Source organism: Cupressus sempervirens, chromosome 8 (genome assembly GCF_028749045.1).
Source record: "Cupressus sempervirens isolate cs-2001-9-10 chromosome 8, ASM2874904v1, whole genome shotgun sequence".
Lineage (NCBI taxonomy): Eukaryota > Viridiplantae > Streptophyta > Pinopsida > Cupressales > Cupressaceae > Cupressus > Cupressus sempervirens.
The window spans coordinates 588,555,809-588,699,987 of record NC_143125.1 but is presented as its reverse complement, the minus strand read 5'-3'; the positions used below and the strand labels follow the sequence as shown (position 1 = coordinate 588,699,987).

General features: G+C 34.9%; 1 protein-coding gene across 1 annotated transcript; it reads right to left on the bottom strand.

Annotated features, from left to right (window-relative positions):
- Positions 1–31,171: 31,171 nt before the first annotated feature.
- LOC149543807 (uncharacterized) lies at positions 31,172–97,342 on the bottom strand. Its single transcript, XM_089798491.1, has 4 exons — positions 96,486–97,342; positions 32,540–32,686; positions 32,226–32,427; positions 31,172–31,986 (listed from the first exon to the last, which is right to left on the bottom strand). Exons 1-4 carry the CDS (start codon positions 96,762–96,764, stop codon positions 31,376–31,378), a joined length of 1,239 nt encoding a protein of 412 aa, XP_089654617.1. The 5' UTR covers positions 96,765–97,342; the 3' UTR covers positions 31,172–31,375.
- Between the last annotated feature and the right edge of the window lie 46,837 nt (positions 97,343–144,179).

The window sequence follows — 144,179 nt, the reverse complement described above, 5'->3', positions numbered from 1 at the left end:
GAGTTATATTAAGAGTTATGTTTGGAAGCACCTATTTCTATCATATATGAATGTTAAGAAAGTGGAAGTCTTGTTTGATACATGTCCTATTGAGCACTTCCAATTCACCACTAAACACTTTGATGTTAGATGTATCCTCCATAGTGGTGAGCGAGGAAATAGAGAAATTACTAGTTTTTGTGGTGAGGGATATGTAATAGAAAATAATTTTAAGTTATGAAGAGGTAAAATTCCTAATGAAAATTGGAAGAGATGCACGTACATTAACTATCTACTCTATAGGAGGTCCTATCATAAGATATGTTTCTTATAACATGTAAAATGATTAATGAAGATGTCAAGATGGATGTTTGTAAGATGTTCTTGAACAATCTATTGTTAAATGTGAAAATGACAAAGGAATATAGATATTGTTTTCATTTCAGTTCACTATTTGTGTGTTTGGCCTTCTACTTCATGAAATATTTTCCTAGAAATGCAAATAAAGATTGGAAGATTGTCTTTTCCATTAGAAATAATATGCATAGGTATTTGGAGGAGTTGAATAGTATATTTCTATCTTTTCAGGATATGCTTATCTTGAATTATATGTCTATTGATGCTACATCGATAACACAAGTTGTTATTGGTTCCACCTTAGAACAAGGAACACATAAGTGGACATTGGCATATCACCTTCTAAACCTAAGAGGATAAGAATAAGTGAAAAGAAAAAAGTAGAGATGATTTCAATATCTAAGAGTGATGTTGGTGTTGGCAGTAAAGCTCATATTATCAAAGATAAAGAAGAGAAAAAAACCTCTAGTGATTTGTCAAATTGGTCTAAAAGGATTTATCGTAATGTTGGGAAATCTATGTTGGATATTAATGAATTTGACAAAATACAAAGCTTGTAGAATAAGTATTCTTCTATGATAAGGCTTATCTTTTGGTAATGATTGTTGATCATTTGATCAAAAATGGCATATTGGTTTCTAGTATTTTAGTAGTATTTCCTAGTGAGTTTATGGTACTAGTTTAAGTGTGAAGGAGATGCCAAAGGAATGTAACTTGGCATTACAAACATTGTCCCTTATGATTGATTCATATGAAAGTTACTCTAGAAGAAATCAATGTTGTCTACTAATATTATTCATGGTGGTCTTTTGCACTTCATAACTTACGAGGACAATATGAGAATATTGGAAATGAACTTAAGTATATCAATAAAACTTACAAAGTTATCAAAGATGTTTCTAGTGCACAAAGGAGAGTCAGTGAGTTGTAAGTTGAATTGTTTCGTATATGGTTGATGGATGGAATATGTTGTCAGTTTGGTGACCCAAGAAAAAAACTTTGTGTTGAAATTTCATATCTTCAATTAAACAAAATCTCTTAATAATCTTGTGCAGTATAACAGTTAGAGCTCTCAATTGCAAGCAATTGTTATTGCTTAGAAGAAGAGTTTTCTATTATTGAAGGAATGGTACAAGAAAGTATTTGCAGTTAAATCTTATGTTTTTCTATGAACTTTTCTTGGTATTTTGATTCTTCAATTTGGTAGTGTTCAAACCTTTTCCATTATGGAAATAAGGAGGAGAATTTTTGATGAGAAACAAAAACATTTCATCTACCTAGGGGGGGTCCTACATCTTTTGGTTTCTAGATATTCCCTTTTTATTTCTAGAACTTTTTCCATGACTACCAAAGAGGGATATTGTTAGACATGGCATATTGGTCCTTGCATTGATTGCCATTGATGTCAAAATATCCATACCGACACCTTGTTGGTATTGGGTGTTGTGTGACATTTTTTGGTAATTGTCACTTAGATGGGTGATAGTGTGGTCATCCTAACACAAGTATTATTCGAATGAAGACATCGGACCTCTTTAGTTTAGTTTGGTCCTTATGTATCAATTTTCTCATACCAACTCTCTTGATATAGTTTTCTTGATATAGTTTGGTTGGTTGTCAGAAGGAGTACATATGGTAGAGAACATTCTATATTTTGTGTTGTTGGTAAACGTGTGCATCAAACTCTTTTGGTCCTACTTACAAGTACACATGTTGGGTCTTGGATGATTGATTGGACTCTTCTATTTTGGATTGGTGTTGATCAACCATTTTTGTCTTGGCAAATGGCCACAATGATTTTTAGTTTCTTCAATGTGATATGATCGGTTTATCCTTTCATCATAAGGTTTCATCTTTTGGACTTGGTTGTGACATTCCTATGGTGTCAAAATTTGTTCTATATCTTGTTATATTATGTGTATAACCAATTATTTAAACAATGTGACATGGTGATGATGTTCCCAAATTTAGGTCCAATGCTTATAACCAAATGTAACAATTAAATTCATGCATTAGCAGTATCACACATTCTTCTTATTTCATCCAACAAAAGTGACATTGAATATCAGTATATAAATTAAGAAAACCTTTATGTATTCAAGTGGAGTGGTGTGATGGTATTGGTGAGTAATGCAATTATAATAGTGTATAATGAGAATGGATGTTTTAGATGCATATTGATGTGCAATTTATGATGTTTACAAGTTGGATGTGTTGAATTAGTAATGGAATTGCAAATGATTCACACAAGTTGATAAGGGAGGTGTAAACAATTCTTAACTAGAATTTGTAGAGGCCTAACACTATACTATATTTTGGTTTCACTTTTCATTATATTGACAATGAGCCTTTGTATTGGTTGTGAATCTTTCGATATTTGAGGTGTGGCTATTCAGGCAACTAGCCTATTAGTTGTACCATCTTAAAATGGAAGCACCAATCATTTAAGACCTTTTAGATCCCTTCCTTTAGTGAACCGATGGACCATGGATAGATTTATGCTCAACTAGATCTTTCTCCCATTCAGTTTCCTATTTTCCAACTATGTTAGTGCAATTTGTGAGACCTCAGGACCCTCTTTCTTTGGGATAACACTAGAATAGGTTGACCCAAGTCAATATATTCTTCAAAAGTCAACCTATTCTAAAATAAGTTGACCCAATTCAACACATTCCCTAAAACTCAACCTTCTCCCCAAGGATTTTTTATCTCGAGGCTAGTTTTGTTTTGGGGAGTCAATTTTGAAAATCAGGTGACCTCGTCAGCTCACTTTCTTTTTTATCCTAAAAACTAACATAAAAGGAAGCCTGGGCACCTCATTTTTATATCAAAGAGCATTATTAAATGCACAAGGACACTCAGTCTAGTAGATTTCCTAAGATATTTCAAGCATTCATCAAGCACTAAAGGTTTTTTCAAAGATTCAAGGATCCTTTATGAGCATTTTCTCTTGGAGATCTAGCATTTTCTTAGCCATCAAGGGAGGGGATATATGCTATAGGATTCATCATTGTATTCATTGATGTAGATTTACATCCATGGCTCCATCATATCATTTTGATAGATCCATTGTGATTGTGGAGATTCCCTACATTCTTCATTCCAAATTCAACATGGAAAACACACAAGCATTACAAAATCCTTATTTACAAGGGTTTTATCAAGCAAGGTGAATATTTACATTTGTCTTACTTCCTTTCATATTTCATATCTCAATTTCAAGGTCAATTCCTCAACTAGCACTTGACCAAGACAAGTCCTCATTAAACCAAAACAAAATCCAAGTTTTAGCATGTGCAGGAGTAGGATATCTAAATTATGGTTACAAATCCAAAAAAATACTCACAAAGAACTTTCCAAAGAAGCTGGGTTAACTTTTCTATAGTGTCTTGGGAGCATCTACATCTTCTCATAAAGTGTTCGAACACTTAACCACCAAGTAAACATGTTCTTGAAGTGTTCCTATGTGGAGCCTAATCAAACTCAATGGTTAATTGTTTCCTACTTTATTTAGCGTGGTTTTTTCCCCAAATGTTTTATAGGAGTTTGGGGAAAGATCCCCCATTCTCTAGGGGTTAAGAAGTGACCACCCTTGCAATGTCCTAGGAAACAAGGAGTAGCAACTCTTGTAGGGTCCTAGGCTCGATGGGAATTAATTTTGTATTAGTCAAAATATTTTAGCCTTAATTTTGTAAGCAACATAAATCTTGTATAAAATGGATTAGGGTTAGGGATTTTACTATGTTCGATGAGATAGTAACTTCTTGTAGTGGTATTGAGTTGTAAGGGATTAAAAATCAATTTTTAATTATTGATCTTTAAGCCCAAGTTGCATATTAGCATCTAACACATAGTCATTTCCAAGGGAGTGTTGGGTGGTCATCACTATGATCGAGCCATCTAGAGAAGGCCAAGCTACAGAGGACTTGCTCATATTTCTTCATATGTTGAGCAAGTCAAAGGTTGTCAAGCACCCTAGTAGAGACTGAGCCAACATACATGCTAAGAAAAATAGTGGAAACTAAGCTAGTGTAAAGTTAGTTAATTCAAAATGAATCAATATATGTCAAGCATATCGAAGTTGAGTGACAACATGAATGTTAGTTATGACTGAGTGTCAGAACATTCAAGTGTCGAGTAAACTAGTTTGACATATGAGTTTGTAATGGCACAAACACTTATCTAAATCATTTTAGCCAACTTCTACATGACATTTAAAGATTTTAGAGATAGTTACAGAGAAGATTACACATTTTGTCAAAAGGCATTAATCCCAAGAAAAGAAAATTAACCAATCAGAAAATTAGAAGGATAAAATGGAAAAAGGATGAAATAGGGATTGTTGATTATGATCTAGAACTTTCTAAAATTATCTATTTAAGAAGGATTCCAGCCCTAAGATCATAACAGTGAATGGAAGCGAGCATGACAGAGTGAACAAGCTGAGAATAGAGCAAGGAAGGCTCAGTTTGAAAGTAGATTAAAAAGAGGAACCTAGCAGTGAAGGATAGAACAAAGATATCAAATAAGGAGATTAAATTGAGATATTGAAGAGAGGAGATCCATAAGAAAATTTTAGAGAAAATTGAAGGATCAGGTGTTGAATTAGTTTTGACAGATTGAGTTAGGAAAAATCTCTTAATAGAGTGGTTTTAACAGACCTATTTAAATCTCATATTAGAGTCCTTACTTTATTATAAGTGTAAAATTCTTTAATCAAGGTAAGACCTATCAGTCTTTAAAAAAATTAACAAAGCAGACCCCTCGCAGGGCAAGTCAACATAAATGATCAAATTGTAGCCCTAATAGGCAAACTTTGTTGTTGTAGCATTAAAGATTTGTGGGTTTCATCCCCACCCTAGTTTTACCTTCATCTTGAAGTGTTTTTGGGTTACCAAAATCATTGTGTTATGAGTTTATACTTTCACGAATGTTATTCTTAGATTTTCATCTTAGCATTACAAGTTTATGTTTATATGGTATGAGGTTTGATATATGAGATTGATTTGGTGTGAATACAATTAATCATTTTACGAGTGAAAAGTTTTATAGATCCTAATTCACCCATCCCCCACCACCTCACGATATCTTGTTTCCCATTTAAGATTTCCAATAGTAATCATTGGATAATAAGAATATTAGACTCAGTGTTTGGTGGATGTAGCTTAGGGATTGGGTGAGCCTTATTAAATCTCTGTGTCGTGTGTTCTCTTCTATGTGCTTTATTATTTTGTGATATTGGTTATATTTGCATGCCATTTTTATTTATGTCTGTCAAATCCTAACAAGTGGTATTAGAGTGAGGTTGTTTTTAGTTATTTTCTATCTAAAAGTCTCACAGTTGACTGAGAGAAATGTTAGGTGGGGGTAAGGTGAATGTTGAGAAGTTTAATTGCTAGAACATTCAGTTATAGAAAATGGAAATGGACTATCTTTTACTAAAGGATTTATGTTGGTCATTGGGAGGAAAGGCTAGGAAAGATACAAATATGTAAATGAGGGGAGGGATATTCTAGACAGATAGACTCTTGGAAGTATTCATTTATGCTTGCAAACAATAGTGGTATTTGATATTATTAAAGTAAAGATATTGTTAGAACTAGAGGGACAGAAATAACAATTACGTGCAAATATGACCAATATCAAAAAAATATAAAGCATACAGAAGAGAAAACAATACACAAATATGTAACATGGTTCACCCAATCTCTGGGATACATCTACCAAATAAAGAGTCCAACATTCTTATTATCTAATAATTACAACCTAATTACAATCTACAATCACTTGCATCTCAATACCACCACAAGAAGCTACTATCACATCATACATAATAAAATATCTAACCCTACGCTATTTTATTCAAGATTTACATATCTTACAAAATTAGGGATAGAATATTCCAAACAATTAAAAATCAACTCCTATTGACCCTAGGACCCCATAAGGGCCACTAAAATTTGACCCCGCCTCAAGTGCTAATCTAGGACTCTGCAAGGGGTGTCTCTTCTTAACCCCTAGAGCATGGGGGCATTGCCCCCAAGCCCCCATTAAAAATATAGGTGGAAACCATGTCAAATAAAGTGGGGGGAAATTAACTAATGAATTTGATTAGGCTCCACATAAAAAAAATCTCCCACTTGGAAACTAATTAGACTTGACAATAATTACATCCCACATGGAGATTGATCATAATATTAATAAACCTATAACTATCACTAGAATGTAAAGCCTCCTTGAACTCCATTTTTCTTTTATTTTGTTCAATCTAGAAGACCAACTCAAATTGAAGATGAGTTCATTTTCTTCATTGTCACTACCTTTGTAAACATATCTATTGCATTATCATTAGTATGAATCTTTTCCAACTTTAAATGTGCATCATCAAAAACCTATCGAATATCACAACTATATGTATTTTGTCATTGAATGTAGAGAAGAATTCTTTGTAAGACAAATGACATTGGTTATTTGCAAATGGATAATTGTCCATCTATGAGTGCCCCAACTCTTCGATGAAAAATTAAAGCCATATCATCTACTTATCTAGCTCTATAGAAGCAACATACTCTACCTCTATAGTGGATAAAGCAATAACCTTCTATAACCAATAAATCCAACTTATTTTTGTCCCACCAACAGTAAATACATATCCTATAGTACTCTACCTTGTATTTGGACTCCCTACCAAATCTTAGTCAACATAGCCTTGTAAATAAGTAGAAAAGCTCCCAAAATGTAAACATTTACTAGATGTGCCTCTCAAATATCTAAGAATCCATTTGACTACATTCTAATGCTCCTAGGATGATGATATACCTACTAGGGACTCCCAATGCATGTGTAGTATCTGGCTTAATGATACAATTGTACCCTCAATGGAAGTGATCTAGCCCCCAGCAATAACCACACAATGGAAACATAATACAAAATACAAGATCTAATACCAAACTCAACTTCTTATTCATAAAACAATTAGTTTTGTATAATATCTCGAGTTGTAAGGCCTTCTTGGTTATGGCAAAATGGAAAGCAAGTAATATTTTTGTAAGATCCCTCGTGATCCAACGCAAACCCTAGCTAGCCTAGATTTGTAACATAATAGGACTTTGGTAGACACCCCAAGAAATATCTAAACTTGTGCTCACAAGCCACCAAGAAATCTCTTTTTTTCCTAAGCCCACACTTAGCTACCATCTCTTTCTTAAATTCACAACTCCATATTCCTTCCTTGAATCTATGTTACTCTAACTGAATCCACTCTCGACTTCTCCCCTTTAAAACACTATCCAAGCCCCTCTTTTATACTTCCACATCCACAAGTCATCATGTTGCAATTAAAATAACCAAAAGAAACATAATATATCTTATTCATCTTACAACAATTATTAAATACACATAGGAGAAAGAACCAAGACCCCAAACAGGTTGACACATATCCCACAATTGATCCATGTCATGAACAAATGGACTAAATGCACTAGTTAGCTAATCAAATCTCTGAGAACATCCATTTGGTGAGCCACACCACCGAGATTTATTTCCCAAGCATTGCCAATAGAAACCAAGTCACTTAGTGAAAGAACACCTAAACCGGCTAGCACATATCCATTGAGTGCAGTGTCAACTGAGCTATGCATCCACCGAGTTGTATACAACCCAACACCAAAAATATCATTGATATCAAGTTCCATTGAGAATCACTAGGATCACCGAGTCCATTCAACCATCAAGTTTGTTCGTGAAGCCACACATATTGCAACCAAGAACTTCCAAAAGATTACCAAGAAACATTAAGCAAGAAGAAGCTCATATGCTGAGCACATTTGGTAAACACCCAAGAACACTTCAAAGCAACTATAGAGCCCCCCTCCAAGAAATCTACATAATGCTCCTACATCAAATTCCCCAGGTAATTACAAAAGTGTGTCCCACATTAATGTCATAAGAAAAATTTGTACCCAACTTCATCTTCACCAAAGGCATCCACTCCGTCCAAAACATGAGAATAAATCTATAAATCCAATAGCTCTACTTCATTCTCTCAAACATCAAAATTGTGTATATCACCACTAACCAATTAGCACGCAAGTAATCTCTACCATCCATATTAGCAACAAGTGCATCTAACTCCACATCCACAACAACAACATGTAGATTTTCAACTGCATCTAGCATGATATGCAACCCCTCACCAACACATGTCAAACTCTCAACAACAATGATCTCATTGATCACAATAAGATGCTTTGCAACATGTAAATCATCACCCACAACAACCTGATAATCCATGACCAAGTTCTTTTTAATTTTCATGCAGACACAACCAACTATTCATGAAGAAAAAACTTTTCCAACATCAACAAGGTTAGGAATCTCTTTAGTAAGCTTGGGTATCTCAAAAATAGCCACAGTTGCTTTGTAGGTTTCATATCAAGCTCTAAAAATTGATCAATGAAACCAACCACACATACCTCTCTTACCTCCTCCACAACCTTGTCATGTCCTCTTCCTTCTCGAACAAGTCTTCTAACTAGCCACAAAAATTTATTTTGGATTGATAGACTCCAACTCCAATAACACATAAATTTCTTCTCCTTTTCTTCAACTTGTTTAGACTCTAACTCCAGTAATACATAAATTTATTCTCCTTTTCTCCACACGTACCTCTTTTACCTCCTTCACAACCTTTTCATGTCCTCTTCCTTCTTGAACAAGTCTTCTAACTAGCCATAAAAATTTCTTCTGGATCAATAGACTCCAACTATAGTAAAACATAAATTTCTTCTCCTTTTCTTCAATAGTTTCTCTGTAGGTTTCATATTAGGCTCCACAAACTAATCAACGAAACCAACCACACATACCTCTTTTACCTCCTCCACAACCTTGTCATGTCCTCTTCCTTCTCAAACAAGTCTTCTAATAGCCATAAAAAATTCTTCTAGATCGATAGACTCCAACTCCAGTAACACATAAATGTCTTCTCCTTTTCTTCAACAAAACCAGCCACACATACTTCTTTTACCTCCTCCACGACCTTGTCATGTCCTCTTCCTTCTCAAACAAGTCTTCTAACTAGCCATAAAAATTTCTTTTGGATCAATAGACTTCAACTCTAGTAACACATAAATTTCTTCTCCTTTTCTTCAACTTGTTTAAACTCTAACTCCAATAACACATAAATTTCTTCTCCTTTTCTTCAACTTGTTTGGACAAAGCATCCACCTGAGAAAATGTCTCAGTTACCTTTGCCTCAACCACATCACAAAGATCTAAGATCTTCCTATAGTCAAATTTTCCTAGAGGCAACCTTCAAGATCTTCTAAACCCCTTTACAAAAAACCCAATTGACAACCTTGTGACAACCTCCAAGTCGATTGCAAGTGAGATCACAACCTTCTACCATGCACAACAACTAGGCAAGAGTTTCATAAGTTCAAGAACATAGCTCTGCAAGAATCACACGGTATCTCTACAACCATGCTCCAACATCACCCACCAGATCAACTTTCTCTTGAATACCACCTAATGGAGTGCAAGACTAGATGTGTCCCCAATGGAGGTGATCTATCCCCCAAAAATAACCAAACAGTGAAAAAACAACACAAAATGCAAGATCTGATACCAAACTCAAATTTTTTATTCATTAAACAATTGATTACATAAAATGTGTCAAGTTGTAAGGCCTTCCCAATTATGACCAAATACAAAGCAAGTAATAGTTCTGCAAGATCCCTTAAGATCTAACCAAGTCCATTTAACCATCAATTTCATTGGTGAAGTCACACATCTTCAACAAAGAACTACAAAGAGATGATTGAGAAACATTAATCGAGCATGAGCTCATATGTCAAGCACATTCAGTGAACACCCAAGAACACTCCAAAGATACTATCGAGCACCCCTTTAAGAACTCTAAAGTAGTTACTAAGCACAAACCACTCAAAACCCATGATGCTTTGGTATCACCTAGTACACACCATTGCATATATTAAGTTCTCTATAGCTGAAGCATAAGGTACCTTGAACATTTTTTCTTCCTCTTCTTGCATCTTTTGACGCATCTCCATAGTCAATGTCAAATGATTAGGCAAAGATGTGTTGATAGCTTTGGAATTCTCCACTGAGAAATGTTGCAACACCTTCTCAACATAATCAACCTAAGATAATGTCAATCTTTTATTTTTCCTATCTCTGAAAATTTTCATACCAAGGATTTTATTTTGTAGCCCCCAAATCTTTCATAGAAAATGAGTGTGCTAATTGTTGTTTGAACCCCTCGATGTGATCCATGTTAGACCTAACTACAAACATATCATCAACATATAAACATAAAATGATGTAGGTATCATCATCCAACCTCTTAAAATAAACACAATGGTCTAAATGATACTGAGTGTATCCATGCTCATTCATAAAACTATCAAATTTAATATACCATTTTTGAGGTGCTTGCTTCAAGTCATATTAAACTTTTCTTCAATCTACAAATTATATTCTCTTTACCTTTGACCTCAAATATATGTGGTTGTTTCATATATAAATATATTTCTTCATCTAAATCACTATGAAGAGAGTATGTTTAAACATCAAGTTGCTTTAAATGCAAATCTTCAACAATCACAACACTTTAAAATAGTATGAATTGAAGTCATTTTAACAATTGGAGAAAAGATCTCATCAAAATTAATGTCAATTTTATATGAAAATATTTTTACAAATAATTTGGATTTAAATCATTTCTTACCTTCATCCTCTTCTTTCAGCATCTAAACCCTTTTATTTTGTAAATTCCTTTTACATGCAAGCCACTTACATAAATCCCAAGTCTATTTTTTCAGCAAGGAGACTATTTGTTCTATCATTGCTCACTCCCACTGAAGTTTTGTTCCCGCCAAGACAACTTCATCATAAAATTATGATTCAAATGCCTTTATTAATAAATTAGAATAAATAGAGGGAGGAAATCTTTCTAGAGGTCTACTTCTCATTGTTGATCGTCTAACATTCACTAGGGTGTGTGGTATTTGTTGATGATATTGTTGTAGAGCATAAGGAACTAGTGGAACGTCATCTTTTGGAGTATCTTCCAGTAATACATAATCATTTTTTTTCTTCTCATGTTACTGCAACAAATCTTTGTAAAACACTTTATCATTGAATATGACATCCCTTCTTCTTACAATTTTATAATTTTCAAAATTCCAAAGCCTATAACCAAATTCATCAATACCATATCCAACAAATACACATTTATTTGACTTAGCTTCTAGCTTGGTTCTATTTTAAGAATTTATATGTGTAAATGCTTCACAACTTAAGGTTCTAAGAAAATAATAACTTACCTTCTTACTAGTCCATTCTTCCTCTAAAATACCAAAACCTTGTTCATTTGAAATTGACTGAGATGTGCTTGAAAAAACATGAAGAGTGTGAAAAAATGTTTCAGGTACCTTATGCTTCAGCTATAGAAAATTTAATGTATGCTAGGCTATATGTTAGGCTAAATATCTCACATGTAGTTGGATTTGTTAGTAGGTATATGAGTCCAACTAGAATTGAGCATTAGAATGTAGTCAAATGGATTCTTAGATATTTGAGAGGAACATCAACTAAATGTTTACATTTGGGGAGCTCTAGTATTGATTGACAGGGCTATGTTGATTCAAATTTTCAAGGGATCTAGATACCAAGTGAAGTGCTACAGGATATGTATTTACTGTTGGTGGGACAATAGTGAGTTGGATTTCTCACTTACAAAAGGCGAATGGTTTATCTACTATTGAGGTAGAGTATGTTGTTGCTAGAGAGGCAGTAAGGAGATAACATGTTTTCAATTCTTCAAGGAAGAATTTGGACACCCACTGAGGAACAATTATTTGTTTATAGATAGCCAAAGTATCATTCATCTTGTGTAGTATTATGGTCTACATTCAAAGATAGGGCACATATAACTTCAATACCATTTTATATGGTCAGTTTTGGATGATGTACAAATAAAAATTGGAAAAGACACATACAGATCATGATCTAGTAGATATGTTTACAAAGATAGTGGGAAAGGAGAAGTTGAACTCTTCAACTTCAGTTGGTCTTCTAGACTAAACAAAATTTTAAAAAACAATGGAGTCTATGTTGGTTTTACATTTTAGTGGGAGCTACATATTTTTTGATCAATCTTCAAGTGGGAGGTTATTGTTGTGGAGTCTAATCAGTGTCCAAGTGGGAGATTGTTGTTATGTGGATCCTAATCAGACTTGGAGGTTAATTTTTCCCTATTTTATTTGGTGTGATTTCCCCCTAGATTTTTCTATGAGGGTTTGAGAGCAACACCCCAACATGTAGTCAAGGGGTAATGGAAACTATATTATTGTAAAAGACATCGAAACTATTTTTCTATTGGATGACTTATTCTAGCCTTAATTTTGTACGTGGAGAAAAACTTGTATAAAATGGCTTAGTGTTGGGGATTTCATAATGTATGATGTTTTGGTAGCCTGTTGTGGTGGTATTATGCTATAAGAGATTGTGGATTGTAATTAGGTTAAAATCACTAGATAATAAGAATAGTGGACTCGCAGTTATTAGATATAGCCCAGAGATTGGATGAACAATGTTAAATCATGGTGTCTTTTGATCTCTTTACTATGTGTTATTATTTTCTAAAATTAGTTATTTTGCATGCAATTATTGTTTATGTCTCATTAATCCTAACATGTATACTTATACCATTGCAAGTAATAACATTTGATGATTTTCCAACAATGATATGTTTCAATATTCATATTCATATGAGTAGTCACACCCATGTAGGTGTACAACTCTACATGGCTTATGACACATATGGTCATTACCCTACGTGGTCATGACTATTCGTAAAAACCAAGTTAATACATAAACTTTGTAATCAAAATATATAGCAAACACATAACAATCATTGTGGTGGAGTATATTATAACCACAATATGATAATAAGACTCCATTATGATTTGTATGATGTTTCTTGAATGAAGCTGAGAATAATAGAATAGTAGGGCAGCATTTGATATTTCTAAATGTTGTGATGCAAGTGCTCAACATGTTGACCCATAAAGTAGGGCCCTGCCTATAGAATGGTAGGGCCTAAATCTACTTTACTTTACCTATTAGGAGTGGAGTAAGAAAGGTGATAGCCACCCAGGGAATCCCCTAAAATTCTATGGGCAACCCCGGTTGACGTAGGTTGGTTAAACATCCCCCAAGGAACACAATCATTCATATACATAATAGGATTCTTGGAACAACCAAACTCATAGAATAGTAGTGGCTCCCACCCCCCTGGCCCTCTACACACATGCACCACTGCATGGAGCCATCAACAATAGAAGCCTTGATTGGGACACCCACCTAACCTACCACCACCCACCTTGGGCTAACCTAGACGATGCATCAATATGCATGCAAAGGACGTTGTGAGTGTCAGCCAACCTCGAAAACATGCATTTCGCTCTATTGCCTCTAACAGTTTTTGTTTGCATGCAAACTGGCAAGTTTACCCCTATATTCATTCCCAACCTGTTGAATGGTTCATATATGATGGAATTGTAATCCAAGGAGGGTAGCTAGATTGGAGTCGTTCACTCGCACTCATTCTTGTCGAGTCACAGATTCAGTCGAGATGATGTTGCTCGATATGTTATTGCATATCTTATTTATGTAAATCATGTTATCATAATAGTTCAATTTACCAATTTGAATATATGCACACATATGCATATACATATACAAATTTATAATAAATAGATATAAATTTACACACACACATGTTATAAATCAATTGAATTATGATTTATAATATAAATCAATCTGACTAAAGCCACATCATTAACATATATAACACCACGAGTTAAGGTGACACTAAATAAGTAATTTATTACAAAAATGCTAAATTCCTAAACAACTTGGGTATTATTGGTGTTTAGGTGGAAAGTAGAGGCTAATGAACTCAATAATATAAACTAGGTGAGATGAATTCATTAACCAACCATTCACACAATAAGTCATTCAATACAAAAGAAAGAGGGCCTTCCAAACATAACTTTGAATATAAACCTAAGTTAGATTAGCAAAAGCAAAAAGTATGAAGGGATGTTAATACTAAACCCAAATTATATAAAAAAAAGTACACAATCAAGTCCTCTTTCATGCAATGTAAATTGATTTAAGATGTGCAATGTAAATATGAAATTGAATAAATTGATTTAATGACAAGTGTAAGATAGATCTAGGTGCTAGATATATGCAATTAATCTAATTAGAATATAAAAATAGGTCTATGCTAAAAGGTGAAATTAAAGATGAAGGACTTTCCTTGAAATGTGTGAGAGAAAATATATTTTCTCTCTATAAATCATGGATCTAGAACTATAATGGAAGTTTGGTTTATGAATCTGCAATCACAATAGAAAACCTTGATTTTCTCAGACCTTTACATTAGGTTAAAGGGCAAAAACTAATAATTACATGCAAATATAATCAATATCAAAAAATAATAAAGCACACATAAGACAACACAAGACACATAGATTTAACATGGTTCACCCAATCCCTGGACTATGTCCACCAAACATCAAGTCCAATATTCTTAATATTCAGTAATTACAACCTTATTACTATCTGCAACCTCTTGCAATTCAAAACTACCACAAGAAGCTACTATTTCATTATACATATAATAAAATCCCTAAACCTAAGCTATTTTATACAAGATTTATGCCACTCACAAAATTAGGACTAGAACATTCCAAATAATAGAAAAATATTCCAAATAATAGAAAATTAACTCCCGCTAATTCCAGGACCCCGCAAGAGCTACTACCCCTTAACCTCGCATAGGGCACTACCCCAAGACTCCTAGAATATGGGGGCAATGCCACCAAACCCCCGTGAAAAAATTGGGGGAAAACCCCACTAAATAAAGTGGGAAAAAATTAACTGTTGATTCTTTTTAGACTCCACATAAAAAAAATCTCCCACTTGGAGACTAATCAGACTCCACAACAACAATCTCCCACTTGGAGACCGATCATAGAATTGATAAACCTATAGCTTCTATTGGAATGTAAAACCACCTTGGACTCTATTTTTCTTTTATTTGTTTAGTCTAGAAGACCAATCAAAACTTAAGATGAGTTCAACTTCTCCCTTGTCACTTCATTTACAAAAATATTTATTGGATTATCATTTGTATGTTTATTTTCCATCTGTAATTGTTCATCATCCAAAAATGATCAAATGAAATGGTATTGCAATTGTATGTGTTTTTTCTTTGAATGTAGAGCACAATTCTTGGCAAGATGAATGACCCTTTGACTATTTGTAAATAGATAATTTTCCATCTGTGGATGCCCCAACTCTCCCATAAAAAATTGAAGCCATATCATCTCTTCAATTGCCTTTGTAGTAGCAACATACTCTATGCATTCACCTTCTGCAACCGAGAAATCCAACTCATTGTTATCCCACCAACAGTAAATAAATATCTTATAGTACTACACTTGGTATCTAGATTGTCTATCAAATCTAAGTCAACATAGCCTTGTAAATCAATATTAGAGCCCCCAAAATGTAAATATTTACTAGATGTACCTCTTAAGTATCTGAGAATTCATTTGACTACATTCCAATGCTCAATCTCATGATGACTCGTATATATGCTAATGACTTTCACTACATGTGCAATATCTAACCTAGTACACACCACAAGATACATTAAGCCCCCTATAGCCGAGCATAAGGTACCTTGGAAATTTTATCCTCCTCTTCTTGCATCTTTCAACACATCTCTTTAGTCAATTTCAAATAATCAGGCAAAAGTGTGTTGACATCTTTGGCATTCTCCATAAAGAAAAGTTGCAATGCCTTCTCAATATAATCAGCTTGAGATGATCTCAATCTTCTATTTTTTCAATCTTTAGAAAATTTCATACCAAAGATTTGTTTTGCGGTTCCCAAATCCTTCATAAAAATATGAATGTGTTAATTGTTGTTTCAACCCCTTGATGTGATCCATGTTGGACCCAACTACAAGTATATCCTCAACATAAAAATACAAAATAATGTAGCTATCAAAACTCTTAAAATTAACACAATGATATGAATGACACCAACCCATGCTCATTCATAAAACTATCAAATTTAATATACCATTGCCAACGTGCTTTCTTCAAGCCATATAAACTTATCTTCAATCTGCACACTAAATTATCTTTATCTTTGACCTTAAATCCATGTGGTTGTTCCATATATATATATATATATATATATATATATATATATATATATATATATATATATATATATATATATATATATATATATATATATATATATATATAATTTGTGTCTCAGATTCTTTTTGAATTTAATTGATTTTTCACCTAAAAAATCATGTTGAATTTTGATTAATTTTTCACCTTGGAATTTGTGGGGTTTTTGTTGATTTTTATTCCTTAAAAATGATGGTTTGTAATAATCAAATCATACTATCTTGCAATCTTTTTTGGGGCATTGTGCTCATCTGCAAAGTTTGGAGGGTTTGCTGATTTTTTCTCAAAATTGTGCTAATTTTTCTTAGTGTTTGTCCTCCAACAAAGAGCAACTTTGTTATCCAACATCAAGTTTGACGTTTCATTGTGATTTGTAGTAAAATATTTTATTGATTTTTGGAGGGTTTATTAGGCTTAACCATAGACAGAAATAACAATTATGCAAATATAACCAATATTAGAAAATAATAAATCACACAAAAGAGAATACAAGACACAAAGATTTATTGTGGTCCACCCAATCCCTAGGCTACGTCCACCAACAACCAGTCTAATATTATTATTATCCAATTATTATAATCTGCAATCTCTTATAGCTCAATATTTTCACAAGAAGCTGCAATCTCATCATACATTATGAAATCCCCGACCTAAGCCATTTTATACAATATTTTTTATGCTTGGAAAATTAGGGCTAAAATAAGTCATCCAATAGAAAAATAGCATCTAACAACTTTTACAATCATAAAGTTTGTTGAGCTTTTGGGGGCATTGCCCCCGAAAACCCTTGCAAGGGCATTGCCCCATGACCCCACCTTGTACTGTGATAGGAAATGCACCTAGGGCATTCCCTGCAAGGGGCACTGCCCCTTGACTCCTGTAGTAAAATCTGGGAAAAATTAACCTTCGAGTCTGATTAGGCTACACATCACAACAATCTCCCACTTGGAGACTAATCAAACTCCACAACAATAATCTCCCACTTGGAGACTGATCATAGAACTGTTAAACTAGTAGCTCTCACTAGAATATCAAACCACCTTGGACTTTGTTGTTCTTTTATTCTATTTAGTCTAGAAGACCAACCGAACTTGAAGAGTTCATCTTCTCCTATGTCATTGCCTTTGTCAACATATCTGATGGATTATCATCTATATGTATCTTTTGCAACTTTAATTGTCCATCATCAAAAACTGATCAAAAAATGGTACCGCAAATATGTATTTTGTCTTTGAATATAGAGAAGAATTCTTTGCAAGATGAATAGAAATTTGGATATCTATAAATAAATAATTATCCCTCTATAGGTGTCTTGATTCTTCCATTAAGAAATGAAGTCATATCATCTCCTTAGTTGCCTCTGTAGCAACAACATACTATGTCTATGTAGTGGATAAAGCATTTACCTTTTGAACCAAAAAATCCAACTCATTGTTGTCTCATTAATAGTAAATACATAACCTATAATACTCCACCTAATATCAAGACTTGTCAAAGCTGAGTCAACATAGCCTTGAAAACTAGTAGCAGAGCCCCCAAAATATAAACACTTATTGGATGTTCCTCTCAAATATCAGAGAATCAATTTGACTACATTCCAATATTTCTCAATTCATGGATGACTAATATACCTACTAACAACTCTCACTACATGTGCAATATCCAACATAGTACATACCATAACATACATTAAACTTCCTATAATTGAAGCATAAGGTACCATGGACATTTTAGCCTGCTCTTCATGTATCTTTGGACACATTTCCTTAGTCAATTTCAAATGACCAGGCAAAGGTGTGTTAATAGCTTTGGCTTTCTTCATAGAGAAATGTTACAACACCTTCTTAATACAATCAACCTAAGATAATGTCAATTTTATATTCTTCCTATCTCTACAAATTTTCATACCAAGGATTTGTTTTATGCCCCCAAATCCTTTATATAAAATGAATGTGTTAGTTGTTGTTTAAACCCCTTACTATGATCCATGTTAGACCCAGCTACAAGCATATCACCAACATATAAACATAAAATAATGTAGATGTCATCATCCAACCTCTTAAAATAAACACAATGATCTAAATGACATTGTATAACCATGCTCATGCATAAAATTGTCAAATTTAAGATGCCATTACCGAGGTGCTTACTTCAAGCCATATAAATTATTCTTCAATCTACATACTAAGTTTGTCTTACCTTTGACCTCAAATACATGTGGCTATACATATATATTTCTTCATCCAAATCACCATAAAGAAAAGTTGGTTTAACATCAAGCTGCTCCAAATACAAATCTTCAATAACCACAATACTTAAAAGAGTGAAGTCATTTTAACAACAAGAGAGAGTATCTCATCAAAATCAATGTCATTTTTTCTATGCAAATCCTTTTACAACTAACCTGACTTTAAATTGTTTCTTACCTTAATAATATTCTTTTAGCCTATAAACCCAATTATTTTGTAAATCCCTTTTATCTACAGGCAACTTACATAAATCTCAAGTCTATTTTTTTAGCAAGGATTTCATTTCTTCTTTCATTGTAGACTCCGACTAAATCTTTGTATCCACCTGCACAATTTCATCATAACATTCAGTTTCACTAGCATCTGTTAATAAAATAGAATAAAAAAAGGGAGAAAATCTTTGTGGAGGTCTACTTAGCCTAGTTAACTATCTAACATTCGCTAGGGTGTGTGGTATTTGTTGTTGCAGAACATGAGGAACTACTAGAACATCATCTTTTGGAGTATCATCCAACTCTACATAATCATTTTCTTTCTTCTCCTGTGGCTGCAATAGATGTTTGTACAATACTTTCTCATTAAATATGACATCCCTTCTTATAATTTTAAGATTCTCAAAATGATGAGGGCACAATCCAAGACCAAAATGAACACAATAGGAAAAGGGGAATATTATTATTAGAAGTGATATGCTATTACATTCAGTACAATAAAAACAAACCCAATGATGTGCCCTAGGGCTAACAATGTTGTCTGGTTCTGGAGAAAAACCCTCCTCCAATACCTTCTCCCAAACTCCACCAAAAATTGTATTTACAATGTCAGAAATGTTCTTAAGTAACCCGAATTAGGTTTAGGGTTAGGAATACATTTTAGAATATGCCATTTGGCATCCACCGCCAAAATAGAAGGTTCTTGAAAACTTATCAAAAGTCGGTATAAAATTAGAAGAATCCAAAAATGGTGGTCCAACTTCTAGGAGGCATAACTTTTGATCCAAGACTTTGATTGAAAAACCATTTACATTTTCAAAATTTTCTCCAAGCACTCTATAGCCCTAAGGACCAGCTTTGCTCGTCCTCCATTTGTCAGGCCCGTAAGAGGCCATTTAGTGTCTCAAATCTGACTTTGAAGTGCTCTTAGGGAGTCTCCAAGCAATTTAAAACTATAATAACTTTCAAATTGTAAAGCCTTTTGACTTGATTCTTTTTTTAGAGTGTTTTAAATTACAAGTATAATCATCCCTCCAACTTACACCCTCTAACTCATCATAATTATGGCTCAATTATAAAATAACCAATTTTTTGCATTGGCATGTATCCCAAGGTGCTCAAAAACTCTAACCCGGAAAACCAATAGTGGAAGTATGAGAGTCGGAATGTCTATTTGCCCCAAATGGGTATCCAGAAATGAAAATACATTAAACAGAAACTAACACTAAGCATATTTTTTGGTTGATATAGGATTGCCTTTACACCACTGAATGCTCTGCATCACAAAACCCCAAAGCCTATAACCAAATTTATCAATGTCATATCCAAAAAAAAACACATTTCTTTGATTTTTCTTCTAGCTTGGTTTTATTTTCAAAATCTATATGTACAAATGTTTCACAACCAAAGGTTTTGATAAAAGAATAACTCATCTTCTTACTAGTCCATGCTTCCTTTGGAATACCACAACCCAAATGGGTAGAGGGGCTTATGTTGATCAAATATTCAACAGTATTAATAGCCTTAGCCCACATGGTTAAGGGCATCCTGGCATGCAACCTCATGTTCCTTACACGCTCTATTATTGTCATGTTCATGCATTCAACCACTCCATTTCCTATGGAGTCCTTGGAATAGTTTTCTGTCTACGAATAGAATTAGAAAAAAAATAATTCTCAAATTCAATGTTGTAATACTCACCACGATTATTAGATCTAAGAAATTTTAATCTTTTACCAATCTCATTTTCAACCAAACATTTTCATTTGTCAAAAATTATAAATGCATCGGATTTATGTCTAAGGAAATAAAAACCCATACTTTTCTAGTTTCACCATCAATGAAAGCCACCAAGGGAAGATACCTGAGTTGTTCCTCATACAACTGTATAAACAAGCTCTAATTTCTCAAATTTTTTCCTTCCCACCCTTCACAAAACTAACTCTCTTTTGTTTTCCATACACAACTTTCGCAGAAATCCATATTGACACATTTCAAACCTAATTTTCTCTGAATGAAGTAATTTCATACATTTCTCACTCATGTGCTCAAGTCTATTGTGTCATAGTGTTGTATCAGAATCTTCAGTAATTGTTTGTTCTTCCTTCTCGACTGCAACAATTGTTCTTGAACATTCATTTTTTTATGAAACAATTATAGTAGAAGGAATAGCGTGATTTGTACAAAGATATAAGGTGCCTACTTTCACACCTTTTGCTAATACATGGGGACATTTTAAAGCCTTCCAATTCTTATCATTAATAGTAATTGTGCAATCATCATCACCTAATTTCCCTACTGAAATTAAATTCCTACTCAACCTCGGAACGTGTCTTTCCTCTTGTAGTAGCCAATGATTCTCATTCTACAACTTAATCTTAATTTTTTCCTTTCCAAAAATCTAAGAGGATTCATTATCCCCCAAATAAACTAGCCCAAAATTCCCTTGAAAATAATTAAGAAAATAACCTCTATGGGGAGTAGCATGAAATAAAGCCCTAGAATCTAAAACTCATGAATCATCAACACTTTCTAAAGAAAGAAGAAAAGCATCCTCTTTAGATTTGTTACTTACCACATTTTCCTCATTATTTCCTTCTTGTTTGTCTCTTTCATTGTTCTTTGAAGACCATCAAGCTTTCTTCTTATGCCTTGGTTTTCCACAATACCAGCAATCTCTTGATCCTCTAGGTTAAGACCTCTTTCCCTTTGTTTTTTCCCCTTAATTTCTCATAATTCTCAGAATTGTTTCCTCTCTCATTTTTTTTCCTTTCTTTGTGCATTCAAAGCACTCCCTGATGTAGATCCACCTAAGGTTTTACTACGAGTAACCTCACTCGAAATAACACCAATCACATCATCAAATTTTAGGGTATTAGATCTAGAAACAGAATTATTCACATCCATTACCAAGCCATTTCATCTTTTAGGCAAAGAACACAAAATCAAGAGAGCCCTAATTTCTTCATCAAAATTAATATTTACAGAAGATAGTTGACTGGTAACTATATTAAACTCATTTAAATGATCTAGAATAAATCCACCTTCTACCATCTTCATATTAAATAAACACTTCATGAGAAATACCTTGTTTGAAGTGGATGACTTTTCATACAACCTCACTAGGGTTTGCATCAACTTCTCATTCATCTTTTTTTTTGTAATATTAAATGCCACTAATTGAGCCAAGCATAAACAAATACTTCCAAGTGCCTTTCTATCCAAAATATTTCATTCCTCGTCTATCATAGCTGTCAATTTCTTGGATTTTATTTTCAATGGCCACCATAAATTCTTCTTATAAAGATAGTCCTCCATTTGCTTCTTTCATAACTGAAAGTTCTACCCATTAAACTTCTCAACCTACAAGCTATCCTCGTTTGTCATTGCTCCCACTCAACCACAAGACACTCACTCAATTGTGAGGCCTTCCTACAGAGAATAACTAAAAATAATAAAAACGAGAACACCTCGCTCTGATACCTCTTGTTAGGCTTAAACACAGACAGAAATAACAATTACATGCAATTATAACCAATATCATAAAATAATAAATCACACAGAAGACAAGACACAAAGATTTAACATGGTTCACCCAATCCTTGGGCTACATCCACTAATAGCAAGTCCAATATTATTATTATCTAGTGATTAATATCTACAATCCCTTATAGCTCAATATTGTTGCAAGAAGCTACAATCTCATCATACATTATGAAATCCCTAACACTAAGCCATTTTATACAAGCTTTTTGTGGCTTACAAAAGTAGGGATAGAATAAGTCGACCAATAAAAAATAGCAGTCGATGCCTCTTATAATCATAAAGCGCCTTGACCCTATCTTAGGGATGCTGGCCAAAACCCCCCTAATAATTTCTAAAGGGAAACTACACCAAATAAAGTGGGAAAAAATTAACCTCTGAGTCAGATTAGGCTCCACATCACAACAAGGTTAGTGGCAAACTCATCTCAGTGGAAAACTCAGTGGAAAAATCTTGTCTCTTTTTACAAAGCTTTCTAGACAAGGGGTACCCTTCTCTATTCTTTTTTGGATGGATTTTGGCTTTTTGGTCATTAACATTTTACTGATCCATGAAGGGTCTTAGTAATAACAAAGTATTCCAAAGAAATTGTGACCACAAGACAACAGTTAGATGATGACCATTATGGGAGAGTATTGAAATATTATATTATTTAATTAATGGTCATCTTAATCAATCTTTAGTTTATTAGTTAGTTTTTATTTTTGTCTTTAGTTCATGATTATTTCTTTTAGAAACATCTTTGCAAATCTATATAAGGAGCTTTCATCTCCTTGTTTAATACTACAACAACAACAACAATGATTAACCATAATAGATGTACCTATGTTTTTAATGATTATCTTTTAATGGTGCATTGTTGTACTTTAACCAAAAGATCTTAAGTAACAATTGACATATTTTGAGTGTTTATCGACAATTGGAAAAGTTTTATTAGTTGTGCAGGAATAACCGATTCACCCCTTCTTAGTTAGTTGACCTGTCTGACACAATGGTGCATTGATTTTAGCATTTGGTGCACTTCAAGTTATCAATCCTAGCTTTAGATATGGTTCAATAAATTATGTTAAGCATTTATTTTTATTATAGAAGACAAGTTATTTTCAACATGGACCTCAATGTGACAATGCTTTGGGGAGCCATGGTTAGTAGTGAAAACCAATATTTTCTCCTCAAACTACTTAGACAGTGTGATATTATGTCTTATTATATGGTTGCAAGATTTTATTTATAACAAAGGCAATGAAAATTATCACCAATATGCAGGGTATTTTATCCTTCAAGATGAATTTGTTAACTTTTTTTTAGCGCTTTTGCCCCTAATGATGCTTATGAATGATAATCTTCAAAAATAAATTGTAGATGACCTCAGTTGCACTATTTGAGTTGTAGGAGACAAATTTGACATGGATTTTGTTGGTGAACAAAATTGTTGGTTGACTTCCTACAAGCTTGCCTACTCGATGCTAGAAAATTCAACACAATTTTAGCCAACGAAGAAGGTTGAATCTTAACTTTGTTCAATCTTCACACTTCAGGCTCTGCAAGACCTAGGTGGTTGTATCTATAGTGCAATAGTGAATGGTAATGAAAGTAGACTTAATGATACTCTTGAGCTGGCAAAAACGTTCTCAAGGAGAAATTAGAATGTTTGAATGATTTAGTAAGGGATGAAAGTATTCAAGGATAATCTGTGCAATACTAATGGATTGAACCTCACTAACCTACAACTATACATATACACTTACAAGAAACATACAATGGCCAATCGTTAGTCCTTTTGGGCAAATAGAGTCAACTCCCATGTAATCTTATTATTTGAACCCTTAGAGACAGTGTGCACCTTATCAACTACTGGATAAAAGGAAAGATAAATGCAATCTAAATCCTAGATGAATTTCACCCCAACTTAAGGAGACAATGTAGACAAACTCATGTAATTATTCACACTCATCTATATAGAAATATTAATCCAAGATAGATAACGAAGAACATGAGACATTTAATACACCATGAGCCAAAAGAGATTTAAAGGAATTATCATTGTTTCCAATTCTTTATAAGGAAATATAGTAGAGGAGTTTGGATTCAAGAGTCATTTAGTAAACATAGAGAAAAGATACTCAACTCATACTGAACACTCGTATCTACTATTATGTTTTTTGTTATCAATATCTGTCATATTCCTTTGAGTTCATATTATAAATATAGGTCTTAGTACCTTTTCAAAAAGGTGCAACAAGCTTCAGACCTTTACATAACTATAACTAATTAACTAATTATGAAAAATAACAACATAAAGCATAAAACAAACATTAGACTTCGTCGGTTTCTTCCTCAACAGCAACATTTTTTATTTCCTCAAGTGCCTTCATGTAGACTTCTTTCCATTTAGCTATATGGGCATGAGTCGAGCATGTGAAGGTAGAAACGGTAGGAGAAAAGGTCTGCAAATCACTCCATCTCTTGCCTCACGCTATTTTAACCTCGTTGGTGAACTTGAAAAATTTATTCTCCAGGGCAAACAATTTGCTAAGCAATCTGTGGAAGCTATCAATCTAAAAAGTCTTGTCACTTTTATGCTATACTATTATCATATGTGGAAACATCTTGAATTCTTGCTTCTAATCTTCTAGTGACTTAAACTTCCCATATTCACCAACAATTGAAGGGATACATGAGTGTTCCATAGTTTTTATTGCCTTTTGTTTATCTCCAAGTTTCTACTTTTCTTGATTCATATAAGCTAAATTCTTGGAAACTGCATCAAGGAGATCAATAGTATGGTTGATTTGGGCAGGTGCATCAAGATCCCTTTTTGTAACTTCATATAATCTATTCAATTCAAACTTCAAAAGATTCCACTTCCTTTCAATTTCAATCAACTTTTCAATTCCTTTAACAAAGAAATCTAACATATTTGAAACATTATTATAACCTTCAAAAACCTCATTGCATTTGTCTAAAACAACTTTCACCGTATAAGATAGGACTTCTTCCAATATGTTAAAAGCACAATCATGGTGATCAACCTCCTAGGCTAATTCTGCACTTGGAACTTCCTATTCAATGATAACAAGGGACTTTTGAATAACCATAGCACTGGAAGTTTCACTGGAACCCTTTTCACTCAACTCTTGTTCCAATCTTCGATTCTTCACATGCATCTTATTGATAATAGAATTCATGTCCATTTCTCTTTGTTGTAATTCTTTGATCATTTCTTTCATATGCTTGACATGTGCTTGGTTAAACATAGACTCATGAGTGAGTCTTACAATAGTAAGTTTTGGATTTGTGTTTTCCACAGTTTGAATCAGGGTCATCTATTCTTCACCTTTTGAAATATCAATCAGTTTTGGCTTATTTCCTTTGAAGGTTACCCAACTGGCCAATGTTTATATTTTTGGGTCATATCATGTGCCCTCTACCTTATCAAGTGATCCAAACTCTGATACAAAGGTGAAAACTTCCTTCTTTCTTACCTGATCAAGTAGAAACAATTCTTTGAGAGTCAAGCCTAGAAGAATCAAGATGTTACTTTTCTTCACAATTTCTCTGGCTTCTCCCTCTATGCATGTGATATTACCCAAATCTAGTTCACTCATCATTTGTTGTATTAATGTAGCATGTTGAGACGCATCAACTCCTTCAAGTTTTTTAGCCTTCTCCTCAAAATATTTCATCTTGTATTTAATCTAGAAATATTTAAACTCATGATTGGACAAAGTTTTCTTGTTCAACAAAGTGCATAGAAATAGCTTCTCTCTCATCTTCATTGTCAATTGGAACATCACTCTCCATTGTTTTGGCATAATACCCATGTCTTTCCTCTGAGTATCTGAGAGAAGGTTTTGAAAGTCCAGGTCCTTTGCCATTCTTCATGCTTTCAAGGACCTGAGCCATCTCCTTCGAGGCTTCATCATCAAAGTCATCATATGAAACAAGAGATATGTTGAATTCTACCTGTTGTTGTGATTGGGATGTGGAGGCATTAGGGCTATGCTCTACTTTCCTCTTTTTACTTGAGGGGGAGACGGTATGTTTTCAACACTCTTTGCTTTCTCATGCTCAGCATACTCTTGATATAATTCATCATAATTTTGAATACATTTTTCAATCCTTATCACTTCTAATTCTATATTTGAATAGAACCAAGGCATGCCTTTGCTTAATCTTATTTCTACAATTTTGGACAAAACATGCCACTTTTTAAGTCTTTGATAAACTCGAGCGAAATCATCACAATTCTTGATAACATTATCTTCTAGGTTCAATTGATGAACATATCTGGCTTTAATACTCTTAATATGCCCCTTGGGGTCATATTCTCTACTCCTCTCATTGGTCAACCAGTAGTCATTTTTGATATACTCTTGTACTTCTAAAATCATGTTGTATCCAATGACAAAACCATCAAATCTGATAAAATGGGGGAGCATGTTGCCCTTCCGAGGTGGGTTATCTCTCTTTCTACCCACATCATATGCCAAAGAAACTCCATAAACCCTAATCTCTCTGGGACGAACAGTGGCAACTTGTGAGGAGGCTATCTACATCCATATATTCTCAGTAGTGTATATTTGGGTTTGCAAATCCAATCTCCCAAGTTGAATAATAAAACCTTTATTAGATTGACATTCTTTGGGCATCAACATATTCTTTATTGCTTGAGGGATTCTTGTTATGGGTTCACCTATCACCCTGATAATCCATTGTACAAATATATCTCTAAAGATTGTAAGATCGTCATCTTTGGCATGTACATCCTAGAAAGGGCGCCATAGAAGAATGGGTGTGGGGTTTCCATCATTATCTATAGTTGCTAGCTTCATAGAATCCCTGAATTGGTCAACATTCTAATACAATATCAAATGACACAATAAAGAATAATTCTTTAAGGACCTTGAAGTCTTCCATTTAATCAATTGGTTATCCAAAGTCTTCTCAATCTCATTGGCGAAGTCAAATTCCAAATGTGTGTGGATTATGGATCTTCATGCACAAATACATATAATCTAGAGGGATCTTTTCCTTCTCATCCTCTCCAAAAAGTTAAAGCCATGCATAAAAGGTATTTTTGAAAAAGTCCATGAAGGAATCTAAGGGATGGGGTCCCATATTATCCACATACATTAGTTTCTTATTGTGACCTTTACTCAAAAAATGTTCAGTCTTCTGATACTCATTCCTTGAATTTCCCAAACTTCATAGTGTTTTGATACTCATTCTTAAATGTTCCGTGTCTATCTTAGTGAGGGTCACAGTGCTTAATCTGAAACATTGCTCAACACATGATTTAGTGATAACTAGTAGAGGCATTCCATCTAGTTTTATTACAGTTCTAGTGGAGGGCTCATAGTGTTTAGCTAACACATTTATCAATTCAACATCTACAAAGACATTGGGAACCATCACCTTTCCTAGGTCAAGCCTCCATGGGTTATTTATGGGTTCCTTTTCTGTACTATTAGCAAAGAAATACCAATACAAAGAATGACCATGTACATGCAGTTTGGCATCACCACACTGCTTGAACTCATCTTGAAAGATAGACATTTGACCACCAGAGAAAGACCCAAGAAAAACTTCTAACATCATTTTCTAAATTAACTTCTCTACCAGTTCCTCTTTATGTTCTTTGCTACTAATATCCTTTTCACAGGTAGTTTGACGAATTTAAAGCTTATAGGAAAGAACTCTTTAAAACTTACTGATTTGGATGCCTGACCTTTGCAAAAGTGAATTCCAACACCGCTACTTTCTTCTTCACTCCACCCTTTTCATTTCATGTGAAATAACTCATTCTCGGTGACTTATTAGGCTCAAAAACATTCATTATTTAATGCTTATAAATTTTTGTGCATTTCTAAATTCATGCCTTGCTCCATGTCACATCGTTCAGTACTCAGGTGAAGCAATTAATATTTCAATCTCATGATATCTTTTGTTATTAATTCCGCTTTTACGGACTCACGTCTTCTATTCTTTCTCAAAATCGCAAAAATTCAAGATTTTGGGCTCATGTTTTGCTTATCTCCAAAATCACGAAATCGAGTTGCCCTTCCTTCCATTGCTCTAAAATCGCGAAATCCGAAAGTGGGTTCTAACTGATCATTGATTTCACGAAATCAGACACTGTTACTTTCTTAGTTCCCATTTTACTAAAATTAGTGCAAATTTGATTTTTCTTTAAGGAAATTGAAGGAAATTTTAACATGTTCCATCAAATTTAAAAAGAGCTAATTACAAGAATTGAAAATCCACTTATATAACTTAATGGATTTGATTTATGACCATTATAATTCCTAATCATTTGGGCATCCAAAACCCACTTCTATTTGAAATGGTCAAACTATACATAGGATGCCCACAAGAAGCTCATCCACTTTGTAGAGATCTATATCATCACAATTTTCCTCTTCAATTAACTCAAGTTAAATGTGTCTTGTAATCTAAACCTACATTTCTTTACCTCCTTTCAATCCTCATTAAGGTCTCATGGGTGGGTGAAGATGAATTCATGTGGCCCTTTCAATCCTCATTAAGATCTTGTGGGTGGGTGAAGATGAATTTATGTGGTCCCAAATCCAAAGTGTCTTTGTACTTGCCAAGCTTTGTGGCCTTCTAATCTTAAACCTTTTAATGGGAGTATCTACATTGGTTGGTGAGAACATATGCTTATAATGCATTCAATTCCTCGTTCTATAGAAAGAGGATGCTTGCCAAACTTTATGGCCCTCTAATCTTAAACCTATTAATGGGAGTATCTACATTGGTTGGTGGGAACATATGCTTATAGTGTATTCAATTCCTTGTTCTATGGAAAGAGGATGGTTGAAGATGGAAGAAACTGCAAGTTAATGTAGAAATACTCTTACTTTGACTTGACTATAGTCTCTTCAAAGAAGCATTGTGATCACATAAATTATCCAAAAAAATTAGACTTGCGAGAAAAATGACCTCCTCCATGGCTAATAAGGCTTTGTTTCTCACTTTTCATGATGATTGCCTATAAGCTCACCTAGAAGCAAAGGTACTCTAGGGCCATATGGATTAGGCTTTGATTAAGGTAAAAGGTAATAAAATGAATTATAGAGCAAGGTTTTAGTTTATATTGTTGATATTCTTGCAATGCAAATCAAGTTCCTTGCTAAGGATAAAATTAGACGAGCACAATAGTTCTCTCAAATAATTTGATACTAGACAATTTGGTTTTCGCTTAGGAAACATCCAAATAGACCAAACAATCAAGGAATCAATTTACTTTTTGAAAAAGTTAATGGCATAGTTAAATGGTTCTTTATTCTTGCAAAGATTTGCTGCTATGGTTTTGCCAAAAGTTCATCTCTCACATGAATACTCTAATGCCTCGATAAATCTTACTAATCCCTTTTTCCTACACAAACCCACAAGACAAGTTGCTCACCAACCCCATTCCTATAACTTCTTCTTGCTGATGTTTTTCGCAACCTAGTTGAGAAAATCAAGTAAATAGGACATATTATAGTCATAGATAATTTTATATTTTCAACAAGTGCATCTCTAAAAGTTCACACTGTTGATGACATGATGTTTAAAATGTGAATATAAGCACGTGATATCTAAGTAGATAGATAGATAGATAAAATTTTACCTCTATTTGGTGGAATCGGTAGTCCAGCTCAATAGTCTACCTTTGACTTTGGCTCCCAGCACGCAAGCAAAAAAGCTACTCAAGAAAGGAATCCAAACAATTACGATCTCTCACATTTTACAAACCTGATGAAAATGGTGGTTACTCACTTGAGATCCCATTAATTATCCCTCCAACTCTCCACATCAAAGATCAATATCAATAAATTATTAGCAATATCATTAATGTCCTTTGCTTATCATTAATGTCCTTTGCTTCTTGATTTTTCTGCGCATGATTTATTTGAATCAAAATTTAGGATCACACTCCATGATCCAAAACAATGATGCAAATAAATCATAAATCCTACACAACAGAATCCAGGTCTCTCTCAATATCATCAGTCTTGTAAATGATGATCTGACAATCTGTTCATCAAGTCGCGCATACCATTGCATACCATTACCTTGCAATGCATCTTTGCAAAGGATTGGTGATAACTAAATGATAACCTCTTAAATGCTTCTTCTCTTTAAACAATCCATGAATCATCGATGCATCTTGCTCAGCTTATTTTTAGAACCTTGATTTAATAGGAAATGAACTGCAAATTGAATGATGCCAAATGGACCAGCCCAAGTCTGGCTACATAAAAATCCAAAACTGATTCAACATCGCACTTCAAAGCCTGGAAACTGGTGCAATATGAACACTAGGCGAGTGAAGGAATAGGTTTTATCAATTAGGCAAGCACAATGTGAAGAAACTACAACAAAATGTACCAGAGCCCATTAAAAACTTCATACAGTAGTTACAGAAAAATAAGATGAAGGATATGCGATCAATAATCCAATCACTAGAAGTGAATTCCTTTCTCGCCACATAATAGTACTAGACCAACGCAAAATATGAGTACATTACCTTCCATGTATTTTCCCATATATACACATAACTATTTGCTTAAGTATTTACATAAAGGGCCACATTCAACCCAAAAATTAGAAAACATATCCTGATAGTTATGCTGGGGTTATGCATCCTGCTACGTATTTACATTCACGATTCACTATACGAAGAGAAAGGGCTATTCTGTTCTGCATTGTCCACGGTCGATTAAAAAGTCTTTGGGGCAATCAAAATGGAAGAGGGGTGCTCTTTGGTTGTTTCTCCAAAAAACAGATTCGGCTGTCCATTTTTTATCATGAAAGCTAAGGCTTTCTTACAGAGGTTCCTGCCAAGTGGTTCAAGCAAGTCTTTAGCTTGATGCCTCATTAAATTATTCACTTTCATTACTGTATCAGGTAAGCCATCTGAAACAGAAGCTGTAATTCTATTATCTTTACTTTCATCAAATTTGTTTACTGGTGACCACAACCTTTGTTCAGTTGAGGAAGGAAGCTCTGTAAGCTCATTGCAAGAAGATTCCCCTGGATTGGATGGACTTGAATTACTTTGCGACTTTTCATCCACCTTTGCTCGAGGTAAACTGCAATTCTGGAAGGCATCCCGAAGGACTGAATTATCTTCAAAAATTGGAATTGCTCCTGTTAAAGTCTTGAAAGCGAATTCCAAGCAAGGGTCTGGCCAGGAATCTCCAAAAGGCGAGACAACTGGTGAGCCTTCATTTGGTTTGTTCAGGTCAATTTCTGGTGGAGTTTCTTTTACCAGCTTTTTTGAAGGATTGGAGTTCTCAGACACACCTTTTCCCCACTGCTCTTGACCACCTGGAGGTTCAGAGTATCTGAGTAGAGTATCACAAATTGGAATGTGAACAAAAGCGGGGAAACACAGATATGACTCATGCAGCCACTAGTACTCCTACTCCTACCCTCAAAATCTCCAGAGCTATCAATAAAATGAATTTCACAAACCATCATAGCATTAAATTCAGCAATTTAATACACGCGATGCAAAAGGAGAACAAAGACAAAAAAAAAGGATGTTTGAGTTGAAGTACTATTACATGAGGCCATAGTATTGCCATGGTGAATGGGCTTCTCTTCTTTCCTGTTTGATATATGCATCTCTTCATTGTTAAGAGGTACCCATGATTCTTCCGTGCCATTCAGAACCCATACAACCTTTTTTTGCTTTTTATCGGCATCTAATCCACTTGTACTTAAGTTTCGGTTGGTAGTTTCAGTTCCTCCACCTCCTGGTCTAATCTGATAAAACGAAGGGAGAAACGAGTATGAAACTAGATGCACAGGCACCAATAGAAACTAATGTAATTGGGCAAGAACAAGATCTGCAGAGAATTGACTATTTTAAACTTACATTGGTTCTTTCTTCAACAGAAGGTTTACTACTAAGATCATCTTTCTTGCAGTTAGTCTGAAACCCTGTAAACTTCGCACCTTCCAAAAATTCAAACACTTTGGTCTTAGAAGCAAATCTTTTGTTTGTAACGGGGTCATAGTAATACTGCACAGCCCACAAAAACAAACCTGTCAGTAACTTGAGTAATAATGTCTACAGGTAACCATGTTCAGCATTACTTTTCCCAAAGGGCACATTTTAGTCAACAGGTCTATGTTTGGTTCACGAGTGAAAGAACTACAAACACTCATTCAAATTTACCACGAACTAAAAACTATTTTCTATAGACATGTCACTTATAAGATACAAGTTATGCCCCAAAGAAGCTTAGCCGATCTGGAATCAAGGTGCAGCTCCATCTGTTGAAATGCACTGCGATATTAAGTGTCAAAGATAAGCTTAAATATGATCTGAAGTAGTTGAACACTCTATATAAGCTAAAGAAGGGTATTAAGAATGCTACGCGTTTGTTTTTTCATTTAATTGTAATTAGTGTTCTTGGACACTTCTTACTGTCAGTAGACTTAGTTTAGACTTAGTTTCTGCTTACAAGTTATTTTGTAACTTTTTTCAATATCATATAAAACCTCCTATTCTTTGATAAAATATAAAGACTGCCATGAGTTTTCATGGGACAAAACCCAATGAATGCACTAGAACCTAGCCATGTGCAGAGCCTTGTATACAAGTTGGCACATAAATCCTTCTATAAATAGAAATCACTTACACAGCTGCATATGTCCAGAAAAAATCATGTCCCCTGTATAATCATAGCCACTACTAATATCTTTTCTATTTGAAGAAGACAGAATGATCATTGACATTGAAGATTTTCATTTAACACGCTTGCAGGAAGGTCTGCAAGAGAAAGTGGCATCCAATCTATTTGGGAAATGTTTGAAGTATGCTGTTACAATAATGAGTCAAATCAACCAATACTTATAAGCACTACCTAGATTTTAAGTATTGTTTAGTTTAACTATCAGTTTGCTGCTCTACTTAATCTGATTCTATTTTTCAAAGACGGTAAAGTGCATAGAATCAGATCTATGCTACCATTCCTAGGAATCAAAATGAAACAAGAAATGAAGAATAGAGACGTGTATGTTCTAGTATTTGATGATGATATGGTGGTGATACAAAGCTGAAGAAGATCGGAGGGGCAACTAAGAGGCATTCTAGAACTACGTAGAGGTTCTGGAAACTTTGTCGAATAAATGACCTTCCAAGAGTGACCTGTTGGGGCACATTAGTGACTTGATGGGTGCGTTGGGGACCCACCAAGCACATTGTATCCTATTGGGAGCACAGGTGACGTAGTACAAAAGTTGATTATCTATGACTGTAACTGCAACTTTTCTGAGTTGCTAGCTGAAAATAGGGCTACTGAGGTGTTTTTAGAACTAAAATATATGCCCACAATTGTGAAAAGCAAGCTCCCAAAGTCAAAGGGAGACAAAATTAGGTATTGTGCTTAGGAGCTTTTAATCGAGACCTAGTTTACCATGTTTCAGTCCCAAGTATGGTAATAGCTTAGGCATGTGCTTCCTAGAATGAAAATGTCGGTGTGATATGTGCAATTGGTATAGGAAAAGCCAAAGAACCTAAAAGGATTCTTAAGCAGATAGTGGTGTGTGTAGGGCTTTGGAGGGAGGATAAGGTTAATGTAAAGCCTTTTGGTATGCCAAGAAGAGGTTCTTACGTTGACTGTATGCAAATGGAGGCTTTTGATTGAATGAATAAATATAGGAGTATTATGAGAATGTGAGAGAGAACCCAAAGAAAGTGAGAATGCAAGTGTGTACTAGAGCAAGAAAGAACATGAAGAGCAATAGTAAGAGAGTAGTATCTTCCAAGTGAATGTTAGAGGTGATTTTATGGATTGACTTATATGACCTAGTCATTAGGAAAATTAGTATTCAAATAGGACGAGGATGCTAGCATGTGTGTGTTGGTAAGAGAAGTCAACGTTAGAAGTAGAGCAGAAGAGAATTTTAATGACAAAGGGGGCCTAAGTTAAATGATTTCACACATCTATAGGGGGTTTAGGCTAGGAAAGTACTGATAGTTTCATAGGTATCTAATCACATTGAGCATTCTAAAAACCACTGATCATTTCAAAGATTCCTACCTAAAGGAATATTGCGTTACATCTGAAACATCGGCAATGGAATGATTTGCAGGCCAAGTTATGACCAATAAGCCAATCTCCATATCAGGGATTAGAGCTTGGCCTATTCGATGATAATTCTAAATGAATAGGAAAAGAGAAAGAGGTACACGCTTGAATGTAAAATACAGAAAAAATAAAGGTCATAAGCCAAGAATAGGCATACTAGAGCTCTGTACTTCATCATGCAATGGCTAACAAGACAATGTCACACAGCATAGGCATGCATCAAACAGCACAACACAAAGAGAAGACAGAATTGCAAGAGTAACAATCTTACACATGGCATAATTTGGATATATACTACAACTATATACAATGTGAAGGATCAGCTACCAAGACAAACATTGAGCACCCCCCTAAAGCCAAACAACATAAAGATATTAAAAAAAATTATACATTAGACTCAACAGCTTAGTATATAAAACAAGTTTATAATATTAGAGGGTATGTAGACCAATATTTATTACAAGAATTCTTGTAATTCACAATGATATTTCCCTCCAAAAATCAAGATTTTTGAGTTTATAGATTAGCCAAGGAGCTGCTAACATCAATGTTCCACAACCTTTTGGGGACAGCGTCAGGTTAACGCATTTCCGGGGCCTTTCCTAGAGGGCCAGAGAAGGAGGTCCTGAGTGTCTCTGTGTGTGTGTGTGTGTGAATTTGAAAAAATATATAAATATATTATATGCTTTTATGTTTTATATAACTTTGAATGACAAGATTTATGGTGTAATTAGAAAATGTCTTGACTGAGATGAAAAATAAGCTTACAACTCCAACACTTAGATGCATGCATGAAACATGGATTGATAGATTTAATTTAATATCAGCTTAGAACCATCAGTTAATGTCGATCCCACTTAGAATTGCTTTTGTTTTTCTTTCTTAAGAAAAACATGAACTTGTGTTGGTTTTTGTATTTTGGCCAATAATACGACATTTCTGAATGATTGCTTACAGAAAAAAATCTCTCGCATAAAATCTTTAAAGTCTAGTAAAGAAGTTCAAAGTGTGACCCATGTTTGAGATTTACAAATTTGGTTCCTCAACCCAAAATATAACATTTAAAGGTTACTAAACTTGTTGCAATGCAGTTTATATGTGCAACTTTCAGTGACACATCATTTCTGTATGTTTTTTGAGTGTTGGAAGCATTCCCCACAGTTTGGGGATAGCTAGCCATTTCTAGGACAGACAAGGGGCATTTCCAACATCCCCTAACTTCCTTGAGGAGGGATAGCCATCCTAAAATGGCAGGGAATATTTCCAGCCATTTCGACCAATGTCTGCTCTTTGGGGATGGGAGGGAACATCCCCTTTAATTCTCATCATTCCGAAAATGCTGAGGAGACAGGTAAGGCTTTTTTTTGGATAGGGGACACATCCCCATGTAACCTTGGGTGACATCTTTTTGAATTCAACACCTTGAAGTCTTATGATGGTAGTTAGGGCCTACTGCATTGCCCACGTCTGTTAGATCAATTAGGTAATCACAATGCAATTATTAAATAATCAATGATTCATTATTTAGGTCCCCTATTATTTTATTCAATTAAGCTAAACTTAAGAGTTTGAGCTAATTACAGGTCATGTTGTCTCAAGTCATAAAATGAGGACACTTGTCATGTTCAAACATAAGTCTCCTAGGACTTCGTGAAGGATTTTATCTTCTTACCTTTATAAGCATTCATGCTGTGAATGAGTGTTATTATAAAACTTTAAACCTTTTGCTACACCTTTATTTACTTATGTATCAACAATATAGTAATGCAAGAATTAAACAATCCACACAGTTGCACAAATAAACACCACATTTTTTATATAACTTTTAATGACAAGATTTATGGTGTAAATAGAAAATGTCTTGACTGAGACTAAAAATAAGCTTGCAACTTCAACACTTGATGCATGCATGAAACAGATTCATAGATATAACTTAATATCAGCTTAAAACCATTAGTTAATGTCAAGCCCACTTGGATTTGTTTCTACTTTTCTGTCTTAAGAAATTCATGAAATTGTGTCGATTCTTTTCATTTTGACCAATAATACAGCATCTTTGAATGATTGCTTAGAGAAAAAAATCTCTAGAGTCAAATGTTTAAAGTCTAGTTAAGAAGTTCAAAGTGTGATCCATAGTTGAGATTCACAAATTTGGGTGCTCAGAATATTTAACCCAAAATAAAACATTAAAGGTTGTTAAACTTGTCACAGTGCAGTTGATATGTGCAACTTTCAGTGACACGTCGTGTCTGTATGTTTTTGAGTGTTGGAAGCATTCCCCACAGTTCGGGGATGGCTAGCCATTTTGGGGACAGACAAGGGACATTTCCAGTGTCTCCTAACTGCCTTGAGGAGGGCTAGCATTCCCAAAATGGCAGGGGAGATTTCCTGCCATTTTGACCAATTTATGCTCATTGGGTATGGGAGAGGACGTCACCTTTGAGTCTTGTCATTCCGAAAATGCTGCAGGGACAGGTAAGGGGGTTTTTTGGATAGGGGACACGTCCCCATGTAACCTTGGGTGACATCTTTTTGAATTGAACACCTTGAGATCTTTTAATGGTAATTGGGCAAGCTGCATTGCCCATGTGTGTTGGATTAATTAGGTTATCAAAATGCAACAATTAATTAGTCAATCATTAATTATTTAGGTTCCCTATTATTTTATTCACTTAAGCAAATTACAAGTCATGTAGTATTTTTCATTTTCTTCTTGGCCGACTGACTTCTCCATGGGAAAATGGTCGTCCGCTTGTGTCTCCATGGGAGAATGGTAGTCCACGGGAAAATGGTCGTCCGCCTGTGTCTCCATAGGAAAATGGTCATCCACTTGTGTCTACATGGGAGAATGGTCGTCCACGGGAAAATGGTCATTCGCCTGTGTCTCCACAAGAAAATGGTTGTCCGCTTGTGTCTCCACAAGAGAATGGTAGTCCAAGGGAAAATGGTCGTCCGCCTGTGTCTCCATGGGCAAATGGTAATCCCGTTGTGCCTCCAAGGGAGAATGGTAGTCCACGGGAAAATGGTCATCAGCTTGTGCCTCCTTGGGAGAATGGTAGTCCGTGGGAAAATCGTTGTTCGCCTATGTCTCCAAGGGAGAATGGTAGTCCATAGGAAAATGGCCATTCACCTATGTTTCCATAGGAAAATTGAAGTCCAGGGGATAATAGTTGTCAGCCTGTGTCTCCACAGGAGAATGTTGTCCATAGGAGAATGGTTGTCCGCAGGGAAGTGTTTCATCCAAGGGAGTATGATGTTGTCTGCGGGAACATGTTTCGTCCAAAGGAGAAAGCTTAGTCCACAGAAAATGGTTCCACAGATGCTTGGGTTCCTTGGCAATTTGTTTCTTCGAATTTGTGTGTTTGCCAAGTGTTTCTATTTGTTGTGCTTGGGCCTCTACATACTACACCTCGAAAGTGATGATTATTTGAATACGCAACGTTACATTTTTAGTTGCCTAGAATAGATAGAATGTATGCACGTTAGGTGATGCTATTCAGAGAAGGATCAATTATTTTGGAAAATGAATACTAGCAATTGGACATTGGTCACATGATGAGTTCTTTTGTCTTAAACTAGTTACTAAAAATCAATGATGATAATGACTCAAATGTAATTGTTTGAAGAACAAATGGGATAAGGGCACTTGTAAGAGAAGTCTTGGGACATTTTTGAAGTGTACATCATCGTTTTTGTATAAGTGATAGGAGAACGTGGATAGTTGTGTGAAGGATAAGTGCAAGTTTTTGTGGACCAAAGACCAGATATTTTTGGGGATTCATTCTAAAGTGATGTTAATTGCTTGGGTGAGTTGAATATAGGGTGTAAACAAGGGATTATACACTTGGTAAGATAGGCATATTTTTAATGTGAAAGGAGGTATACTGCAACGTTGTGAAGAACACATTATTTGTGTGGTGAGGTCTAATACAAGTAGTTCATTTGCTGCACTTGTGAACTCATTTATGCAAGAATGGTTGTGTTGTTGCATCTATATTCTTGTCTACAGTGTTTTATCACTTTATGAGAAAAAAAGATTTAAACTGGTTGTAATACTGTTGCTACATCAATTAGTTGGAGGTTGTGGCCTTTAGAGGTAATTGCCTCAATCTAATCAAGTTGAAGCCTGCTTTTTGTTGAGAAGGTTGGAGCCTTGGATGTACTGGGGTTGGAGCCCACATTTGCAGTGATTAGTGATATTGTAGTTTCTACCCAAAAGGGTTTCCACAAGATAAATCCATGTGTCTTTGTTTCCTTTATGTGCATTCAGTTGCATTTACTTTTAAATTTTTGAAATACCGATTCACCTCCTCCCCCTCTTAGCATTTCTTAAGTTTTTCAATTGGTATCAAAGCCGAGTCTCTCCTTCAAAGCTTAAAAGCCTGAGAGTAGATCTGTCTTGTGTCTCCATGAGTGCTTTAGAAGGTCTTGCCATGAACCGTGCACCCTTATCTGATGAAACCAACTATGCCTTTTAGGATGTACATATGAAAACATTCATTATGTCTTTGGGCTGTGATGTTTATCTTAGTATGATCAATGGCCACACCACACCAACTCACCACCCACTGATCCTAATGACAAAAAGGATTTTGAGAACAATGCTAAGGCCATGAATGCTTTATTATGTGGAGTACCTGAATCTGAATTTGTGAAATTCATGCATTGCACCTCAGCCAAAGAAGTATGGGACAAGTTCTTCAATGTCTATCATGGAGACGTCAAAGTTAGGAATGCCAAGGTTCAAACACATACGGTTGTTTTTGAAAGTCTTCGCATGACAGAAGATGAGAGCATTGCTGTGTATTTTCTTCGAGTCATTGAAGTTGTAAATGCGTTGAAAGGCTTGGGAGAAAACACTGTTGAGAAAACAATGGTTCAAAAGATTCTTCGCTCTCTTACTATGAAATTTAATGCTAAGGTATTTCCAGTCGAAGAAATGTCTGATTTGGATACTCTCACCATTGATAAGTTGCATGGTATTTTAACTACCTATGAGATTAGAACAAATGTTGAAGGCACCTCCAAAAGTGAGATGGCATTGAAAGCCTCTAATAGCAGTAAGGATAAAGAAAAGAAACAAGGTGAAAGTTCAGATGAAGGCTGAAATGATGAAATTGCAAATCTTGTGAGGAAGCTGAAAAATGGTCTTAGCAAGAGCAAAGGAAAGACCTCTTTGAATTGTTTCAGCTGTCGGAAACATGGCCACTTTGCTTCAAAATGTCCTTTTGATAGAGAAGATTACAGCCAAGAGGAAAAGAATACAAAGGCTAGGAGAACAAGAAGGCTTCCTAAGCGACATTGGAAAGGCGATAAATCAAAAAGGGTCTTATATTCAAAAGATGGCTCTTAAAACTTTTCCAGCAATGAGGATGACCCTCAAAATGATGAGATCTTGTTCATGGTTGTTGATAACCTAAACCTATAAGCGCATGCACATTGTGGAGTTCCTAAGTTTGATGGTTCCCACTTCACTATTTGGCGTTTCAGAATGATGATCTATATCAAAGCTCTTGGGTTAGATGTTTGGGAATGTGTTTCAGCTGAATATGTTCCCCCTATCAATCCTCCTAGTTCTGGAAAAAGAGTGCCAGCAAATGCGAAAGCAATGAGTGCTATTTTGAGCTGCCTTTCTTATTCCTTGTGTGACAAATATTTTCTTCTCAATTCAACTCAAGAAGTTTGGGAGCAAATTGCATTATTCTTTTGTCATGGATCTTCAAGAGGATATGGCTCGTATAACTAAGGAAGATGCTCAGCTTGAAGACCAAGAGTTTCTTGAAGATGTAGATATGGATGATGATGGAGTTGACCTAGAGCTTGAACTAGTTATTACCTTGGCTGAAATCATAATGACTCAATAAGAAAAACCAGAATCTTGTTGACCTGCTACAAGAAGAGAGTGAAGAAAAGATGAAGATTGCCATGGCTCTTAATGAAGCTGAAAAGCACTTGAATGATCTAAAAATTCAGAATAAGGAAGGCAAGATAATTCATGAAAATCTTGAGAACCAAATTTAGCTAAAAGAAGACAACATAGCTAAGCTTGAAGCTGAGATTGTCTCATTTAGAAACATTGGTAAATCTACTACCTTATCTGATTTGAAATTCTCAAACATCAATAATAGCATGTCGTTGGATGACATTTTTGCCTCCCAAAGACAAACTCTTGACAAGAAGGGAATTGTTTGGGATAAAGATGAATGCTCATTGTTAAAAGGAAAGTAGAAGCTAGACTCTAATGGTGAACAGCACATTGCCACTTAAAAAAATCAAGCCATTAAGGTGAACAAACCTTTTTCTCTGGGTATTGTTTCTCATGTAATTACTTTGGTCATAAGGCTATGGATTGCAAGGCTGGTCCTAGGAGAAAGTTTTATAGTTTTGAAAGGAATGGTTTAAATTCTTTTAGAAGATTTAATTTAATATGCTACAACTATGATAAGTTTGGTCATACTTCACAGTTCTGCAAAATTAATAGAGAGACCTCACTCTCTAAGGCTGAAACCAAAAGCGTGCCGAGGATTGTTAAGGTATGGAAGAAGATGAATAAAGAGGCTTCCCTCAAGGCTCTACTTGTTGTAACTGCACTTATAGCTAAAAATGAAAAGGATATATGGTATATTGACAGCGGCTGTTCAAGACATATGATGGGTGATTTAAGTGGCATTCCATTAAACCCATGAAGAGTGGAAAAGTAAGATTTGTTGGTAGTTCCTCTGCTAGAGTTGCTGGTATAGGTAATCTCTTGTTGAATAATGGTCAAACTATTGTAGAAAATGTCCTCTATGTTAAAGGGTTGAAACATAATCTATTAAGTGTGAGTGAGCTATGTGATAAAGGATATGATCTTGATTTTGATTCAATCTAATCTATTGAGTGTGAGTGAGCTATGTGATCAAGGATATGATCTTGGTTTTGATTCAAACTCTTGGACTATTAAAAAAGGGAAAAATGTGTAATGTCCCCACTATTAGGGTTAGCTTGGCAAAAGTACCACCTACAAAATAAACATTAGAATTTATACAATAATAAATTTAACTTCACTATTCTACCCTCCATTCTAACCCTAACCTTAAAGACGTCTTCATATCGAGATCGATAACCCTCTTGAGGATTTCTAAGTCCTCGGTTACTTCTCTGTCTTCTATGAAGTGCTCACTTAAAGGTCCTTCCTGGAAAAGACGTTCTCTATGCAAGTCTCTTGACACATATGCATATATTATAACATTGGAAAGGTAAACCAACAACAGTCAACTACTTTAAAAATTTTGGTAGTCCATGTTATATTAGAAGAGATGAAGATAACTTGGAGAAGTTTGATTCTAGAGCTGATGAAGGGATCTTTCTTGGCTACTACTCGAAGAGAGAAGCGTTTAAATGTTACAACAAAAGGTTATGTAAAATTGTTGAAAATGCTAATGTTAAAATTCATGAAGTCAATAACGTTTCTAGTGAGAATGTGGATAGTCATGGTGAAGAAAAAGCTCAGACTAGCACCGATGTACCTTCTTCATCTCAACTCATACAAGCTGGAACAACAAGCAAAGATAGTGAACATGTCAAAGAAACTACTCAATCAGCTAGTGGAAGTGAAAGTTCTTCACACGCTCAAGCTGAAACCTCACATGGGCATTCGAACCATGATACTCAACATGAATTTAATGATTCCTCTTCTTTTAAAACTCCTCCTAATTTTGTTCAAAAGAATCATCCCATAGATCAAGTAACAGCTAAAAGGAGATCAAGAGCTACTAGAAGAGATATAAATTACTTTGAGGGTGAAGATTTCTCAATAATGTCTTTGTATGAGCCTAAATGCTACGAATATGCAGCCAACGATGAGAATTGGATAGCAGCCATGAAGGAAGAGTTAGAGCAGATTCACAAGAGAAACACTTGGGAGCTTGTGCCTAGACCCAAGGACAAGAATGTAATAGGAACAAAATGGGTATTTCATAATAAGGTAAATGAAGAATGTAAAACCATAAGAAATAAGGCATGCTTGGTTTGCAAAAGATATTCACAAGTTGAAGATATTGATTTTGGTGAGACTTTGCACTCGTAGCTAGAATGCAAGCCATTAGAATTTCTCTAGCATTTGCATCTTTCAAAGGTATATTAGTGTTTCAAATGGATGTCAAATCTACTTTCCTAAATGGTGATTTAAATAAAGAAGTTTATGTCAAACAACCGGAAAGTTTTATGTTAAATAATAATCTGCACTATATGCAAGATGAGGAAGGCACTCTGGTTTAAAACAAGCTCCTAGAGCTTGGTATGACAAGCTGGATAATTATCTACAGCAGCAAGGTTTCAAAAAGGGATATGTGGACAGCAACCTATATGTTAAAGAAGGAAGGTAACAGTATGCTTATAGATGTCATTTATGTTGATGATCTGATTTTTGGTAATAATAACCTCAAAATGAACAAGGAGTTTTCTGATTGCATGAAAAGTCAATTTGAAATGTCTATGATGGGGGATTTGTCTTATTTTCTTGGGCTGCAAATTAGGCAAACAACCGATGGCAATTTTATTTTACAAGCAAAATATGTTAGAGGGTTGCTTAAAAGATTTAAAATGGAGGATTGCAACCTGGTCAGCACTCCTATGGAAACAGGATGCAAACTAAGTAAGGATGATGTGTCTCCCTTTGTTGATCAAACATTCTACAGGTCAATGGTAGGTAGTCTGTTGTTTGTTACAGCCACTAGACCTGATATTATGCAGGCTGATGGTTATGTTGCAAGGTTTTAAGCATCACCAAAACAAACTCATGTTAATGTTGTTAAGAGGATTTTTAAATATTTAAAAGGAACTGTTGAATATGGTCTCTGGTCTCCTAAGAGTTCTGATTTCTCTCTTACAGCCTATACAGATGCAGAACAGGGTGAATTGGTGGATGACAAGAAGAGCACAAGTGGTTGTGTTTTCTTTCTAGGCAGCTGTTGGGTTTCATGGCTCAGCAAGAAAAAGTCTTGCACTTTCTTATCTACTACTGAAGCAGAGTCTATTGTAGTAGTTTCATTTTGCACTCAAAGTATTTGGATGTAGAACAACTTGATTGATTACCTCTTAAAATAACCATGTAACTGCATACATTTCATGTGACTGTTTAATTAGTTAAAATCAGTTGAATGAAATGATCATGGGAAATGGATAATTTTGGTTGATTGTTTGATTCTCATGAAGATGACTTGTTAGTTGTTAGTTACAAGATAATTGAGAATGATTATTATTTTCTTTTGAAGTTATAAAAATAAGTTGTCAATGGTATTGGTGGTTAGCCGTTATGATAATTATGAAACACTTTTGGTTATAATTGAGAAATATGTTATTATTGTGGGAATATTTTTTGGATGGAGGAGCAGATGAAGTGGGGAAGCATTCCATAACGGGACTTAAGCAATGGGGCACTAATTAAGTCCATTGTCAAACCATCAAGTATGGGTTCTAACTATCTTGGTGAAGGATTTAACAGCTAGGGCACAGAATACACCTTGGACAATCATGAGCTACCCGGATGGTTCTTAAAACAAGAGAACATTAAATATTTAATAACATAAGAGAAACTATTAGCTTCTTTTTATTTTGAGACCGTGGAGTGGTCGTTAGATGTATATGTATATATATATATATATATATTGACACCATGTAATTTTTGTTAACATCTATAATTTTCACCTACATATATATATATATATGCGTGCGTGCACGATTCGATATATCACAAATAGAATATGATTAGAAATTTAGATGTCAAATCATTATGTAAGCTTGTAAAGTGAATCTATGATTAATCAATGAATCATAAAACAAGTAGATATAATTAAAGTTTTACTTTCAAATTTAACCTTAAAGAAAACAAAGAAAAAAGAATCAATCATCTGACTGCAGCAAATGGAATGTTGCAAAAGTACCAAAATTCGCAAATCTCTTTTCTGGCAACATCATGAATCTCCTTGTTCAAACCCATGCCCTCAAGTGTGCGTTGCGAGCCAAAAGTAGTACGGGGCACAAAGTAACTATCTATTCTGTTTTTCCGCACTCTAGGCCATAATAGGTTGGAGTTGGACTCAATTTCAGTATAAGATTGACTAGCACTAGCACCTACATGAGCACTAAAAGCAGGACAAAAAGGAGGCCTGAAAGAACCCACTCCAACACAACCTACGGATGCGGAAGCTGATGCAGATGTAGATACGACTACGGGAGCATGGGAGCCAATAGCCCTTAACCCTTCAAGTTGCATTTTCTTATTCAATTTCTCTTGTTCATATTTTTCTAATGCCACTAAACAAGTGTGTTTTGCCTCAGCAGTTTGTTGAGTGCAAATTGTAATATCATGTCCAGGTATAGCAGCAATGTGGTATTTGAATCTATAAATACCTCCAGAATTTGTTTCTTTACAAAACATACATTTCGATTGAAATTTGTTTCTTCCAGGAAACTCTTCGTTATATTTTCAACATTCATCTTTTTTACCCATTGCGGAAAATGAAAGCAAAGGGCTACTGCAATAAGAAAATTCAAGTAAAATATCAAAATTTGAAACTAATAAACAAAAGTTATAAAACAACAAACCCTAGTTTGCAATTTAGTAAAACTAAAAAACATTCAAAATGTGCAAATGAAAACTAAAAAAGTTTAACAAAAAATGCATAATACACTAACATGCAAAAAAAAATCAGCACTTACCTCTTGCAAATGAGTTGAGGAGTGTTGATATTGACCCTTAATGCTCCCAATGCAATTTATGGCCTCCCCAGATGGACTTCTGATCTCTTTGGTGCTCTTCCTTCTTGCTGGTTGGAAACCTGTGGTTTTTCTTTTCTCTTCTTCTCTCACTTTTCCTCTCTTCTACTCATGCTTAACAATTAGAAGGCCCTTTAGGGTTAAAACAAAGAAGAAAGGCCAAAAAGAAAACAAAAAAAACATGTGTTTTAAAAAAAAATTAAGTCAACTTTATGCATGTCGCACGGCCGATTCAGGAGATTTTTTCCATGAATCGCATGAATCGGCAATTCAGGCGATTCATGGCAAAAAATTGCCTAAACCGATTTATGACTCCTAAAAAATCGCACAACCTGAATCGAAATGCCAAACCAACGGTTCAGGTGATTTCAAGGCGATTATGGGAACTATGATATATATGTGTCTATACATACAATTATAGGTAAAATCAAATAGTGTGATGCCAGTAAATATATATTTTGTTATTTAACCTTGAGAAATATAATCTTTAAGTCTTTATTTTGGCTCTATGTCGATGAGCATATGCCACTTTTATATCGGCCTTATTCTTTTTGAATTGTAAAATGATTTGAGGAGTTTCTTGTAACCGATGATTGGCCTTGCTTGAGACTTCTTCCTTGTAACCGATGGAGTGTGCAAGAGGTATTATTGCACTCCCCGCTGCAAGGAAAAGCTCTCGGTGAATCCATTTTCTTCGCATATGATTGCTTTGAGCAAGAGTTCTTCCATTAATTTAAAACTCCTTTTCGAGACTCAATATTATTCCAATTTTATATAACGATGCCACAACTACAACATCAGTCACACCATTGTCCTTAGTATAAGAGGCTAATTCACGTGTTGAAGTTGTGTTGTCAGACCACGAAAAGTGATCTTAACCATCATTTACAAGTCATGAAATCATTACGCAAATCTTCTTTCATATTTATATATGCTATGTCTTTTTTGAAGCATTTTTTTATGATTTCCACTATGGAATGTATAAATGCTATGGTAATATGTATCCACAATCATGGATACGCATACTAGCCGTAACCAAGGCTCAAGAGTAAATTGAATCCTGAAAAAACATCAGAACTATTTCCATCGTATTATAGTTCTTTTATTCATCCATATCGGGTGCTAGTACAGACTCGCACAATCAGGTCCGAAATGACTCCATTGTAATTGTTGAGCAAATACTTGTAAAATGCATAATCATGTACATTGTACATAGAGATGGTTCCTTTATATTTTGCAAGGCATATATCTGCCTTATACAGTGGTATTAACCATATGCCAGTTGAGATAAGAATCAGATTGGCGTAAATAAATTCTGATTGATAAACTAAGTACATAGATACTAGAAGATCTCAAATAAATTCTGATTGATAAACTAAGTACATAGATACTAGAAGATCTCCCACGATGCACTGAAGACAAGAAGACAAAAGCATAAATGGGTGAAGAGGAGAGGTATCCCTACAAGAACAAAACTGGATATCAGTAACGGAAGTATATGAACATTTAAAACTTCTTAGACAAAGTCAGCTCATGGTTGTCCAAAGTATATTCAATTGTCAAGTCGAGCGGTGGTGATCAGGCTATTCATTTGCTCATCTAAATTCTTGGCCATAGATTAGAGGCATGCTTGCCACAATTGATCACTAGAGATCAGAGTGTTAGCTGACAGGTTGGGAGGTTGATGGAGGGATTCCTTAGCCTTGTCTGCTACTTGGCCGACACTCTAACACCGGAATGCTTGAGTGGCAAGACTATGGTGCCCCGAGCCTAACCCCAGGGTAGGGAGGGTCTTTCTCGTATGAGATTGTGTGGCGATAAGTTAAGGTCCGGAATTGGGAGGTTAAGCCTATGCAAATGCTTCTCCTCTTCACCAAATGTCGAGGCTTGCACAACACATTATCAAATACTGACACTTGTGTATGTTTTCTTATCTTACTTCCATGGTATCCCTTGAAGTGTAATTAGTTATGATCGTTGTAGTATCCAATGATTATGCTAGAAGTAATTATGGAAGTTATATTAGTTTCTTTTCATGTAACTAGAAAAGGATTGTTTCTTAACTGCTATTTATTTTCCTTGTACATTGAAATCAGTTGTAACGAATATAATTGTCCTATGTCATTTAGTTATTAAACATAGATGTATCTATAGAATTACTTTCTTTTTCTAGTTTATGAAAAATGGTATGTTACGTATGGTATCAGAGCAATGAGTTCGACTCTTAACCTTGGGCTTGTCACTTAACCAAATTAGGAAACTGAAAAATACAAATTTAAATTTAGCAGGATGTATATCCAGAAGACTCCTCGCAAGAAAGCCCGGCATTCCATATTCTTTAATCTGATAAAGAACATGTCAAAGCATGATTATTCCTATTGTTCCATACCCCAAGATGATGAAACCCTAGCACAGGCCATGCAATGAATGAAGAAGGAAAGGGTAAGATGGGCTCCTGCCAGGAAGGCAATACTAAGGGACAAACTTATCAAGGCATGGAATGCCCGACAAACTGATCCCCTCATGATCTTTAGTAAAACTTGGATAGTGTAGGATAAGCACAAGATTGAAATTGGAGAAAATACCTGGGAATAAGGTATCTGAAAATTCAATTTGTATTCCCTTTTGTAGTATCCTCAGAAGAGGAGATTTTTTTAAATAAAATTTGTTACAAATGTAACTAGCAATTTTGATGAATCCAATAAAATGAGCAATTAGTAAATATCTTTATTGTCCTTGTACCTTTCTTTGAAAAAGCATATATATGTCCAAGTACGAACATGATATTGATTTAACAAATTTATTTACATTACAAGACTTTTAAAAATAGGAAACATGAGCTGCAACGGGAACACCTTAGATAATGGAGTGACCAATGAAGTTAACCCACAGATTCCCTTAGATCTGTTGCTTCAAGTATTGCAAATTTGCAAGACACAAATGAAGCTGGAAAACATGGAAAAGAAAATGAACGATCTAGTAGCCTAGATCAAGTGAGGTCAAGAGGAGATACAATCCTTGCTTCCACCTAGAACTGAACCTGAAAATTTTGGCCACAGCGAAAAGAGTACTCAAGCCTCACCCACACAAACTGAGAAACAAAAGAAACTAGAAATCATTAACAACTCGTCCTCAAATATTAAAAAGATCAAACCACCTAGGTTCTCAGGCTCTGAATCTGGGGAAGATGCAGAAGCCTGATTAACTGAAATGGAACAGTACTTTGAAATCAAGAGTTTTTCCGAAACTACCAAAGCAGTATGAGGAATATACCACCTTTCAGTTGAAGTAGCTACTTGGTGGGGAAACACTAAGATAGAGCTCAACATAAAGACAACTGAGGTTTCATGGGACAAATTCGTCTCCATCTTTAAGAACTTATGGTTACCCCAAACTTTCTACGATCAAAAATTGTTAGACTTTCAGAACCTTAAACAAGGGGAGATGTGTGTACACAAGTACTGGGAGAAGTTAACTCAGTTGCTAAAGTATGTGTGCTTGTATCAGCAAGACAAGAACCTAAAAGTTAGGAAGTTCATTACGACATTAAACAATAGGATCGGGGGAACAGTGGATGTCCTTGCTCCATGAACTATGGAGGAAGCCTTCGAGAGACCTCTTCATCAAGAACACAAAGTAAATAGGGATGACTCTATCTGGGATAACGAGAGAAAAACTAGTTGGAACACAAAAGGATCAAATTCAGGACCAAACAAGAAGCATATTAAGAGCTTCAAGCCCAATAAACCAAAACCCAAAGGAAATGGTGGTAAAGAATTCAAGGGTAACTCCAACGAGGGAAATAAAAGAAATGAAAAGAACAGGCCATCGTCAAGATGTTTTACCTGTGGTGGGGATCATTATGCCAACAAGTTCCCTACCAAGCCAAATACTAACCTGTTACCATGAATGTTGATGGTATTCCTTTGGGGGAGTATACTAAGCATTGTTGAGCATGTGGCATGATTGACATGTTGCATTCATGACTGTGTTTGTCATTGATGACAACATGGTATGGTTTCTGTAAAGACTGGCAAAGTAGCAGACAGAGATTGTGGTCATACGGACAGAGAGTTGATGTTCAGGTGAAGCGTGATTAAGGACATGTTCTACATTGTGTCCTGATGACAAGGTTAAGTGCGCATACAGAAAGTTGAGGATATGTAGAAGTTATGTTTGATTTAAAGAGAGCAGTACACTAACAGAGTATTTGTTGAGCAGTTTCGGTTGATTGGATTGTATCTCCTAACAGAGATAGAATCAGGCTATGCGAGGTTAGACAGTAACAGAAGACAATCTGATGATGACGTCAGCAACTGCGCAAGGTTTGTAGTCGCACGTGTGAGAAGTTGTAAAGACTGTGAGCTAATAGTATTGTGTGATTGCGAAATAATTAATTATCTTAATGTGGTCCTATTGTAATTAATTGGGGAATCCTCAAGGCCAAGTCAAGGAATTGTTCTAAGGACTTGGTATAAAGGAATGTATATGGATTGTGATTGAGAGTGTGCCAGTGTGCCAACAAGAGCAAAGAACTTAGTAAATGTGAGTAAGTGATCCAAATGATTATTGGATGCGAAGTTTGTGATTCGGTATTGAGATCAGAAGAAGAGCAGTAGTCCAGTTAATAGGACAGAGGAGGAGGAAGTAACAATACAGTTCATTTATGTTATTCTGCAAGGAATAATACAGAGATCATTTGGATTGTGGGTTTATTGGTCTTGCCCCTGAAGCTGTTTGGGCAGTGGATCCATTTGTCTTCTACAACTCCTAACAGGGTTGGCACAACTCCTAACAGGATTGGAATCTTCTAACATGGATTCAAAGTCTCCTAATAGGGACTGATATGTACTAAATGTATTTCATAGACTCCTAACAAGATCCATACTCTAACAAGGAATATTTATATTAGTACATCATTTTGTGGGTACCATCCCACCAGGGTTTTCCCTCTAATCAAGGGTTTCCCCAGTTATCTAGTGTTATTGTGCATGAGTATCTTGTTATTGTTGTTGATTATACTGCTCATATGGTATACACCCCCCCCCCTCAGTTATATTGGTGGACTTTATATTGTAACAATTGGTATCAAAGCATCAAGTCCTTGAAGAGAACGCTTAACAGCTTTGGGAGATCTATGGCAAGTCACTTCAAAAAAGATAGTCCCAAGTCAAATAGAGGAAATTTTGACACCCAAAAGATAGAGCTTCTTGGTGAGTTATCAGATTTGTGTAAAGAACAAAGCATTGAGTTTCAAGATCTAGAATCCTTTTGTTGCATACAAGAACAGAGGCACAAATAAAGACAAACCCAAATCCAAAGAAGACAAGAAGATCAAGATGATCAAAGAAGGTATTGATCTGCTTATGAAAAGACAGCCAGAAGGTATGAAATTTTTCATTTGTTGGGCATGTAAAGAGTTTGGTCATTTTTCATCCAGGTGTCCTTAGAGAGTAAGGAAAACTAGAAAGAACTTGTTGTCTAATGAAGATGAAGAGTTTAAAGCAAGTATGGAAAGACTCCTGAATGGCTGTGATAATAAAGATAATGAGTTTGAATTGGTTAAGAAAGATGAAGTAATAGAAGAGATAACTTTGGTGACTATTATTGATCCAAAGGCTAACCATGAGAATGCAGAAATTTTCTTTGAGACTAACAATGAAATGCAGAATGATGTGCAAATTGTTGAGCAAAGAGATGAACATAGATCAAAATCAAGAGAAGAGATGAGAGTTGAGATAGCAACTCCTACACCTAACAAGAACCTGATAAAGAATCACCCTATAGAGCAGATAATTGGAAGCAAAGACAAATGAGTAATGACAAGAAATAGAATAAATGAGGAATTAGGTTTGGTTTGTCAAGTTGAACCTAAGAGTGCAGATGAAGCATGCAAAGATGATCATTGGATTCAAGCAATGAAGGAAGAACTAGATCAGATTGTTAAGAATGACACATGGGAATTGGTTCCTAGACCTCAAGACAAAAATTTTATAGGAACGAAATGGGTATTTAAAAACAAAACGAATGAACAAGGTGAAGTTGTGAGAAACAAAACTAGATTGGTATGCAAAGGTTATTTACAGCAAGAAGAGATAGATTATGAGGAAACATATGCCCCTGTAGCCAGAATGGAAGTAGTGAGAATGTTTTTGGCTTATGCAACAAATAAGAAGTTCCAAGTGTATCAAATGGATGTCAAATCAGCCTTTCTGAATAGAGAACTTGCAGAAGAGATATAAGTTGAGCAGCCTAAAGAATTTCCTTTGACAGATGACAAGGATATGGTATGTAGATTGAACAAAACTCCATATGGTCTAAAGCAAGCATCTAGAACCTAGTATGCAAGGTTGGACAAGTATTTGGCAAAGCTAGGATTTGCTAAAGGTACGGTAGATAGTAACTTGTATTTGAAAGAAATTGATAATGGTTCGCTGATAATAGTGATATTGGTTTATGACGTAATCTTTGGAGGCAATGATGAAGCAAGTGATAAGTTTGTTGAAGAAATAAAGAATAAGTTTGAGATGAGCATGATTGGTGAGATGAAGTTCTTTCTAGGTTGGCAGATTGTGCAAAACAGTAATGGAATTTTTATATCACAAGCTAAGTATTTGAGATACTTGTTGAAAAGATTTGGCTTGGGAAGTTGTAAGCCTGTTGGTACACCAATGCTAATTGGTCACAAGTTATCTAGCTAAGATGAGACACCTACAGTTGTGCAGAAGAAGTACAGATCAATGATTGGAGATTTGCAATATCTGACTCACACCAGAGCAGATATAGCAAATGCAGTTGGGATTGTAGCTAGATTTCAAGTTGATCATAAGGGGTATCATTATGCAGCAGTAAAGAGGGTATTCAGATATTTGAAGGGAACATCAAATTATGGGATATGGTATGACAAATCAAGTGATTTCACTTTATGTGCTTATATTGATGTAGATTGGGCAGGCAGTATGGATGACAGAAGAAGCACTAGTGGTGTAGCATTTTTCTTAGGAGGAAGATTAGTTTCTTGGCTAAGCAAGAAACAACATTGTATTTCATAGAGTACAGTTGAAGAAGAGTATGTAGCCACAACAAATAATTGTAATCAGGTCATGTGGATGAAACAGATGTTGAAGGACATTGGGATAGAATTTTCAGAACCTATTATCATTTATTGTAATAACACAAGTACGGTGAGTATGTCTAAGAATCCAATATTGCATTCTAAGACTAAGCATATATCTATTAAGTATCATGTTTTGAGAGAGAAGGTTGCAGAGAAAGAGATCAAATTAGAGTATGTCAATACTTAAGATCAGATTGCAAATATCTTTACCAAGCCCTTGCCTAAAGATACATTTGAGTTCTTGAGAGGTATGCTTGGGGTTATGCCCCTGCCTACTTCAAAGTAGATGATGCAAAGATTGCATCAGTCCAGTGGTACAGAGCACTATTGTTTGACTAGACTAAATGCTAATGCTTCTTGTATGGGGGAGTATCTAAAATGAGCTGAGTCATTCAGGACTCTTAGTAATTGGTCTTGAACAGTGTCTTTGGACACTTGAGCTGGTTGAAGACTTGGAGCAGCGGATTGACATAATGAGTACATGAAAAACATCTCTATGTATACGAATGAGGGAGATGTACAAAAGAATTCCTAATGGGAGAGATGACCATATCTTTATTAGGGAGATTTAGAAAGATTCATGTAAACAAGAAGAAGGAATATTTTTGTGGGGGAGATACACAACATAAAGAGCTATTAATGCCAAAGGGAAAGATAAGTACAGATTGATGTCATGAAGAGTGACATTGAATGAGGGAGAAGCTGAGAGTTGTTTAGTGTGTGAACAAATGATGCCAACCCTAAGCGATGCATAACAGAGAAGTGTTTCAGAAGACTTCAGATTTGATTGATGAAAAGGATTTGAAAAGAAAACAACAATTGCAGCAGTGTTGTTTGGTATTCTTGGAACTTAGATTTTTCCATCAATGTTGTCATCAATGTCAAAGAGGGAGATTGCTAGCATGAATGTTGATGGTATTCCTTTGGGGGAGTATCCTAAGCATTGGTGAGCATGTGGCATGATTGACATATTGCAATCAGGACTGTGTTTGTCATTGATGACAACATAATATGGAATCGGTAAAGACTGGCAAAGTAGCAGACAGAGATCATATTACGAAGTAATTGGAAAATATTTGTTTGTTATTAACAGTAATCAAGAGTTCAATTTATACAAGAGAGTGAACAATGTTTCCTTAAGAAACAATCGTAAAGAACAGAAACATTATATTCTAAAAACACAAAACTAAATATTAGAAACATTCTAACATTTACAGAAGATTACAATAGACAACCATTAGATACTAAACAAAGATAATACAAACTATCTATTATCGTAATACCCTCCCTTAATGGTTAATCTATCCAGAGCACAAAGCTGTCAAAAAGTGTAAAAGGCAAATTCTGTCTACTCAAGGGGCTCCACATTGTTCGCTATGGGTTGTGAACCAAATTTCTTAGACAGGGTAGCTAAGCGCTTTCGACATTCAACCTTCATGTGACCAAACTTGTGGCAGTAGTTGCATTGAATGTTTTTCTTCCGAGAGCCTTCTGAATCTGAAGCAGAGGACGTCCGCCGAGAAGACTGCAGATGGTAGTTTGGATAATGCTTCAAAACTTTAGAGATGAGCATAATGCTCTAAAACAAACTGCAAAAAGCCATTACTTTTAGGAGAAAATTGAAAAAACTGAACATGAAATTTGGGGTGAAAATAAATCAAAACCCAACATGATTTTTTAGGTGAAAATCAATCAAAAACCCAACATGATTTTTGAGGAAAAAAAATCAAAACCTGACATGATTTTTGAGGTGAAAAAACAGTCAAAACCTAACAATACAAAGCTTCCTTTTTTTTGGGAAAAATGGTAAAACTAAATAGATAATTTTTGAGGAAAAAATTACAAACCCACAAAGGAATCCCACACAACTTCGTGATTTACAAAATCAGAAATTTTTAAGGGAAAATCTATAGAAATCCATAAGAATTTTTATTTAGGGAAAAATATATGAAAAGACATTAGAAATTATTTTGAGGAAAACAATTATGAAAACCCACCAGAAATTTTATGGGAGGCAAAACACGAGACTTTACATGGTAAAGTAGCACATACAACCTTCAAAAAGTAGAGACCCAGAAAATTTGATGGGCAACCCAGAATAGAGCTTGAATAACCCAAAAAGAATATGTTGTCGATTTTTGGATTAGCTGGTTCGAAAATCGAGACACAAAAATTGAGACACTCAGAAAAAACAAATGACAACCCAATTGAGATCTCAAAATACCCACCAAGAATCTATAATAAAAAATTGATCCAATACAGAAAATTAGAGTTTTGAACAAAAACGGCCCTGTTGTAAAAAATGGCGGAAATGTGCAAAAAAAATAGACAGATCTAAGACAGAAATGGGTTGCAAAACTAAACCAAAAGTCGGCAGATTTAGATCTCTCATAAGAAAAACCCTAGTCAGATTATAGAGAGAGTTGGAAGTGAATATGCATGTAAATAATTTTGAAAATAAAAGGATAATTTCAACCAACAAATTATAATTATTTTTGAAAAAAATTAGAGTATTGGCTCTGATAACATATTACGAAGCAATTGGAAAATATTTGCTTATTATTAACAGTGATCAAGAGATCAATTTATACAAGAGACTAAACGATGTTTCCTTAAGAAACAATCGTAAAGAATAGAAACGTTATATTCCAAAAACAGAAAACTAAATATTAGAAACATTCTAATATTTACAGATGATTACAATAGATAACCATTAGATACTAAACAGAGATAATAGAAACTATCTATTATCATAATAGATTGTGGTTGTATGGACAGAGTTGATGTTCACGTGAAGCACGGTGAAGCACGGTTAAGGACATGTTCTACACTATGTCTTGATGACGAGGTTAAGTGTACATACAGAAAGTCAAGGATATACAGAAGTTATGTTTGATTTATAGAGAACAATACAATGATAGAGTATCTCGAGCAGTTTCTGTTGATTGGATTGTATCTCCTAACAAAGATAGAATCAGGTTATGTGAGGTTAGAGAGTGATAGAAGACAATCTGATGATGATGTCAGCGAGTGCGCGAGGTCTACAATCGCACGTGTGAGAATTTGTAAAGACTGTGAGCCGACAACATTGTGTGATTGCAAAATAATTAATTATCTTAGTGTGGTCCTATTATAATTAATTAGGGAAGCCTCAAGGCCTACTCAAGGAATTGTTTTGAGGACTTGGTATAAAAGAAGATATTTTCCTTGGTTATAAGTAAGGATTGTGATTGAAAGTGTGCCAACAAGAGCAGAGGACATGGTAAATGCAAGTAAGCAATCCAAGGGATTATTGGATGCGAAGTTTGTGATCTGGTATCGAGACCAAAAGAAGAGCAGCAGTCCGGTTGACAGGACAAAGGAAGAGGAAGTAGAGGAAGTAACAATACAGCTCATTTCTATTATTCTGCAAAAAATAATACAAAGATCATTTAGATAGTGGGTTCATTGGTCTTGGCCCCTAAAGCTGTTTGGACAGTGGGTCCATCTATCTTCTACAACTCCTAACAGGGTTGGAATCTCCTAACAGGGATTCAAAGTCTCCTAATAGGGACTAATATGTATTGAATGTCTTTTGTAGACTCCTAACAAGGTCCATCATCTAACAAGGAATATTTATATTAGTAAATCATTTGTGGGTACCATCCCCACTGGGCTTTTCCCTCTGATAAAGGGTTTCCCTAATTAACATATTTGGTGTTATTGTGCATGAGTATCTTGTTATGGTTGTTGATTATATTGCTCATATGGTTAAGGATTAATAAGGTTGATAATTGTGATAATAGTTGGATAACTAATTCACCCCTCCCCTCTCAGTTATATTGGTGGACTTCATATTCTAACACAACCAACCACCTCGACCCCCCTTAGCACCACAGCAGACTGTCTACCAGCAGAAGATTCATGCAGCATTGGATAATCGACAAGCACAACAACAACTAGGTTCAATAGAAACTCCACGTAAGACCTACGAGAACCCTATTTATATATTAATTGATACAGAAACAACAAAATGTTTTATATCCCCAAAGTTATTGAGTAGATTTCCTAAAAGAACTAATTTTATGCGAAACCTATGGACAATTGAGTATGCAAAATCAATCAAGGGCTAAGGTAGAGCATTGCCTGTTTGAGGCCCGGGTTGACTTTCCAAACTTTTCTACAAACATGCATCATTATGGGTATAAATTGGCTTAGTGAACATAAGGCTAAGGTGGATTGTCTTGCCAAAACAGTAGAATGCCTAGAGGACCAGGGAAACCCCATAAATATTAAAGGAATTTTGCATAAGATCAAACCTCGCCAAATCTCAGCTATGCAACTTAAGAGATGCAATAGGAGAGGGTGTGAAATCTTCGCAATCAAGATAGAAAATTTAAAGGAATCAAAGAAGAACACCTACCAAAATAACCACACTCTAGAAGATGAAGAAATTGAAGGAAATTCAAAGGAACCCTTTGAAAACAAGTATCCATACGTTAGAAAATTTCAAAATGTGTTTCTAGAACTCTTGCGACTACCACCATCTAGGGTGTTCGATTTCACTATAGATTTGGTACCTAGGCCAAAGCCTATATCAAGAGCACCCAATCGGATGACCACTACTGAATTAATGGAACTTCAAATATAGCTTCAAGAACTGCAAGATAAGAAACTTATTTGACCCATTGTATCACCTTGGAGAGCCCCAGTATTATTCGTCGAGAAAAAGGACGGGACCATGAGGTTGTGCATAGACTATAAAATGCTCAACAAGGTGACTATCAAAAATAGGTATCCACTTCCCACAACTGATGACTTATTTGATCAGATGAGAGGTGCGGTTGTATTTTCTAAGATCGACTTAAGGTCTGGTTATCATCAACTTCGTATCAAAGACAAAGACATTTACAAGTGTACTTTCAGAACTCGATATGGCCATTATGAATTTACTATACTACCATTCGGATTAACCAATGCTCCAACAGCATTCATGAATCTTATGAATAGCATTTTCCAAGATTGTCTAGATAAATTTGTATTGGTTTTTATTTTTGACATTCTCATATACTCTCAAAATGAGAAGGAACATCAAAGGCACTTAGAGCTAATCTTACAGAGGTTAGAACATAAATTGGACAAAAAATTATTGAAATGTTCAAAAGGAGATCCAATACTTGGGGCACATTATATCAGCAAAAGGGATAGTCGTAGACCCCACTAAGATCAAGGTAATCAGAGATTTGCCTATACATAGGAATGTGATAGAGGTCAAGAGTTTCATGGGCTTAGCAAGATTTTATAAAAAATTCGCCAAAGATTTCTCTAGAATAGCTTTAGCCCGTCACCTCACTCCAAAGGAAAGGAAAGTTCATGTGGACTGAAAAAAGTAAAGCAACTTTTGAATATCTAAACAAGAAATTAATAACTCCACTGATAATCAGCGTACTAGGTCCACAAGGCCAATTTGTAGTTATAACTGATGCAGCTGGGGAAGAGTTAGGACGTGTATTGATGCAGGAAGATGAAGTTATTGCCTACAAATCCAAGAAGCTGAAAAACTATGAACAAAATTACGCTCCACATGATCTGAAGTTAGCAGCCATTGTTCATGCCCTCTAGATGTGGAGACACTAACAGGGAAACCCTTTGAACTCTGGTTAGATCATCACAACCTGAAATATATATTTACTCAGACTAACCTTATCGCCCAACAAAGAAGATGGATGGAATTTCTAATAGATTATAACTTTGAGATCAGTTACATTAAGGGCAAGGAAAACAAGGTAGTGGATGCTTTAAGTCAGCAAAGACATATATCAGTTGTGCTAGCCATAAATATTGGACTTAGGGAGCAAGAATTGCAACACCTAATCAAAGACAATTTCTATAGTAAGGTTAGCCAAGCACTTTAAAGAGACCCTCAAGACCTCAAGTATAGAGATTATTATTTAGAGGGGAATGAATTGTTGTAATACAGGGGTAGAATGTATACACCCAATGTTCTGGAAGTCCAAAGGATGACTTTAGAAGAGTTCCATGCTGCCCCATATTCTGGACATCCTTGAGTGACCAAGAGGTTGGTAGATATAAAACCCTTGTATTTTTGGAAGGGAATGAAAAGAGAAATAGAAGACTATGTAGCAGGATGTCTCAAGTGCCAGAGATTCAAGGCAGAACATCGTTACCTAGTTGGTCTACTGCACCCGAATAAGGTTCTTGAAAGAAGTGGCAAAGATTACCATGGATTTTATTCAAGGGCTATCCATGACCTAGAATAGGCACAACACCATCTTAGCAATTGTGAATAGACTAACCAAAGTGGCTCACTTCATACTAGGTAACTTAATAAATGGAGCACCAGAGATTGTTTACAAGTTCGTCCGAGAGATTTTCAGACTTCATGGGGTTTCCGAAAAGATTATATCCAATTGAGATGCTAGGATAATATGCAGATTATGGAAAAAATTATTCTCAGCCTCGGGGACCATGCTAAACATTAGCTTTGCTCATCACCCAGAAACTGATGGTCAAATAGAAAGGGTAAACCAGGTATTAGAGGATCTCTTGTGAGTATATTGTATGGACCGACAATATCGATGGGAAACGTACCTTCCCTTAGTAGAATTTTCCTATAATAACTCTTATCAATCCGCTATCAAGATGTCACCCTCTGAGGTCCTATATGGTCATAAATATAAAAATCTTGTAAGTTGGAAGCGAATTGAGGATAGAATTATCATTGGGCTAGAGATGCTATTAGAGATGGAAGAACAAGTACTTCAGATTCGTCAAAAACTGAAAGAGGCAAATGACAAACAGAACAGTTATGCAAATGCTAAAAGAATACCTAGAGAGTTCTAGGTTGGGGAAAAGGTTCTATTAAAAGGTAAAACCACAGAAGAGCACTATCATGTTCGGAAAGAATGCCAAGGTGGCCCCAAGATACGTGGGACCCTTTGAGGCGTTAGAAGTTGTAAAGTCGGTAGCCTACAGGATTGCACTACCTCCAACCCTTGTCAAGATGCATGATGTATTCCATGTATCATATCTTAAGAAGTACATCACCAATCATGAGGATGTAATTGATTAGAATCTTTTGCAGGTACAAGACCCAAGGGTGGTGGAAATAAAGCCGCTCTAAATACTCGAGGTGTATAAGATTCGCTTATGAAATCAAGACAACCCAGGGCAAGGTCCAGTGGGACTAGTATATTGAGGAGAATGATACTTGGAAAGATTATGATGAGATCTTCCATAAATTTCCCCATCTCTTCTCTGAGACTAAAACATGAAATTTTGCTGACTATCATTTAAAAACTATGCTTTGTTTACTTAAGTAGAATTTTGTTTTTGTAAAGTTTATTAAGGATGACGAAACACAAAAGGGAGGGTACATTACATCCCAAATTTTTCTCTTAAAATAATCATGTAACTGCATACATTTCATGTGACTGGTAGTTAGTTAAAATCAGTTGAATGATATAATCATGGTAAATGGACAATTTTGGTTGATTGTTTGATTCTAATGAAGATGAATTGTTAGTTGTTAGTTACAAGATAATTGAGAATGATTATTATTTTCTTTTAAAGTTATAAAAATAAGTTGTCAATGGTATTGGTGGTTAGTCGTTATGATAATTATGAAACACTTTTGGTTATAATTGAGTAATATGTTAATATCGTGGAAATATTCTTTGGATGAAAGAGCAAACAAAGGGGGGGAAGCATTGCTAAATGGGATTTAAGAAATGGTGCACCAATTAAGTCCATTGTAAGACCATCAAGTATGGGTTCTAACAATCTTGGTGAAGGATTTAACAGCTAGGCCACAGAATATACCTTGGACAGTCATGAGCTGCCTGGTCAGTTCTTAAAACAAGAGAAACATTTAACATTTAATAACATAAGAGAAACTATTACCTTCTTTTTATTTTGAAACCGTGGAGTGGTCGTCAAATGTAACTCTCTCTCTCTCTCTCTCTCTATATATATATATAGACACCATGTTATTTTTGCTAACATCTATAATTTGCACCTACATGTATATATATGTATGCATGCATGCACGATCAATATATTGATAAAAGGAATTGTATGTACTCTCAAAATTACACATGCATATGTGTGTGTGTGTGTGTGTGTACATTCAATTATAGATAAAATCAAATAGCATGATGCCAATAAATATATATATATATATATATTTAACCTTGAGAAATATAATCTTCAAGTCCTTATTTTGGATCCATATCGTTGAGCAAATGACATCTTTATATCGGCCTTACTCGTTTTAAATTTTAAAATGATTTGAGGAGTTTCTTGTAACCAATGATTGGCCCTGCTCAACACTTCTTCCTTGTAACCGATGGCGCGTGCAGGAGGTATTATTATAGTCCCCGCTGCAAGGAAAGGCTCTTGGTGAATCCATTTTCTTCACATATGATTTCTCTAAGCAAGAGTTCTTCCATTTTTTTTACAACTGTTTTTGAATACTCAATATCATTCTAGTTTCATATCACAATACCACAACTACAGTATCAATCACACCATTGTCAGCAGTATAAGAGATTCATTCACATGTTGAAGTTGTGTTGTCAAACCACGACAATTGATCTTAACCATCATTCACAGGTCATGAAATCAATACACAAGTTTTCTTTCATATTTATATATGTTGTCTTTTTCAAAGCATTTTATTAATGATTTCCACTACAGAAGAATGAATGCTATGGTAATATGTATCCACGATCATGGATAAGCATACTAGTCTTAATCAAGGCTCAAGAGTAAATTGAATTCTAAAAACATCAGAATTGTTTCCATCATATTATAGTTCTTTTATTCATGCATATCGGGTGCTAATACAGACCCACACAGTCAGGTCCAAAATGACTCGATTGTAATTGTTGAGTAAATACTCGTAAAATGCATAATCATGTACGTTGTACATAGAGATGGTTCCTTTATATTCACAAGGCATATATCTGACATATACAGTGGTATTTTCCACATACCAGTTGATATAAGAATCATATTGGTGTAAATAAATTCTGATTGAAAAACTAAGTACATAGATACCAGAAAATCTCCCAAGATGCATCCAAGACTAGCAGAGTCGAGCATAAATGGAGAAGAGGAGACGTATCCCTGCAAGATCAAAATTGAATATCAGTAACGAAAGTATATGAAGATATAAAACTGCCTACACCAAGTCAGCTCATGGTTATCCAAAGTATATTCAGTTGTCAAGTCGAGCTGTGGTGATTGGGTTATTCATTTGCTCATCTAAATCCTTGGCCAAGGTAGATTAGAAGCATGCTTTCCGTAAATGATCACTAGAGGTCAAGGTGCTAGCTGATAGAGGGAAGAGTAATGAAGGGATTCCTTAGCCTTGTATGTTGCTTGGCATATACTCTAACATCGGAATGCTGGAGTGGTTGGACTATGGTGCCCCAAGCCTAACCCTGGGGTAGGGAGGGTCTTTCTCGTGTGAGGTTGTGTAGGGATAAGACAATTATTGGATGTACAGTCTTAAAATGGACGCACTTGTCTTTTAAGACCTTTTAACACCCATCTCATAGTGACTTCCTAGACCATGGATGGATCTGTGCTCGGTGCTCTCTTTGCCCTATTTTCTTCCACTCTTTTCCCAAATCTTCCTGCATCTATCCTAAGTTTTATGCAGCTCACCTTCTCCCTCCTCTGAGAACAGGTCAACCCAGGTCAACCTAGTCTAGGAAGGTCGAGCCAAGTCGACCTCTTCCCCAAGGATTGTGGGGCTCTATCATATCCTCCCCTATTTTTCCCAAATAAAGAAACTTGCAAGCTACTTTATGATATCAATTAATTTTCTTAATAACTCAACATAGCATTTTTGTCAAACACTTGGCACACATACTACAATATATAGGAAAATCTGGAACTTCTTATTTGCTAATTAAATATTGATTTTTGCCATGTAAATGTGCTCATACAATTGTTTAACATGCTGCAACAAATATCAGTCTCGTATTCAACAACTACAATGCAAAAGTATTAAAATTTGACAGAAGAAACCTGGAATTAGTTGCTGTAGTATTTTTGCAGATGTAGTTGGCAGCCTTCCAAACCCTCAAATCAGCAAGAATAAACAATAAACTTGTTGCAAATACTGTTCACACACTGTAGCAAATTCACTATTCATCCACACTGTAGCAAAACACTATTCATCCGTACTGTAGCAAAACACTATATGAAACCCAGTATGTTTGGAAACACTGTTAATCCTCCTGACTGTGTCTTTCAACAGCGAAGAGAATGCTAGCAAAGAAGGATTCCGTCCTCCAAGCCCGATAAACAAATATCCAGCAACGTAACGTTAATCTTCATCCAAGCATACTAAAAGAAGCTCTTCTATTTTTTTTATAGTGTTCTCACAAGAGCTCAATCCTTCGTTTTCTCAATGTGGGATAAAACATAACTCCCTTTATGTAACTTATGTCTCCAATGTGTTATTAAATAAAGGGGACTCTTTTAATTTAAATATTTCCCACAAACTATAGTTATGTTATGTTGCTGGATATTTGTTTATCGGGCTTGGAGGACGGAATCCCTTTTTGCTAGCATTCTCTTCGCTGTTGAAAGACACAGTCAAGAGGATTAACGGTGTTTCCAAACATACTGGGTTTCATATAGTGTTTTGCTACAGTACGGATGAATAGTGTTTTGCTACAGTGTAGATGAATAGTGAATTTGCTACAGTGCGTGAACAGTATTTGCAACAAGTTTATTGTTTATTCTTACTGATTTGAGGGTTTGGAAGGCTGCCAACTACATCTGCAAAAATACTACAGCAACTAATTCCAGGTTTCTTCTGTCAAATTTTAATACTTTTGCATTGTAGTTGTTGAATACGAGACTGATATTTGTTGCAGCATGTTAAACAATTGTATGAGCACATTTACATGGCAAAAATCAATATTTAATTAGCAAATAAGAAGTTTCAGATTTTCCTATATATTGTAGTATGTGTGCCAAGTGTTCGACAAAAAATGCTATGTTGAGTTATTAAGAAAATTAATTGATATCATAAAATAGCTTGCAAGTTTCTTTATTTGGGAAAAATAGGGAAGGATATTACATTAAATATTTCCCACAAATTATAGTCTATGCATTAATAAAGTTAAATATTTAAATTTAACTTTATAAAATAGCTTTATTAATGCATAACAAATCTTAACAATGATAAACAAGTCTTCTTGTCGATTTTAAACAATTACCATCGACATACCGCTGCCATTGGATGTCCGACCATGTCCAAGATGACTTACTATAAATAATAAGTATGCCCAAAGTTGCCTCAAAACCCCTCAGAAAGACCTACAACTGAAACTATCTAGGCCAAATGGCCTCTAAGTCCCTTTAATGTCCTGGTTAGCCTACGGGACTATGGGGATATAGGTTAACGACAACATCATGCTATGAATGCTAAAAAGGGGACATTACAGGCTCGGAGCCCGAAAAGCCTCGAAGTTTTAATTTGTTAACTCCCGCTCTCTAGTCAACTTGTATTGTTTTTCCACCCGAAAACTAGTATATAAGGAGTCTTGGAAGCTTCATTTGACACCATACTCTAATCCAACACTTCCATGAGAGCTTCACTTATACTTTGAATTCAAGCATTCAAAGAATTCAAGGCATTCAAGCAAGGGAGATTTCACCAAGTATTGAAGGTCTTTGTGAGTATTTCCTCTTCAAGATCTAGATATTGTTGGTCATCAAGGAAGGAGATCTACATTGAGGCATCCATCATCTTCTTCATCGATGCCCATTTACATCCATAGCTCCATGATGTGGTTATGGTAGATCCATTGCAACTTGCGGAGATAGTCTAAATTCACATATCGAATTCAACATCTACAAGGAGGCAAAATCCTTACTAACAAGGGTTTTTACAAGCAAGGTGAATATTTACATTTATTTTGTTTTAGTCATTTACACTTACACTACTCAATTAAGGTTGATTCCTCAATCTAGGGCCTCATCAAGGCATGCCATCATCCACCAAACAACAAAAACCTTTGTTTTTTGTACGCAGGAATAAGATAGCAGAATTGTGATCACAGATTTGAAAATAACTTTTCGAGAGCTTTCAAGAGATCTTGGTTTGACTTCATTACAGGGCCCTGGAACACAGTGACCTCATGGGAATTGTTCCACACAGTTACAACGAGGTTGAACTAGCTTTGGGGAGATCTTGGTTTGACTTCGTACAGGGCCCCTAGAACATGATGACCTCATGGGAATCATTTTGCATAGTTACAACCAAGTCAACCTATTCTCTATTGCTTTTCCAAAAATCAGTTTTGGGGTTTTTTGGGGTTTTCCAATTTATTTGGAGATCCCTAGTCAAATTCACAGTTATAGATCCCAATCCACGCTTTTCGGAGCTAAAATACAACTTCCACTATGCATTTCAAGATGATTCTTTTGTATCTTATTTTCCTTCATAATTTTAGCGTAGATTTGTATCTTAATTGGGCTGGTTGTGTACACCATAGTTTAAAAACTCAATATCGGCAATATCTTGGCCACCCCAAATTTTTTGAAAAACTTGGAATTGGCAAAAACTCAGTGAAAAATTCAGCAATAAATCAGCACTTTATTGAACATTTGAAAATATACAATTTATTAAAATATTCTTAACACACATATATACACCAAATTTGTAGGACATATAATAATTTGACATATCCACCATACATTAATCAATATTTTAAGTTAAATAGTATTCAATGATTCATTATTTTAAGAACATTTCATCCTATATTTATTAATCTAAATTTTGAATAAATACAATTTATAAAATTTATAATTAGTAATTTATTGTAGTTATACATTAAATTCATTAATTTAATAAAATTCTTATTGAACGTATTAATTTAATAAATATTATTAATAAAAAGTATTAAAATTATACCCTTTACTAAATGTTTAATAATGATTAATATACACTTACAATGTATAAATAAAAATCCTAAAAATAAATACCAAATTAAAGTTGATGGTAAATGAAACATTATGAGCAAATAATATATATTAATAAATAATACATAAAACAACATTATTCTTTTAAATAAAAAATAAAATTGAAACATGCAAATGATAATTATTATATTATTTACTAATTTATATTTTGTTTATTGAAATATATAAATACAATATTACACAAAATTTATAAATTTTACTTTTTAGAATAAAGCCATTAATTAAATAAATAAAAATTTAATGAATAACTAAAATGGTCCATTATCATATTGTTATGGAGGCATTTAGACAAGTTGGGTGATTTGTTTGTTGTAATCCAAAGTCAATGCTCTAATAATTAAATCAAAGTGTGGCGTCTCTATCCATGGGGTGATTTAGTTATTTCATGGCCTACTATAAGCCTAAGCTGATATATTAATATAAGGTGAGCAGCTAAGTCAAATAATTTAATAGCAATGTTTAGACTATAGTGGGTCAGCAAAGAAAATCGTGGATTTTTTAGGGTTCATTTTCTTTGTTTTATTTTCTAAGCATCGATTCCATTCTCAGCAAATTAGGAGGAAATCATAGTGCAGCAGCATGATTCCGCTATTCATTCCTCCCACATACAGAAAAAACCACATCCAGAGACCTTGCGTTCGTTAACAGTTGAATCTCAATATTTCTTGTTTGTTAATTTAATAATAATGCTTTTCGCCAGTTTATAGTGATAAAAAAACCTAATATGACTGTGTCACCGTTTTTTTGCAGAAATCTTGCGATTTTTAGCAATTTTTTAGCGATTTTTTGGTAAAATAACCCCGCACATTTTTTAATTTATCGGTGGCAATTTTTACTACGTTAATATTGTTTTAAGTTCTGACGCGCAATATATCGCAATTTTAGCGAAATATCGCAGCTTTTTTGAACTATGGTTTACACTTTACATCTAGATCAACATTATTTAATCAATTAGTTCAATTTCGCATACACATTATCACACACGGGCCAAAGAGTATATTTCCTTATATTTCATTCCCTTTTACAATTCAAATTTAGTATTGGCATACCTTTCCTTTAGGCTTTACTAATCTTATTTGGGTTATAAAGGATTATCATATTTGGGGATTGTCTCTTTCCCTTCACATATCTTTTGAATGGCTTAAAAAGTGGAGGTCTACATCCTATTAAGGCATCTTCCTTTTCCCCCTAAACATTTTGGTGAACCTGACTTGTGCCCCTTTATTTGTGGAGTTAGATTGTTTGTTTTCCTTCTCTGGATGAACCTTTTCCTTCCTTTTGGATTTTAGAGTTAGATTTAGCTATCTTTTGTGTATGGTTAGATCTCTCTTTTTATGCTCTTTGTTACGTTTGTGTGATTAGCTCTCATTAGTGTGTTCTTTTGTGATCTCCACTTTTATGAGCTTGATTACACTAAGTCCAACCTATAGCATTCCCATTAGGAGAAGCCGTAAACTCATGGGCTCCTTTGATCCTCCTTTCTCCCTAGGACTCATGATGACACTAATATATTGTCTCAAGATCTTAGTCCTATCATGGAGCATAGCTCTTCTCACTCATCCTATGATGAAGATGAAGCCTTAAGAATTCCTACTTCGCAAGTTGATAAGCTTTCTCATGAATTTAATAAAATTGGAAACTTGGCTTGTACAAGAACATCAAAATCCCAATAGTGTATTGAAGCTATTAAGAAGCTTGTTAACAATTATGATAATAACATTTATATCTTACGTGGTATATCTCACCTTATTAATACTCATGCTAAGTCTTTGATGTAATGTGCTCAAGAGTTAGGATACCCTCCTCCTTCCACAATCGTTGAACCTTCTATTCCAATTTCCACCACTCTTTTTAGCATTCCTACATATGCCCCACCTCTTATGACAACTTCTACACAAGTGTCCACTCCATTAAGTGTTGGTCTTCCTAACCTTTCACTTCTCGTGAGTGGTCTTACTTCCAAACCTTCTTCTCTACCTTCATATAATGTGGTTCCTTTTACATATTACAATCTTTTACCTGTACCTTCTAATCCCCTGCCGACATCTTTGCATTTTCCTTCTACTTCTTATAATTTTCCTAGCACATCTAATATATCTATGCCTACTATCGCGTCTTTTGATCCTACCACTAGTAGCTTGGTTCAAACCGTCACTACAACAAGAAGTGGCTCAATTCACTCAATCTAACTATAGCATTCCTACATGTGACATTGTCAAGACTCAATCCCCTTTCCTTATATATCCTTCATATTGTTATACCACAACATGTTGTGATACCTTGTCTTGAAACTTATAATGGTAAGGGAGATCCTTTGATTCATGTTAAAACTTTTCAAACTATATGTAGTGATTTTGCTCACGACAATAGGCTTATGGTTAAGTTGTTTCCTCACACTTTAGGGATAAAGCCTTGCAATGGTATTGCTCTCTACCTCCTTATTCTATTGATTCTTTTCAAACTCTTGCTAATGCTTTCATTCAACAATTTTAGGAAATATTGGTTCGCAAGTTTCTTCAACTGATTTGATGCATTGTAAACAAACTGCTGAAGAGAAAGTTATGGATTTTATTGGTAGATTTAAAAAATTGCATGCTTGGATATCTTATCCTGTACCTAATCATCATATTCAACGTTTTTTTATTTCTAATTTACAGAAAGACATTAGAGATAAGATTCTCCTTACTAAGTATACCTCATTTTCTCATCTTTGTGTGGTGCTTCACCATTACCAACTACAAGTGAGTCAACTCAAGAGCTCTACTTTGATGGCTTCTGTTTCTAGTGATAAGAGTGATGTTGCCGAACATTCAAGCAAGTTTTCTAAACCTAACAATTTCATCAAAACCAAGTCAACCAACACAGTTGTTGATTAAGTAGTTACTACATCTAAAGGTACAACTACTTTTTCCTTAGTGTATCATCCTAATCGTAAGTACACTCAATTATCTTAATCTTTACCTGAAGTGATGACTAAATTGACTCATGCTGAAATTCTTAAACTTCCTCCTATCCATCCTATTGACACTAGCAAACCAATACCTAAGTCATTTGATTCAAATCTTTTTTGTCAATACCATCATCAACCTAGTAATGATCCTCAAAGATGTTATGCTTTGAAGAATCGTACTTAGAACCTTATTGATTCTAATGCTATATCTATTCATGCTCAAGTTAATAGTACAAATAAATCTGTTGCACCTCCTAATCAAACTTTACAAATTTATACTAATCCTTTGCCTTCACATTCAACAAATGTCATTAATCAACCTCCTTCGTTTGAGATTAGTTATGATGATAATATTGAAGAAGCTAATCATGTGGTTGAACCATGTTGAGTGTCAATCTCAACCTTCGATTTGTCTCCACCTTAACCTAAACAGACACCTCCTATCACTTTTTGTCATTCTAATGTGTTTAAGGCACCTAATGGTCCTCTTTACAATATTGCTAAAGTTGCTCATATTCCTTCTCGTGGTGTTTTGATTGATCCTTCTTTCGTAGTAAATGTGATTACGAAAGAGAATCATTTTAACAAACGACTACATAAAGATACCTATGATACAACTTGTGTATGGATTAAAACTTGTAATGGTTTTCTTTATCGTCCTCAAGGTTATGTCACTCTTGTAGAAAAGGTTGTTTATACTACCTTTGTTGTTATTCCTAGTTCTAATCAATTTCAAGTTAAGCTTGGTATCCCATGGCTTTCTTCCACGCAAGTTGTAGCTTCTCCTATTCATAAGAGCATTAAATTTCCCCATAATGGATAAATTGTCACCATTAATCATTCCCTTTATAAGCCTTCACGTCTTTGAGATTGTGCTGAGATCGATTTCAATTGGTCGTCTCTTCCTGAAAAAACACTTGCTCGTCTTGATCATCTTTGTTAATGCAAGAGCATCTTGGATTTGCTCGGTGGCTACTCTGGAGTTCATGGGAGGAGGCTCGGTGGCTACTTTGGAGTTCATGGGAGGAGACTTAGTAGTTTCTTTGGAGGGTGCTTGGACTGGTACTTGGTTGAGGAAGAGGTGCTTAGTAGAGGTTACTTGGTCATCTCTTGGCAGTTCTTGGTTGAGAACTCAGGGGATGGATGGACTTGACGACCCTGGAGGTGCTTGGTTGTCGAAGGAGCTCAGCATAGCTTGGGGGCACTCAGTCGTTGAAGGCACTTGGCATTTCTTGCAGGAACTCAGCACACACTGGGAGCTCGGTGAAGCTTGGCTGCAATGTTCCCCAAGTTGCTCTATTAGTGAAGGGGCTCGGTCAATGAAGGCGTTCGGCAATGCTTGGGGCACTCGGCGTATATTGTGGCTCGGTTTACACTGGGAACTTGGTAGTAGTGTTGCCCGAGGTGGCTCGGTCAATGAAGGGAGCTCGGTTATGCTTAGTGAGTTGCTAATGCTCAGTGGTGATTTCTGACACTCGGTTTGGTCTTGGTTCTGTGTTAACCGAGTTGTCTATGATCAGCTGACTTACGCATTTAATTTGGGTTATATGTATTTAATTTTTGTTGTGAGCCGACTTGTGACTTATGCATATATTTAATGTAAGGTTTTATTTTAATTTGTAATTGGCTAGGTCGACCTGTGGCTTGGTTGGGTATAAGTAGGGGGTCTTGTGGATTCTTTGGTCATTATTTAATCATCTAGCTTGGAGAAGAGGATGTAGTAGAAGAGCAAATTTTGAGAAGGGCTAGTAGCTGAGGCTTGGGAAACAAGGAGATTGCTTGGTGGGCTTGCAAGCACAAGTTGAGATCTTCCTTGGGGGTTTCTACCAGAGCGTGGATCTGGACTAGCTAGTGTTGGAATTGGATCTTGAGGGATCTTGCAGAACTATTTTTGTAATTGCTATTGTATTTGGCCAAAACTCGGAAGGCCTTACAACCGAGCACATTGCATGTAAATAGTTATTTTTATGAATAAAGAGTTGCATTTGGTATCAGATTGTGTATCTTGTGTTGTGTTTCTGCTGTGTGGTTATTTGCAGGGATCCAGAGTACCTCCAATAGGGGTACCCTCAGATTCTCGCTGCATCAGATGGTATCAGAGCACAGTTGTTCCCGTGTGTAGACGGAGTGCCGAAGTTGAGGCAGTTTTGCACCAAGACCTTGGGTTGAGAGAAGTTGATTTGAGAAGATCTTGATTTGGTGGTGGATTGTTCTTTCTGGTGTCCTAGATCTCTTGGTTGTGAGGTGGCAGATCTTGGTTCTAACTTGCAATTGCAAAGGACTTGCAGATGGATCGATGAATGCAGAGATGGAACGTTGATCTTGTTGGGGAAGATTGATCTGTTGGTGATTTGATCGCAGAGGGTTTACGAAGATCTTGGAAGATGTATCCGAGAAGATTGGACCCTAGGATGATTGTGAATCTCCATGATGTGGTGGAGAAGAGGCTTTCTAAGGTGTCTACTTGGCTTGAAGTTAGTTTGGCTGATCGAGTTAAGGACGGAATGAGGAGGGCATTCTGTAGGTGTTTGTGGAGTTGGAGTCTACCAATCTAGAAGAGAATTGTCTAGCCGATTAGAAGACTTGTTTGAGAGAAAAGATGGCATAGCAAGGTCAAGGTGGAAGAGGTTGGTTTTGTTAATCAGTTTGTAGAGTCTGATACAAAACTACAGAGCAAGTTGAGGTTGTTGCTGAGGATATTCCTAACCTTGCTGATGTTGGGATGGAGATTGGTTTCATGATTAGTCGGTTGAATCTGACATGAAGATTACAAAGCACTCGGTTGTGGATGACCAAGTTATTGTGGGTGATGAGTTATGTGTTGCAAAGCATCTTGTTGTGCACAATAAGATTGTTGATGTTGAGAGTTTGGCATATGTTGCTGAGGGGTTACATATTGCGGCTGATGTGGAGCTTATTGCTGCTAGTGTGGATTCACTAGTTGCTGATGTGGATTTGTTGATGAAGCATTATGTTCAATTTGTTCTTGGGAGTGAGCATGCTGATTGGATGGTTGAGATTCTGGTGTTTGATAGATGGATGCAGATATGGATAACGTGCAGATTGGTTTTCTTGTCCCTTTTGCAGTGTAAGTCTTTGGTGAAGATGAAGACGGTTGTTGATCTTTCTTTGGGCACCAAAGTGTGGGGCACACTTTTCTATTTACCTAAGGAGAATGATTCAGGAGCATCTTGGCTTTGCTCAATGGCTACTTTGGAGTTTATGGGAGGAGACTCGGTAGTTGCTTTGGAGGGTGCTTGGACTGGTACTCGGTTGAAGAAGAGGTGCTTGGTAGAAGTTACTCAATCATCTCTTGGCAATTCTTCGTTGAGAACTCGGTGGGGCGATCCTAGAGGTGCTCAGTTGTCGAAGGAGCTCGACATAGCTTGGGGTCACTCGGTTGTTGAAGGCACTCGATGTTGCTTGCAGGAACTCGGCACACACTGAGAGCTCGATGAAGCTTGGATGCAGTGTTGCCCGAGTTGCTCAGTCAATGAAGAGACTCAGTTAATGAAGGCATTTGGCAATGCTTGGGGCACTCGCCATATATTGTGGCTTAGTTTACACTAGGAACTCGGAAGTAGTGTTGCCAGAGTTGGCTCAGTCAATGAAGGGAGCTTGATTATCCCTGGTGAGTTGCTAATGCTCGGTGGTGATTTTTGAAACTCGGTTTGGTCTTGGTTCTGTGTTAACCGAGTTGTTTGTGGTCAGTCGACTTATGCATTTAATTTGGGTTATATGTATTTAATTTTTGTTGCGAGTCAACTTGTGGCTTATGCATATATTTAATGTAAGGGTTTACTTTAATTTGTAATGGGCTAGGCCAACCTGTTGCTTAGTTGGGTATAAGTAGGGGGTCTTGTGGAGTCTTTGGTTATTATTTAATCATCCAGCGTGGAGAAGAGGATGTGGCAGAAGAGAGAATTTTGAGAAGGGCTAGTAGTTAAGAATTGGGAAACAAGGAGACTACTTGGTGGGCTTGTGAGCACAAGTTGAGATCTTTCTTGGGGGTTTGTACCAGAGCGTGGATCTGGACTAACTAATGTTGGGATTGGATCTTGAGGGATCTTACAGAACTGTTTTTGTAATTGCTATTATATTTGGCCAAGACCTGGAAGGCCTTCTAGTCGGGCACATTGCATGTCAATAGTTATTTTTATGAATAAAGAGTTGCATTCGGTATCAGATTGCATATCTTGTGTTGTGTTTCCGTTGTGTGGTCATTTGCAGGGATCCAGATTACCTCCAATAGGGGTACCCTCGGATTCTCGCTGCATCATTTATCAAAACTATCAACGTTATAAGTTAGACAAGATTCTTGAGCTTAGCCTTCCCAAGGGTCATCCTCCTTGATGTATCTTGCCCACTATCTATCCCTTCCACTTCTGAACCTATTGTACCTTCTCCGTCTATTCCTTCAGCTACTATACCTACCCCTGTGGTCATTCCTTCTTCAAAACCTATGGTAGTTGATCCTAATGCTTCTAGTTTGTCTCACTAAACCATTCATACCCAACATGCCCATCAACATCGCAAGAACTGTCATGCTAAAGCTGAGGCTAAAGCTCGTTCTCTTGCTTCTCAACCCATGTCTTCATCTCAACCTTTGCCTTCTTTTGATCAAACCATGCATGAGTCTTTGGAGGAAGCTAATCAAGGTAGCAGTATGCGAATGGATAAACATCATGATTTTGGACGTATTTTAGATTCTATTAACTTTGATATGGAAGATACTCTTGATGATGAACATGTTAGTAGTGATGAAGAATTAACTATTATGGATTATGATTTCCCTAACATGCTTTCTAGGTAGCTTACAATAACTTCTAGTGATGAGCATAGTGGCTCCCATCAAAGTCATCGCTTGGATCTGGCTGTGATTCCTACTGTGTTGATGTTGTTCCTCTCGTGAGTCATCATCCTTCCCCTAGCATTTCAGACTGAGGTGGGGGGGGGGGGGGGAGGCACGTGGAATGCCTGAAATGAACTTCATTTAGCATGATAGTCTTTGTGATCTTGTGTTGTGTTTTCCCCCGTATTGTACTTTTTGTTATATGTTTGTTTAGATTTCTTTAGAAGATCCTTGTTTCCCCTATAGTGCAAGAGGATAAACTAGTTGCACCTATCATATATATTCTTTTATATGTATCTCTCTTCTTCTATATTTCGCTACATGTTATGTTGTCCCCGCACTATTGTTCATACTAGTGATCTTGCTTAGTCTTCTTGGTTGCTTATGATATGGTAGAACCGATTCTTTTTGGTATCCATATTATTGGCCCAAAAAGACACTTCTTTGTAGATCTTACGTATCTTTTTCTCCATTGTGTTGTAGCTCTACTTCCTACATATTATCATATGATCATATTGATTGTAAAGTTAGTAGATCCCTTTGTGTTCTCTCTTTTTATGTGTTCATTTCCCTTGATATGTTCCTCTTCTTGGGGGCATCTCATAGTGGAAATGTTCTTAGTGGATGCATGTATGCTTCTGTTAATGCCATTGCTCCTATTAAGGTGTTTGCAATCACTTTAATGTGGGGGTATACACTCTGCTCTTATCATGGAGTAGCAAATACGAATTCTCAGTATAGCTTGGAGTACTTTAGCCTTGTATGCTTGGTATGATTTATGGGTTATCTTCAAATCCATTGTTCATCTTTCTTCCTCTCTCTCTTTCCTTTTGTGCATTATTAGTTTCTTGGAACTATTGGCAGTTCCTAGGGGCTTGGTCTCTTTGGATCTCTTTCTAAACTACTAACAGTCTATGTGGCTCGATCCTTGCTTGCAATCCTTCTTTTGACTACAAACAGTCTGGGAAGCTTGATCTTGTTTTCAATCCCTTGAGGAGTCACACATCCTTATGCCTAGGTTGTTTTTCGATTCTTCTTTTTGGGACATAAATTTCCCTTGAAGTTGGATCCTTTGATGGGTTAACAAGCATGCCACACACACTTGCTAAACTGTTCAATTTATCCTCAATGGGTTGATTAGCATGGCTCACACTTGCTAGACCATTCAATGCCATCTCCTTTTGAGACCTTCCCTGGTTTCTCTTTTCTTTTGTTTTCTTGTGTGGTTCACAATAAGGCACCCAAACCTTATTGGGTGAGTAACTACACCCTTTTGTAGTGCTATCTCTCTTACTATGATTTTGGATAAGATAAAGGCTCGAGTCTCTTGGGGGCTTGATGATTTCTTTATCTCCTAAGTCATAAGATTTGCTATTTGTCTTTGATCTACTTTACCATGAGTTTGAGGCAACTCATTCTCCCGCTAAAGTGGGGGCTAAATGTACTTTCTTAAAATGGGCGCACTTGTCTTTTAAGACCTTTTAACACCCGTCTCATACTGAGCTCTTGGACCATGGATGGATCTGTGCTCAATGCTTACTTTCCCCTATTTTCTTCCACTTTCTTCTCGAATCTTTTTGTGTTTGTCCTAAGTTTTCTATGGCTCACCTTCTCCCTCCTTTGGGAACAAGCCGACCCAAGCCGACCTAGTCTAGGGAGGTCAACCCAGGTCAGCCTCTTCCCCAAGGATTGTGGAGCTTGGAGCTCGGAGCCCGAAAAGCCTCGGGGTTTTAATTTGTTAACTCCCAATCTCCAGTTGGCTTATATTGTTTTCCCACTCGAAAATTAGTATATAAGGAGACTTGGAGGCTTTATTTGACACCATACTCTAATCTAACACTTCCATGAGAGCTTCACTTATACTTTGCATTCAAGGAGTTCAAGCATTTGAGCATTTCAAGAATTCAGGCAAGGGATATTTCACAAAGGATTCTATGTGAGCATTTCCTCTTCATTACAAAGCCCCTGAAACACGATGACCTCATGGGACTCGTTCCGCACAATTACAATCAGAGCGACCTATTCTCTGCTACTTTTTCGGAAAATCAATTTTTGGGTTTTTTATTCTGTTTGGAGATCCCCAGTGGGATTTGCAGTTACAGATCCCAATCTGCACTTTTCGAAGCTAAAATACAACTTCCACTACGCATTTCAAGGTGAGTCTTTCATATCTTATTTTCCCTCATAATATTAGCTTAGATCTATATCTTAATTGGGTTGGTTGTATACACTTTACATCTAGATCTATATTATTTGATCAATTCGTTCAATTTTGCATACATATTACCACACATAGGCCAAAGAGTATATTTCCTTATATTGCATTCCCTTTTAGAATTCAAATTTAGTATCGACATAACTTTCATTTAGGCTTTGCTAATCTTATTTGGGTTATAAAGGCGAAGCATAGTTGGGATTATCTCTTTCCCTTCACATATCTTTTGAATGGCTTAATGGCGAAAAGTGGTCTACATCCTATTAAATCATCTTCGTTTTCCCCTAAACATCTGCAACTAGGACAACACAACAAAATGGTGATGTGGAGAGAATGAACATAACATTTCCGAAGGCAGCAAGGACTATGATCAAGGAAGCAAATCTACCAGAAGTTTACTAAGAGGAAGTTGTGCACACTGTCATATATGTTGAACAGAGTTTTGTACCGAGAAAGATACTATAAGACTTTATATGAAGTTCGGCATGGCAGGACACCCACTATGAAATGTTTCAAAATATTTGGGAGTAAGCATTATATACGTAGAGATGAAGACAATTAAAGAAAATTTGATAGTGGATCAAATAAGGGAATATTTCTAGGATACTCTAGTAGAAGCAAAGTGTATCGGTGTTATAACAAAATGCTAAATAAAGTTGTGGAAAGTACAAATGTAAGAGTCAAAAAAAACTTTCAAAATAAACCAGAGAAGATAATTGATTATGAATCCAACACTAAGGAGAAGAAAGAAAATGGCAAATAGGAAGAAGAAGAATCAAGACCAATACCTTCTTCTACTCATAAAACTCCAAGGTATGTACAGAGATATCTTTCTGAGAATCAAATCATTAGTGATAAGAACAAGGGTGTTGTTAACAAAAGTAAGGCAACAAAAGAATAAGCTTTATATTGTCTGCTTCCAAAAGTTGAACCTAAATCTATGACAAAAGCTTGTAATGATCAGAGTTGGATCAAGGCAATGAAAAAGGAGCTAAAGTAGATTGAGAAGAATCAACCCTAAAGGGCTTGTTCCCAGATTGGCGAGAAAGAATGTGATTGGAACCAATAGATTTTTAGGAACAAATAGGATGAGAATGGTAAAGTTGTAAGAAACAAAGATAGACTTGTATGTAAGGGTTACTCTCAGATTGAAGGAATTGACTTTGATGAGATAGTTGCACCATTGCTCAAATAGAGGCCACTAGAATGTTCTTGGCATTTGCATCTTTCACGGCAGCTTTCAATAAATTCAAGGTTTATTAGATGGATATCAAGTTAGTATTCATGAGTGGTGAACTAAAGGAAGAAGTTTACATTGAAAAACCAAAAGGGCTTAGTTCATAAACAAATCCAGATGCACTTTGCAGATTGAAAACGGCACTTTGTGGATTGAAACAAGCACCTAGGGCCTAATATGGTAAGTTGGATGAATATTTGATCAGTCAAGGATTTTGGAAAGGTTGGGCAGACAATAATATGTACTTCAAAGTAGATACCGACACAATTTTGTATTACGGAAGTAATTGGTAAAATACTTGCCTATTATTAACAGAGACCAGATGGTCAATTTATACAAAAGAATGAGACGATGTTTCCTTAGGAAATGATCGTAAAGAATAGAAACATTCTATTCTAGAGAAAGCAAACTAAAGCTAATTAGATATTTACAATAGATAACCATTAACTAGTAATAGACGACTTATCTATTATTGTAGTACCCTCCCTTAATGGTTAATCTATCCACAACACCAAGCTGTCCTTTGAAGTCGACAAACTTATCAGGACCAAGAGACTTGGTGAGAATGTCTGCAGTCTGATCTGTAGTAGGAACATACTGCAAATCTATAGTCCCGTCTTCAACCAGCTGTTGTATGTAATGACAGTGAATATCCACATGCTTGGTTCGTTCATGGAAGACTGGATTTCGTGCTAACTTGATAGCGCCTTCATGATCAACAAACAAAGTAGTTGGTCCTGCTGGTGACATCTGCATATCCCCAAGCATCTGACGAAGTCAAACAGCTTCACATTCTGCCTTAATAGTCCCTCTATATTCAGCCTCTATAGAAGAGAGAGAAACTGCTTGCTGCTTCTTACTGGTCCATGTGACTGCACCGGATCCCAAACTAAACACATATCCAAATGTTGAATTTTTATCATCAATAGAGCCTACCCAATTTGAATCTGTGAACCCATTGAGTTTAGGATTAGAATTTCGAGAGTACAAAAGTCCATAATCTGAAGTGCCCTTCACATAACGAAGCACGCGCTTTGCTGCCATCCAATGATTAGCGTTAGGAGCTGCCATAAAGTTTGAAATATAGCTCACTGCGAAGCTAATATCAGGCCTAATAGCAGAGAGGTAGATGAGGCTGCCTAGTAGTTGCATGTATGCAGTATCATCAACGGAAGGAGAATCAAACTTTGTTGATAACTTGAGACCTTTCTCCATAGATGTAGATGCAGGGTTGCAATCTTGCATACGGAATTTGTCTAACAGGGCCCTAGCGTATTTGGATTGAGAGATGAATATACCAGAAGACTGTTGCCAAACTTCAACACCTAGGCAATAATGCATGAGCCCAAGGTTAGTCATATCAAAAGACTGGCATAAATTATGTTTGATTCCCTAAATCAAAGATGTTGAACTGCCAGTGAGGATCAGATCATCCACATAAATAACCAGAAGGATGATGTCACTGTCAGTAGTCTTGATGTACAGATTTGAGTCTGAAGAACTCCTCTTGAAGCCTTGATCACTGAGGTGCTTATCAATTTTTATGTACCATGTTCGAGGGGCCTATTTCAAGCCATAGAGAGCTTTTACCAATCTGAGAACCTGATGGTCTTTACCAGCAACCTTGAAACCAGGGGGTTGCATCATGTAGACCTCTTCATGGAGATCACCATTCAGGAAAGCACTCTTGACATCCATCTAATGGGCCTTCCAGCCAAACTGTGCTGTCATGGCTAGGACTAATCTGATGGTGCTAATCTTTGAGTAGGAGCAAAGGTCTCCTCATAATCATGCACTGACGCTGAGAAAATCCCTTTGCCACTAAAAGAGCTTTATACTTATCCAAAGTACCCTCTGATCTGTATTTGATTTTGTAGACCCATTTACAGCCAATGGGTTTCTTCCCTGGTGGAAGATCAGAAAGGACCCAAGTGTTGTTCTTCAACAAGCTCTAGTGTCCAGATGTCATGGCCTATTCCCACTCTGGAATTCCTTTAGCCTCGAAATATGTTTGAGGTTCAAACACACTATGAATGTTGGCCATGAGAGCAAAGTTAACAGAACCTATAGTTTTGCTCTTTTGAGCCGAGCAATTCTCCTATCGATTAGCTCATCATCATGAAGATCAACAAGTGTCTTCGCCCACCACTTAGGCAGGATAGGAGAATGACCAACATTAGTACTAGGAGATGCTTGATCAATAGGATCTTCATCAGAAGAACCTGGATCAAACTCAAGTGAAGCGTCTACAAAGCGAGGTGATCCTGCAGGAGAAGCCGGAGGTGTCTGTATAGGTATCACTAGAATAATTGGAGCTACAGGAGATATTGGAGCCCTCCCATTAGGTGGACCTAATGGAAGCCGAACTCCCAAATCATGAGCTTGCATAGGCTAGTCTGCTGGATCAAGAACAGGAGGAACAAGCATGAAAGGTCCTCACTGCTCATCAAAGACTACATCACAACTGTAGATGAGACGAGATGTCTCAACATCAATTAGGTGGTAGGCTTTGTGAAGACTGCTATATCCAACAAGCATGAGTTTTTGACTCTTGGCATCCAACTTGGTGTGTGACACGTCAGGGATCCAAACATAAGCAAGGGAGCCAAAAACCTTCAGGTGACTGATTCTGGGCTTGCAACCTGACCAGGCCTCTTTCAGAGTTTTACCTTTGACCGCTACTATGGGTGACCAGTTCAACAGATAAACTACAGTGTTAACTGCTTCTGCCCAAAACTGCTTTGGAACATGTCTATGTTCGAGCATAGAACGAGCCATCTCGGTGATTGTCCTATTCCGACGTCAACTACACTGTTCTATTGTGGCGTGTGGGGTGTGGTTTACTGGCGTTTGATGCCATGTGTATCCAAGAAGCTGGAGAAAGCATAAGAACAAAATTCCCCCCCATTGTCTAATCTAAGAGTAATAATAGATTTCCCAGACCTTTTTCAACTAAAGGTTTAAACTTCTGAAATACAGGAAATGCATCTAATTTCTTTTTAAGGAAATACACCCACATTTTTCTACTGAAATCATCAACAAACAACAGAAAATACCTAGACCCAAGAACAGAAGTGGCCACAGGGCTGCAGATATCAGCATGAACAAGCTGAAGTACCTGAGAAGCTTGCCATGAATCGCCACTGGTGAAAGGTGTGTGATGTTGCTTCCCAGCCCGGCATGCATCACAAACTCCAAGTTGTTGAGTCTGAATCTCTGGCAATCCAAGAACAAGCTCATCCCGAGCAAGCTGTGAGAGATGATGCACATTTAAGTGCCCATATCACTGATGCCAAAGTGTGCTGACAGAAGATCACTGAGCAGCCATAGCTAAGTCTTGAGAATCACCAAAATCAGTAAGTCTGAAAAGACCATGATCCTCAAGACCCACTGCAACAGTAGACTTAGTCATCTAATTAGTGATGATGCACTGATGTGAATTGAAGGTGACTGCCAAGTGTGGAGAATGTCGCAGCAGCTGACTGACTGAGAGTAGATTTAGTTCCATCCCTAAAGCGTAGTACACATCAAGGAATATGAGATTCCTCCCAGCAGACTGAAGCTGAATGTTGCCTTTACCGACAACTGTGTACTCCTCTACCACCAAAAATAACAATTTGAATAAGGCTGGTAGTCAGTAAACCAGTCCCTACAGTGAGTGAAATGATGAGAGGCACCTGAATCAATGTACCAAGTAGACGACTTAACATGATCTGCAAATCTTTTAGCCATGAAGGCGTAAAAGGCAAATTCCACCTGCTCAGTGTGCTCTGCACTGTTCACTTTGGGCTACGAACCTAATTGCTTAGACTGTGCAGCTAAGTGTTTCCGACATTCAACCTTCATGTGTCTAAACTTGTGGCAGTAGTTGCATTCAATGTTATTTCTGGAACCCTCTGATGCTAGACCAGAAGACTTCTGCTAAGATGACTGCTAAAACTTGCCTTTATCCTTTTGAAAGGATTTCGCAGCAAAGACTTGCTCTATGGAGGTGGAACTAGAGCTGCTACCGAACTATTGTTTCCACGGATATTGTTGAAGCAACAGGGTGCAAAGATCAGTGAACTTCAAATCAACACCAGAAGAAGTGATGTTGAGAGTCTCAATAAAATGCTCATAGGATTTTGGTAAACTCCGAAGAGTGATAACCATGATATCCTCTTCCTCCATCTTGTGACCGATGGCAAGTAACTGACCACGGATTTCCTGAATCCGATTCAGGTGTGCCTGGAGCGAGGTGCACTCATCCATGACAATAGAAAACAGTGATTTTCAGAAAGAAGGCTCTACTTTTGTCAGAAGTCTCATGAAGACCTTTGAGATGTGTCCAAATTTTGGCAACTGTCTTGCCCGATGGAATCTAAGAAAGTTGATCATTAGCCACAAATAATTTGAGAAGCATCACTGCCTCTCGATTATTCAAATCCCATGTATCTTGACCAGGACCCGGAGAAGTCGGACGCTGCATAACACCCAGAACAAGTTGATCGGTGTTCCAATATTCAAAAATTGGAATGATTCGCTACTTCCAGGTGCCATAATTTCGACCATTGAATTTGGAGTTATGCTCGAGCAGAATATTTGTCAGAGATGCCATGGCACATTTTTCAATTAAAAACTATGAAAATCTGTGAAGACATGTTCTTCGAGGCAAAAATACAGAAGACCTAGAAAAATCGGAGAGTGACCCAAAATAGAGCTTGAAAAACCTAGAAGGAATATGTTGTCGTTTTTTGGATCTGTGGCTCAAAAATCGAGGCACAAAAAATAAGCACCTAGAAAAAACGGACAACCTAGTTGAGCTCTCGAAAAACCCACCAAGAATCTGAAATCAAAATATTTTTTCGACCCCAAAAATTAGGGTTCCAAGCAAAAAAATCAGTTGGTGGCCATGGAGGTCGAATCTACAAAACAATGTTGATTTTCTAGAAAAAATGGTCGCTTTGGCAGTGGCAGGTGTTTGTTTTGATTAAAAAACACAAAGCCACTTAAAAACAACTATGTTTGACCTCAAAAAAAATGTGGATTCGGCAAGAGGAAAGTCGCCTAAAAACAACCAAGAATGACTAAGTCGTGCGCCGTAGCAGAAGAAACCAGACTCTATTCCACAATTTTTCAAGGGAAAAAAACACCAAGAAATCTCCGTGAGCTCCTTGCAGATACTTGGATAAAGAAAATGGACCACGATTTGCACAGAGGTTTCAAACCTGAGTTTTGGCTGATTCGAATTTCTCGAGGTAGAAAACCCTAGGCAGGTTTTAGAGAAATTAACTGAAAAAAAAATTTGATAAAATTTAAACAAATAATTTCAAGAAGAAATTATAATTTTTTCTGAAACATTTAAGTATTAGCTCTGATACCATATTACGAAAGTAATTGGTAAAATACTCACTTGTTATTAACAGAGACCAGATGGTCAATTTATACAAAAGAATGAGACGATATTTCCTTAGGAAACGATCGTAAAGAATAGAAACATTCTATTCTAGAGAAAGCAAAAAAATGAAAGCAAACTAAAGCTAATTAGATATTTACAATAGATAACATTTAACTAATAATAGACGACTTATCTATTATTGTAATATTTTGATTGTTATAGTATATGTGGATAGTATGATCTTTGGTGGCAGCAATGATCTATGCAAGAAGTTTGTTGAAGATATATAGAAGGAATTTAAAATTTCTATGATGGGTGAATTGAAATTCTTTGTTGGATTGCAAGTAAATAACAAAAAAGGCATTTTTATTTCTCAATCCAAGTATCTGAAGGAATTGTTGAAAAAGTTTGGCTTAGAAAACTCAAAGCCAGTAAGAACTCGTATTTTACCGACCACAAGTTGACTAAGGAAGATGACTTGCCAAAAGCAAAAGCAAGCAAGCATAGATCGATGATTGGAGGATTGTTGTACCTAACTATATCTAGAGAAGATATCATGTATGCAATATGCTTGGCAAACAGATTTCAACAAGAACTAAAAGAATCTAATGTTATGGATGCGAAGAGGATCTTCAGATACTTGAAAGGGATTGAAGATTATGGGTTATGGCATCCAAAAGGATCATATTTTACATTTACAGCATAGACAAATGTTGAATGGGCAGATATTTGGATGACTGCAAGAGTACCAATGAGGGAGCCTTCTTTCTTGGCTCTCGCTAAGTTGCTTGGTCATGCAAGAAGTAGGATTTTGTAATGCTTTCAATTGTTGAATTAGAACATATTGCAGCATCCTTCTGTTGTACATAGGTATTAAGGATGAAGGAATCTTGAAAAACATAAGAATCATTTTTTCCGAACCAATTCCTATACTATGTGATAATACCAGTGCTATATGTCAAAGAATCCACTAATGCATTGCAAAACAAACATATTGATATCAAATATCACTTTATTACAGAGAAGATTGAGGCTAGAGAAATCAAGTTGGAGTATAAACTGACAAAGGAGCAGATCGAATATATATTCACAAAACCTTTGTCTCGGGATACTTGCAAGCATCTCAAAGAGAAGTAGGGTATTCAAACCCTTCTGGGTGCTCATTGTCGGTCCAGTGATTTTGCACATCCATATCTTTTTGGATTAGTGTTGGTGTGCTTCCTTTCAGGGGGAGCAAAGTATGTTAGTAAGGGGGAATAGTAGCTATGTTTGTCCCTTTCTCATTGTTGTTAAGGGGGAGAGTTTTTGGAGTTGATTTTGGAAATCTTTTTGTGCTTTGTTATTGATGAATGTCGCCATCAATGACAAAGCGAAAGATTGTTAGAATGTGAGGTTGATGGTTGTCATTGATGTCAACATCTTTCTCTCAGACTCTAGTGTGTTGGTGGTTATGAATTGATAGTTTGCTGTATGATTCGTGTATCGATTGGCTGCATATTGAATATCTTTCATTGATAACCTATATATCGAATATTTTGCTTTACTATTGACTGGGCATTAATAGTTTTACCATTTTGTGCCTCAATGGTGGTATGCATCATTCTAGTGGATCGTGTGTTGGGTCAATCCTTTGTAATTCGCGTGTTCTTTTTCTTTTTTTTTGGTCCCAGTAGCTCTTTTCCTAGCATTTTTATCATAACCATTGGCACTAAAGATCATTGCGGCATGTTGAGGTACTCGAGGATCATTGTATTTCTCAAGGATGTGTGACAAATCTCAAATCTATGTTAGCTGATAGATTAATGGTGTGCATCCAACATAAATAATCATTTCAAGAGGGATGTATGCAAATCCATGAATTCAAGTTCGTGTATACAATTCATGTTATCTTGTTGCTTATATGCGATCTATATGGGATGCAAGTACAAACTTACTTAGTGAATTGATTCAAGGAGGTGCAGCCCATAGTTGATTATAATTATAGTGGCTCGACAACTATATCATCTGGTGGTTTCTACTTCATCTATCATAGGTTTCCTATAAGCCTTTTAGTAGTAAACCTTTTCTTATCGACAATGAGGCTTGCTTTATCCACTCCAGCAGTGAAGCCTAATACCCCTTCTTCCAATGAGCATTTCAGGCAGTTAGCCTTGTTGTTACAAAATCACCTTAAGCAGTCTTACCCTAACAGTTATTTTTCGTTTCATGAGATTTAGCTTCTCCATACTTTTTCTCCCATTTTGGTTTTCCACGAAAATCCTAGTATTGATTGTGTTAATGTTTTTGGGCTTTCACACTTATCTTTGCTATGGTGATTTATTGTTCTCTAACTAACAACTCTTGAGTGATGGTTGATGATTATTAAGTGTTAACCAATAGATCAAAAAAAATTATGTGTACGGGAATAACTAATTCATCCCCTTCTCAGTTATTCAGCTTGTTCAACATGCACAAGTCATGCCAAATCACTTTGCAATACTTCTTTGACAAACAAATGATGAAATTAATTTTTAGAATATATGTGTGTGTGTGTGTGTGTGTGTGCGCGCCTTTTTTGAGCTAAGGTTTCATGAAAAGCAAACAAACTATAGTGAACAAATAACTCTCTATCTCAACCAACAAAGAAGCTTTGGAGACACCCAGAAGCACTGGGGAGTTATTACTTTTGCCTTCAATCCTTTCCCTTTGACCATGCATCTCTAATGTAATCTTTAGAGATAAAGATCAAAACCTAGACTAGGTGCAGAACCACCGTCCATCATTTTAGCTAAAATTTTATCCTTTGACTTCTTTACCCAATAGTGCTCCATTTTGTTCTTTTCTTCATTAATATCAATCTTCCTTCCCAGATCATCACCATTCAAGTTCCTTCTATAGTGTTTCACAATATGTCCCATCTTGATAACATATCGGACCTTACCTAGATCCACTTTTGCTTAAGTTCCCTTTAAATCTTCTATTTGTCCAATACCCAACAACTCTATGCCCATATCCATTGTAGGAATAATAATATCCATTGAATGATTGAATATTATTTGATATCTTACTCCTATATTTGGCAGCTTCGTGTCCAAACTTATTACAACTATATCATCTTCCATTAAATGAAGGATTCCTGATTCTACTTCCACATTCATTTACCTTGTGACCTAATTTAGTACAGACAAAGAATTTACATTAAAAGAGTACTTGGAAGGATCATTATAGGTTCTTCTAAGATACTTTTGATCATTTCAGACAAAAGTAAAAGTTTGCTGTCTTTTGTAGTCCACTGGTTCATCTTTAGTCTTTTCTTTGCATTTGTCTTATGAAACGTCTCCTTTTTCAGAACCATGTCCTTGTCTACTTGTGTCCTTTATTGTACCTAACATATTGATAGGCATTTCACTATCTTTCCTTGATTTAATGTTTTTTTTAATAGGCATACTAAGGAGGTTTGAGGGCAACACTCCAATAGGATTGAGGGGTGTTCTTGGCATGGTCCAAGGGTAGCACCCATGGTCCCTTCCTATCACAATAGAGGATGTTGTCAAGGGGTAGAGCCTCCCTCCCTGTTACTATAGAAGATGTTATCAAGAGGTAGATCCTCTACCACCAAGCTCAAATTAAGGCCTTTGAAAGCACACAAACCTTAATATTTTCATAATTTTATCACTTAATGTTTGAAGGAAAAATTATATAATTGAGCACTTTTTTTATCATAATAATGTTTTAAATATAAAAAAATCATGTTTTTGAACAACACTCTTTGGTTTTTTCATTATAATATATTTTTTTTAAACATTTTATAATTCTATTCTTTAATAGCACTTGGGTATTGGGTTTGTCTCTTGGGTATTGGGTTTGTCTATGGTCCCTCCTGATCACCTTGGGTTCCTTGTGGGTTCTTGCCCGTGACGGACCCTAGACAAATCTAATTGGGAACTACCCAAATCTAATAGGGAACTACCCTATGACCCAAAGTCAACTCATACCATGTGAGTAGGGGGTGTTAATAAAATCGGTAGTGTTTAAAGAGATACAACCTTGAATTCCAATTGATTCTAGTGGGATGCGTTCAAATGAGAAAAATTGTTTGGCTAAATGCATTCAAATGGGTTGGGAGGTGAACTAGGAAGGGATAAAATTTACTGTCTAGTTATTGAAGTCAAATTTACAGCTTAGCAAGTGAACTGTTTTCGACCTTGGTTGAGGAGGGACATCGATAAGTTTGTCTCTAGATGTCTAGTTTTTCTATGTTTTTGTAGGTGGGCAGCAAGTGGGCAGAAGATCATTGTTTTTGTATAACCCTTACTAGTGCCTAGAGAACATGGATAACCGTTGATATAAATTTGTCTTTGGGGTTGCCTCATACTCAAAAGAGGTAAAGATTTCTTTTTTGCTGTGGAATGTTTCTCTAAAATGTCCCTCATTATTCCATGTAATAAAACTGCTCAAGTAAGGTTGCTGATCTGTTTTCCAGAGAGATTATATACTTGCACAGATTGCAAAAAAAATCACAACTGAGCAGGATACGAATTTCCCTAATCTCTCTTTGAGGGCTTCATGGATTGACAGAAAATAACAGTAAAATTCAGCTTATCATCCTCAAATAGATGGACGGATGGAAGTGGTGGACAAAAGCTTTAGAAATAAGTTGAGGTGTTTAGGCGGGAATTGCACAAGACAATGAGACAGTCACTTTTCGAGGACTTTGTGGGTTGAAAGAAAATTGCTGTAAATTTGAGCCTGTCATACTCACATTGACGTATAGATGGAGGTGGTGAGCCAAAACTTCAGAAATTTGTTAAGGTGTTTAGTTGGGAATAGCACAAAACAACAAGAATTAAATATTGCCTCAAACACTCTAAAAGGAGTAGTGAACTAGAAAGGCAGATTAACCAAGATTCAGAAGATTTTGTAAAGCATATGTATGATATGCAACAAGTTAGTCAAAGCCTGGAAACTCCAATAAGCTGTACAAATGAAACATGGGCCTACATTGGAAAGCAAAAATGTGTGCCAAGAGGATGAGATAGTAATGATTTACTTGTGCAAAAATCCTCGAGGCAATTTAAAATAATTGATGCCAAAAGAAGGGCCTTCATAGGATTTTGAAACTGATTAATCAGAATGTCTATTGAATCAGCTTGCCCAAGAATTTGACATCTGTCTCATTTTCAATCTCACGGATCTTTACCGGATGAAGCAGACCTAGGAGAAATTCCAGATGAGAACGTGCTTAGGGAATGGACTAGACAGTGAGACACTTGCAAAAGAAAACAAAAAGTGGATTGGAAAAGTTTATGGACACCAAGGTTACAGCTAAAAGGTCAAGGAATGATAAAATGCATACATTAAAAAAAGCAGGGATCACCCGACTTTGATGACACTTGGAACAAAGAAAAGGAACTCATGAAATTAGCAATAACTTGAAAAGATTCTTCTGAAGTAAGAGGTTCAGGATTTTGAGAGGAGAATATACACTTGACAATCAAATGGTTGAGATCATAGAAGCAGATTGCCAGATATCACAAAAACATCAGGAACCATATTGTATTCCTTCATGATATTATTTTGTACACTTCACAAACTCAGCATCTTGTGTTATGTTGAAATGAAGGGCTCCTCTGTTTATTTATCACTTCAATAGAATTCATGATTGGGAGTGGGAAGATATATCTGTTTGGGAGAGCAAATGGCTGTAGTTCCTTTGACTCCCTTAACTTTTGAGTGCAGATTCCGATGTCCTCATTAGAAAGACAAATGTGCGAGCCACGTCATTACCCCTGCACATCTATTGGGGAAGGTGTTATGATAGTATTTATAGAATTTTCTGAGTAAGAAATGGTTTAGCTATTGAATTTTATGATGGATCAGCTAGCAGTCACACCTAGGACCACTCATTTTCTATTGATGAATACAGCTGAATACCACGGAGCTACCAGCTCACTTTGTAACTGACCCATCTCCAGTTAGATTTGGCTCATTTTCCAACACCTTCCTTGAGCCAGTTGTGATGGATCAGGTGTGAGTCACACCTAGGACCACCCATTTCTATTGATGAATACTGCTGAGCAACCAGCTCACTTTGTGACTGATCCATCTTCAGTTAGGGTTTGGCTCATTTTCCAACACCTCCCTTGAGCCACATTGTAGGTGCTCAGGGTTCCAATCTTAGCTTTGGGTTTGATACCATGTTAAACTATTTTCGTGAACTATCTAGGAGTTCAGCCTAGGTCCTAGGACCACCCAATTGCTACTGGGTTGCTCCAGCATTGAGCTATTTGCCTCCTTTGCGACTGTTCCATCTTTCCTTTTCTAACATGCGCGATGGAGATGCTAACATGTTTAGTCTCAATGAACAATATGGTGGATTGTTTTTTTCTCCTATCTACCAATTTAGGACATTGAGCCATAGCATGAGGATTGAGTGAACCTCAACAGACCCTTTGTACTGGCTTTATAACAGATTGAGAGGAATAAGGTTAAATTGTATTATTTATTATTTCAAAATGAACAGTGGTAAAACTCAATGCATCACTTAACTAAGTGACTGTAAACAGTGTCTTTTGTATTGCATGTGATCGCATCCGGCTAGTAAAAGATAATTTATTCTATTTACCTTGTTCATATGGAAGAGGTTTGATGATATTGCATCAACTCATTATTTATAACCCATAGAAAAGACAGCAGGAACTACAGTTCCATAGTTGCTAGAATTTCGTAGTAGCTCGCCTCATTGGCTCCAGCCACTTTGTGATACTTTGTAGCATAATTATGATGAGATAAAAGGTACCAGCAACAGTACAGTGACTGGGACACTTATCAAATTAGGGTTTGCAAGTAAATGAATAAGGAGATGGATCTATTATATATAACTGAGGAGCTTATTGTCCTTAAAAATATAACTGTTAAAGTGGTTGAAAAAATTTCAGAGGTTTTTCTCCTTGAAATGGATCTGGTGGCAAGTGTCATGTTTGGGGCGGAATAGAAAAAAGTGGCTGATATAGGAAAGTATGATTTAATAGGTAAGCTAGATGCTTGTGTAGGTAGAGATTTCCAGTCTGATCGCTACTTGTGAATGGGTTATTGCTGCTTACCTTCATTTTCCGTTTCTTTTGCAATAGCTGCTGCTACAAGTATATTTTTGTTGCATAGCTGTCTGCAGAGGGCGACCCTGCATCTTTACCTCTAGATATTTTGAGGACAGAATTAGTCTTTATCATTTCCTTAAGTCTGTAAGGCCCCTTCCCCAGAACCCTATTATAAAACTAAATAATATGAATATGATTAGAGCTAGGAAGAGTAAGGAGATGAGATGTCATGTTTCTGCCTCTTGTGAATAGAATGTAAATTATATATTGTTAGCATAAACCTTATGATAGAATGATGGTAAGAAGGTTTTGGGATCTAGGTGTGTCATGATTGGCATTTTCTTTGTCGATAGTGAACTTGAGATCTTGTTGAGACTAATATATATATATATTTTAGTTATTGTTGTGCTAAGTACCCTATTCAGAATTACATTAGGATTGATAAGCTAAGACCCTATGGAATAAAGGCTCGAGATGTCATAACTTAGAAACTATGTTAATGGGTTCATGGTATTTTATGATCTATTAGGATTTTTTTTTCAAGTGCTCATTGTGGAAAGATGAATCAACATCACTCTTGTACTACCAATAATTATAGACGGAAATTGATATCAAAATTGGATAAGGGTCTAGTCGATGAAACAAGGTATGATGTTATGTAATAAGTCAATTTTTGTGCAAATATTATTAGGTGGATATGCTAATGTTCATGAGGATAGATTTTATGATCCAATAAAATGTAATGGATTTATTTGATGATTGATTTTAAAACTACGTGACAGGACTATGCAAACACCCTGATTTCCTGACATAATTGATAAAACATATGATGTGTTGTCTCATAATGATAACAAGCGACTATTAGTAATCGCACTATGTTTAATTGAATCAAAAGATACTATTTGTGATGTTTACATTTTGGTGATTTTCACCTAAGATATGCATTCAGAACTAATTTTCACGGTGTCTTATTTAACAGTTATAGATTCAATATTTCATCAGTATGATAGGAATTGGATTATGATGTGGTTCAGTATGTTAATTGGATCACGTGATTAGATATTAATGTTGATATGCAGATTCTGATATTGTAATGTTTTAAATGCTTATATGAAAATGATTAGAAAATAAAAATTGATTATGATGTTAAGGTGAATTATTTAATATGAAATTGTCATGCACCTATATACATGCATTTTACATTATTTTTCATTGGGCTACTGATGTTCGAGTTTAGTGTGCAGGTAACTGAACCATGGAATTTAATCGGGGAAACAAGGTCCAAACTTATGTGGACACGGTATAGCCAAGGCGAATCTTTGGAAGATTCAAAAGCCTCGTTGTGATGTGCTTGTTTCGTAAATGTAAGCTTGCATGTGTGTGGTAAATTTAATCTCATAAATAAATTAGGGACATGTCATGGTGATGTTAATGTGTTTTAAATGTGTCACTTGACACTTGTAATTGTTTGTGTCTTAATGATGTGTCACCTAGGGTTTTGGTCATGGTTACACTTAACCTTAAATTAATTACCTTTCATAAGATTAAGTAAATCCACTTGGAGAATGGATAGGATGGGTCACCATCAATGGAAATTCGAATCCAAACTTGACAAGGATTTTTATGGGTCAATAAGTGGCCCCAAAGTGCCATTTTTGTGAAAATAAGCTACCCATATGTTAGCATAACATGTTAGGGGCCTAAATTTGACCATTTTATTGCTTAGCTAGCCTAGGGGGCCCCTTAACCAATGCATTCTTCCACCAATTCGAAAATTGAGTTGTCCCATCAATTCATCCCCATTTTTCCACTTAGTCAAAAGTAGCATATTTGGTAGGGACAAAGGTATAAGAGATAGTGGCTTGATGTTTTTTCCAAAAAGAGATAGTGAGAGAGCCTTTTTAGAGGATTTGTGGTAAACTAGTGGGGTGTTCACCCACTCTCTAAGTTTAGAGACAATTAGGGTTTAGAGAGGAAGCTAAGGAGAGGGAGCTCTTCATCAACTAATTTTGCCTTTAGCTTGGACCAAGGTTGGTGCCCATGCCATGACCTTCTTTTGCACTTGCATAATGGTGTTGTAATCTTGTTAAATTGTTGTTGGTGAAATCAGATTTTGTATTGTGTTGAAATGATTGTAGATTGTGTTGCATTTACTTTCTTTGGATTTCTTTCCTTGTTCTTTTTTTTGAGTGTTGATTGTTAATGGGTGTGAAGGCTTCACTCACCCTTGGGAGGGAAGAGATGCCTTGGGTGAAGGGGTTAGTTGGGCTCAACATTGGAGTTGAGAGATTTTCCTCTTGGAGAGGGTTTTTTTGTTCAAGGAGTATGGGCTCCATTGAAGCCATATGCCTTGTTTGATAGCCTTGAAGAGGCATTTGTATTATTGGAGGTATAAGTGTATTGATGTGGTGAGGAGGATGTATTTTGATAGCCTTGAAAGGGCATTGTGCAATTGCAAATGTATATGTGTATATGGATATGGCATTCTCCTCTTTGGAGAGCCCACCTTCACCCACTGTTTTCATGATTCCAATGGTGAATCAATGTGTTAAACCTTGGAGGGATTGTAAATGTATTGTGATATTATGTTTGTATGCATTGTGAAATGCTTGAGTGTAACCCCATTCGAGCCTTGTTTCCCCTAGCTCGGTGGTTGGCTTCTTAGAAGAGCCTAGGATGGGAGGTGAGCCTCCATGGTTCTTGTGTAAATATTTTTGCAGGTTTTGTGCTCATTGGATTCAAGGAAGAAGTTTGGTGTCACCCCATGTGTTGATGAAACAAGGAATGTGTTATGCCGTTGGTAATGCACTTGAAAGGATGTTACCCTTCTCTATGATATTGGATATTGCATTGTAAAGATAAACCCTTCATTTGTGTCTTTTGTGTATGGTATTGCAAAAATGAGATCTTCATTTTATGTAAATTGTTGTGAAGTATGTTGTATGGAGGCAATACAGGGATTGGGAGATAACCATTGTATGCATCCTAGTTTCCTTCAATATGCATTTAGATGTAGTGGAATGGAATGATTAATGTATCATTGTAGCTATATTTGGAAAATAGAAGAAACACTTTCAAATAGATAGTTACTGTACTTAAAGTTCATAGGATTGATTAAGCATATGTGAACCATGTACATTGTTGAATAATTGGACAATACAAGGAAAGTGCATCTCAAATATGATGCCTCATGTAAGAAATCCCCTATTATATTTAGATGATAAGAAATTGCATTTAGCTTCAATATAAGAAACGGATTAGTTGATGTCATTATTGATTTTGTTCAATATAAGAATGGAATTGAGCTAGGATAGTAAGTATGAACATTCTTTTAAGTTTTGGTTCATCTTTTATAATAGCACAAGAGCTTTTCAATAGAGCTATCAATTATACATTGATTAAAATGTTAATGTTTATATCAAACTATTTATCAAAGCCTAAACTCACACTCACAAAACATTAAGCTAAGAAGGAAAAGTTAGGAAGTAGCCATACTATTAGCACATATGAGAACAAGTCTGGAAGTGAGCAAATTGTTCTCTGAAATTTGTATGGAGAAGCAAGAAAATACCCCACTGTCACAAGTTACAATACAGACCAATAAAATAATAAGTAGAATATTCCCGGATACTTCCTTAGTAAGAAACCAATAGAATAAGAGGTTATAACATTGATGAATATAATTCATAAGCCTGTGACTATTCTCTGGGAATAAGTCACCATCAATACATTATACTAAATATGCCCATCGATATTTGAAAAAGGGACTACATGATATATAATAATAACAATAACCTAAAAAAAAAATATAATGAGAAAGTTGGAAAGAGACAACAAAGGACAAAAAGGAGTAAGTCCACGTTTCACCCTCCAAAGCACCCATCGAATTTAGACTTCGCCGCACTTCCTAAGGCAGATTTATTATGGAGAGAGAGAGAGAGAGATCTTGGGGTTGGCAGCCCACTCTCCACTCAAGGAGTGGGCGCTCTGCCCAAGGGAATTACTCTCCTCACCTTCAACCGAAAACATAACTTAGGCACCTCCCTCACACCAGTGACATGTACACTACGGTGGCCCACCCTATCAAGCGCCAACTCCACTCACGCCTCTCAAGTGGCTTACGTTGAACTTCTACCCACTCCTTGTGCAAACCACCACCACCATATATACCATGACATCGCCTTATGCCTATGGAGAAGGGACCCAAATCTTTAAAAAAAAAGTAATAATAATATATGATGCTCGAACCAAGGGAAAAAACCAATGTTAATTAAGGGAATTCGAATTTGTTTTAAAGAAGGAGAATCACGTGAATTTCCACCACTCCCCTCTTCTCTTCTCCCTAGGTGCCACCCACGGGCATGGGCTGACCACCCATCACATCATGCACGTGCTCCTTCCCATGCACTGTTTTGGACTGCGAATTTTATGGAGGTTATGGGTTAGGGAAGGGAGTGGTTAGTGATAAGATAGAAGTATAGTAGAATGGCTAGTATATTTATTCTTCTTAATTATCAATTAGCAGTATACGAGAGTTTGATGTGTGATAGTTAGTAGGTAGTTATTGAGCAGTTGGTAACTAGATTTAGTTAATAATGTTAGCAATTAGTATTTGTTTGGGTAAGTTGGATAGGATAGTAATTAAATAGACACGAGTGGATTTGATAGTCTAATAATTAATTAGAAAGAGATATTGCATAAGACAAAAATTGAATAGTTATAAGATGTGTCTATTATATATATATATATATATATATATATATACACACAACATTTTGTTATGTAGTTATATATAGAGATATACATTTATATCTGAATTGTCGAAATAGGTTATATACATACATCATATATTTGATATATATGCACCTAATCTTTATATAAACAATTCACCTAACTTAATATATAGGATGTATTAGAATATTATTAAAAATATTAAATCATGAATATTTTTGTTATAATACATGATTCATATTACATAATTGTGTTAGTGGTTCATATTAGCCCTCAGATATATTATGTCCTTCAACCTATATGCTTAGTAATTAATTGTAATAGCATATTAGCCAAATAAAACAACAGAACTTATGGATACATCGAACTACATTGAGTGGGTTTAATAACCCATAGTTGAGTGATAAGTACGAATGGGGAAAGAAATTTAAAATGCCTGAGTTAAATAGTAAATGATCCATTCCATACATTAGTTGACACTTATACTATGTAACTATTTTGAATTATAACATACATTGATAATAACATATACATATGCATTACGCAATGTGATGTACTAAATGTCACTTTAAATAACGATATAGGTAGAACCTTATTGTTGGGAATAAAATAAGATGTAATATTTTAATAAAAATGTTATTAAGGACTAAGGGGGAAATTGTCTTGGTTAATAGTGGTGACTAACTTGTAATTCAGGCATTGAACTGTTCTAATACATAAGTAAGCTAGGCAGTGTACAATATGTACATTGATCCAATCATGACCCTGATCAAGGTGCATAACTTATATACATTTATATCTTCAGTAAGTGTACCTTTAACGTAACCCTACCCTAGGTGCAAAAATTCAAGTTCATACCTAGTTGAATGCCTAGACAAGACAACTAGTAAACCCTAAGGTATACTATCATCAAGAGGCGAACAAGAGGCGAACAGCGCTACTTAAGTCTGCTTGAGTTGTCTTGCTGTCCCATAGGCTATTTTTGGCCTCGTGGACGTTAAAATTTTATCTATCTATCTATCAAGAGCATAAAGAAGTTGTTTTTCTTTCCATCTAATTATGGTCTTGCATCAATAAAATACTCCCCGATTTCCAATGCCGTTTAGACATGAACCTTCTACAAACCTAGTATGAACCACTTTGGTTAGGAGAGTAAAAGTTCGTGTGACCCTATAAACGTAACTGTTAGGTATTCTGAACTCCTAACCTTGCGTTAACCAATTTTGTAAATGTGCAGTTTTGTATATCTTCCATAAGTTTATATTTCAAACAAAACAAAAAATGGTAGTCGTGTTTTGCCCAGTAAATTTCGGGCATGACAAAGTCATCATATTTCGTAGAACAACCTGCTTTAGACTAGGAGCAGTAGTTCCCTCTACGGGACCCCTATCTAAGGTTAGAATGGCTTGGAATTGTAGCACAACTTTCACAGGCTTCTGTTTTATTAGATAGAAATCGAAATGATATCTTTAAATGAGATAGATTTCATATGTTTCAATTTCAAATTGATCACCTGCTGCTCAAAAACTGAAACTGTAGTTCCCTCCATAGGATCCCTATCCATGGTTACAATGGCTTACAACTGCAGCATAACTTACATGAGCTTCTCTTTCAACATATTGAAATCAGTGTGATGTCTTTAAGAGAAAATAGTGGCATCCAAAATCCCTTACGAATTAATAACATATCTATCGCAACGAAATGAACACTAAACAAAATTACAAACTAGCGATGCCTATCTTCTCTATTTTTATCTTCAGCTAAAAGACTGTTCAGTTTCCCTTCTGATACTAGTGTCAAGATTAGATCTTTCATGATTTACACTGTAATCCGAATTTTCAAAACTAGTTAAAAAGCATAATCCTAAATTTCAAAACATCTTCTGTACATTCCGAAGAACCATAATTCAGATAGAAAACCAAACTTGTCATCAGCAAGAACGAATGCATTTTAGTTCCTTCAGTCCTCCTGTATTAATTCAATATAGTCGATTTGCTAAGCGTTTCTGTGGTTCTCATCCATTTCTAAGAATTTTTTTATCAAAAAACATAAGACCAAAACCTTGGCCTATGCTTAACCTTCCTTAAATTGCTTCATTACACATCGTAATTTTGAAAAGAGAAACAAACCAGGCTCAATTAGGATAGCAATTCAGGTTTTAAAGCAGCTTGCTAAAAACAGGCATTCCTAAATTGTTAGTACATACATTACACTGTAATCTACCTTGAGCTGTGCCAGACTGAAGCGTGCATTACCCAACAAAACATAATTAACCTTGAAAAAGATACAATCTCAACCAAAACCGAGATATTAAACCCTAATGATCGAACTATACTCCAAGTGAAAAGCATGAAAACTGGAAATTCAAAATGTGGGTATGTAATAAGAATTGCTGAACACTTGCCTTGTCTGTAATTCCAGCAGTGCCACCAGTGACTCGAGTTTTAATCTCAGTAATCCATCCTTTAGGCAGCCAAGCTGGAGATTCAATCACTCTGCAATCTCTCTTTACCCTTCGTCTAGAAAGAGTAGCGCCTGAATTAAAGGGCACACCATCAGAGGTAGGTTTTCTCTTGCCCTGTGTTTTCATTGCCGTCGATTTCACTGTATGCCCCTTCATAGCCAGGCTCAGATCCCTCCACACACCATAATGGTTAAATAAGTGGGACGCGTGACAATTCATGAATTCAACTTATGCCACTTATCACAGATAAATTTAATTTATTGGAGGCACGGATTCCATTACAACCTCGTATTTCCACCCTTTTCTTAGCTTTAATTTCCATTTCCCTTTCATCGTTATCAGAGCATGAGTTGGGCAATCTACAGAGACGACGAAGCATGATTTCTTTTTAAATAAGAAGCTTTTCTCCTCAATTTTTATTTTTACCTGAATAAGGACGGCCAATATATAGAAAGATGTATATTTTTTCTTTCCGAAAAGGGCAAAAGAACTGTCCTGCATCAACGGTATAGTGTGACTTCATGAATCAAGGACATTATTATGGTTGATCAATAATTTTCTCTCCTTCTGAAGAAAATGCATACGAAATGCTGTCACCTCAGCATTAACCTGTCGTAATGATGAGTGTCGTCACTGCTAATTTAATCGGGAAAATGATTATTGTCTGTGGCAGTGAAAAAGCTTATTTACACGCGTGTTTTTCTTCTTTGCGTACACCAGGCCTTCACAACTCAAAGCTACGTATTTAATTTTGGATCAGACTAGATCCCTCGCGTCCAGCTTTACTAATGTTACATGTGGAGATTTAGGGCCCGTAAAGCAATACGTATTCTGAAATATGTAATTCAAAAATTTTGAAATTTTTGTTTGGATGCACCAAAACGAGATTGGAATACGAAGTAAAATAGGAATATATATTCCAATTTTGGCTCAAAAATGGAGTTTTGCAATTCCACCTAAATAGGTGTTATTAGAATATGTATTCTTATTTCATTTTTTTTTATTTTAAAAAACATAAATTTTTGGATCCGTGAATTCCCATCAAATATTGGTTGAACCAAACGAAGAACAAAAATACGTTCTATTCCAAAATACGTATTTCTATTCCGCTCACCAAACGGGATTATGACCTCCTTTCATTGAGAAAGGTTGAAAATTTGATGTATTTTTGTTGTTGGGGGATAATTTGTCATTTCTATTTGTAGTTTTAAGGATATTCGTTTACAAGGTCGTAATCTTATGAAATTGTAATTATCTATTTAAAGGTTATTTCACTATAATATTTGTAAACTTTTTGTTTCCATATGCTATGATTAAGTTTTCTTCTCTTACAAATATGCATTCTTGATGAGCAATAGAATCTTCCATAATTTGAACTCTTGGTGTCACTTTTCATGATGTGATGTATGAAAGATGGTATAGGTATCATAGTTAAACTATCGTGGGGAATGGGGGGACAAGTTTCAGGGACAAGGGGTAGAGGGGTCTTATGATGCAGGAGCATCCAGAGGTATAAGGGCAATCCTATGTCACCCAAAAAAATATACTTAGACTTAGTTTCTGTTTCATGTCTTTACATTTTTGGATACCCATTTGGCTCAAATAAAGGTTTCAACTCTCATAGTTCAACTATCAGTGCGTTTGAAAATCCTAAAAAAAAGGAGCATGCATTTGGGCCATCATTTCGGTAAACTAGAAGGTGTGAATTGGTCAGATGAATGTAATCATGATTTAGAGCATTCCAGAAAAAGAATCAGGTCAATAGGCCCCACGGTTTGAAAGTCATTGTAGTTTTTCGAGTTTTGGAGACCTCCTAAGAATGCTTCAAGTCAGGTTTGAGGCATTAAATGACCTCGAAAAGGGTCGAAAAATGGGGGACAAGCATAGCTTGTCTATAGGGCTATAGAGCGCTTCGAGAGCTTTCCGAAAATGTAAACGGTTCGTCAATCGGAGCTACGGTTCAAAAGTTATGCCTCCCGGAAGTTCGATTACCGTTTCTGGATTCTTCTAAATTTGCACCGACTTCTAACGCAGCTTCCGAAACCTTCTATTTCGTCGGTGGATGCCTACTAGCACTTTCTAGAATGTACTCCTAGTCCTTAACCCTCCGGGGTCTATTTAAGGAGATTTCTAGCATTGTAAAAGGCAGTTCAGAGTGGAGTTTGAGAGGAGGTGCTAAAAGGAGAAATATTCTCCAGATTTATGCTATTGTAAGCCCTTAGGGCATGTTCTGAAGTTTATTTCCTCTGTACTATTTGTACTAGCTTATTTTCTCAGTTAATATAATTCCCCTTTTCTATTGTGTCCATTCTGTTCTTAGGTTGTGTCCCCATCATCTTAATTTGGAGATGGTGGGGAGACGATAGAGGGAGACGAGAGGTGTTGCATATAGTATACATATGAAAAAATGTATTGCAATATAAGATACTATAGTCCCTGCCCCTAGTTTATATTTAGTTATTATTGCCAAACTCTTTAAGGTCAGTTTATGTTTATGCTTGATGATTAGTAGCATTATTTTTCAGATTATTGGATGTTATTTTCATACTCAGTTGATTTTATGATGAGACTACTTTGGTACTAGTTACTTCATGTATGCATGATTATACCTTAATGATTATTATGTACAATGATTTCAGTTATTTAATGATGTTAGTTAGATGGATTATTTATACGTGTTTTCTATGTATACTTACCCCATACTGCATGTGTATGGTGTGCGTGTATGTTTTCTTTATGTATGGCATTTCTGATGTGCTCAAGGAAGGGAGTCGTAGTCACCTGCTAGTCGAGATCTACATAATGCACCACTTCCTATCATTGCCTATTTAGTTTAGAATATGTGTGTGTACATGCGTGAATTTTATGCAAATTGCAAATACTGGGTATCGACTTCCTTGAATTGCCAGGATGAGCGTACCCTATCACAAAATCTCAATGGTAAGAGAGGGGAGATAAATTTTTGAGTCCAAATCCTACCTTAAAACCAATTGTCCTAGAAAATTAGGACAAGCTTTTGAAATGATTACCCTTACGAATTCATCATATGACGTAAATTTGTGATTATAAACCTTCAGTTTGATCTTGTATATGGTATTTTATGATGGGTTCTCATATTTCATCTTTTAGGTCTTTGGGGATTTTTTTGTTAATTAAGTCAAATTAAGAGATTAATTAATTATTTAATTTAATAGAAAATTATTAAAATAATTTCAATATTTAATTAATTAAGAAAAAGAATTAAATTTAAAGAGAAATTTGTAGTTCTAATTTTAGAGTGTAATAATATTTACTTAATTTTTTTAATTTTTTTTAAAGAGTGGTAAACGCTTTTAACCTAGAGCTATGAACTAGTGAGGCTACAACGAGGGACCTCATCCCGATTAGATTTGAACCTTGATGGCAAGGATAACAACTCAACAACTTAACCATCACAACATGCCACTATTGGCAATATTTACTTGATTTAATAATAATATATTTATGAGATTATTTTTAAATAAATGCTAAATATTATTATTACTTAAGTTAATAAATATTTTATCAAAAAATGCTTTGAAAATTAAATAAAAAGAGAAAGAGAAATTAATTTATTAAAGATATTTTAAATTTCAAAAAGTGTGTATGAATATTCAAAAAAGTAAATAAAGAGTTAAAAAGATTATGATCAATGAGTTTCCTCGTGTGATCACACAATCAGTGCCCCGAATTAAGGGGAGAACTCCATATTAGAGATTGGGAGTTCATTTTGCAGGGACCGGTGATTTTTGGAGAAGGGATTTTCAGAGAGGAGAAAATTCTCTCACAGTCTTTGGGTGGTTGTGTATTAGCATCAAATTCAAGTAAGGTCTTGTGTTTTGTTTGCACAATGAATTACATTTGTTGAAACTCTTGTCTACCTCGTGTTTGTTAATCTATTTTTCCAAATTTCATTTGTGATGAATCTTTCAATCTTTCATTTTGAATTTGCTGATATTCATATTGATTTCTTCTATGTATGTGAGGATTGGAAATTAGTAAAACATTCATTCTGTAGATTTAAAAGTTGTTAATTAAATCGGGAAGGGTTTTAAAAAGAAATGAAAATTTTAGATTTAAATTTGATTGGTTTGTTGTATTTTCCCTATCAGAATATTGTTAGAACTTTTATGTGTGTGTGTGTGTGTGTATCTATCTATACATACATATGTACATATATATGTATATGTATATATGTACATCTATATATATATATATATATATATATATATATATATATATATATATATATATATATATATATATATATACGTACATATATATATATACGTACATATATATATATATATATATATATGTATATATATACATATATGTATATATATACATATATATATACGTACATATATGTACGTATATATATATACACACATATGTATATACATATATGTATATAGATATATGTACGTACATATATATATATATATATATGTATATATATATATATATATGTATATATATGTATATATATATATACATATATATCTATATATATATATATATATATATATATATATATATATATATATAGATATACATATATATATATAGATATACATATATATATATAGATATATATATATATATATATATATACATATATATGTACACACACACACACACACATATATACATATATATAGGGGGAGATTGTTTTAAAAATAATTTTTATTAAAATAAAATAAATTTCAAAAAAAATTAAACATTTGGGAAGGAGGTAGGTTCCACCGTTCACCTCCCTTCCCGATGATGATGTGAGTTGCGGCTACTCACAGTAGTACTATAGCAGTAGCAGTAGTACTTTGTACTGCTACTATAGTCATAGGCTACTATGATAGCAGCCACTACAGTCGCAGCCATTAAAGGTCGGTCGTGTAGGCCTGAAACGTAGTTTGAATTTTTTTTTTAAAATTAATTTTAATAAATTTTAATATAGTTTTTAAATTATTATTATTAAATGTTATTAAAATCAAGTTATTATAATTAGTTTAAATTGATAATGATTAATTTAATAAGATTGTTATTATTAGTTTTTAATATTTAGTTATTATATTATGAAATTTATAAAAATTGATAATTAACAAAAGTTGATAATAATAGGATAAATACTTATTTATTTATAAACATTTTATCAAATAATTTATTTGTAAAATTTTTAATGAAGTAATTTGATGATTCTAAATTTATTTATTTTTTTGATCAGTAAATGGCCAAGGTCATAATAATTAATTAATAAAATTAAATTAAATACAATAGCGTTCCACTATTCAAATGGGTACTGGTAGGAAAGAACGGGAAAATAAAACCTCCAGTCTAGCCTGGGACTATGGTCCTTTATTATTACAACACAAAAGGGACATACCCCAGTCAAAATATCTTTATTTCAAACATTACCAAAGACTTCTTGGCGAGGATTGAATACTTCTCTTTCCATTTCATGCATAAAGGCCAAATGCGATCATCCTTGTCTAGTTATCTTCCAATCAAACTAGTTAAAAATAGAATTACATATCTAAAGACAAAGGTCAAAATAATACAAAATTAATATTGTTATACCTTTAGAATTAGTATGTCTACAGGACAATCCAAGAGATGAATTAAGACAGTACTCAACTTAGAAAAGATTAAAAATTAGGCCTAAAGTGAGCAACACATTAAAAAGGAATATGAAAACCTACCTGTAATACCCCATATAGAAATAAAAAATGATACTAAAACTAAATACAGATTTAAAACTCAACACCTAAATTCCAACAAGACCAGCTAAAGCTACTAACTAAATCAGTCAATCATAATAACTGATAAACTACCCAGACAAAAGGGCATCAAAAACCAAAAAAGGGAGGCTCATATCCACCATCCATCTGCAACTTTCCAGACTCAGACAATCGCAATGAGACTGAATACCAACCTAAAGCTATCTAGCACAAAATGAGGCTAAATTGGATATGTTAAATATACTACATTCTAAACCAAGAGTTTATGTAGGATTTATCAAAAAAGATATAAGATAAAATTAGTCCATAGAGCCTAATAAAGATCAGAAACCATTTCATGTAGACTAAAACATATCTATTGAATACCATATAAAAGAGGGGATAATCCTACAACTTCCCTTAAACTAAAACCATCTGCCAAACAGAAGGAATGTCAAAAAATGAAGAGGGAGAGATTTGTGGCTATCCACACTATTAAAAATATCATACAAAATAGAGTACCCACCTCTAACCATAAGCAGAGGGACAACCTTCAAACTGCCACAGAATTCCAATTAATTAATGATATTATAAATAATAAAATCTAAGGCATAGGGCCAAGAGACAAGCTAAAAGAATAGAACAACAATCAACCAAGCACCAAACAAAGAATTAAGGAAAGCAGATAACCATAAAACATAATTTGAGATTTTAAACAAAGCTCCATTAATAATAGAAAATCTGGGTGCCTAAATCGTATGAGAGCATTCCTCAAACCAAATGATAATCATGAATTAAGTCCAAAACCAAGCTTCCATTGTACCAATATTAATATATCTCTACTAAGATAAATCAAACATGCATAATAGACACAAACCATGAAGACCTTTAGAACCAAAACCACCATATATTATTACCATCATAACTCGCCTATTACCGTATACAAATTAAAGGAGATATCAAAATTCTCCATATGACAGTGTAAAAGTATTACAAACAACTCTAGAGCATGGTCTAACTACTATAGTGAACAAAAACTATACATTCTTAAGTCCAGTACAAAAACCCATTATAGGGTTACTTAGTTGCTAATCTGGAAAGCAAAAACTAAATACACACCAACCTAACCAATTACTAGAAATAGGATAGATTATCCAGCTGAGCACCAGAGAAAACCTTATTTCCAATATACCATAATGACTTCAGAGACGTCATTTGAGTTTTCCACATGAAAATTTGGAGGAAATTCAAAATCATACTTAACCCTACTAGTCTTCTCTGAATTCGGAGTACAAAAATTTAGGGCATCCAAATTATCAAAGGTTACCTTGGGCTATATATATGCATTAAAAGAATTGAGATAATTTGTTAGCCATGCTCTATTCTCCTCCTCCACAATACCCTTCCATTTGAGAAGGAATTGGATACTGGCATCCATCTTGGGCCATTCCATGTAGAAAGCAAAGTTTTCACAAATGATCAAAAAGGGGAGTTGATAGGCATGCTCCAAATCTGGAGACCCCAGCGGAAGATCCATATATTTCTTTGGTAGAGGAATGTGTAGCTTATCATTGATGCTCTTGACTACTTGCTCGAGACCCTTCCTCTAGGCTAGGTCAAATATGTTGTAGCAAAGTTGGATGATGGCCCAAGGCTCCACCCTAGCTCTTGACATACATCTAATAAAGGATCCTATTATGTCACTATTTGTCCTCCATGTATATTTGTAATCGAAAACTCCTCCAATCGCTCTGCTCACAGCAATCCTAGTCATATCGTCCGCCACTTACAGAATTCTGCTCTAATGCTTTGGTTTGACATTGTCACAGAATGCAATGGTACGAGATTCTGTTGTATGAAAGACATAGATGTTGGAATCCATTATAGAGAATAACAAACCAAATAGTGAGCAAAGAAAATGACATTACAGAATAAAACAAAACCAATTGAAGAGTTTGGAAGCCCAGTCTGGCATGACCTCATGAAATGATGATGCTAGCAAACCATAACACGGGTATGTCATAAAAGGTTATAATGAGAAAGAAAGAAAACAAAATCACGATAACTAGGCCAAAGATAGACAAAAATGGAGAAGGTTCCACTTATCACAATGATAAGTGAAAGTGGAGGACAATCATATGTGAAAACCTATGATAATAATACCAACACAGTTGGTAGACAATAACATAAATAAAGACAACTCTTCAAGAGGTGAATGATCAAAATAGCAATAACCTAAAAGGATAGAAAGAAAACCCTAAAAAGAAAAAAAAAACTAAATAGAATAAAGGGAGGAATATTAATGACGAGAACCTAGTAAGATGATAATGGCTAAGAAATATGTATAAACTATACATTGTTGACGACCTGGAAATTAACACCATCAGCTCCTTTGTTCACTAAAAAATCTGCCTTCTGATTACCTTCTTAGAATATATGACATATCTGACTATCAACAAATCGATCAAGAAGATCAAGAACTTCGCCTAGCTTAGAATTGAGAACCCAATTAGGGGTAACAGGTTTCCTAACCGCATTTAAGATGATCTGAGAGTCTCCTTCTATGATAACTCTTGTCAACCCTAACTCATAACATAGAAGAAAAACTTTTTCCAAAGCTTCTAATTCAGCCAAATTGTTGGAGGTAGGCTAAATCGACATGGCTTTTTTAGCTATTCATTTTCGTATATCGTCATTAATGATATAGCCAATTCCCGTCGTACCTGGATTTCCTCTAGCTACACCATCAAAATTGAGTTTATACCATCCATTCAGGGGGGTGAGACCATTTATAAATTTCCCTAGCCTCCTTTCTTTTCTTAAAGTATACTAGAGGAGGATTGATCAAGTTGATCCAATTCTTCTTCATGAGACCATCCCAAATAGAGAAAAATCCTTCTTCTTTCCTAGAATTTCTGAGGTGAGAATTAGTTACTTCCACTATGCTAGCCTCAATTTTTAATAATAACTTTTCCAATTTCAATTTGGTGTCTTGAAAAATGTGTTTGTTTCTGTCCTTCCAGATTTCCCATGACACAATTGATGGACATAAGTTCCAAAGTTTATTGTAAATACCCTTAACCATGTTTGTGGGCCATCCTTTGAGGAGATCTAGAAATATTTCGATAGAGGAGTTGACCACTCTAACTTGAGTCTAAGCCATTCCTAGCAAGCTTGAGAAAATGGGTAGTTATATAATAGGTGATCTGAATCCTCGTTGTTATGTTTACATAAAACACACCTGGATGGACCTTGAAAGCCAAGTTTCTATAACCTGTCCACCATCAATATTCTATTCTAGAAAGCCATCCATAAAAAGAAACTTTCCTTGGGTAGACAAGCAACATCCCAATAGAGATTGAGTGGAATTTCTACTTTATCCCATCTTTGTGAGTGTAACAGAGTACTGTATCAATTTCTTACACTGTACTTTTCATCATTCAAAGCTGCCCAAATAAGTTCATATTTCGTCTCGGTTTGCTTAATTTTCTTATCTAACAAAATCTTTTCATAAGCCTTTCTAGCCAAAGAGTCTACTCCCACCCCATCCAAAGATTTCCAAACCCATCTAGAAGTTCCTTCTGAAGAAATTTTTATCTTATAGTTACTAACTTAGACTCCCCAAAGAGAGACTAATTTGTCTTTGAGATCCTTAGGGAAGGACCCAAAGTCAATTGGAGGGAGTTCATCCCAAGAGTCTTCTTAATGTTGGGTGATGCGACGCGCTCCCCTGCCCACAGGTGGTTAATTATGTGGTGTTCCATGTTCACTAACAGTCATGGCTTTTGGTGCAACGGTAAATGGGCCCTACAATTGGTATCAGAGCCTGGTTTTGGCCTGGTCATGGGTTCAAATCTCCCCGGTGCCTTCCCGACCCGCGTAAGCACCTGGTATGCGCGTCGAGGGGGAGATTGTTGGGTGATGCGACGCACTCCCCTGCCCACAGGTGGTTAATTATGTGGTGTTCCATGTTCACTAACAGTCATGGCTTTTGGTGCAATGGTAAATGGGCCCTACACTTAAAATAAGGCCTCATCACCCAAACTAACATCCCAGGTTAGATACCTGTAGATTAAATGATGACACTTTATCATGAAATTCCAAATTTTAGACCCTTTGGGAAGGTTCTTCATTTTGAAAATTGATAGAGGATCATCCGCATTGAGATATTTATTGTATAATATCTTAGCCCACTTGTGGTCTCTTTCTTTGAAAAGACGCCAAATTAGCTTTGCACCTGAGGCTTTGTTTTGCCATTGTAAATTCTTAATCCCAAGTCCACCCATGTCCTTAGGTTTACAAATATTCTCCCATTTGATAAGCACCAATTTTTTATCTTCTTCACAATCCTTCCAAAGAAAATTCCTAATTTTGGCTTCCAATTTAAGGAGAGAACTCTTAGAGAGAGGAAGACATGAAAGAGGAAAGGTAGGAATGGCTAATAAAATAGATCTTATTTTTGTACTCTTTCCAACCTTTGTGAGCCATTTATCTTTCCAACTCCCGATCTTAGCGTCCAACTTTTCAAAGGTATTATACCAAACCTTGCTAGACTTTGAGCCCTTCTCTAAGGCAATGCCCAAATATTTACAAGGAAACAGACCTTTTTTGTAACCCATGATCTTACAAATCTGATTTTCCACTTCTTTTTTGGTATTTAAGAAATAAATCTTAGATTTGAGCTCATTTACTTTTTGATTGGATGCAACCATATAAGATTTAATGATGGCTTTTAGACCCAATGCCTTTGTAACTATACTTTTGCCAGGCAAAATAGTATCATCTACATATTGTTGATGTGTGATATTGTGCATGTTTCTAGTAACCATTATACCAGAGATTTTCTGATTGTTGTAGGCATTTGACACAACTCTCCCAAAGGCCTCCACCATAATAATATAGAGGGAAGGAGATAATGGATCTCCTTGTCTGATACCCCTTGATATTTCAAAAAAGCCTTATGGCATCCCATTGATGAGTACTAAAATTTTGGGAGTAGAAATGAATTTTAAAATGAGATTAATCCATTGATGAGAGAATTCAAAAGCTTCAAGAACCTTACAAAGGAACTGCCAATCAACCATGTCATAAGTTTTTTGAATCTCTAATTTCATAAACATGCATGGCTCTTTGCTCTTGCAAGCAGAGTGAATAGTTTCTTGAATAGTAAGAATGCCATTGAGAATGGATCTTCCTGGGACAAAACTTGTTTATTCCTTAGAGATTAACTTTGGGAGGAAACCCTTAAGTCTATTTGCTAAAATCTTGGAAAAAACCTTATAGACCGTGTTGCAAAGAGCAATAGGTCAGAAATCCCCAGCGTTCTCTGGTTCAGTCTTTTTGGGGATCAGAGTAAGAAAGGAGTGATTGATTTTCAATAATAGAGCTCCACCATTCCTCAAAGCTTCAATGGCTTTCCAAAGGTCTACTCTGATAATATCCCAACATTTCTTAAAAAAGAAGGCCTGAAAACCATCAGGACCTGGGGATTTATCACGATTCATATTAAAAATTATCGTTCTCACCTCTTCCAAAGTAATAGGTTTACTTAAAACCTTAGTATCCTCGGGTGTAATTAATTTAGATATAAATTTGAGTAATTTAGTTTGCACCTCTCTATTAGACCCTTCGTAATTATTTAATATTTCATGGAAGTGTGCTACAAAGGTCTTTGCAATATTGCTTGGATTCTCAGTCAAGATACCCAAGTGGTTTTTGATACTGGTTATTTTTCTCTTTGATCTATTGTATAGGGTAGAATTATGGAAGAATTTTGTATTCCTATCCCCTTCATCTAACCATTTCTCTCTCAATTTTTGTCTCCAAACAAATTCCTCTTCGGATAATATATCCTCCTGTTTAGTGAGTAGTTCTTTTTCTAACAAATAATGGTCATTGTTCATACCTTTCTTAATTACTTCTAGATTTAGGTCCCTTAGTTTCTCTTCTATATGTATTTTTTCTTTAAAGATATTGTTGAAATGTTCTTTATTCCATATGAGAATCCGTTCTTTCAACATCTTCATTTTAGAAATGAAAATAAACATCTTGGAGCCTTCAAAATTATCTTGCACCCACCATTCTTTAATATTTTTCACATTTAAATGGATTCATGGTAGGTTTTGTTGGCTCTACAAATTCTAATCAAACTAGGTAATGATCAAACCCAGTGATTAGCAAAATGGAAGAATGAATATTAAAATTGTCTGCATCCAAATCACCTTTAAAGAAAAACCTATCTAATTTTTCAGCAATAAACGCAAAATCTTTCCTCTTATTATTCCATGTGAAAATCCCATTATTGATTGGGATGTCAATCATGTTATGGTTATCACACCATACTTTAAAATCCAAAGACGATTGCAAGAGATGTTGAATGCCACCTACTTTTTCAGATAGATTTAAAATAGTATTAAAATCACCACCTACTAAGAAAGGACTATCCTTAAAATTATTCATAAAAGTGTTGATTTCTTCCCAAACAACTTTTCCCCCCAAATAACTAATCGGACCATATACATTAATTAACATGAACTGAAGATTTGATTTCAGACTTTGGACACTAACATTGATCCAATTATTACTACATTTAAGATAATCAATGGAGACTTTCCTAGGGTTCCAAAAAATTCCTAGACCCCCTGAAGCACCTATTGACTCTTGTAAGATGGAACCCCATAGTCCTAGCATCTTATCTAATTTCATTCCTTTTTCCTTATTCAACTTTGTTTCCTATACTAAAATGATTTCCAACTCAAATGATTTAAGATTATGTTTTAATAACCTTTTTTTGCTAGGGCATTTGAGCCCCTAACATTCCAAGTAGTAATCTTCATGACTCCTTGGGAAGGCACTTCCCCTTCCTAGTGTTAAGTAAATGATCTATCTTTTGCTATTCTTTGCTAAGACCGTCTGCTTCCCTGGGTTCCTTCAAAGATCTACTACCTCTTTTGCCTTTCACTTTGTCATATTTAGGTGAGCTAGGACCTTCTTGATTCATCTAAATCCCTAGATGCTCTATGTCTTTTCAAAATTCTGAGCACCAATAATCTTATTGTAGACCTTTCCTTCTGTATCATCAGTTTCAAGGATTTGATTTATTATGCTTGGTTGGTCTCCATATTTTGAATATAAACCTTCTGTATTATCCTTACCAACGCCTTTATCTTTTTACTCTAAGACTAGTGCATATTCTCTTATCTAAATCTGACCCTTGTTATTATCCTCAGCCTCAATATTCTATAGATCTCATCTTAAGTCTTCACATATATAATTGTTACCACCTAATTTAAGAATTCTCTAAATCAAATCTTCCTTCCGAGTTTTTGTGCTAGTTATCAATATTCTCAAAGAAGAATACATGAACTAATTCATCTGTTAATTAATCAAGACACTCATCTTCTAATTTTTGAATTACCAATTTTGGATCCATAACAATATCCTTATATAAAAAATCCTAGGACTCTTATACCAGGGAACTTGCTGCTCTTTCTGCATTGCAGCCCATATCTTTTTTATTACCAACTGGAGTAAATGGTAAACTGCCAGAAGTTGTTGGAGTCTGCCAAAACTTGGATAATCTATTAGGGACTTCTTTGATAGGTGTTATATTTCTATCCTTTAAAACCTGCATCTGACATTGCTCCATTTTAATCACTTCCTCTAAGGTTTTGTGTTTTTCTCCACTGTTTGAATTTGATTCAAATAATAAGGAATTCTCTATATCTTCTGTATTCTCTTTTCCAATATCCCATGATGTTTTGGTTTGCTAAGATGTTGATATCACTTGTCTAGGGCTTCCTCATCTATAAGATTTAAATTTTTTTCTGTAGAAACTTTGCTAAGAGGAATATTTGAATAATGTTGTTTATTATCAATGGAACTTGATAAATCCACTCCCCTTTCAGAAGATGCCAATTGATCTTGAGCACATTGTGGATTAATCATGCTAGTTTCTATGTCTTTACCTTCTTCTGATGACTTACTCTACCCTGAAATGCTCTTTGAAACTTCTTTCTTTCCTTTAGATCTTTGTTTTACTATTGAATTATTTCTTGGTGTCATTTCTGGGCTCTTCTTTTGATCAGCCACTATGATTGATTTGAGCCTTGCTTTAGCTTTTGAAATATTCTTACTCTTTTCAATGTCATTCCTTTCAGTATGCAAAAGATTTTTTTGTATCTCATTCTTTTGATAAAATGGTGTAGAAGTATTCTACTTTGAGGTCCTTTGTCTCAATCTCTTTTTCTAAATTCTTATCTAGGGGAACTTCTTGTGAAAGTCTGAAGTGAGCGGCAAGGTTTTGAATCTAATTTTCTTGTTATCATCTAACTTTATAATTTTTTATATTTTCCCCTCAAAATTTTGAAGATTTATATCATAAGATGCTCTATTTGTTATCACTTTCCTATGCATTTGAAATGGTTGATTAAACTTGGTTTTGATGAGTAATTTTACATTATTGCAGCACTAGAAGGAGGAGTCAATACCTATGAGTTCTCCCAAAGTAGACCCTAATGACCTAAGAATCTCTATTTGGATCAACTCTAGCGGTATATATTGAATACTAAACCAAGTTGGACACATAATATCTAACCCTTCTACTCTAAAATTCAAGTGCCATTCTACAAAATTAATAGCATGACCATTAAAAAAGCATTCAAACACAGAAATAAACTCTTTTTTAATAGATTCATCCATACAATGCAAATATAGGATTCTATCTGAAAAGTGAGAGATACTTACTTGTTCTTTGTAGTTATCTTCTAACCAACTTGAAAGGGGAAATAAATCTTTCTTAGGGCCACTCTATACTGCAAAGATTCCAACTTTTTGACATTCATGCCATAAGTCTTCGATTTCCTCATTGGAGATAAAGATGGAATCATCTTTAGTATTTTGGGATACTTGAGAGCCTAGATGACCCCTAGGGTTTGGTGAATCCATAGGAACCTCACCCACAGGTTGATGTTGTGGAGGAATGTATGAGCATAGATATGAATTAGTAGGGGATGCATTAGATCTTAACGTAATGGAGTGAGAAGGAGCAAAAAGCGTTGACCTATCATACCCTATTGAAAATGAGGGAGGCTTACACAAGTTGGGGTGAGCATACTTAGTTAGGTTAAAAACCCTAAACTGATTATCCAAACTATCAATGGTGAAAATTGGTCGAGGTCGCAGGTTACCTATCATTCTTGAGATCTTGTAAGTGGATTTAACCTAGGGAATCTTTGGCAATTCTAACCATCCATTTGACGCTTCCCATTGGGAAATTGCCTCATGATGGTTATGTTGATTTTGCCTTTCCTTCTCCAAATTCTCCAATATAGAAAATCTATTTGTTGTTTTGATTGCATAGTCATAATTTCTCAAATCTTGATTGGCTGAAGGCAATGATCTGATTTGACTCTTCAAGTTAATATTTGGCTTTCTGCCTATGCCCTTTCCTAGGGTTTTTGTTTATGTGATTGAATGATTGCTTTTCCTTTTTCACAATATTGTCAAAGTTCGCCATTTTTTATTTTTCTATTAAGTTGATTATATCTTGATCAAAAATATTATTGATAGATGATTCTAAATTTATTAGGAGAAATCAATCATTTTAATTAAACTTGGAATGCTTTTGGTCTAGTTGGTTTAGGGTGATACTTAGAAAAAATTCTTTTCTCTAAAGAACTCAAATTAATTCAAAAACTTTAACATTTATAATACTTGAGAAATAGAAACAATAAACCTAGTTTGGAACATCGAATCTTATGTCTAAGAATGAAAATGTAAACTTGAAAATTTTTAATGAAATTAAATCATGTGTTTTCAAAATGTAATGAATTGGAAAAAAAAGAGACTTTTGTATGTACTCTCTTTATGATGTGTGACTTTACTGTTAGGTGTCGGGTTGACTTAGCTTTGACCAATCAGGTTGTTTACTAGAGGCTCAAGAGTTTTGTGTTTATGATGTCATGATGATGATTGATCTCGATCTTTTATACTCAACCATGGTGATGTGTCTGGTATGCTCTATGATGAGTTTGGGTCTATTGTTCATTTTTGCTTTCAATGTTCTTGTGTGAAACTGAGATGAATTGTATGAACTATTTGACTTAACCTTTGAGTCTTTGATCAGTTATTTTTGGGATGCTTTCTAGATTCTTGTAAAGGACTAAGGTGTTATTGTGAATTTTCTTTTGATTCTTTCTAGTCACTTGTATATGGTTGAGGTGAAAATTTTGATTCTTTGATTTGTACTATTATGAGCCTAGGGTAAGTAATTTGTATGCTAAGTTGGGAAGTGGCTTGTAATGGAGGCTGATGTGTTATTTAGTGTGAAGCCTGATCAATCCCCAAGTGGAAGATTGTTAGATTGTGGTGATTGATTAGGGAAGTATTATACATAATCCATAATTTCTCAGTGGGGTTCAAGGCTGAGCCGATCCCCAAGCAGAGGTTTGGGGGTGGCAATCCCCAATATAGCCAAGGTCATTAGGCCATGACTATCTGAGGGTTCGGGGGCTAATACCACTTGTTAGGATTAAACCACAAACATAAATAACAATTACATGCAAATATAACCAATATCAAAAAATAATAGAGCACACAGAAAAGAGCACAAGACACCAAGATTTAACATGGTTCACCCAATGCCTGGGCTACGTCCACCAAACAACAAGTCTGATATTATTATAATCTAGTGATTACAACCTGATTACAATCTATAATTCCTTACATCTCAATACCACCACAAGACATTGCATATGCCTTAGGTAGTACAAAAATTTCTTATACTAGGAACAATGATCAATACGAACAACCATGTCTTCCTAATTTATGATTCACTTGTATTGCTTCTAAATTAGCATCAACCATGAGTTTTGGTAATCCTTTGCCTCTTATCAATTTTGTGATCTGGATTTTATGTTAAATTCTTGAATCTGATTGATCCATCTGCTCCTTCTTGTAGTTTCTATTTGTCTAAATATATCTTTAACAACAACATCTGGCATGTATGCAATTACTTATACACCAACCAAATAGGGTCACAAAGATTTTACATATTTTACTAGTGCATATGCATTCTTCTCATTTATGTTGTAATTTAACTTAGATTTTTGTAAACTTTTTCTAAAGAATGCAATCGGTTATTTATACCTTTCTTCATTCTTCTACAACATTACAACTATGATAGTGTGGTAGGAGGAAAAATAAAATATCTAAAAATCTTTCTTAAAGTTAGGAGCCTTTAGCACTGGTGCTTCCTTAATTTCCTTTTTTATATCAAAGAAATCTTGAAGTGTTTCCTCATTCCACACAATCTATTCTCCATTTTAAAAATATTTTGGAAATATTTTTAACTAATTCTACAAAATTTTATAAAAATCTTCTCACGAAATTGGTTAAATTATTGAATATCCTTAACTAACTTGGGAACCTTTCTATTATCAATTGCTTCTACTCTGTCAGGGTCAAGCTTAAGTCTATTCCTAGAAAAAATATGTCCAAGTAGTTTAGTGATAGACCATACTCAAGGGATATTTTCATTTTTTTTTCTAAATAGTTTCAATGATTCTCTTTTCTTTTTGAATACGCAACAAGATCATCTTGGTATACCACAACAATGAAGTCAATTAAACCCTCAAAAGGAATGTCCATAGCCCTTTGAAAAGTGGTCCCTACATTGGTTAAAGAAAATAATATCCTTGCATATACATATTTCCCCCATGGAGTGGTAAATCTAGTCTTGTATTGCTCTGATTCCTTTAGTTTTACTTAGTTATAACCTACGAAACCATTCATCATAGAAAGAAGTTTATTTCATGTTACTATTTGTAATAGTGCCTCCATGTTGGGCAAAGGATAATTAACATTTAATGATGATATGTTTAAAATTTTGAAATCAACACATAACCTTATGTCCCCATTCTTCTTCCTTACAGGGACAAGATTTGAAACCCATTTAGAATGTATGATAGGTTTGATGATATCAATATCTCTCATTTCTATCATCTCCTCTTTAATTTTAGGGGCCAAAATTGGATTAATAAGTCCTTTCTTCTATTTTAAGGGTTTAACATCTGACATCAAAGGTATTTTGTGTTGGAACAAATCATTTCTATAGGTTTTTAGTTTATCTTAAGATCATGCAAATACATGTCTGCATTTTCTTGATTTAGAAATGAGGTTTGATCTAATCTTAGGGGTTAGCCTTTTATCAATAAAAAATCCCTTAAGAGAGTTATCATTTATAAGATTAAACCTTTTAATTTCTTCTTGTATGTCAACAAGTTCTCATTAATATTTGTTCCAAGAAAAATAACTAGTGCTTCATTAACATTTTGTTCTTTTGAATGGTCATCTTTGTTTACTTTAGACAAAATATTTAAAACTTATTTCCCATATTCATGAATCTTCATAGTTTCAAAGAAAGGAGCTAGGAATTTTACTTGAGATAAAGCATTAGAAATAAATGAGATAGTACTTAGCATCTTCTTACATGTTGGTTGTTTTTCAAGAGTATTTATTACCTTTACTTGTTGCTAATCATTTTGTTAGAAACAATAGTCCACCAAGATAATTGAGGTGAAGGGTGAATTAGTTATCCAACAATTAAAACATTTATCTTCTTTAAACAAACTTAACCATTCAACCAAATTAAAAAACAACCATAATAGGATGCACATAGACAATTATACCAAATATGTTAACTAGGGAGACCCTTGATTAGAGGGAAAACCCTGGTGGGAATGATGCCCACAAGATGATGTACTAATATAAATATTCCTTGTTAGAGGATGGACCCTGTTAGGAGCCTATTACAATATTTAATACATATGAGTCCCTATTAGGAGACTTTGAATCCTTGTTAGGAGATTCCAACGTTGTTAGGAGTTGTAGTATAATGTATGCAAGAAGAGCCCACTGCTCAAACATGCAATTTCAACTACAAGAAGAACTCACTGCTCAAATATGTAATTTACTATTATGTTCTTCTTTCCTTTGTTCTATCAACCAAACCAAACATTTCCAGACCTTCTAGTCTAGGTCAGAAACCTTCAATCCAAATATCAAGCCTCAAATCACTCAAAAAAACCTTGGCAATGAAGTTTCCTTCACTCCCACTCTACTCTCATCAACTTTGCATTCCTCTCTCTTTGCTACTTACAAAATGTCATCCACATACCTTTTATGATAAAGGAAAATTTCCTTCCTTTATACTGAGTCCATAAAAAAATTCCCTAAGTTGGCTATTAGACCTTCTCAATTAATCATTATAGGACCACATTAAGAATTACACTTAGCGATAACATTAATCTTCCACCTTTCAACTTGAATATCTTTCTGTACATGTAATATTATGATGAGAAAACCTAGCCACGTGATCACCAACATGTCTTCTTCATATCCTTAACCTCAATTCTTAGAATAACAATTCTGCTAAGAGATATAACAAGTTTACCAGAACATGCCTCTATAAACTCTATCTCGGAACATACATCACCAAAACTTACATAAATTCTTCCATACTGATTATTTATTCATCTAACATTAACTGCATAAACTAGATACTCAAAAGTATCTCCCATAACTTTGGATGTTGTGAATGCTCAACTAGCCATCCATACCAACTTGATCTTTCTGCTATTCTTCTATCAGTTACCATAGAAAACTACTGTGTTGACATCAAAGAAAAACTTATTCATGAATGTAACATATCATCATAGTATCATATCTACAATACTCCCACATAGGAATATCATTAACAATCATGCTTCCAACAATCTCCCCCTTTGGCATTGATGGCAACATAGATGAAAAACATCTAGTTCCAAGAATACCAACAAGACTATTCATCTTTCTTTTCAAATCCTCTTCATCAATAATTCTCCCCATTGATATACCTCAATGTTCTTTCTGTCAAATTGTCATTTCATGTTGTACTTCCTTGAACATGCTATACTTGTTCTTTCTTGTCTTTTCCTCATGATTTTCTTCCTCACAATCTTCTCATTATGTTTTTCATGCCCAACCTCTCCTCCATTGACATCAATGTCAAAGGTTTCAACAACCATCAAACTCTACAAGAACTGATTCTTACTAGCTCAAGTGTCCAAAGACACCATTCAAAACAATATTCAACAAGAGTCCTAGATGACTCTATCCATCACAGATACTCCCACATATAGGAAGCATCAACATTTAATCCAAACAATAATGGTTCTCTATTACACTAGACTAATGCATTCTTGCATCTCCTACTATGATGTAGGAAGGGGCATAACCCCTAGTAGACCTCAAAAATATTCAAAAGTCTCTTTGGGAAGAGGCTTAGTGAATATATTTGCAACCTACTCTTTAGTGCTCACATAATCCAATCTAATTTCCTATTCTGTAACTTTCTCTCTCAACATGTGATACTTAATGGAAATATGCTTGGTCTTCAAATGAAACATTTGATTCTTAGACATATTTACTATGCTTGTGTTGTCACAATCTGTGACAATAGGTTCATGATTTCTATCCTTATATCCTTCAACATTTGCTTCATACAAATAACTTGATTGCAATTGTTTGCTACTGCAACTTTTTTGCTTCCACTATACTTTTTGATGTACAATCCCACTTCTTGGTTAGCCAAGAAACCAATCTTCATCTAAGAAAGAAGGCTTCACCACTAGTGCTTTTTCTATCATCCACACTACCTACCCAATGAACATCGGTATAAGCACTTAGAGTAAAATCATTAGATTTGTCATAACATAATCCAAACTTTGATGTTCATTTCAAATATCTAAATATCCTTTTGAATATTACATAATGGGCTTCTCTAGGATTAGCTTGAAATCTTGCAACAATTCCAACTACATTTTCTATATCCAGCCTTGTGTGAGTTAGATATTGCAATCCTCTAATCATAGATCTATACTTCTTCTTCTCAATAGTAGCTATCTCATTCTTTGTAGATAACTTGTGTCTACTTACCATAGGTGTTCTGACAAGTCTACATGCTTCTAAACCAAACTTTTTTAGTAAATGCTTTAAATACTTGGTCTGAGAAATAAAGATTTCTTCTTAATTCTATACAATTTGTAATCCTAGAAAATATTTCATCTCCTATCAAACTCATCTCAAATTCTTTCTTCATCTTTTTAACAAACTTGTCACTTTCATCATCATTTCCTCCAAATATGATATCATAAATTTTTTTACCAAAATCATCAAACCATCATCAATTTCTTTCCAATAGAGATTACTATCTACCATACCTCTGCTACATCCAAGATTTGTCAAATGCTTGTCCAATCTTGCATACCATGTTCTAGGTGCTTGCTTCAAGCCATGCAATGCTTTTTTAAGTTTGCATACCATGTCTTTATCATCTATTAAAGGAAAACCTTCAACCTACTCAATGTACACTTCTTCTTCAAGTTCTCCATTCATAAATGTTGACTTGACATCCATTTGATACATCTTGAATTTCTTTTGTGCTGCATAGGCTAAGAATGATCTCACTGCTTCTATTCTAGCCATAAGAGCATAGGTCTAATCATAGTCTATTCCTTCTTGTTGTGAGTAACCTTTGCATACCAATCTTTCCTTATTCCTTACATTTTCCTTGCTCATTCATCTTGTTCCTCAATAACCATTTAGTTCCTATCACATTCTTGTTTGTTGGTCTAGGGACCAATTCCCATGTCTCATTCTTTACTATCTAATCCAATTCCTCTTTCATAACTTGTTTCCAATAATCATCTACAGATGATTCATCTACATTCTTAGGTTCAACTTGAGATATCAAACATAGTTCTTCATTGAATCTACTTCTTTTCATCACACGTTTATCTTTGCTTTTGATGATCTACTTGGATGGGTGATTCTTTATCATATTCTTTCCAGAAGTAGGAGTTACTATCTCAATTCTTGGCTCTACTGAAGGTTTTAAGCTTTGTTCCTGTCTTGGCTCTCCTTGATTCTATAAAGAATTGTTAGTCTCAAGAAATGCCTCATCATTCCTTGGCTTAGTAACAACATCATGATCTGAATTGTAATCAATTATTCTTTCTAATATCTTGAATTTCTCATCAATTCTTACATTTGCACTTTTCATAATAGTCTTCAAAACTATTTCCTATATTACTTCCTCTTCATTAACCAATATAGACTCATTAGAATAGTCTTTCAAGGGTCTTTGCATACTTTCTCTAAATACTTGAACTTTATGAGAAAGTAGATTCTTTCTAGCTTTTCTTGATTTCTTAGGATATCTTGACAAATAACCAAATTCTTTACATGTCTAACAAACAAATTTTTTTATACCTTCTGGTTCTCTCTTTGTACAGAGACCAATACATTCTTTTATCTTTATTACTTCTTTTGGTCTAGATCTATCTTTTCTTGAGCTTCTATTATTTTGTATACAACAAAAAGATTCTAGATTTGAAAACTCATTACTCTTCTCTTTACATAAATATGATAATTCACCAAGAATTTCCATCATTTGGGTGTCAAAATTTCTTTTGTCACATGTAGGACTATCTTTCCTAAACATGCTTGCCATGGATCTCCTAAAGTTGTTAAACTTTATCTTCAAGGACCCAATGCTTTGATACAAATTGCTAGAAACAATAGTTCACCAACATAACTAAGAGGGGGGTTGGGGGAGGGGGTGAATCAGTTATCCAAAAATTAAAACATTTATCTTCTTTAAACAAACTTAACCATTAAAAAAAAGTAAACAAAAAACTTAATAAGATGCACATAAATAATTACACTAGATATTTTAACTAGGGAAACCCTTGATCAGAGAGAAAACCTTGATGGGAATGATGCCCACAAGATGATGTACTAATATAAATGTTCCTTGTTAGAGGATGGACCTTGTTAGGATTCTATTATAACATTTAGTACATACGAGCCCCTATTAGGAGACTTTGAATACTTGTTAGGAGATTCCAACCCTATTAGGAGTTGTGCCAACCCTGTTAGGAGTTGTAGTACAATGTATGTAAGAAGAGCCCACTGCCTAAACATGCAATTTCAACGATAAAAAGAGCTCAGAGCTCAAACATGCAATTTACTATTATGTTCTTCTTTCCTTTATTCTGTCAATCAAACCAAACACTATAAGACCTTGTAGACTAGGTCACAAATCTTAGATCCAAATAGAAAACCTTAGATCACTTAGGAAAACCTTGGCAATGAAGTTTCCTTCACTTCCACTCTGCTCAGCTCAACTTTGCATTCTGATCTCTCTGCTACTTACAAAATATCATCTGCATACCTTTTATGATAAAGGAAAATGTCCTTCCTTTATACCAAGTCCATAAAACAATTGCTTGAGTTGGCTGTTAGACCTTCTCAATTAATCATTATAGGACCACATTAAGAACATGTTACACTTAGCGATAACATTAATCTTCCACCTTGTAACTTGAATATCTTTCTGTACACATAATATTATGACAATAAAACTTAGCCACATCATCACCAACATGTCTTCTTGATATCCTCAACCTCAATTCTTAGAATAACAATTCTACTAAGAAATATAACAAGTTTACCATAATATGCCTCTGTAAACTCTATCTTAGAACAAATATCACTAAAACTTACATAATTTCTTCCAGACTTATCATTTCTTCATCTGAAATTAACTACATATACTAGATACTCAGAAGTATCTCCTATAGCTTTAGATAGTGAGAATACTCAACTAGACATCTGTACTAACTTGATCTTTACACTATTCTTCTGTCAAAAACTATAGAAAATTTCTATATTGACATCAATGAAAAAGTCAATCATGAATGTAACATATCATCATAGTATCATATCTACAATACTCCCTCATAAGAATATCATTAGCATTCATGCTTCCAACACATTTGGGATTTCCTTAACCTTGGGCTTTCTTCATCATCAAGGAAAAATTTGTTGTGAACATAACTGCCTTATTCTAATCATGCCAACATTAGGAGTGTCATCATCCTCTAAGGAATCATCATCTCCCTAAAGTGGTTTTGATGATAAAGTATTAATATTAGGTTTCTCTTCTTACTAACCTTCCTCTTCCAGTATGCTATGTGAAATGAAATGTTAATCGAGAGCATGTGGTAATTTGAAAATCTTGCATCATGGACCACTTTCCAAATAGTTATTATTTCTCTTTAGAGGATTAGGAGTTTCATTGTTTCTTATAGATTTTCCATCTTTCCAATTACTATTGTATGACATGTCCTACAATTTGAACTTGTAAGGCCTATCATTTTTGTTAGATATAAAAACATCAAATTTTTTTTGCTTAATTTGTAGATCTTTGATCATATTTAACAGCTTATTAATTTTATCCTCTCTTTTTTTTGTTTTGAGGTTGGACAATCTAGGGTCCTCTCTCTTCCCAATCTTACCTGTAACTTTTCTATTATTCTCAAGAGTTGTGACTACTTTGGAAGCTTCTTACAATGTGTTGGGCCTATTAGAACTTATCTCATAGTGAATTTTACTATCAAAGACACTTAAATAAAATCTTATTAGGAAAGAATCAACTAGTTGAATATCTCTTGGTGTTCTGTTAAAGACTATATTGAATCTCTTATTGAAGTCAACAACTAATTCATTAGAATTCTTCTTGATGTTAGTTAATTCATAAGAAGAAAAAGATGTGTCACTATGGTCTCCAAATTAAAAAATTACCAAAACCACAAACTCATGCCAATTATAAATAGAGCCATCAAGTAATCCTCTATACCACTCAACAACATCATTGGCAAGGGACCGAACAAATAATTTTATAAATGCATCCTCATGATTTTCTTCCAATTCTTCAAAAATATTTTTTAAGTTGATAACATGTGCTTGTGTAGAGTAAGTCTCTTCTCTAGAGAATTTAGGGATTGAAATTCTTAACTCACTTGTTATAGTATTGAGATATCCTATAATCCCTAGATGAAGTCAAGTTTTCTATATCTTTCAATCACCATAGGGGCCCTAACTCATTGTCTTGTGTTTACTTGATATGAGTTTTACCCTCTTTGATTCTTTCTTATATTTTGCTGAGTATTCTGAAAATTATTTCTTGGATAGTTTTCATTCCTATTTATCCCATTATTATCTCTATTATGTGATAATTATTTCCCTTATTTTGATCTTTCCTCCAATGTCCATTTGTTTCTTCTCTTTTATTTTTTTCATATAGAGGATTTTTATGTGAATCATTGAAAATGGGATTTTTTTTTTATGAGGAGGGTTATGTTTAGATGACTTACTAGCTTCTTGACTCTTGCAATCATTAGCCTTCTTTGGAAGGTCAAATCTCATTTTATATCGATTCTTTCCAACATCTCTCTAGAGACTCATCTCAAGGCCTTGGTTGTCTTTATGAATGAGATGTTGCATAGTGTTTGAAAAGTTACATCCAATTTATGAGCATCTTCTTCTTCCTCCTCCTCATCTTCTTCTCTCACTCTTTCTTCAACTTGGTAGGTCTCTAGCTAGTGGTCATCATCAAGGATTCTTATGTTAAAAAATGGATTATTTTCTCTCTCTAAAGTCTTATCGCCCTTTTGATCACCATCCTTAATGTAAGACCCCCTTTCTTTGTCCACAAACCTTCTATATACTATTATTGACATATCATAGGACTAGTTGTTCTTGTTTCTAGTTCTTTTCTTTTGAGTCCACTCTAAATACTATTCCCCTGTGTGAACAAATCTCCTACCCAACATATACTTCATAGATAAATATCTATAACTTTTCCTTTATTTCAATATAAAAAGTTTGATCATTCATAAACTTTACATAGAGTCTCTACCTCTATTTGAGGAAGAGTATCGTTTCACTAGGTATTCTAGGCTTCTCCTTCGAACATAGTATATTCCAAAAAAATAGAATAAACTAGGTAAAATTCCAAAATATTTGATGGATAGTTTCCCACTAGAGTCGACAATCTGTTGGTTCCTCAAATTGTTGGTTGGATTCCTACGAGTCTTGCCCACTTAATGCTGGAAAATGCAACACAATTTAGCCAATGATCAAGATTAATACTTAATGATTGAATCCCTTACTCTTTAGGTTTTGCCAACCTAGGTGGGTGTACTTTTTGAATGATACTCTTACACAAGTAATCTTTCAAGGAAAAATAAAAAATAAAAAATTGAATGCTAAAATGCCTTTTCAAAATACTTTAGTATTTTAAGAAGCAAAGCACACGAGTATGATAAAAAAATTCACCAACTTCAATTGGCCACATCTTAATGAGTTAACCAAGACTAGTTCCTTACTCCAATTTAGGAAAAAATAGAGTAAAATTAGTACCAAATTTGAGATTATCAAACCCTTCAGAGATAGTGTGCACATACCATCAACTATGAGATACATAACTTTAACAAAAAAGCCAAATCCAATTATTTTTAACTCCTACTCAAGAAGACGAATCAGATAAAAAATCACAAAGCTTGTGATTTTTGATAATTAAGAGACTATATTAAATTTCAATCTATCAATGATAATGTTAATCCGAGAGGATAATCTTCTAAATACTAATAAAGATCAATTTGCACAATTTCAGTAACATTAAATAGAGTGTTTGTATTAATTTCAAAAAGTGAGTATAGTTGAGCCATGACTGGTGACAATATCTACTAAAAATATCCACAAATTATTTGATCTATATCATGCCTTGTTCTTCTATTTGTATGCATATCTTTTAGTGATCTCACCTATATCTACCCTAAGGGTCCTAGTACCCATTCTCATAGAAAACAAAGGGGTGCAATAATAGCTTTAGACTCTTTCAAATTATAGCTACCTACACTAATTATTTATTAAAAAAATACACAAGATACCCTTCAATATCATGGTAGAAGAGCTGAAAACATATCCAACATCTCATTCAAGTATGCTCATTCACATGGTTGATTTCTATGCTCTACCTGAATCTCCTCTGTTTTAGCCCCATCCTCCTCTGTTTCAAGTTTGTAGTAGTCACTAACATAGCTCGCATAATTTTTCCTTAGGTCCCATGCAGCCAAATACATGTTTTTGATTATTTCTTGGGTGAGGTCAGACTGCATCACCAACTTTGGCTTCTCTTTTTTTGGATGCTCCTAAACTGATAAATCCATCTCTGCACCTTTTAAGTGGAATGATACTCTACAACTAAAGAAAATGGTTGGATAATATTCTTTGAAATTTTATTGTAATACCAACTCACATCAATACCTTATTAATGGCATTCAATGCATCATAATTTCGATAATTTTGTCAAATACATCCCACACATGCTTGGCCTTCATTTGTACTCCATTAATATCATTTCCAATTAAAATTCAAAAAATTCAACTTATAATTCCAAAGATATCCTAACAACTATCAAATCACCTCTTCACATGCTTATATGGCCACCAATTCTAAAATTGTGGCAAAGGTTTATTCCATTTAATACTTTTTGCTACTTCAAGGCATCTTCTAAACACTAACCATGATTTGGAGAAGTATCACCTTCTTGTGAGACACCTTGATCATGTCCTCTGAAGTTCTAAAAATCACCATATCCAAGCCTCTAAGCATCCTCCATCCTAAAATTATGACAATTGCTACTTTGTAGTCACCTAACATCAATGCATATGATTTCCTAAAAGTTTTCCATTTTGTGGGTTATGTGATTCATCTCTCACAATATCATGATCTCACACCATCTGTGTAAACACTTCCCAAAATAGAAAATATCACCTTTTCACTCTTCTTCCATATTTTCCTTAGTCATTTGGAAATTCTTTGCCATCTCACACTATCCTTTATACACTATCTACAAAGTAGCAAACTTTTTCTATTTTGCTGAATTCCCAAACCTATCCTCCTGAAATAGGAAAAAAAAATCTTTGTTTGATAAACTTTTGATTTCGACGAGGAGAAAATTTGAGGGATACACCACCCTTCATGCATTTTCTCATGAAATTTATTAAGTTCATGTGGGATTTCTTGTGTCAGAAATAGTTTAAACAAGTCAATGTCTAGCTAGATAATCATCTAGTGCTGGTCCCACATGTTTTAAGATGATCTTTAATCTTGTATATATTAGCTACCATAGTTACATTGAGTGCTCTTTTATCACATCTAGAGAACAATGGTAAATAATGTGCTATTTATTATCTCAATAAAACCTTGGTTGGTTATGAGTTGAATTACACAACCATTGAGTGATCTTTCTTGGTTGTAGTTTTTTGCATGAAAAATCTATGCCATTACCAAATATCATCACCAAGATGGATCCCCTCAATTATCTTCTATTCAAAGCTACACTCATTGGTTACAACATAAAATGTGTCCTTATTCTAAGTGAATTTGACATTATCTATGTAGATTGTAAGGCTATGAAAGGACAAGTAATCACCGATGAATTTGTAGATTGTTCCTTTCCTAGGAGAACATCCTATTATGACTAATTTTATATATGAATCACTAATGATTGTCACCCATAATATGCAATGGAAGCTCTATTCTAAGGGCTCTTCAATATGTAAAGGATTGGGGACATGGATTTTGTTTAGTACACCACAAGGAGACCTCATTCTAAAGTCCAATAAACTTTATTTTTCTTGCAAAAGATGTTTTAGCCAAGTATGAATCATTGGTAATAGGGCTTTGTCAAGTTACTCACTAGAATATTAAGATTATACTTGTGTTTGGTGACTCCAAATTGGTCATTACAAAAGTAATAGATGAATATTAGAAAAAGGATGAGAAGCTACTAGCTTAGCTTAGAATAATGGATGATTTAACAAAGATAATCTTCTAATAGGTCCTAGGGACCAATAATAAAATACTAGATGCCATTGCCACTATAGCTTCAATGATGGCCATACCAGAGCATAGTGCTAGATGCAAATGTTTTGTCAAGAATCTCTTACTTCCTCCCTAAAAACAAATAGACTCATAGATGGTGTATGATATTTTTGGTCCTAAGTCCCCATAGTATTCTAACATCTAAACTTACCTCTTCCATTAGGAAATTCCCATTATCTTTTTCACCAACCAACAAAAGACCTTCATTTGACATACTACCCACTATACTATAACAGGTGACACACTTTTCCAAAAATGCTTCAATGGAACCCTCTTGTGATGCCTATATTCAAATGAAGCTAAAACTATGTTGGAAGAGGTACACCAAGGAATTCATAGAGCCCATTCTACTAGACTCACTCTGGAAGAGAAGCTTCTCAAAAAAAGATGCTACTCACATTATATTGAACCAAATGCCTATCATTTTGTAAAATATTGTGTTCCTTGTTGTATACCAAAATTAGCATACATTTCTATAAATGATTATACTTGAGAGAACACATAGAAGATGGATTCTCAAGAATTGGCTTATAACTTCCTATCTATGATGTGCAAGAGTTGTTAGAATCATTAGAATAAATGAGAGGGGGGGGGGGGGGGGGGGGGTGTGGGGTGAATCAGCCATCCTCAAGTCTAGATGTACCAATTCAACTTCTAACAACTTCAAATAGCTTATTCAAACTCATAAATCCACTCAACCAATATAAAAATTCATTAGTAATTCAGATTATCATAACATTACTTACCCATCTGTTTAGTATATGTCAAATAAAATAAATATATAATAGTAAATATCACACATCATGAAATCAACATTCACACAAGTATAACATCAAGATTTAATGTGGAAACCCAATTTGGGTAAAACCACCCAAGTAACATGCTACCACTTTTAATGCTTCTGAAGTTATCTTGGTTAAGAGCCAATCCTATTAAAGGTTACAAAACACACTGTTAGGTGTCACCCTATTAAAGGATTTAATCACCTTGTTTGGAGTGGCCTTGTTAGAGGTATTTAGATCATTCTATTAGAATGTCACCTTGATTAAAGATTTTACAACATAAATGTTAGGTAAAGGATTTTACTACCACACTGGTTAGAAAGTAATAGATAACTTTGATCTAATAAAATAGAACCCACTTTGACAATTTAGATCTCCATTCAACTCATTTTTGGTTCATTGACTAGACTTCATCACATACTCCATATTTGATCTTCTTGGAAAAACTTAAAGAAAACTCCCTTTACCAACTTCTCAATATCCCTCAACTTTGATCTTCACAAATTTTCATGTCTAATGACTGAAAACCCAACATAAAACATCTCTCATGCATCCTTAAATAGATGAGTTTGATCTTTTTCCACTTAAACAAAACTGTAGATCTTAGGTTTTGATCAAGTCTATTGAATCTATCCATCATTTTATCCTTCTTTTTCTTTCTTGAAACTTTTGGAAACTTCTCATTAAATCCTTGCCTTAGATCTCTTCATAAACTCAATTCATGCATTAAATATTCCAACTCATTAATCCTTATCATTTACGCATTTTGACCAATTTTTAAATTTAATTGTGTCAGCCTCAAATCTTGGTTCTTTCATAAATGATTATTTTGGTGACACTCGGTCATCACTATGTTCTTCAGCTTAGTCAACACTATGTATCTCGATCTCTACTTAGTCTTTCTTGGTCAACTTACACTAGCTCACTCAACCTTCTTTGCACGTGGTTGATACTACAATTTTCCTTTATCATTTTGTTTGGCCATTTGCAACATTTGACCAATACTATTTTCTTGGCCATTGCTTAAGTTCCATAATCTTTTGCTTTAACTTCTTCATTAACCTAGTAACCAACAACTTGGTCAAGCTTGTTTTTTTCTCAACATCTTATCTTTCATTAAACATCTAATCTATACTTCAACTCATATATATTCTCCACTTTATATAATGATCAAACAAAACATTATCTTGTCAAAGAATAATTGACCAAGTGTCCATTGTAATTCCATAGAAATTACTGCTCTTTACTCAACAAATTTACTACTTCACATTGTTATATTCTCTTTTCAAATCCTCTTCATAAATCAACTAATATGACACTCTATATTGTTATTAAATATCTTACTAGTAAGGTTTGTCATCAATGACAACATAAAAATTGTTCTAATTTTAGTTTCCAAAAAGAGCTATGAGATGATGGATCTCAAATGAATTTAGATGAAGAAACCCTTGCAAGGTGCACCATAGAATGAAAGATTCAAATAGTAGAGGCAAGAATGTAAATATCTAAGAATCTAAGATAAATGCAATATAAATGCAAGTAAACTAGAAAGATATGCAAGGTGCAAGTTCTAAGCTAAAAATTATGAAGAAATAAAAAGCCATCTAGTGAAGCTATGTGATCTAAGCTATGCATAAAATAAAATTAACCTAAATGCAAATGAGAGAATGTGGCTACAAATGCAATACAAGTGAAAAGTGAGTTCTCCAAGTGCTCCAAAATCACTAAGAAAACCTATAACATAGCAATAACATAAGTTTGTAAGAGATGGGAGAGTGAGGAGAGTGCCCCCTTTTAAAGATAAATGGATGGTAGAGATTAAGAGGAAAAATTAAGGGTGGAGAATGAGTGTTGAGTGATCCATGTGCTCAATAATTTCACCTAAGAGATATCATGATGATGTTTAAGAGGACAAAGATGTTTGGAGGAGAATAAAGATTCCACCCACCTTCAAAAGTGTGCACCTCATGTGAGACAAAAATGCTTTTTCTTTTATTTTTAATATAAGAATAAATATTTTCATGTGCACACTTAGGATATGTGTGATTTTGGGGATTTTATTTAATTAAAAAGGAACAAGTTCTTTCAATTAAACAAAAGACTTAGGATAAGGTGGTCAAAACATAGGTTATAATTGAATAAATAGTAAAATGATGATTTGATCAAAGATAATCAATGGATAAATTGAGAAAAAATACTAGAAAGAGGGCTCATAGTCTAGATGACCATTTGATGCAAATGAGCCTGGTATAGGAGGTCTTAAGTGACAAACTACTCCTCAAGATTCTCTTCACTAAAGGAATATCTCACAATAGTGTCTTTATTCCTACCAATGTGCTTAAACACCGATCACAAGTGTTCAAGGAAGAAGGTTAAAGTTATCAAAACCTAACCCCAAACAAGGAAATCCCAATCAAAAGGAAAAACCTCTTTTTGCAAGAAAACTTATCACAAATTGCCCTTACAAGCACAATGGCAACTTTTGAAACAAGACTCCAAAAACATACAACAGGACCAAGAGTGACTCAATGATGAAATTGTGGTCAATTTAGGTCATTATAAAGTGTATTAATGGTCAAAATCACATTGTACAATATTTAACCAATAGTTGCTTCACAAATCCATATTACAAGGCTTGTAGCCCTTAATTCTGAAAATTAGACTTAACTTCAACAATCTCCACATAACCATAGAATATAATCCCAAATTTAGATACCCTTTTGGGGCTTTAAAAACATTCCAAATCAATAGGATGTGATGGTATAAGGAAATTAGTTTTTACCTAGTTTTTCCTCTAGACAATTAACCCTATTAGGTCTCCAATAACAAAGGAAGTATAATTTTTCAATGTCAAGACCCTAATTTAACAATTGGATCATAAAGGGGCACATAAGAATAAGTCGTAAACCTAATTTCAGATCTTGATCTCTCCTTTGGAGCAAGTTATGGGAGATAATGTCCAATGAAAGGGCATGCGCATGGGATTTGCATGCCTAGGGCATCAAATTTCTCCTTTCCACCTACATATAAAATTTTGAAACTAACGCCATCTTAATGTACATGGTTAGAAATTGGATTTCACTAGAGGAAATTAAATTCCCATGATGAAATCCCGAGATGTGGCTAATTTTTCTTCAAACCCTAGGTATAGCAACTAATTGTGACAACTACTACAAAAATTGAATATCTTGAGTTAGAAGATGAATCTAGAATTCAAACCAAGTGAATCTGAAAGGTGATTCATCAAAAAATCTAGATATATATATATATATATATTGATCCTTCTGGTCTATCTGTACACATCTATACAATCTTCTACAACATGGAATTTGCAGGAAAATATTGATATTTTTATTGATTCAAAGGAAAAATTACACAATATTTCCTACCACCCATATCAAAGGGCTTATATATGAATCCCCAATAGTCATAACAACTTTTAAAACCAAATTTGGCCATTAGGGAGTGAAAATACAAAATATACAACTTTTGCTAAAAGTTGCTTGACAATTTTTTAGCAATTTTAGCAATTTGTGCAACTTTTGTAATTTTTGATCAAAACATAATCAAAACTCATCTAAATGATCCACATAGGTCAAAGAAATGTTAAAACATGAAAATAAAAATCTATCCTGATAGTTTAGGCTATTTAGACACCTTTAGCCATAGTTGACCCAGGGCTTATAATTGTCCCAAACTTGGAACTAGGTCTTACAAGTGGGTCCAAATGCATATCCACTATCTCTAACCTATCCTAAAGGTTCTTAGGAACTAAAATAAGTCCTCAAGATATATCAAGAGTCTTCATTTTCTAAGGGTGGTCTTGCACGATACTCTCCTTGACCTTTTGAACCCAAGTTCCCACTTGAGGTTAACTACTCAATAGAGGTGCCATGTTACTTTATTTGATCCTCTACCATCCAATTTGCATAAATGTTAGGGAGTCCTTTCCATTTCACTAAATGCTGCATATAATTTTTGTTCCTTGTTTGTTTCAACAACTTTGTTTCATGTATTGCCTCCAACTCAATTAGTTTACTTTGAGGGAGGTTGGTAACATAGTCCCCATCCACTTCATCATGCTGACCCTATTCACTTGTTGATCCTATCATTATTTTATAAGGAGTGAAGTTTTCAACATTGAATATTGGAGAAATTAGCAAGCTAGGGGGAAGAGATATTTCATAAGCATTTTCACCCATTTTGTTGAGGATGGTACATGGCCCAACCTTCTTCATGAGTAGTTTTGTATACCTACTCTTAGGTAGTCTCTCTTTCCTCATGAATGCCCATACCTTGTCGCCAATCTTGAAATTGACTTCTCTTCTTCTCTTATTTTCCTACTCTTTATACTTCATGGTGGATTTTTGCAAGGGTTCCTTCACTTCATTCTACACTTTGGTGATTAGCTCTGCAAGTTCCTCTCCTTGTGCACCTACTCTAAAATAAAATGGTAACTCTACCAAATCCAAGGGACCTTTAGGATGAAGGCCATAGATAGTTTGAAAAGGTGTTTTTCTAGTTGATCTATTTATGGAATCATTAAAAGTAAATTATACTTGAGGCAAGAGAAAATAAAAACTTTGTGAATGTTGCTTGGTGAGACATCTTAGGAGGTTACTAGTGACCTATTTACCACTTTAGTTTGCCCATTAGTTTGTGGGTGATAGGTAGAACTACAAGTCATTTTTTTTTCAAGTTTCTTGAAAAGAATCCTCCAAAAATGTCCTTGAAATTTGATATCCCTTTCTAAAATTATAGTTTGAGGTAGACCATGAATTTTGACCACTTCTTTGAAAAAGAAATGTGTTATATGTGATGCATCATTTTTGCTCTTGTAGGGTACAAAGTGGACCATTTTACTAAACCTATCCATTATGAAAAACACACTGTCAAATCTTTATTTTGTTCTAGGTAAACCCATTACAAAATCCATTGGAATTGATTTCGAAGGCCTTGTGGAAATTGGTAAAGGTTTATACAATACTTTATTTGTGGATACTCCTTTGGCTTGTTGGAAAATTGTGCAAGTTTCAATGAATTTTCAGACGTCATTTTTCATATTTTCCCAAAAGTAGCTTCTCTTTACCATGTTGGCTACTTTTTCTATTCCAAATGACCACCTTAGCCACCACAATGCTTTTACCTAATGATTTTTTTCCTCATGGAATATTTAGGGATGCATAAATCAACCCACTTGAATAGAAGTCCATTATAAATTAAATAATTAGAAAAGTTAGTATGGTACTTGCCTAGCATTTTGGTGCATACCTCAAAAGATTCTACAAAGTTTAAATCACTTGCATACAAGTGTTTTAGTAAGTCTATACCCACACTCTGGAGTTGAACTTCTTCTACAAATCTAATTCTTCTACTAAGGGCATCAACCAACTTGTTTTCCACCCTCTTTTTGTGCTTAATATTGAATGTATAAGCTTGTAGTTATTTCATCCATTTAAGATGCTTGACTGATAGCTTTTCCTAAGAATTAAGAAAACTTAGGGCATGGTTATCAGTATAGACTACAAATTCTTTAGGCATTATATAATGTCTCCATTTTTTAGGGCTTGCACCATGGCATGTATTTCTAAATCATATGTAGAATAATTTTTCCTTGCCTCATTGAGGTTTTCTAAGAAAAATGCCACAACTTTACCTTCTTGGCTTATGACAACACCTATTGCCAAATTTCTTACATCTGTTTCAATAGTAAACACTTTGTTGAGGTCAAAGATTGGGTATTGGGATACTCTATTCTTCAAGTATTGGAAAGCATCATCAACTTGTTTCATCCAAGAAAATTTTTTGTCCCTTCCTCCTTTGATGGTGTCAAGCATAGGAGCACATACATGACTGAAATTCTTGATGAATTTTCTATAAAAAGTGGCAAGGCCATGAGAATTACTTACATCACCTTGATTCTTTGGAGGAGGCAAGTTGACAATGGCTTCAACCTTCTCAAGGTCCATTTCAAGGGTGCCTTGTGAGATGACAAAGCCTATGAATACAAGTTTCATCTTCATGAATATGCACTTTTCCAAGTTGATCACTAACTTGTTCTGATGTAGTCTCCTCAAAACCTATTCCACATGATCAAGGTGTTCTTCTTTTCTATGACTAGAGATTAGTATATCATCAAGGTATACAACAAAACATTTACCAGTAAAATAAATAAATATATCATTCATTAGTCTCATGAATGTACTAGGTACGTTAATTAACCCAAATGGCATAACTGACCATTCAAAAATGCCTTCAGTAGTTTCAAATCTTGTCTTCCATTCATCTCCTGGTTGAATCTAGATTTGGTGATAGACTGATTTCAAATCAATCTTTGTAAAATAGCAAACACCTCCCAATTGGTCTAGAAAGTCCCCAATCCTTCGCATAGGGAAGCTATACCTTATTGTGATCTTGTTTATGGCCCTACTATCAGTGCATAATCTCCATTTTTTATCCTTTTTAGGGGCAAGGATTGATGGAACTACACATGGACTGAGACTTCATTGTATTAGACCTTTCTCAAGAAAATCATTCACTTGCTTTCCAATCTCTACATGGTGGGCTAGAGTAATTTTATAGGGTTCTTTTCTAGGTAAGGAAGAACTAGGGATTTAGTCAATTTGATGACTAATATCTCTTAAGGGAGGGAGGTTTGTGGGTAAGTCACTTGCAATCACAACACTATACTTTTTCAACAAGTGTCTAATTTCATTTGGTATTGGTTCTTTATCCTTAGAAATAATGTTCTCCTTTGGCTTAGAAACACATATAAACCCTTAGGAGTTAGGTTCCTTCAATGCTTTCATCATTTCTTTCTCTCCTATGGTGACTACAATAGATTCTACCTTAGGATTAGGTAGTTGATTCATTGTGAAAGTTACCCCATTTTTTGTTATGGAATAGGTGTTCTTCTTACAATGGTGGATGGAATCCACATCAAATTTCTAGGGTCTACCAAGGAGAATGTTGAAGGAATCCATCTTAAACACATCACAAAGAACCTTGCCCTTAAAATTTTCTATAGGGAATTCTACCCAAGCTCATTCAATTACCAAGGTTTGCTAACCTTTTGTTGAACTAAAATCAATCAAAAGACTATATACCTTGCCTTGGCATTTGATCTTTGTCCTAAACAGATTCTTCCTTTAGGGTGGTTCTTGGGTTTGAGGTATTTGAAAGAAATCCTACCTTATCATTGGACATGTTCCTTCTTTAGGCTATAGATCCATGCTATCATGTTGATCTTCTTCAATGACTTGTGCTCTTATCTCCTGTTGGTTATTGTTCCTCTTTTTGGGACATTTTCCTGCATGGTGACCCAATTGGTTGCAGTTTTAGTATTTGATAGGGCCATTGCCTCTTCTTATAGCTCTATTGAAGGAGTCTCCTCCTTTAGAGTTCCCCATGGAACTTGACTCTCCCTGATCCTTTTGATAAGCCAACACAGGGGAAAATAATAATAAAGAATTAATGATTTATAATAAAGTTCAGTTGGTCTATATGTGTCAATTTGAGAGTGCAAGCTTGCGAAAGGCATTCGAGCAATATGCTATCAAGGGATACTGGTTTTGAACTGAGGGATTATGAATGTAACTACAATAGAAAAAATTGAATCTATGAAAACTAAAGAAATCCCAGCAATAGGAACTATCACTTCTTAGCGACAAGAACATTAGAAACATACATAAACATTTAAGAAATAACAATAATAACAAATGTGATAATTCAAAGATCCAATGAAAATTTATCTAGAAGAAATAATAGAATACTGTGCAAATTTGATGTAGCTTTAATATTCTATACAAAAATAGTTTCTTACATGAATTCAATCAATGGCAATCACAATGAAAAATGAGTAAACTATTTCACGAGTAAAGTATTTCACTTAGCTTATAATGTTAATCAAACTAAAAAAGCATTTAGACAAATTAATTATGATTCTGAAATGAAAACTTAATAACACACCATGCTGCAAATACTGAAATACAAATTACACATGCTATAATTATATTACAAAAATCACTAGCATCTCGAGCAGTGCGCCCTTCCTCCTTAGTTTGCTAAGTGATGGAATTAAAATGTTTCTCCCTTAAATAATTTCACTCATGCAAGGTCTATATTATTGATCATAATTTTTTTTCATATTACATATTCTCTACTCAAGCTAATATATATAGCTTTGAGATCATACAAAATTCCATTTAATATTGCATTAAAATAGCATGGTTTGGTTGTGGCTCGTAACCAATAAACTAGAAGGATGAATATTATACACCACCTCCTGTAAACACAAACAATTCTATTACAATAAAATAATAGCATGTGAATTCCAGCATCCATAACACGTGTATCCTATGCATGGTTGACATTAATCCAAATCTTATTTCCATCCATTGCTTCTGAGCTATGGTTTTGAAAATGGTTTATTTGTAATAGAGTACAAATATGGAGCAAATTTGGCTGTATTCTATCCATGTGATTCATGTAGGTACGGGTAGAATGGGTAACATTTTGTTATTGTTTATAGTAAATCAATATTTTCTATGGTTTAGTCAAAACATATTTTGTTTTATGCAAAAGTATCAATGATGGTTAATGTTGGACCAACCACATTTTCATACAAGCACGATGACTGATAATATATAAGCCCTTTATAATCACTGATTTCCTTGAAGATGATCAAGAAATGACATGGCATTTGATTTTCCCACAAATATGCTTTTAACTTGGCATCTAAATTAAGAATAATATAGCAGCTTCTATAATAGAAAATCCACATTCAACTTGCTTCAATAACATTCTAATCACCACTAGTTAACATAGAAGGAAATAGGAAGATATGCAGGTGACAGGAAGAGTCATAGCTCATAATAAAAAATGTTAGATAAAACAATCACATCTTATTTATTCACATATTCTATCTAATAACTATATTAAATATTACTCATAAATATTCAATCATATGCAACATAGAAGGAGAAAATGGAATAGAAGATGGGGATTGAAATGAGTGTGAAGGCTTATACAGAGGATAAAATATGGTATAATTTAGGACAAATATTGCTCTCATCATTCCCCCCAACTTAGCTTATTGCATGTCCTTGTGCAATCATTATGATCAAGAGGTCTTTGGTTTTAACTAAAAGCAACCATGATAACTCAAATATAAGCACAAATTCCTTTCTTTGCTTCACACGACAAGCTTTCTTATTTTTTCTTCTTTAATAAGAATATCTTTTTCAAATTTTCATTAGTTATTTCTCGTTTCTTTTATTTTATTTTATTTGTATTTGTGATAGAATCATGGTTCCAAAGGTTTCATATAGTAAAAATTTATCTCAATTTGCACAAGGGGAGTTTAAATGGGCGAGACAGGAGAGATGAGAGACAAAACAAAGGATTTTGTATGATGGATAATAGGATGGGTTTAGTAAGGGTGATGGATGGAAGATAATAGGGTGACATTCTTCCCCCCATCTTAAAGGTTGACCGTCCATGGGAAACAAGGAGAAGGTATGTAGGGGTGTTGCATACTGATCAATATAATAAGCAATACAAATAAAGTTAAGAGATAAAATAAGGAAAAATAGAATTGATTGTTTTACCAACATGCATGTGTAGAGAGACCAATGCTGGAACAAAGAGTAACTTAGCAACTTACAGCACCAAAAGTGATGAATCATCAATAAGGAACAAAGAGAGGCATTCAAAACTACACTACAACACCACAAAATACCACCATCTGACTAAAAGCATCGAAGAGAAGACCACTGGAAGCAACCATAAAACATGAGACAAAGAAGGCAATCTGTGGGGCCACCATTATCAAATGAAGCATTGGAGATCATACAGTAGGTACCAAAATCCCTTGAAATACCTCAACAAATCATGTAACATGTACTAGGGGTGATCAAAGATTTGAGGACCACACTGAAGAGGAGTAGAGTTGTAGAAGTAAGCAACATGAGGTTCTAAAAATGAAAAGAAACACTAAAACCAATGAGTGTTCCTAAAAATAATGATTAGTAGAAAAACCAGGAACACCAATTATTGCATTTTTTAATTTTTACTTTTTTGTTGCTTTTTTTTGTCCCTGTTTTTTTTTTTTTTTTTCACATTTTGACAATGACAAGTGACCATTGGCAAGCCAATTTTCAATCACTCACTGCTTAATGGCATTGTAAGAATAATTTTCACCACAAAGAATTTATTTTGTAGTTAACATCTGTTGGAAACTGGTTTCTAGATATTAACTAGCCAACAATGCTCAAAGGTTTTTATTATTGGATATTTTATTGCTTGTTTTTTTTTTTTGCATTTTTTCAATTTTTCAATAACTCCATAGAATGACCAAAGAAATGAAATCCTGACATGGATGATGAAAAATGATACCATCCAAAGCTTGAGTTTTGTCTATGACATTAGAGAAGGTACTGTTGAAGCTTGATTGCATAAGGAACTTGAAATGATCACCAAGAATAACCCCATTAGAATTAGAACCACAAACCATTGCACTAGAAACATTTTTGATCTATGTATCTCTCACCATTGAATCTAAAAATTGATTGTAGATCTTTAGAACATACTGGGACACTTGGGTAAGAGTATTACTCACAAGGATGATGATTCTCATATTTCTCTATGCTAACTAAATAAGAAGACATCTCTTGAAGATGAGAAGCCCTATTTTTGTGAAGCATGTGAAATATCCATTGTAGGAAAATGTAAAGTTGTGAGTAACACACCTTCATTACCAAATACATGAGTATGGAGTGAAAACCAATGGTAGTCACCAATGTCTCCATCAAATTTTAGAGAGAAGGATACATATCTCAAGGAAGGTGTGTAGTAGTTAGCACTATATTCAAAGTATTAGTATATGTGTTGTTGAATATTCATGAATCTCATAGACCATGTCGCATATTTTCCTCCATGTGATTAATCACCAAAGAAAGGAAATCTTGTCTCAAAGTGGTGAACACCCTATGCCGAAATCTTCTTGTGATTTTGAATAGTGAAGCACCAATAAAATGGATATGCACCATATATATAGCAAGCCCACATAATGTGAACAAAGCCAACATAGTGTGTTATGCAATGCTTGTGTAGAGAAGCATCATCAACTGGTATTGATTATAAGATTATCACACCACAACAAGGGACTTGTAACCATATTCTCAAAACCAAGCATATCAAGCATAGTAAATAAATATCATCCATTCAATAACTCTATCATTAAGTAGGTTATTTAGTTTTACAAATGATAGATAGAGTTATTACTATGAATACATATTTGATAAAATGGAAAAATAAAAATAAGTCCTTGTGTTCATATAGTAGAAATGCTAATTAATACTAGAACACATACCTTGAATTGTGGAGTTGTCACATGTGGGGGTTTGCCAAAAGGACCAACAAAAAATCAATGAAGCTTAATTTGAAGTCATCCAAAGACCACAAGATTGAAGGGATTCCCCCGAACTTAAGTTCATGCTATAAGGTCATTAAATCATTAGGATAACCAAAGAAATTAGGTAACCGAAAGAGAGTAACACATCTTCACAATTTTCTAAGCCATATTGAATGATAGATAAATCAAATATTTCAACAATTCAATGGATGTATTCCTAAATTAATTGTAGATTATAAAAGTATAATGAATTCAAATCATCTAAGGAACCAAGAAATCAACATGTGTAATCAATGAATGATCATCTGGAGATAAGAACCAAGAATGAAAAATACATGGATAGTAATATCTCAATCCTTGTTAAATAAATGAATCATCCAAAGTGTATTTGGTCATCTTAGTACAATAAAAAAATCAACAATGAGGAATAGTGATCATCCAATTTTAACATTTTGGCCATTAATGCATAGAATCCCTTATGATTAAGCTTAATCAATTATTGGTCCCAGATCAACAAGTATGTGAGGGATGCACTTTTTAATCATAGGCCTCTAGATATCAATATGTGAAAGTAAAAAAGTAATAGAATATAAATCTTGGAGGATTTGGCAACATGTTTGTGGAATATGGAATACATATGGTTTAATATTACTTAGTGCGTGATTGATATTAACACATCTACTCATGAGTCCATTAATTAAAATTGATGCAATTTGAAGTATGGGCTCATTTGTAGGTATTTGGAATTCACTAAGTAGAAAAGAAGAACACATTTGATTATATTTTAATAAATAATATTGTTCTTCTAATTTAATTAAACCAACCTCCAATTCCTTATGTAGATCGATATATTTCAATGTTAATTTATCAATATCAAGCACATTATTAGATTGTATAGGGATCCTTGAAAGCTCAATATTATATGTATTTCCAACCACCTTATTATGAAGTGTTATATGAGGCAATATAGTTTCATTTGGTGGATATGGTGGAGTGCATAGAATATGATGTGAATGAGATAATGAATATGGTAAGAAGTGTGAAGGAGATAAGGTAGATAGGAATAAGAAGGATGGTTGAAATGAAGATGGTAAGGATGGATATGGTGTTATATAAGAGGGACATATAGGTTGTTGTAAACATGCATGATTACATTCATTGTGCATGCTAGGTGGAGAAGTACATTTTGAAGAAATATGTTGGATTTGTAATGAATTATAGTGACAATACATGTTACCAACATAATGCATACCTTGATCTTCTTGCATTGGTGCTTGAGATTATTCATCCATTATAAGGAATACTTGGTCACTTCCACCCTTATCATAGTAAGGATTAGAAATAGCTTGCACCTCATTCACCATGTGCTTGTGGTTTTTCTGGCATATACGTTGGTCATCTTCCTTGTAGCAATTAGAACAACAAGTGGTTATATTTCCATGATCAAAACTACATTATTCTAAGAATTCATGAATGATATTTTCTTGGTCAGACATAAAGATACCATTTGTACATACCTATGATGGTGGAAGATCAATCTCTTTTAAGATGCATTCATTAGGTAGTAAGGGTAAAACAACATCACATTTGGTCAATGTGATTTCCCCACTAGTTTCTTCTTTTGTTTTTAAATTTTAGGGCAAGGGTCTGGGAGAGGCAGCCACCAGTGGGGTCAAGGGGCAATGCCCCTTGCAGGGTCTTGGGGCAACACCCTAGGTGTACTCCTTTTCATAGTCTAAGGCAAGGTCGAGGGGCAACGCCCCTGACACCAAGCACATTTTTCCTCTTGTATTCCCTTCAAATTTTTAATTTTTGAAACATTTTTCAACAAAAAATTGATGTAGTTGAACAATCATTAAAATGCATCATTTAAAACATTTTTCTTCAAAATATTCTTGTTTTTGCCAATAACTCACAACAACTTATGATAATGTAAAATTTAATTCACTTCTAAAGCAACTAATAAATCTAATTTCTAAGGCCTACTTGCAAACTCTAAAACAAAACTCTAAAGAAATGCATCTATATGATTTATGGCATGCAAATTAAGATTAGTTACTTGAGCAAGGCCAGCAATTGCAAAAGCATTCATCCTAACACATTGCTCCTAACTCAAATCATCAAATTAACATGCCTTTGACACCTTTCCTCAAAAATGGTGCCAAAATGATAGGCCAAAACTAGGGAAAATAATAATAAAGAATTAATGATTTATAATGAAGTTCGGTTGGTCTATACGTGTCAATCTGAGAGTGTAAGCTTGTGAAAGGCATCCAAGAAAATGCTATCAAGGGATGCTAGTTGTGAATTGAGAAATTATGAATGCAACTACAACATGAAAAATTGAATCAATGAAAACTAAAGAAATCCCAGCGACAGGAACTGTCACTTCCTGGTGATAGTAACATCAGAAACATAAATAAACATTTAAGAAATAACAATAATAACAAATGTGATAATTCAAAGATCCAATGAAAATTTATCTAGAAGAAACAATAGAATACTATGCAAATCTGATGCAGCTTTAATATTCTATACAAAAATAGTTTCTTGCATGAATTCAATCAATTACAACAACAATGAAAAATTAGTAAACTATTTCGCTTAGCTTATAACATTAATCAAACTACAGAAGCATTTAGACAAATTAATTGTGATTCTAAAATGATTCTAAAATGAAAACTTAATAACACACCATGCTGCAAATACTAAAATACAAATTACACATGCTATAATTATATTACAAAAATCACCAGCATCCCAAGCAGTGGGCCCTTCCTCCTTAGTTTGTTGAGTGATGGAATTAAAATGCTTCTCCCTTAAATAGTTTCACTCATGCAAGTTCTATATTATTCATTAGATTTTTTTTTATATTATATATTCATTGCTCAAGCTAATATATATAGCTTTGAGATCATGACAAATGTCATTTAATATTGCATTAAAATAACATGGTTTGGTTGTGGCCCATAACCAATAACATAGAAGGATGAACATTATACACCACCTCCCATAAAAAAAAACAATTCTGTTATAATAAAATAACAACATGTGAATTCCAGCATCCACAACACATGTGTATCCTATGCATGGTTGACATTAATCCAAATCTTATTTCCATCCATTGCTTCTGAACGATGGTTTTGAAAACAATTCAGTTGTAATAGAGTACAAATATGGAGCAAATCTGGCTGTATTCTGTCCACGTGATTCATGTAGGTACGAGTAGAATGGGTAAGATTTTGTTATTGTTTATAGAAAAACAATATTTTCTATGGTTTAGTCAAAACATATTTTTGATGCAGGAGCATCCAAAGGTATAAGGGCAATCCTGTGTCACCCAAAAAAATGTACTTAGACTTAGTTTCTGTTTCATGTCTTTTCATTTTTGGATACCCATTTGGGTCAAATAAAGGTTCCAACTCCCACAGTTCAGCTATCAGTGTGCTAGAAAATCCCAAAAAAAATAGGAGCATGCAATTTGGCCATCATTTTGGTGGCCTAGAATGTGTAAATTGGCTAGATGAATGTAATTGTGATTTAGAGCATTCCAGAAAAAGAATCAGGTCAAAAGGCCACACGGTTTGAAAGTTATTGCAGTTTTTCGAGTTTTGGAGACCTCCTAAGAATGCTTCAAAGTCAGGTTAGGGGCACTAAATGACCTCAAAAAGGGCTAAAAAATGGGGGACGAGAAAATCTTGTCCATAGGGCTATAGAGCGCTTCGAGAGCTTTCTAAAAATGTAAACGGTTCTTCAATCGGAGCTACAGTTCAAAAGTTATGCCTCTCGAAAGTTCAGTTACCGTTTTTGGATTCTTCTAGATTTGCACCGACTTCTAACGCAGCTTCTGGAACCTTCTATTTGGTCGGTGGATGCCTACTAGCACTTTCTAGAATGTACTCCTAGTCCTTAACCCTCCGAGGTCTATTTAAGGAGATTTTTGGCACTATAAAAGGCAGTTCGGAGTGGAGTTTGAGAGGAGGTACTAAAAGGAGAAATTATCTCTAGATTTATACTATTGTAAGCCCTTAGGGCATGTTTTGAAGTTTATTTTCTCTGTACTATTTGTACTAGCTTATTTTCTTAGTTAATATAATTTTCCTTTTCTGTTGTGTCCATTCTGTTCTTCGGTTGTGTCCCCATCAATTTTGTTTCATGCAAAAGTATTAGCGATTGTTAATGTTGGACCAACCACATTTCCATACAAGCAAGTTGATTGATAATATGTAAGCCCTTTATAACCACTAATTTCCTTGAAGATGATCAAGCAATTACATGGTACTTGATTTGCCCACAAATACACTTTTAACTTGACATTTAAATTAAGAATAATATAGCAACTTCTGTAATAGCAAATCTGCATTCAACTTTCTTCAATAACATTCTAATAACCACTAGTTAGCATAGAAAGAAATATGAAGATATGTAGGTGACAAGAAGAGTCATAGCTCATAATAAAAAATGTTAGATAAATACAATCACATCTTATTTATTCACATATTCTATATAATAACTATATTAAATATTACTCATAAAAATTCAATCATATGCAACACAAAAGGAGAAAATAGAATAGAAAATGGAATAGAAGATGGGGATTGAAATTAGTGTGAAGGCTTATACAAAGGATAAAATATGGTATAATTTAGGACAAATATTGCTCTCATCACCTCCTGTTATGATTAGTAGTCTTATTGCCATTAATTTTTCCCCTTATTCCAAGAGTTGTTCTTTCCCTTGAAGTTTTTGTTGTTGTTATTTTAATTACCTTTTCCTTTGTATTGTTTCCTCTTCCATTTCTTCTCTACTTTGATTGCTAACTAGTAGTATTTGTTCACAGAAGTAGGCGTGTGTGGACTTAGTTCCTCTTAGATGGGTACCTTGAGGCCATTCATATACCTAGCAAGTTTTTCTTCCTCATCCTCCACTATGTTTGTTTTCATGCACTATTTTGGGAACTCCTTTTTATAGGAACTCACATCTAAGTCCTTTCGCTTAAGATTTTGCTTCCCTCTATGGAGTTGTACACCATAGTCTTCAGGAACATAGGTTTCTCTAACTAGTGCCACCATTCTATCCCAAGATGAGATCATGATTCTTCCCTTCTTCACCCTTTCAGTTTGGATAAAGTTCCACCAAGTTAAGGCTGCCCCCTTCAACTTGGATTTTTCCATTTTCACCCTTTGTTTCTCTAGAATATCTTCAAATTCAAAGAAAATTGTCAAGGCCTCAATCCAATCTAAGGCCATGTCTTCATTCATTTTGCGATTAAAAGTAGGTAGTTTCAACTTCCATTTCATGGTTCTCTTTTCCATGGATTTGAGAGAATTTAGAAGAGGTCTTTTTTCTTCGGGAACTTCATCATCCCAATCAGGGTCCTCTACCTCTTCATACCTATCATCTTTAGAATGTGCCTCTTAGTTTTTGTCCATCTTGCTTTCAAGTTCTTTCAACCTTTTTGCTAGAGCAACATTGGTTTCTCTCTGTTCTCTCATGATCTTTACAAGTTTTGCATTTGTTACCCTTATAGGTATTTCTTCATCTTCAGTAAGAGACATGGCTTTGATACCACTTGATGCAATGGAGCCTAGTATAGGACGTCTTAAGTGAAAAACTAATCCTCAAGATCCTCTTCACTGAAGGAATATCTCACAAAGGTGTCTTTATTCTTGCCAATGTGCTCAAACACCAATCAAAATTGTTTAAAACAAAAAGTCAATGTCATCACAACTTAACTCCAAACAAGGAAATCCCAATGAGAAGGAAAACTCTTTTTTGCATGACAATATCACAAATTCCCCTTACAAGCACAATGACAACTTTTGACACAAGACCCCAAAAACATACAATAAGACTAGGGGTGACACAAGGATGAACTTGTGGTCTATTTATGTCCACTATACAGGGGATTAATGGTTACAAGCATATTGTGGAACATTTAACTAATAGTTTCTTCACAAATCCACATTATAAGGCTTGTAGCCCTTACTTCTATAAATCAGACTTAACTTACAAAATCTCCACATAACCCTAGAATCTAATCCTAGATTTAGATACCCTTTTGGGGTTTACAAAATATGCCAAAGAACTAGGATGTGATGGTATAAGGAAATTAGGTTTACCTAGTTTTTCGTCTAGACATTTAGCCCTATTAGGCCTCCAATAACAAAGGAAGTACAAATTTCCAATGTCAAAACCCTAATTTAACAATTAGATTAGAAAGGGCACACAAGAACAAATCATAAACCTGATTTTAGATCCTGATGACTCCTTTGAAGAGAGTTATGGGAGATGCTATCCAATGCTAAGGGCATGCACGTGAGACTTGTATGCCTAGGGCATCAAATTTCTCCTTGCCACTTGAATATAAATTTATGAAACCAAATCCATATTAATGTACATGGTTAGAACTTGGATATTACTAGAGGCCATTAAATTCCCAAGATGTGGCTAATTTTGCTTGAAACCCTAGGTATATCAACTAATTGTGACAACTACTACAAAAATTGAGATATCTTGAGTTAGAAGATGAATCTAGACTTCAAACCAAACTCATTTGAAAGGAAATTAATCAAAAATCCATAAATTTATATTGATCCTTTTGGTCTATCTGTAAAGATCCATACCATTTGCTACAACATGGAAGTTCCAAGAAAATATTGATATTTTTATTGATTCAAAGAAAAAAGTACACAATCTATCCTACCACCGGCTTGAAAGGGCTTATGTAGGAATACTAAATGGTCATTATAACTTTTCAAACAAAATTTGACTATTGGGGAGTGAAAATACAAAATATGCAACTTTTGTAGCAATTTTTGCAATTTGTGCAACTTTTGCAATTTTTGATCAAAATATGATCAAAACT

Excerpts from the sequence above, each read along its gene's own strand:
- LOC149543807 (XM_089798491.1), bottom strand. The coding sequence starts at position 96,764 with ATGAATTGTCACGCGTCCCACTTATTTAACCATTATGGTGTGTGGAGG. Across the intron at positions 32,428-32,539 it reads CTGTTGAAGAAAGAACCAAT|ATTAGACCAGGAGGTGGAGG; the intron begins GTAAGTTTAAAA and ends TCGTTTTATCAG. Across the intron at positions 31,987-32,225 it reads TGGCAATACTATGGCCTCAT|GTGGTCAAGAGCAGTGGGGA; the intron begins GTAATAGTACTT and ends CTGAACCTCCAG.